General features: G+C 39.8%; 1 protein-coding gene and 2 pseudogenes across 28 annotated transcripts; 1 reads left to right on the top strand and 2 right to left on the bottom strand.

The window, feature by feature from the left end:
• Nucleotides 1-13,359: 13,359 nt before the first annotated feature.
• LOC148028741 (ubiquitin carboxyl-terminal hydrolase 23 pseudogene) lies at nucleotides 13,360-14,214 on the bottom strand (annotated as a pseudogene).
• Nucleotides 14,215-64,303: 50,089 nt separating this feature from the next.
• Nucleotides 64,304-65,820, bottom strand: LOC148028740 (actin-100 pseudogene; annotated as a pseudogene). Its single transcript, XR_015692447.1, has 3 exons — nucleotides 65,767-65,820; nucleotides 65,043-65,407; nucleotides 64,304-64,970 (listed from the first exon to the last, which is right to left on the bottom strand). The product of XR_015692447.1 is annotated as an actin-100 pseudogene (transcript).
• Nucleotides 65,821-65,940: 120 nt separating this feature from the next.
• Nucleotides 65,941-126,354, top strand: LOC148028739 (uncharacterized). 27 transcript variants are annotated; one of them, XM_087687516.1, is made up of 11 exons: nucleotides 65,941-66,079; nucleotides 67,330-67,434; nucleotides 67,534-67,612; nucleotides 68,335-68,430; nucleotides 79,448-85,163; nucleotides 86,816-88,192; nucleotides 88,292-94,713; nucleotides 94,789-94,864; nucleotides 114,318-114,495; nucleotides 114,595-114,673; nucleotides 116,148-116,411. In XM_087687516.1, exons 4-5 carry the CDS (start codon nucleotides 68,338-68,340, stop codon nucleotides 80,072-80,074), a joined length of 720 nt encoding a protein of 239 aa, XP_087543642.1. In that variant the 5' UTR covers nucleotides 65,941-66,079; nucleotides 67,330-67,434; nucleotides 67,534-67,612; nucleotides 68,335-68,337; the 3' UTR covers nucleotides 80,075-85,163; nucleotides 86,816-88,192; nucleotides 88,292-94,713; nucleotides 94,789-94,864; nucleotides 114,318-114,495; nucleotides 114,595-114,673; nucleotides 116,148-116,411. The 27 variants fall into 27 exon arrangements, 24 of the variants coding, with proteins under 24 accessions (XP_087543642.1, XP_087543638.1, XP_087543637.1 ...); XM_087687512.1 differs by having other exon boundaries at nucleotides 65,942-66,079; nucleotides 67,278-67,434; XM_087687511.1 differs by lacking the exon at nucleotides 65,941-66,079 and having other exon boundaries at nucleotides 66,123-67,434; nucleotides 88,292-88,370; nucleotides 89,459-94,713.
• The last annotated feature ends 17,825 nt before the right edge of the window (nucleotides 126,355-144,179 follow it).

Genomic DNA, 144,179 nt, shown 5'->3' with positions numbered 1-144,179 from the left:
CAGGAATAGACTGCGTGTCAGTTGCGTGTAAACAGCCAGCTGCACACCACCTCACGGACCAGCTAACGTGCGTCCTCGCGTGTGAACATCTGCGAACGGACTCCCGCACACAAACACGCACAACCACAATCACACGAACAGCCATGCGCGCGTGTGTCAAAGGGCTGAGAAAGGTATTGGCAGGTTCTACGCGGTGCTGTAGGTTTCAGTGGGTTGCCGCTTGTGTCAGCGGGTGGTTTCCGCGGGTGGGTCTGTGTCTCGGGGGGAACAGGGGCTTGGAGGGGGTTTTCTGCGGTTTTGCGGGGGGTGAACAGGGCTTGGGTGGGGTTCTGCGGTTCTGCAGGTGGGACGCGGGGCTTATGGGGGGTTAGGTGGGTTATGGGGTTGGTGGGGTTGGATTGGGGCTTGGGTGGGGGGAATGGGGGCTTGCAAGGAGGTGTGGTGGTGTTATGTGACTGTGGGGGGGGAAGGGGGGCTTACAGGGAGGTGTGGTGGGGTGTGACTGTGGGGGGGAAGGGGGGCTTACAAGGAGGTGTGGTGGTGGTGTGACTGTGGGGGGGGGAAGGGGGGCTTAGAGGGAGGTGGGGTGAATATGGCACGTGGAGGACAGGGCACGTGGTGGACAGGCAGGGGTACGTGGGGGGAAGGAGCCAGCAGCGGGCGTCACAATGGCACACAGAGGCGCAGACGGCGGCTGCAGAGGTGGAGGAGGGAGGCGGACAAGGAGGGAGGCAGGCTCAGGCAGGTTGCCAGAGGCGTGGAGGAGGGAGGGGAGGAGAGGAGCAGGGCGCCACGAGGGAGAAGGAGGGAGGGAGGAGAGGAGGAGGAGGGGAAGGAGAAGGAGGATGGAGGTGGAGATGGAGGGAGCAGGAAGGAGACACGCAGGGGGAGGGAAATGGAAGCGGTTGGGGAAAGGGTGGGGGAGAGAGAAAGGTGGGGGGGATAGGGGAGGGTGCCCTGGGGGGTGGGGTGGAAAGGGCGCCCGGGGGCTGGGGGTGGGGTGCCCAAGGAATGGGTGGGGGAAAGGGTGTGGGGGGTGTGCCCATGGGGGTGACCATGGGGGTGGGTGGTGGGTAGGTGCCCATAGGGGGGTGCCTATAGGGGAATGGGCGGGGTGACTATAGGGGGGTGGGAAAGAGGAATGGGCAGGGGCCCACGGGGGAAGGGTAGGGGTAGGAAAAAGGGTATAGATGGGAGGGGGGGAAGGGTGCCCGTGGGGGTTGGGTGGGGGTGCCAAGGGGTACCTATCATAAGAGAAAGGCGTGCCCCCGTCCCGCGCGCGTGCGAGGGGCGGGGTAAAAACATTTGCCGTACGGGGCACGTGAACGCGATCGGGCACGTGGAGACGCGTGAAATCGAAAACGGGCGCGTTCACGCGCGGAACGAGTCGTGCGAAAATACTAAAAAATAAAAAAAATGAATATCTCCCAATCCAGTCATCAAAAGGAAATGTCATAAAAACAAAAACTGGGCAGGACGGTAGGGGGAAGATAGGGAAAATGTGCAACGGGGGTTCCAGGGGAAAAACAGGGCGTTCACATGCAAAAAATGTAAAAAACAAGTCCAAAAACACAATTAAAAATTAATATCGAAAGATCCGTGCAACGGAACAAGGTCCAAGAAAAAGGAAAAATGTACATAAAGATGTGTCCGACAATCCTATAACATCCAAACATAGTTCCGACTGAGATAAGACGCGTTCACGTGGGAAAAACCCAAAAAACAGACCCGAAAATGGAATTGGAAATTAATAATGGACGAACCGCTTGCCGGAATGTCATGCAGCAGAAATGAAAAATGTCCGCAGGAAGGGGGAGTACAGGGTTGACATATCAAAATGCAGTTCCAGCTGAAGTAGGAGGGGTTCACATGCGAAAAACACAAAAAATATGCTCGAAAATACATTGAGAAATTAATCATTAAAAATCCAGAAGGCGAAATAGGGTGGAGGAAAAAGGAAAAAGGTGGGGGAAGGCATGATGGACACGACTGTCAAATCCAATTGGAATTCTGATGCAAACAGGGCAGGTTCACATGGAAACACGTCAAAAAGACACACGAAAAAGTCTCGAGAAATCGCAAAAATTAATATTGGACAAACCCTGCATCAAAATTACACGGAGTAAAAAGGAAAAATGTCAGGGAAAAAGTGGTTGTTAGGGCTATGATGTCAGATCAGGGTTCCGAAGCAAGAAAAGCGCGTTCACATGGAAAACCGGCTAATGTGCGCAAAATGCTTCAAAAATTAATAACTCGAAAACCGTGCACCGGAACAAGGGTAGGTAAAAAGGAAAAATGATCAGTTCAAAGGGAGAAATAGGTTTGTAAAGTGAGATGTGGACTTTGGGAAATGTAGGGTACGTTCACAGGACAGGACCGCAAAATCAGGGAATGAAGGAAAACTGCAAGGGAACAGCCCCGAGGGTGGGTAGAAAATGAACGAGTGGGTGGGAAGGAACCCCATTAGGGTAAAAGCAAGTCATGGCATAGAGGCATGAGCAGGTTGAGGCATATGCAGAGGGGTATGCAATGTAGATGCGTAGGGACGCGTCCCCACACTTAAGACCTTAACGGACAGGGAGAACTGAGGAACAAGGACCTATGACCACATAACAGACCAATCGCTAACGTCCCCACACTTAAAACATGAACGTCACTGAGAAACAGAAGGTGTAGGGTTAGAAAAACTTGGCCCATATTGTCGAGAATCAAGGTTGATTGTTGATGGCATATCCTGTGTAGTTGTCGGCTGCTACAGGAGGTACCAAGGTATCTTCACAGCACACATCCTTCATGACAGGGATCATGCAGTAGCACCCGGGGAGGTAGCTGGTTAAAGGAATTGCAGGAAATTCGTCGATGGCGAGGGATATTACACTCAACTCACAGTCACTCATATGGAATGAAAGAGCTGTCACTCGCCCCACGACTAATATCACTCGAGGAATAATGATTGAAATCCATATCTCACACCCCGGTTAGGAAGCGACAAGGGCGATGGTGCAGAAGCAGTATGCCAGGATGCACAGTTGATGGTGCATTAGTGCCTCCAACCCGTCTGGCATAGGTGCAAGGAGGAAAGCAAGGGAGCCTTACAGTGCAGTGTATAGAATAGGGTGACGTGCCCTGTGATGACGGTAGAGACCCACCCCGCGGATGCATAGGAAAATGGGAACATACCTAACTCCAAGTGTCGTAACGCCCCTGAATCTCACCTCTCAATAAGTGATTGAAGAAACTCCAGTCACACTCAGCCCACCCTCTGTCTCACTCTCTGTTGATAGATACAGGAGGGCAGCCCTTTCCTGAAACCCATTGATGTAATCCTCACAGTCACTTGTGCAAAGGTTGTATGCCTTGTGTGCATTTGATGGTGCAACTGTGCATCCCGCCCCGTGCCGGCATACGGTGCGAGAAGAAAGGCCAGGGAGCCTTATGGTGCAGTGCACAAAAACAAATCGTGCTTTGTGCATTGAGAGGCTAATCCCGTGTGTGCAACACTTCATTCACACTTCTCACCTCTCATTTGATTTGAAGGGAAAGAATGGTCACTCGCCCCACCCTCTGTCTCACACTCTGTTAGATACAGAGGGCAACCATACTCACTTCCCCATCTGGTTAGGATAAAAGCTCGCATCACTCAAGGGGTTGTCGATGAAGATTGCGTCGTCAGTTGTTGAAGAGGCATACCCAGGGAGGTAGCCATCAAATCGAACATTGTGTTGTATAGGACATGTCGTCTGCTAAAGGACAGTTAGACACTCTGCAGAGAGACCTAGGACACAGCGTACCAATGGCTTTGTATCTTTTGGGATTCGGCTTATAGTATCCACTGTTAAGGAACGCGCCACTATTTTTCTTGGGAAGGATTTGTTTGACAGCATCTTCGTCTGCTGATGTTCCATCTGTAGCCTCATTAGGGGAGTCAGAAGATAATTCCAAGGAGGTGGATCCATGCCCTTTTTGAGTACCATATAGCTTCAGCACCACTTTTTTAGGTCCTCTACCCAAGGTCAAGGTTCCTTTGAACCAATCCGTCCTTGCTCTGGCTTCAAAAAACCATGGTCTGCCCAGTAACAGAGGGTAGGATGTACCATAAGAGTTTGGCTTCACCACCAGATAGGTTAGCTAATAATCTTTTCCAGCCACTGTAGTCTTCACATATGGGAGGATGCCCAAAGACTTGATTCTGCTCTGATCTGCCAGTCTGATGAGCCATTGGGTTGGTTGCACACCTTGTAGGCCTAGATCCTTCATTGTCACATCCATCATAATGTTCACTGATGAACCTCCATCAATCAGTGCATTTGCAATGAAGCAGCCTTCTATCCACATGCCAGTCTCTGGGGTACCCGGATCTAGGAAGGCGTTAGCTAGGTCCACTTCTTTTACAGGCTCTAGAGCTTTGTTGGACTTTGTTGCTGTTGAGGGAGCAATCCTTAAGCCACGTCTTCTTGTCAGTATACTTTTGAACCTTTTGCGGCAACTGGGAGACAACATCAATAATTGTCAGAATGTGAGGTTTGGTTTAAAGGTATCTAGATCTCTGACCAGATCGTATTCCTTAATAGGATCCACTCGCTTCTCTAACCGGTTAGAGAATGGGGCAACACCCAATTTCATTTTCCTTCTTTCTTCCAACAGGGACATCATGGGAACTTCTTCTGCCACTTGGAGCACCTCCTCCTCTTCTATCTCTTGGACCTCTGGTCCTATCTCTAGAACTGTCTCTGTGACTCTCTGTGGCACTGTGGTGCTCTATATAGTACTGTCAGGCTCTGTTTTGTTCTGTTCTTCTGGTGAAAGATTGAACTTCATTGTTATGGTAGGAGGATTATTTTCTTTCTGGATAGGTGGTTCCTTCTTCTTTGCACGCATGATGGCAACTTCCAATTCCACTAAATTTGAGGTAGGCTCTTGGGCCTTGGCCGGACTATCAGTAGCACTGTTTTTCACTTGGGCTGGGCTTGGACAGTCTTTTGCAGTGTGGCGTTCTCCTTTGCATCGACTGCATAAGGGCTTGTAATCCACTGACCTTCTGGGATTTGGATAATTTGGTGAAATATGTCCCTTTTCTCCGTATCTGTAACACTCTACTTCTGATCTCTGACCACCACCAGACTGTCTTCCTCTGTAACTTTGGGATGGAAATCTTCTAGGTCCGAAATTAGGACCAAACTCTCTAGACTTCGGTCCAATATCCTGTGTTGTCATTTTGGATTCCAACAAGTTGAATCTTGCGTCCTCTTCCTTCCTAATCTTATCATGCATCTCCTTCAGAGAGCAAATATCCTCTATATGGTTCTTCCGCAAACAGTAGGAACAGAAAGCTCCCGGAATGGTTGATTTTCATGTACATTCAGTGGCTAAATGGCCTGCTTGATGACACTTACCACACCAAGTATTTGACCGCATCACATCTCTTCCTGCTCCTGCCACATTGGATATGCTAGCAGTATTCACTTTCAGCGTCTGTAGTTGCTCTGTAATCACATCCATCAACTCCTTTTTTATATTTGCAAATCAGTTGGATAAATAATCCTTCAAGCTTTCTCCTCCTAAGGTACTGGCAGTAGGGTTTTGAGGAGTCTTTGTAATCATTGCATAAACAGGTTGGGCTGGTGCAGAGGGATCTCTATTCTGGTTCTGATTCAGAGCTCCTGCTTGAACTGTTGGTTGTTGGCTCCAGTTGGTAGGGTTCCACTGTTGCTGCTGATTTGGCATTGGGAAAATTGGTTGGGACCATTATTGTTGTGGTTGAACCATCATTTGAGGCATTGATTGTGGCCATTGTGGATTTGGTGCACTGTACTGTGATACTAGAGGCATCTGTTGGTAGGGGTAAGGGACTGTTCCTGGGACTGCATTTGGTGGGTACATCATTCCTGGCATTAGAGGAGGTAGGACTCCTCTTCCTGTATTCATCTCCAATCTAGCTTCCACTTCATTGTACAGTCTTACACCTTCTGTTTGCAGCTTGTAGTGTGGCTGGTCTTTGCAGCTCCACAAACTTACGGACTTCTGGTTGTAATCCTCTAAGAAACACCCCCTTCTGAATGCCATCATCTAGATTATGGTTAGTCCGTCTCTTCAGGATGGATTCCATTCGTGAGACATAAGCTTCTACTCTTTCTCCAGACGACTGACTTAGGTTCATAAATTCCTCTCCCATCCGCTCTTCAAAACCTTCACACCTGAGTTTAGTGAGGAAGGCCAACTTCAAGTCGTCCCATGTGCCAAAAGTTCATGTTGCTTGTCTCTCATACCACTGAAACGCCGCGCCCTTGAAAGTGGCAGGGAATATTGCTAACCAATGCTCAGGGGTTCTGGCATTGTTAGCCACACATGCTACCATAAACTCTACTACATGAAGATTGGGGTCTTCATTGTACTCTCCCTTAAAAACTGGCAATGGAACTACATTCGCTGGCCTGTCATCAATATTTCCAGGACGGATCTGGCTTGGAAGTGGACCTCCAGCCAAGAGGAGGAAGGGCTTGATGTGCCATTCGGACTTCTGTAAAGAGTTCCACAAGGGCGTCAAAGGCGGCTTCTACTGTGAGCTCATTCTCAGCTTTGATTTTTGCTTTCTCTCTTCTCACATACCTCTGGACTCGTTCTAACGCTTGCCTCTTTATTGCGTCATTCATCAGGGGGTTGGCTCCACTATGTTGTTAGAGCTCCACAGAGGGTTAACAAAAGGCTTCAGTCTTTGGAGGACTCTCTTGCCAACATTTCTTCTACTTCTTGCTTTTCAACGTCTCTGAATTCTGCTTTCATGCCACTGCACAGAGGAAGGTATTCAGTTCTGAAGGTGTTAAAATGCATACGTCTAAGCATTGTAGTGGTATCATTATCATAGTAATGCCAGCTTTTGATGGTTTCAACAGTGTATGTTGTGAAAAACACTCTGTCTACCAACTTCCAGTGAGTTGCCAATTGAACAAACAGAAGATTATCAGAACACCAAGCATCCCACGTATCTTGCTGTTGAGCATCCACGAACAAATTCCAACTCTTTTTCTTCTTGTCTTTGTGAACCTCTATAGACCAAGACTCCTGAAGCTTCTTCACAATCTCCCACTTGATGATGTCCGGAAACTTCTTAATGAATGCCAAATCTTCCATGGATGGTCATTCTCTTTGTTTCTACTCTTCAGTTTGTTCCCAAACAGTTTGCCACCAAGATGCAAGTTTCTGCTGCTTCAACAGGAAGAGGAAACTGTCCACCACATAGAACATGCATCATGATGGTAATGTGTTTATGCCATTGTGGGATGAACTTCTTGTGGAAAGTGGCTTTTATTATGAGAAATTCCAACTCTTCAGTGAAAGAAGGAACTTTACAATTATCCATTGAATTCTTCTCTTCTTGGCAATGCCATTTTCTTCATTTTCAGCATCTTCTGCTGCTTCTTGATGGCAAGCTTCCCCGGCTGCACACCAAAAACATGGAGCCCCAAGAGGAACACTAAGGAAAAGGGAATTCTCTTGCAAGAAAATCTATCTTGTAAAATCAATAAGCTTTTTTATTAGGTTTTATATGATCACAATGAAGAAAAGAACACCAGGCACAACAAATCTTCATGCAACATCATGTAGATCTCCCACGGATTTGATAGAATCAACCATATTCTTCAATATCTTCACAAAATCCATTAATATAACAAAGAAAGCAAAGGAATACACCATCTTTGAATGGAAATATATCACATAGTATTCATCTTCAATGTCTTCATAGTCTTCTCTCTCAATCTCTCATATACAATCACTCTGTTTTAATAGAATTGGCTATCTCTCACTCTCTCTCTCTCTCCATCAATCATACATCATATCCTCACTACAATCTCTCATAATCACCCACAATAATCCTTCTTAGGTCGTGAATACCCCTCCCAAGAGGCATGTCTGATATGAAGAGGCACCAAAGCCATTACAGTGTCCTTTCATAGCTCACCACTGTCACTTCACTCCAGCCTTTACTTGAGTCTTCAGCAGCTACTTCTTTTAGCTCTTTTACACTTGTATTCACCTCTTTCCAAGGCTAGAAAACATTGCAAAGCTTCACTCTCATCCATCAGAACACATACAGAAGCATACAGAAGGTCTATAGAAGCTCACCAGAAGCTCATCAAAGAGTTACAGAAGGTCAACAGAAAGCATCAGAACAACATAACTCATACGAAAACCATTCCAAACTATCAAAAACTATTCAATAAGCTTTCAAACAATCACAAACCCTATCAATAAATACTCCATCCCTCCTTACAGAGAGAAAACAGAACAAAATAGAACAAAATAGAAGCTCAACAGAACCAATCAGGACCAATCAAAATATATCAGAACATCATCAGAACTTCACATCTCTACTAATAAACATCACGAGCTTAATAAAACCATTCCATCCTATCCAAAACACTCTCAAAACACTTCCAAACCAATCAATCATCTCATAAAATCAATCATTCAGCTCTCAAAAACAACAAAAATTAGCCAAAAAACAGATCATTTCAACACTCAACATATATCCCCACACTTAATAAGGAAGCGTCCTCGCGACCCAGGAAAAAGGGAATACAAGTTCATTCAAGAGCTCAACTTTGATCTTCAATAAATCTTTAAAAACAGTCCATCCAACCACGATCCCAACTTATAACCTGTATTTGATATAAAGAATACAACGAAAGGAAAACCCTTTATACATTAAAACTTCTTATCAAACTGGAAATCACAACAAACTTGTAAAGGATATAAGAGGTTTCTTCTTCTTCTGCATCAGCATCTTCAACTATCCAACCAGCAACACCATCACCACAATTCTCCAAAAATGTAGCTCGCACGAAAGCCAATCGAATAGGCAACCACCACGATCTAATCACATAAATTAACCCACAACACAAACACTACATACAACACAACCATCTGAATGACTCCTCCAAAAAGAGAGATTTATCATTAAAAATCATCCACCATACATGGCAAAGGTACCAATGAAGATGGTCCCTCTTGAAAGATTGGTGATTTTGGAAACGATCCATGGATAAGGATTCATCTACAAACGTCTTGGGAGGATTCTGAAAAAGCTAAAGGGAGCACATCCTTTCCAACAGGACAAGGTATCTGCTAGGAAAACAGAGGGCATGAAAGTACAATATATCCTGTTGCTGGGAATCAATGCTCACATTGACATTCATGCACAACTTTGGAATAGGCTTTGAATCATTATGAGAATGCCTATGCATATACACTAGGTACCAAGTAAAATGAGCAGTTAAGCGCACAGAAGGATCTGCAGACTGAGAATACTGCTGAGCAAAATGCAGATAATTCTGATAAGCCTGACTAGCACTTATCCATTCTCCTGGGATCAATGGCCAATTGATTTGAGGTCCAGTAAGGGAATCATTTGAACTCCAGCCTCTTCTTCAAAGAATCTTCTGATCAAAACCTGGATACCCACTAACCAACTGAGGAGGATTAGGAATAGAAGTGTTAGGAGACAGAAGAGGGACTAATGAAAGAGGATGAAGTGATGGATAGGCAAAATCATAAAATGAAGAATGGATTAAAGATGGATTAGCTGAAAATTGAGGAGATTCTGTTAAGAAAGGTGTTAAAAGATAAGGAGGAAAAGTTGATAGAATATCAGGGGATGGGGAAGGACAAGGATCAGGAGGTAGAAAAACTTGATCTTCAATAAAAGAACAATGGGTAAAAATAGGAATTTGAGGAGATCCTTGAGGTTGGAAAAGAAGGGGTAAAATAACTTTGGGGTTAGATTGAAAAAGGGAAATATAAGCATCATACCTATGAGCCATTTGTTGATAATGAGTTAGGCATGGTAAGGATGGACCTAAAGCTGATCTACGATGATAGGCTTCAAAGAAAGAAGTATCAAATGGGGGTTGATTGGAAAGATAGGCTAAAAGATCCACCCTCAGTTGTTAGTGTTCTGAGCATGAGCTAGAGCTTTGACCTGACGGTGATTCAAAATGACAGAATCAACCATAGTGTACCATGAAAACTTAGGACACTTAGCCACCTTTGAAAAATACCCCTGGAACATCTCATCAATCCTCAACTCCAAATGTTGGATATATAAAGAAGCTTGCAATACCACATCTCCGACATACCAAGCCAGATCTTCCTCATCTGGAATCAGTAAATCACCCCTCAAATACATGTAGGACAGAAGCATCATATCTGGAGTGACAGAATCTTCAAAAACCATCCTCACTACTTCGATCAGCAAATCTGATGACCAGGCCCCACTCCATCCATCCTCTGGAATAGGTAAATCTGTCCTGGAAAGCTTGATATAGAAGGCCAACTTCTGTTGTTGATAATGGACAAAAAAAGAATGATCTGGTGGAACATATTCCTGATACTGCTCAAAAGAAGACCATAACAAATCCATACGAGATTGCAATCTTTCCACCTTGGCCTGGAATAAGGGACATAAGGTAGCCTGTCTTTGAAGAACTGCCAAGTCTGCAGGGGATAAAAGAGAAACTGGCTGCACAGGACTCTGTGTATTAGACCAAGACTGAGCCAACTGATCTTTGAGTTGTTGGATTTGAGCATTGCTCTGGTCTAAAATAACTGTGGTGGATTGCAACTTCTTTGCTTGGGCAGCTATCTCCTCCTTCATCTCTTGACTCTCCTTCTGTAACTTATCCCTCTCCTCTATTACAGCAACCACTTGAGACCTAGCTTCTGCCAACTCAGCTTTCAACTTAGAAATCTCAGCGTTCTGAGAATCCACTAGCTTAGTCTGCTGCTCCATTTGCATACAAAGGTTAGAGAATTTCTCCTGAGCAGAGGCTAACTCAGTAGTGGTCTTATTTAGTTCCTCCTTAGACTGTTGAACTTCATCATAAAATGAAGAATATAATTGATGGATACAGGCAGTCATCTAAAGTTCAATAGAACTCTGGATATCCTTGCACAGGAACGGAATAGCATCTCTTGTTACCAGGCGGTGAATAGAAGGAATATTAAGGTCGAGCATCCCATCTCTATGGGCTCTGAAAAGATTTGGTGTCTGAAGGAATGCAGGCAAGGTGCTGCAAGACTGGGCAGGAATTGTCACTGGAACTGGAGGAATAGGCATTGAATCAGCCACCCTCTTGAGGCATTTTCTTTGAATGACCAGGGGAGGAGGAGAATCATTATCCTCAATTATCACTTCATCATCTTCATTATGAGGCAGATTCTGGAGGATCAACTGATGGTAAAGGAACTTCCTTTGCAAGGGCAACATGTAGCAAGAAAACATAGAGGAAGGACCCAAATGTAACATTAGTCACATTTCCTCGAGTAGCTCGGATAAAATGGTGATCCATCTTGGAGAGGAGGTAGGTACTCCAATCAATGGTGATGCCTTTCAAAATCATTCGAGAAGCTGTAAACAACTCCTTGGAAAGATAATGAGATGGGGATTTTGCAGGCATGAACCAGTCTTGAAGGAATTGGCATATATGTTTCCATAAGGGATTGGAAATCATGGAAACACCCACTCTTGACGTGGTAATGACCTTCTTCGGATCAAGAACATCTTGAGTCTACTTCTCCAACAGCTTCAAAATATCATCATTGGTAAACAATTGTCTGGCGGTAGGGACAGATTCCCCAAGATATGGTAAACCAAGAGCCTTGCCTAGACTCTTCCGTGTCAGAAGAACAATTGTGCCACGGACTGGACCAGACCTCTTGGTGTAAGAGGTTAAAAACTCGTCACAAAGGGAAGGATCATCTGGAACCAGTGGGAAAGACATGCTGACGAACTTGGACAAGCCCGCTTTAGCAACAACGTTGTCGAAGGGTTTCGAAAGCAATGTCGCGACTTCAGAAGTCCTTGATAAATTTCAAGATAGAAGACCAGTTCTAAAATAAGAGATATCGGTGATAAAAGATGGATCAATGGATCATCTTGTGTTAGATCTTTTCTATTCAAAGCCGTGCACAGTTGAGAAGTACAAGGTTTCAAAAATAAATTCTTCCCAACAATATGAAATCCAAGTTCAAGGAGAAACTGAATCTGAAAATCACAACAGCAGAGATGTATTCACAAACAATTTGCCAAGGATTTTGCAATTCATGGCCACACTCAGGAAAGCCTGAGCTTACAAGTTGTAAAAGGACACCTTCCCATTCTCAGCAAGAATTAGACCTTTGTATACAAGGTTTCTGAAGGCTGGCTTATTGAAAAGTGCAGTTGTCAATATCATAAGTGTATAGAACCAGTCAGGGTCAGGTCTAAACTCTCTGTCACTATGTTACTTAATATGAATTCACTGTACATCCTGTGTACATTCAACATATCCAGGTAGATAAGTGATATTTGTGTAAGGAAAGGCTATCCAAGCAAAAACAGGGGCTGCCACAATCTCAACAAAGGTCAAGGAAGAGTACAGGATCCAGTATGTGAGCCACTGTTGATCATCCTCTTTCGACTCGCTTTCGATGGCCTGGACTGATGCATACAAAGGATAGAGAAGCAACAGCAGGGGCCAGCAACAGCCATTAAAGACTCAATCCAGGCCAAAGCATCCTCATTTAGAAGGTTGATCAGAATTTGACAAAAGCCATAATACACTTCTTCCACAGCATGTCTGGTATATTCATCCTTCCTAATCCTCTCCCATAAGTCTACCTGGTTACCATCAAAATCTGCAGCAAGCTCTACTGCAGAGAAAACCTTGCTTGCCAATAAAACAATGACCATTGCATTGAACTCCATGCAACTGCCTTTCCCTCAGGTATTAGATTCAGAGGCATAAACAGTAATTCCTTCTCCCTGTTTATTTTGTACAGCAGCCATGGACTTCCAGATGTATACTTGGGTGAACATGTATGCTCTGGCAAGACATGCAGTTACTACCAATTGGGAGATGTATTTCTGTGTGAAAAAACTGGTAGAGCTCATGATTCTTCTAGTGATCTTCTAATGTGCACAATTTCTTGATGTTCTTTTGATCGTTGGCTTTCTGCTAAAGAGGAAGAAGCAGATCCTGGACATCAGCTGATGGACAGCATTGTAGTAGCCAAAGAAGGCGATGAACCATTTATGGGAGCTGCTCCACTAGGAAGAGCTTAATCTCTTGGATATAATTGTGACGATGAGAGGGAATTGGAAGCATCTGATTAGCATTACGTAGAACTGGAGCTATAAAAGATTTGTTGCCCAAAGACAAGTACTGAATGGATAGTCTAGGAACGATGGCGACAATTTTTCTATGGTTGTTGGTGGCAAAATTCAGGCCGTCCTCCCCTGGCTACTGCCATAAAAATCTTCGCTTTTTCTCCCCTTTCGACTAGTAAAGGAGCCCCAAATTAGCTTTCTCTGAAAATAGCCAACTAATTAGTGATATTTCGCAGACACTCGGCTGCCTTGACTGTATTTCCATGGGTTTTGACTGTGTCACGTAAGTAAAAGAGAATGTAGGCCTTCTGTTCAAGGACAGTTTTCTCACTCAGAACAAAACAGTAATAGTGTCCAGAGTAGTACCGAACTAAATCTTCTTGTCTATCTTTTCCCGCGTAACCTCCCAAGCTACCAAAGCGCTTGAGTTGTATGGTCAGAACATGAAGTGGTTTGTCAACTATGAACCGCTTCAAAGCTCGGACTTTTGTGTTGCATTTTCCACATTGATACTTGTTGTCTCCATCCAAAATCTCAACAGCTGTGAAATATGCTAAAGCTTTCTGTAAAGATTCTGCTCTGGCAACCTCAAGACTTAAGTCCAAGAAGGGATCATAAGTATTTGAACAATGTGAGCACTTAGTACACTTCACCTGGCTTCTAAGACGTCCACCAAACAGTTGTTGGATGAGGCTTTCTTGAAAAGTTTTAGAACCACCACCAAGGTTCTTGATAGGGCAGCATTTGTGCAATGCCTCAATCAAATTCCTCATATATTCATGAGCATCCTCTTGATGCCACATTCGAAATGACTGTGAAATGCACCGCAGATTCTTGACAAGGTAAGTTGGAGAGAAGCTGCTCCCTGAAGCTGCCAATGCCTTCTTTACATGAATTTCTAATGCACACATAGCACAAAATCCTGATGTACTTTTATGTAGACCACTCTGAAGATATGCCACAAGAGGTACTGTATATGTTAAGCATTGCAGCACAGAGTTGAGAAAGCATGTATTGCCAAAATTTATCAGACCTGCCCCGATTTTCGGCACACCAGATTTTGCATACATGTCAACCAGAGCATTATTGATTAATTCCTCTTGCTCCAAACCCTCTTCCACGTAGAACAAAAGTATAAACACAACAACTAAATATGTACAAAGTATCAAATCCCACATACAATTTTTGGGTGGTTTTCACACCTCGAATGCGCAGCAATACGACAACGTTCGAATCCAGTAACAAAGAATAATCATGGACAGCCAAAGGAACATACTGAATTGCGGGAGGAGTACGAGAGGGTGCCATTCAGATGGTTACACACACATACCACAAACACAGGCAAACAAAGAGAATGCCTGCAAAGCAACAAACAAAAACCAAGGATAAGATATCAACCAATATGGTAAAACGTGACTCGACTAACTATCCCTAAGTAAACCACAGCCTAGAAAAAATTCGACATGACCTCTACACATATGCGACCGAAAGCTTCATGCTATGCAATATGCAAACACCCAAATCCCCGTATCAGGCAATAAAGAAAAAAAACTACACACCGTACCCTTAACCGTAACAAAGAAATTGAACCAAAACATAACAACAACCCACAAATATCAAGACCACAACTTTGATAATCGGGTTTGACCATGGAGACAACTCCGAAGACTTCGCGTACCCATCCCACGAAACGAGTTCATTAATAAGGGGAAATAAGTGCAACGAGGGGGAATTCATTTAATGAAAAGTTCATTTTATGAATTATTAAGAAATGGATGAATTTTTAATAAGTGATAAACCTTAACAAGAAAACAACGGTTCCGTCTTAAAATTTTAATTACCAATTATTAGGTTAGAGCGGTGCTTTAATCCGAATCCCGGACTTCGATACCCAGACTGGGTCTCTAAATGCAAATTCATTTATTAAAAATTAAGGTGATGTGGAGCGTTTTTTTGCCAGCGCGTGCTCTTGTGACGGCTGATTCATTTTAATTAAAAATATTAAAGTGCCTCTTAAGCGCACTTAGCGCGTGCTAAGTGAACGACGGGTTAATTTTATTATAAAATGGTGTGTTTAGCGTGAGCGCACGTGCCATGGTGGTGTTTAGGGTTCATTTTAAAAATTAACCGTCAATTTTGGGGTAGCGGGAAAAAAAATATAAAATGAAAAATACTTGGAAGTGGATGTATGTGTACGCAATGAATGCGCACTCCTCAATCCCAAATGGACGTCAGCAATTCAAAAAGAACCAAGGTATCTGGATTTTTCTAGAATTTTCAGTTTGTGTTTTGAATGAAAGAGGAATTTGTATGAATTTAGCATTTAATGAAGTATTTTTACCATAAAATAATCATGGAATAAAATGACACATAATTTTCAGCTTAGAAATTCTTCCAAAAATAAGTAAAAAAGTGAATGGAATTTTTAGGAATTTTTTTGCAATTAAATTGGAATTTTTTACCATTTTTAATGAATTGTTTTCATTTTGTGGGTATTTTGAAAAGAATATTTAGTTTGAAAATGTTTCTGAATTTTTGTTTTTGGAAATGTTCAGTTTAGAAAAATATGGCAATTTACTGTAGAAAGATTGGGAATTTTTCAAGACTTTTTTGTAAATTTTTTGAATTTTAAGTGTTTTTTAATTATTTTTGTTTAATTTTTCAATGTATTTTTAAGGTTTGCAGGTATTGGAATTAAAAATCCGGGAATATACCCAGGAATAGACTGCGTGTCAGCTGCGTGTAAAGAGCTAGCTGCACACCACCTCACAGACCAGCTAACGCGCATCCCTGCACGTGAATATCTGCGAACGGACTCCCGCACATGAACACGCACAACCACAATCACACGAACAGCCACGTGCGCGTGTGTCAAAGGCCGAGAAAGGTATCGGCAGGTTCTGCGTGGTGCTACAGGTTTCGGTGGGTTGCCGCTTGTGTCAGCGGGTGGTTTCCACGGGTGGGTCTGTGTCTCGGGGGGGATAGGGGCTTGGAGGGGGTTTCTGCGGTTCTGCGGGGGGTGAACAGGGCTTGGGTGGGGTTCTGCGGTTCTGCGGGTGGGACAGGGGGCTTATGGGGGGTTAGATGGGTTATGGGGTTGGATTGGGGCTTGGATGGGGGGAATGGGGGCTTGTAGGGAGGTGTGTTGGTGTTGTGTGACTGTGGGAGGGAAGGGGGGCTTACAAGGGGGTGTGATGGGGTGTAACTGTGGGGGGGGAAGGGGGGCTTACAAGGAGGTGTGGTGGTGGTGTGACTGTGGGCGGGGAAGGGGGGCTTACAGGGAGGTGGGGTGAATATGGCACGTGGAGGACATGGCACGTGGTGGACAGGCAGGGGTACATGGGGGGAAGGAGCCGGCAGCGGGCGTCACGGCGGGAGACAGAGGCGCAGACGGCGGCTGCAGAGGTGGAGGAGGGAGGCGGACGAGGAGGGGGGCAGGCTCAGGCGGGGCGTCAGAGGCGTGGAGGAGGGAGGGGAGGAGAGGAGCAGGGCGCCACGGGGGAGGAGGAGGGAGGGAGGAGAGGAGGAGGAGGGGAAGGAGAAGGAGGATGGAGGTGGAGATGGAGGGAGCGGGAAGGAGACACGCAAGGGGAGGGAAATGGAGGCGGTTGGGGGAAGGGTCGGAGAGAGAGAAAGGTGGGGGGGATAGGGGAGGGTGCCTGGGGGGTGGGGTGGAAAGGGCGCCCGAGGGTTGGGGGTGGGGTGCCCAGGGAATGGGTGGGGGAAAGGGTATGGGGGGTGTGCCCATGGGGGTGACCATGGAGGTGGGTGGTGGGTAGGTGCCCATAGGGGGGTGCCTATAGGGGAATGCGCGGGGTGCCTATAGGGGGGTGGGCATAGGGGAATGGCCGGGGGCCCACGGGGGAAGGGTAGGGGTAGGAAAAAGGGTGTAGATGGGGGGGGAAGGGTGCCTGTGGGGGTTGGGTGGGGGTGACAAGGGGTACCCATCATAAGAGAAAGGCGTGCCCCTGAACAGCACGCGTGCGCGGGGCGGGGTAAAAAATTTTCCGTGACGGGATCGCAATAGAGCCGGGATGTCAGTACGGGGCACGCGGACGCGACCGGGGCGCGTGGAGACGGGTGAAATCGAAAATCAGGCACGTTCACGCGCGGAACGAGTCGTGTGAAAACACAAAAAATAAAGAAAAATAAATATCTCCCAATCCGGTCATCAAAAGGAAATGTCGTAAAAATAAAAACTGGGCAGGATGGCAGGAGAAAGACAGGGTAAATGTGCAACGGGGGTTTCGAGGGAAAGATAGGGCGTTCACATGCAAAAAAGGTAAAAAACGGGTCCAAAAACACAATTAAAAATTAATACCGGAAGATCCGTGCAGCGGAACGAGGTGCAAAAAAAAAGGAAAAATGTGCATAAAGATGTGTTCGACAATCCTATAACATCAAAACATAGTTCGGACTGAGATAAGACGCGTTCATGTGGGAAAAACCCAAAAAAAGACCCGAAAATGGAATCGGAAATTAATAATGGTCGAATTGCTTGCCGGAATGTCATGCAGTAAAAAGAAAAAATGTCCGCAGGAAGGGGGGGTTCAGGGTTGTCATATCAAAACGCAGTTCCGGCTGAAGTAGGAGGGGTTCACATGCGAAAAACACCAAAAATATGCCCGAAAATACATTGAGAAATTAATAATTAAAAATCCAGAAGGCGAAATAGGGTCGAGGAAAAAGGAAAAAGGTGGGGGAAGGCATGATGGACATGACTGTAAAATCCAATTGGAATTCCGAAGCAAACAGGGCACGTTCACATGGAAAAATGTCAAAAAGACACATGAAAAAGTCTCGAGAAACCGCAAAAATTAATATTGGACAAACTGTGCATCAAAATGACACTGAGTAAAAAGGAAAAATGTCAGGGAGAAAGTGGTTGTCAGGGCTATGATGTCAGATCATGGTTCCGAAGCAAGAAGAGGGCGTTCACATGGAAAACCGGCTAATGTACGCAAAATGCTTAAAAAATTAATAACTCGAAAACCGTGCACCAGAACAGGGATAGATAAAAAGGAAAAATGATCAATTCAAAGGGAGGAAGAGGTTTGAAAAGTCAAATGTGGACTTCGGGGAATGTAGTGTGTGTTCACATGGCAGGACCGCAAAATCAGAGAATGAAGGAAAACTGCAAGGGAACAGCCCCGAGGGTAGGTAGAAAATGAACGAGTGGGTGGGAAGGGATCCCATTAGGGTAAAATCAAGTCATGGCATAGATGCATGAGTAGATTGAGGCATATGCAGAGGGGTATGCAATGTAGATGCGCAGGGACGTATCCCCACACTTAAGACCTTAACAGACAGGGTGAATCGAGCAACAGGGACCTAGGACCACATAACAGACCAACCCCTAACGTCCCCACACTTAAAACATAAACGTCACTGAGAAACAGAAGGTGTAGGGTTAGAAAAACTTGGCCCATATTGTCGAGAATCAAGGTTGATTGTCGATGGCACATCCTATGTCATTGTTGGCTGCTGCAGGAGGTACCAAGGTATCTTCACAGCACATGTCCTTCATGGCAAGGACCACGCGGCAGCACCGAGGGAGATAGCTAGTTAAAGGAATCGCAGGAAATTCATTGATGGCGAGGGATATTACACTCAACTCATAGTCACTCATATGGAATGGAAGAGCTCTCACTCGCCCCACGACTAATATCACTTGAGGAATAATGATTGAAACCCATATCTCACACCCGGGTTAGGAAGCGACAAGGGGGATGGTGCAGAAGGAGTATGCCAGGGTGCACAGTTGATGGTGCATTAGTGCGTCCAACCCGTCTGGCATAGGTGCAAGGAGGAAAGCAAGGGAGCCTTACAGTGTAGTGTACAGAACAGGGTGACATGTCCTGTGATGACGGTAGAGACCCACCCTATGGATGTATAGGGAAACGAGAACATACCTGACTCCAAGTGTCGTAACGTCCCTCAATCTCACCTCTCAATAAGTGACTGAAGAAACTCCAGTCACACTCAGTCCACCCTCTGTCTCACTCTCTGTTGATAGATACAGGAGGGTAGCCCTTTCCTGAAACCCATTGATGTAATCCTCACAGTCACTTGTGCAAAGGTTGTATACCTTGTGTGCATTTGATGGTGCAACTGTGCATCCAGCCCCGTTCCAGCATACGGTGCGAGAAGAAAGGCCAGGGAGCCTTATGGTGCAGTGCACAAAAACAAATCGTGCTTTGTGCATTGAGAGGCCCATCCCGTGCGTGCAACACTTCATTCACACTTCTCACCTCTCATTTGATTTAAAGGGAAAGACTGGTCACTCGCCCCACCCTCTGTCTCACACTCTGTTAGATACATAGGGCAACCATACTCACTTCCCCATCCGGTTAGGATAAAAGCTCGCATCACTCAAGGGGTTGTTGATGAAGATTGCGTCGTCAGTTGTTGAAGAGGCATACCCAAGGAGGTAGCCATCAAATCGAACATTGTGTTGCATAGGACATATCGTCTACTAGAGGATAGTTAGACACTCTGCAGAGAGACCCAGGACACAGCGTACCAAGGGAGGCAGCTTCGGAACTGGATCCTGGGGATATCAATTGATAAATCCACTTTCTGGACTGCTGGGTGTTGCCACCTTTTCCACAGCCAGCTTCTCGCCCAAGGGTGTGTGCCACCTTTTCTTGGAGCGAGGCCTGCTATGATAGGGGATTTCTTCCTTTTCTCCCATAACAGTTTTTCTTTTCTTGTTTTTTTTTTCTTTTCTTGTTTTGTTGTTGTTTTTTTTTTCTTTTTTTCTTCTAGTCCCGAGGGTGTCTCCACCTTTTCTCGAAGAATAGGTCGGCATGACAGGGACCTAAATCCTTTTCTCCCATGACCGATATGTATATTTTTTTTCTTTTTTTTTCTTCGAATTAAGCAAGGAAATGGTAGAAATACCATTTGTCAGAACCCACCTTGCCACTGTCGCTGGTGGAAAGTAGAGGATAAGAGATCAGGGCTGGAAGGTGGGGCTGAGGGGACAGAGGGTTGTGTCCATTTCATCAAGAGTGACTGAAGAACGGCTATCAGAAGTAGCATCATAGGAGTGATAGTGCCACACTAACGAGGGAAAGGATCAGGTGACCGTGATTGTCAAGATCCCCAAGGAGGGAAGTACTTCTTCAGGTGATATCCATTGATCAAGAAGGGATCATCATAGGCATCAAGGGTCTGCACTTGGACAGAGCCATTAGGGTTGACAACAAGTACCTTATATGGGCCCATCCACCGCTGTTGAAGCTTGCCAGGAAACTTGCCAAATCGTGAATTATAGGCTAGGACCAAATCACCTTCTCTGAACTCCTTGTGCTTGATGAAGTTGTCCTGGTAAGCCTTGCGTCGAGCTTGCGTGGCTTCCATGCACTGAAGAGCCATCCTGCGAGTTTCGTCCAAACATTCCAGGTGCAGGAGACAACGTTGCAGTGAATCAACGTCCCCCAAACGCTCTTTGATAGCCAGCAAGGGAATGGTAGAAATACCATTTGTCAGAACCCACCTTGCCACTGTCGCTGGTGGAAAGTAGAGGATAAGAGATCAGGGCTGGAAGGTGGGCTGAGGGGACAGAGAGTTGTGTCCATTTCATCAAGAGTGGCTGAAGAACGGCTATCAGAAGTAGCATCATAAGAGTGATAGTGCCACACCAACGAGGGAAAGGATTAGGTGACCATGATTGTCAAGATCCCCAAGGAGGAAAGTACTTCTTCAGGTGATATCCATTGATCAGGAAGGGATCATCATAGGCATCAAGGGTCTGCACTTGGACAGAGCCATTAGGGTTGACAACAAGTACCTTATATGGGCCCATCCACCGCTGTTGAAGCTTGCCAAGAAACTTGCCAAATCGTGAATTATAGGCTAGGACCAAATCACCTTCTCTGAACTCCTTGTGCTTGATGAAGCTGTCCTGGTAAGCCTTGCGTCGAGCTTGCGTGGCTTCCATGCACTGAAGAGCCATCCTGTGAGTTTCGTCCAAACATTCCAGGTGCAGGAGACAACGTTGCAGTGAATCAACGTCCCCCAAACGCTCTTTGATAGCCACTCTCAAAGAGGGCAATTCCAGTTTAACAGGGAAAATAGCTTCTGTACCATATACCAGTTGCAATTTGTGGGATACGCGACAGATGATCAGCCAGAACATGGGAACAACCAGGTTTGGTAATTACCTCAAAGTCGAACTCCTGAAATAGGAGGAGCCATCTCATCATTCATCCTTTCACATCCGCTTTGTTCATCAGGAAGGACAGGGCCTTGTGATCCACATAAAATTTAAAGTGGATAGACAGCAGATAGTGGCGGAACTTCTCTAGGGCAAACACCATTGCCAAGCACTCCAGCTCTGTCACTGTATAGTTCCGTTCCCTAACAGTGACTTTTCGGCTTGCGTAATAGATGGGTTGATCCAGCTTCCAGGAGCCCTTTTGGCAGAGAACGACGCCTAAGCCTTCAATGGATGTATCAGTGTGTACATGAAACTCCTTCGTCCAATCAAGAGGTTGAAGAATGGATGCCTCAATCAGACACTGCTTCAGAGTGTTGAAGGCTTTGTCACATTCTTCCGTCCAAGTAAACTCTGCATCTTTCCTCAGAAGCTTGTGCAAGGAGGTTGCCTTTGTTGCAAAATGAGCTATGAACCATCTGTAGTAACCAACATGGCCTAGGAATCCCCTCAATTGTTTGAGGTTGGTGGGTGCTGTCAGAGTTGTGATCTTCTCAATCTTTGCAGGGTCTGTTGATATCCCTTGTGCAGAGACAATGTGGCCCAACAGAACTCCAGAAGAGACCCCAAAGATGCATTTGTCAGGGTTGAGGGAAATCCCATACTCCCGGCATCGGTCAAAGCATTGTTCCAGGTGTCCCCAGTGTTCCCGAATCAAACTATAGACACAGAAGTCATCCAAATATACCTCAATAAAGTCGTACAGATGATTTTGGAATGCGGCCATCATGACTCGTTGGAAGGTAGCAGGGGCATTGCAGAGCCCAAACGGCATCACTCGGTAAGCGTAGGTCCCCCATTCTGTAGTAAAGGTTGTTTTGGATTGGTCTTCTTCTGCTATCTGCACTTGGTTGTATCCGCTGAACCCATCCAGAAGGGAATAAAGCTCATGTCCTGCCACTGTGTCCAACAGTTGGCCTGTGAAAGGGATAGGAAAGTGATCCTTCTTCGTCTTGGAATTCAACTTGTGGAAATCCACACATATACGAAGCTTGCCATTCTTCTTGGGTAAAACCACGATGGGTGAAACCCATTCACTATTTGCCACTGGATAGATGAACTCGGCTTCCAGAAGCGTCAGCAACTCTGCTTTCACCAATGTGGAACAATTCGGGTTCATTCACCTCTGTCGTTGCCGTACTGGCTTGGCATCAGGCTCCAAGTCAATATGATGCTGACATATTGTGGGATCAATCCCCTTTAGGTCTTTGTAGGACCACGCAAACACGTCCAAATTCTCTTTCAACAAGTTGTACAAAGTTGACAACTCCTCTTCTGGTAGGCTGCTACCCACCTTCAAGTGGCGTTGAGTGCCATCTACATCCACAAAAGTTAACTGCCTTTTACCTTCTACTTCATGGATGAAGGTACCACGGACCGCTTCTGGGTACAGATCTGACTCCTTTAAGGGGGTGGTGTCCTCTTATGATGTCCCACTAGAATCAACTTCTTCTTTTGGTGGAGACTTAGGTTGCTCCTTGAGATGTTGAAATGGGATTAGAGCCATTTCGGGTTTGGTTTCACGATTAGTTACCTTTTGGCTTGAAGACTCATCTTCTGATGACACATCCAGAAACGTCATATAACAAGGATCCTTTGATGCCTGTTGGGTTCGTGAGACTGGTGCTTGTTAGCACGGTGCATCATCATCATCTTTCTTTGGAAAGGATGGTTGCGGACGGCAAGAGCCACTGCTGAAAGATAGCTTATTCTTCTTAATCCATTTCTTATAAAGATTTTGCATATGAGAAGATCCATTCACCAAACCAAATGGTACCATCACCATTCTTCCCACAGTATGAGCTCGTCTGCTTCTGATGCTTCTGGAACTTCTTCTTCATATATAACCTCTTCAAATGGGATAGACTCTTTTGTCTCGCTTTCATAACCTTCTTCTTCCATATCATCTCCATCCTCTTTTGTCTCTGTCTCTGTCTCTGTCTCTGTCTCTGTCTTTGGCTCTATCTCTGTCTCTGTCTCTGTCTTTGGCTCTATCTCTGTCTCTGTCTCTGTCTCTGTCTCTGTCTTTGGCTCTATCTCTGTCTCTGTCTCTGTCTCTGTCTTTGTAGGAGCTCTGTAAGAGAAGAACAGGTTCTATGATTCATCTTCTACCTCTGTTTGTGGCTCTGTTATGGCCATGTAATAGGGAGAGCAGTACATCCATGCTTCTATCTCACTGTCAGAAGTGATTTCGGAAATTGTTCTTGGTTCAGGCAGCAAGTATTCTCCCATTGACAATGGCTTTGCATCTTTTGGGAGTCGGCTTACAGTATCCACTGTTAAGGAACGTGCCACTGTTTTCTTGGGAAGGATTTGTTTGACAGCATCTTCGTCTACTGATGTTCCATCTATAGACTCATTAGGGGAGTCAGAAGATAATTACAAGGAGGTGGATCCATGCCCTTTTTGAGTACCATATAGCTTCAGCACCACTTTGTTAGGTCCTCTACCCAAGGTCAAGGTTCCTTTGAACCAATCCGTCCTTGCTCTGGCTTCAAAAAGCCATGGTATGCCCAGTAACAGAGGGTAGGATGTACCATCAGAGTTTGGCTTCACCACCAGATAGGTTAGCCAATAATCTTTTCCAGCCACCGTAGTCTTCACATATGGGAGAATGGCCAAAGGCTTGATTCTGCTCTGATCTGCCAGTCTAATGAGCCATTGGGTTGGTTGCACACCTTGTAGGCCTAGATCCTTCATTGTCACATCTGTCATAATGTTCACTGATGAACCTCCATCAATGAGTGCATTTGCAATGAAGTAGCCTTCTATCCACACGCCAGTCTCTAGGGTATCCGGATCTAGGAAGGCGTTAGCCATGTCCACTTCTTTTACTGGCTCTGGAGCTTTGTTGGACTTTGTTACTGTTGAGGGAGAAATCCTTAAGCCACGTCTTCTTGTCAGTATACTTTTGAACCTTTTGCGGCAACTGGGAGACAATATCAATAGTTGTTGGAATGTGAGGTTTGGTTTAAAGGTATCTAGATCTCTGACCAGATCGTATTCCTTAATAGGATCCACTGGCTTCTCTAACTAGTTAGGGAATGGGGCCCAATTTCATTTTCCTTCTTTCTTCCAACAGGGGCATCATGGGAACTTCTTTTGCCACTTGTGGCACCTCCTCCTCTTCTATCTCCTGGATCTCTGGTCCTAACTCTGGAACTGTCTCTGTGACTCTCTATGGCACTGTGGTGCTCTATATGGTACTGTCAGGCTCTGTTCTATTCAGTTCTTCTGGTGGAAGATTGAACTTCATTGTTATGGTAGGAGGATTATTTTCTTTCTGGATAGGTGGTTCCTTCTTCTTTGCACGCGTGATGGCAACAACTTCCAATTCCACTAAATTTGAGGTAGGCTCTTGGGCCTTGGCCGGACTATCAGTAGCACTATTTTTCACTGGGGAGCTGGGCTTGGACAGTCTTTTGCAGTGTGGCGTTCTCCTTTGCATCGACTACATAAGGACTTGTAATCCACTGACCTTCTGGTATTTGGACAATGTGGTGAAATGTGTCCCTTTTCTCCGCATCTGTAACACTCTACTTCTGATCTCTGACCACCACCAGACTGTCTTTCTCTGTAATTTTGGGATGGAAATATTCTGGGTCCGAAATTAGGACCAAACTCTCTAGGCTTGGGTCCAATATCCTGTGTTGTCATTTTGGATTCCAGCAAGTTGAATCTTGCGTCCTCTTCCTTCCTTCTCCTATCATGCATCTCCTTCAGAGAGCAAATATACTCTATATGGTTCTTCCGCAAACAGTAGGAACAGAAAGCTCCCGGAATGGTTGGTTTTTGTGTACATTCAGTGGCTAAATGGCCTGCTTGATGACACTTACCACACCAAGTATTTGACCGCATCACATCTCTTCCTGCTCCTGCCACATTGGATATGCTAGCAGTATTCACTTTCAGCGTCTATACCTGCTCTGTAATCACATCCATCAACTCCTTTTTGATATTTGCAGCTCAGTTGGATAAATAATCCTTCAAGCTTTCTCCTCCTAAGGTACTGGCAGTAGGGTTTTGAGGAGTCTTTGTAATCACTGCATAAACAAGTTGGGCTGGTGCAGAGGGATCTCTGTTCTGGTTCTGATTCAGAGCTCCTGCTTGAACTGTTGGTTGTTGGCAAAACAAGAATGACACATTAGTACTACCTCAACAATGCGAGTAGGTATATATGCAAAGGCTAATTTTTTAATATGTATACATGTGATACATATACACAATATAATAAGTATTTAAGTTTCTTGCTTTTGTTTTTCAAATACAGGTTGTGTATCATCCAATGGTAAACAATAACCGATGGTGGTATGTCATCCCTATATCTAATCGTTCAAAACCAATATATGGTAATATTACTGACATGAAGATAGCAGATGACAATCCAACAATTAATGATGATGTGCATGATGACACCATAATGGATGATATGCGTGATATAGTGCAAGATGAACCTCACGAGGATGTTCAAGGAAACACAGAAGAAGACAATAATGTGATTGTCGATGATATTGATGAAGTTATTGAGCAATATAGCAACACATCTGATAGTGGGATAGACTTATTTGTTTTGTTACCTCTTGGTAACATAGACCTAGAAGTAGATAGTTTAGCAAGGGCTGATCTCATTGAAGATGAGATGAATCATTCACTGTAACATACTTAATTTGCTTAATGATTCAATGTGTATTCTTAATTCTATGGTTTTTATCATGCGCACACGTGCATACTCAATAATCAATAGTCAAGTTTAAAGCTAAATTGAAATTTCCATAATAAAAAGAAAGTATTTTTTATCATCTTTAAGTAGAGAAATTACGAGATACATATTGCAATGCTTACTACTAATTGTATAATAAGGTTTCTGTCACTTGCTGCTAATTACTTATATCAGGCTTGTCAACTGGAGGAACTGCCATTCATTAGAGAGCAATGAAAAAATAATTATTAACTCTGTTTTTTTAATTCAATGATTCAATGTGTATTCTTAATTCTATGGTTTTTATCATGCGCACACGTACATGCTCAAGAATCAATTTAAGGTGGTTAAATAATTATTAACTTTGGTTTTTTAATTATATTAATTCTAATTTTAGGTGGTTAAATAATTGCGCATCTGGTGGTGCATCTATATTGGCGTCTATTTGCGTGGATATATAGATGCAAAATTCGCGTCTATTTACACGCTCTTTTACATGCACATATAGACGCAATGATAGACGCACTCGACTTTGCGCGTCTAACATGCACGTCTATGCCTCGTTTCTATTGTAGTGTCATATGCCTCAACTATAATGAGCAGGTACAATGAAAAGAGACATCACTTATTTGAATTCCATGGTGTTGACTTAGATACATATCCTTGTGCTTGATTTTCTTTTTCTTTTGCTAAAGGCATGAAATATATTAAAAGTAGATATGGAAGGTTTGTAGAGTTGGGAAACTTGCCCCTATTTAACCATCTAAAGAAAAAAGTCATGGCTAGGTAGCACTTGATAAGCATTTCATACAACATAGGGCTATTCTATTTGTATGAGGCGGGGTGAGTTCGAGTGATGAGGCGACGGGGGCGTTACTAGTGAGGGGCTCCTATTAGACCAGCTAGGGAAGATATTAGCTGGGACCCAAATGGTGTAGTCCTTGGCCAATGCTGTTTCAAGAATACTTTTAAATAAATTATCAAATTCCCTCTTATTTTTAGCTTCCTTCTCTTCTTTTGAGCACTTGGTGCTCAAGTATTTGGGGAGGGCCTGCACGACAGGGGTCGCTACCTCCCGACCATTCCTTTGAGCCTTCCTCTTCTTGGCATGGAAAGTTTGTTTGCAGTGTCCTGGGTGACGTTGCTTTGGGCCTCACCTCGGGCATATCTCTTTAGGATAGGCACATAGCGTTCTAGTAGAGGAGCTCATGCCGTATGCTCCCTTCTATGGAGTAGAGCTTCTTTGCAGGAGGCCAACTGCATTGTGTACTCCATGATGGGCTTCTGTGGGGGAACCTACAAAATGTGAACCAAGGATTAGGCCCTACGGGAGGATAGAACTATTCACATGAAAGGGATTAAACAATGGATTATCAAAGCATGTATGACGAGGAGGGGTGAGGTGAAGCATGCAGTGTTTGTTGTAGAGGGACGACCCTCGTGATGATGTTCATCCTACTGCCTCGACTACGGAGTGTATTCAAACCGTAGCAGATCTTTGCTCATGCCAAGTTGCATGGATTGGTTGTGATGGAATGGGGCATCGCTCGTCCCTGGAAGGATAGATGGGAAATAAGGGAAAGCCTGTAGAAGGAGACGGTACCTCATGTATATCCTCAAAGGCATTGGTTAGGGCTTTCCATGGTGGACATGAGGACTACATGCCCTCTATTTGGAGGCGGGAACGGTCACGCGACTTGTAGAGGTTGTAAAATTTACACCGCACAGTGAACAAAATCTGAGAAAGAGATAGAGATAGAGAGTACACAACATATAAGAGGGGAAGTAGAAAATTTCTTTAGCTCCAAACAACTAATACAGAGATGGCTCTCTCCACCCCTGCGCTTCCACAGTGAAGTTTAGATGGCAATCTAGACAGAAGATAGGTGAAGAGCTTAAGGCTAGCTAGAAAAACTTTGACTGGGTGAAAGATAGATGATTGATGACTATGAAAGGTTTTAGCTTTTATAGCTCGTGAAGGCGGTTAGGTCAGAATGATTGACCTACCATATGAGCCTCAACTAGTCAGCCTTTACCGTTGGGCCAATGTCTAGGGGCGCTGTCCCCGGACCCCCTCGGACCCCCGCCAAGGGGGCTGCTGGCCCCCCTAGGACCTCATATGGTATACAAGTCAGGACTCAACCAATATTCATGCTCACATTTGGCTTCTCCTCATAATGAGACCTTACAACTTTGAGCACCATGGATCATTGGTCACACCTTATGAGGGTGGGGCATTGAGCATATCTAACACCCCCCCTCAATGTCCACCCATAGGTGAACTATCTCCTCGGCCCAATGCTGAGTTTCTCAAGATGAACTTGAAGCAGATCCTTCGTAAGTGCCTTGGTGAAGATATCCACTCCATTCTCCTTTATTGGACAGTAGACTAGTTCCACTATCCCATCCTCCATCAAATCACACACACAGTGATACTGGATCTCTATACATTTTGTGCGCGCATGAAACACTAGATTTTTTGCAATGGTGATGCAACTCTGATTGTCACATCTGAGCATGATTGGTTCTTCATCTTGCACTCCCATATGCCATAGGATCCTTCTCAACCATACTGCTTTACATACAATAAGTGCCTTGTACTCTGCTTTGGTAGAAGACAATGCCACTGTTGGCCGCTTCTTACTAATCAAAGAGAAAATTCTTGAACCCAAAGAGAAACAATAACCAGAAACTAAATTCTTGGAATCACTGTCTCCTGCCCAATCTGAGTTACAATTCCCCATAAGAGAAGTTGCGGAACTATATGTGATACCATAGTTAAGAGTTTCCTTCAAGTATCTGAGCACCCGCAATGTGATACCATAGTTAAGAGTTTCCTTCAAGTATCTGAGCACCCGCATCCTAGCCTTCCAATGACTCTCATGAGGTTTGTTTGAGAACCTCCTCAAAACACCAACAGCAAAACTGATATTTGGTCCGGTATTATACAAGTAGATAAGACTGCTGACCATCCTCCTGTACCTCCCAATGTCTGCCAGTGCTGATGTATCCTCAATAGATAACTTTGCATTCACCTCCATAGGTGTAGCTATCTCCTTGCACTCGGTCATGCCAAATGCCTTCAAGATCTCCCATGCATACTTCTTCTGAGAGATGAAGATCTTTCCTAGCTCTTACCAAACTTCAATTCCCAAACAATAGTGCAGCAAGCCCAAGTCTGTCATTTCAAACTCAAAACTCAAAGCCTTTCGATTTTGGTTGATCATATCTTTATAGTCACCTGTAATAAGAAGGTCGTCCACATATAGGACAATCAATATAGACATTTAACCATCCTTGTAAACATACAAGTTAGCATTTGAGACACATCTTTTGAAGTTTAAGCTTAAAAAGAACTTATCTATTCGTTGGTACCATGCTCTAGGGGCTTGTTTCAACCCATACAATGCCTTCTTCAACTTACACACTTTGTTCTCAGAATGGGGGGCCTCAAACCCTGGTGACTGAGCCACGTACACCTCCTCCTTGAGGTCACCATTTAAGAATGGTGACTTAACATCCATTTGGTAAATTGGCCACTACTTGTGGGTAGCCATTGCAAGTACTATTTGTGCAAATAGTGGTCATTCTGGGAGTTGGGGCAAATAACTCTTGAAAATGAAACCCTTTAACCTGTGAAAAACTACGTGCAACCAGTCTAGCTTTGTACTTTTCTAAAGTACCATCAACCTTGTACTTTACCTTCAAGATCCACTTGGTGCCAATAACCTTCCGCTTTATTGGCCAATCCACTAGCTCCCAAGTGTCATTCTTCATTATTTTATCATACTCAGCTTGCATAGCTGACTTCCATGCTGGATTTGCAAGTGCTTCTTCTAAGTCAGTTGGGTCTTTTACTTCTCTCATAATCTCAGCCATCAAGGCCATATTGACCATGTGAGCAGAAGCTCTCCTTTGCTCCTCTATTCTCTAAGACCTCCTTGGTCTATCTGCTTTCTCCTCAACAAATGTGGGCATAGGATTATTGTGGTCATAGAGCTGCTTCACCCAACGCAGAAATGGCTTTTTCGGTGGGGTGATGTCAGGTTGGTGAACTTTTTCCTCATCATCTGAAGATGATGCTTCCTCCTCCTTAAGGATAGGGACAACTCTCGGGTCAGGTTCATAGTGGACTACTTCTTTGCTTGATGATAAAGTGAAAGAACTTTCCTTTCCCTCCTCCACTGTATGTAGCTGCTCCTTGAACATCACATCACGGCTCACGATGATCTTCTTTGCCTATTGGTCATATAGTTTGTAAGCCTTCTCCTCATCACTATAACCCAAGAAGATACATTTTCTGCTTTTTGGTTGTAACTTGTTTTTCTTCTCATTTGGAATATGTGCATAACATTCACATCCAAAAATTCTGAAGTGTGAGAGAGATGGTTTTTTACTAGTGTAAGCCTCATGAGGTGTTTTTTCCTTGAAAGCCTTTGTGTAGTTCCGATTTAAAATATAGACTGTAGTATTAACAACTTCAACCCAAAAATGGTTAGGCAATCCCTTGCCTTTTAGCATGCATCTTGCCATCTCCACAATGGTGCGATTCCTGCGTTCCACAACACTGTTCTGCTGAGGTGTGTGAGGCGTCGTCAATTGACGCTTGATCCCTTTACTCTTGCAAAAGTCTTCAAATTCCTTTGAGTCAAACTCACCGCCACCATCTATTCTAAATTTCTTCACACTTTTCCCTGTTTTATTCTCAATAAGTTTTAGCCATTCTTTAAACTTACCAAAAGCTCAAACCTTATCACGAAGGAAGTACACCCACATCTTCCTACTGTAGTCATCGACAATCAACATAAAATAAGAAGATCCTCCCAAGTCCTGTGTAGGCATCTTTTTGCACAAGTCAACATGCACCAACTCTAGAGAAGCATGTGCCCTATTCTTGCTTTCTTGTGAAAATGCCTTTCTCTGTTGCTTCCCCATCATACAAGCTTCACAAGGTTCCTTCAATTCAGTCATTGCACGTAGGTGAGCAACCATACCTTTCTTGTGCATCTCCTTCAACAATGCAAATCTCATGTGTCCAAACCTATCATGCCAAATCTTACTTGTGCCCACTCCAACGCTGGCTGTAAGAGCACTTAGCTCATATAGGTTGTTCCTTCTTTCTCATTTGCCAACAACTTTTCCATCACTGTCAAGAATTTCTGCACCTGTGTTCTTGAACCTCACTTCATGACCAAGATTAGTTATGGCAACAACTGATAACAGATTTCTCCTAATTTTGGGAACATACAACACATTTGAAAGCTTTTCGACATCACCATTTGCAGCAACAAATGAAATAGTACTTGTCCTTGCAGCACGACATTTTGCATCATTTCCAACCATCACAGTGATGGATTCTTATAGAGGCTGTATAGAACTACATAGACCTTTCTTGTTGGTCATGTGACAGGAGGCCCCACTATCCAACACCCATGAGTCAGTGGTAGATTCTTCTTGCGCTGAGGAGAACACCTCCTCAATGGTGGCCATGAATAACTCCAATTATGCTTCAGCCATATTGGCTATCCCTTTCCCTTTACTTTTCAGGGTACCATTCTTTTCATTTGCATTTTTGACACGACAATCTACGATTACATGTCCTTTCTTCTTGCAATAAAAGCACTCTCCTTGAAACTTCTTCTTACTACCCTTATTCTTTTTGTCACCATCATTTTTGGTGGAGGAACCACCTTTGCCTTTTGCATTGGTAGAGAATGTAGCATCTCCATTATTGCTTCCTTCTCAGGCTTTCGTCCTCAACTCCTCCTCTAGCAATAATGCACAAAACTCCTCAAAACTCAAAGCTTGAGATCTCACCTCAGTATTAAGGGTAGTTACTAGTCCATCAAACTTTTGTGGACAAATCCGAAGACACCTCCTCGCTAGCTCCTTGCTAGTATTTTGTATCCCAGCACCAGCCATCTGGTCGCACTGATTCTTAATCCGAGTGATGAATGCTTCAGCTGCCTCTCCTTCAGAAAACTTCTTCACTGCTAGTTGATTCTCCAAGTTTTGAATCCTTGTTTGGTTTCACGTTTCATACTAACTCCTTAGTACGTTCCAAGCCTCTGATGCTTTGGTTGTATGTTGAATCAAAGTCATAACACTATCAAAACAGCTTGTAACTAAGGCACACAATGCATCTGCATTCCTTCGTTTCCAAGCTCATAGAAGATCTGCATTCGGAGGAATCATCACACTAGGATTTGATGGGTCGGGGGTAGGCTATGGTTCTACATCAGTCCCCAGCACAGTCTCCAAAAGCTCATAGGAATCAAGAATAGTTGTAATTTTGAACTTCCACAAGGTATAGTTTGTACCATCTAACTTGCCTTCACTAAAGGTTGGTGGACGAATCCTCAGTGTGTTTGAATAGCTGGTACAACAACACCACCTCCTCCACCACTTCCTCATGTGCTAGAACCACTTCTGGAAGATGACATTGTTCCTTTTTGCTGTTGAAGCCTTTGCCTCTTGCGTACTTTTCGATTCCTAGAGCCCCCTGGACTCTGATACCATGTAAAAATTACACGACACAGTGAACAGAATCTGAGAAAGAGATAGAGATAAAGAGTAAAAAATAGATAAGAGGAGAATTTGAAATTTTTTAAAGCTCCAAACAACTGATACAGAGATGGCTCTGTCCACCCGTGCACTTCCACAGTGAAGCTTAGACAATGAAGCTTAGATGACGATCTAGACAAAAGATAGGTGAAGAGCTTAAGGCTAGCTGGAACAACTCTGATTGGGTAAAAGATAGATGATCGATGGGGGCTCTGAAGGGATTTAGATTTTATAGCCCGTGAACGCGGTTAGGTCAGCATGATCGATCTACCATATGAGCTTCCACTAGTCGGCTAGGGTCTCTCTCTATGCAAGGATCCATCCAACTTTATCCTCAATTTCAAAGGACGAATCCCCTCAACACCAAACATTTGGCTTCTCCTCATAATGGGGGCCTTACAACTTTGAGCACCATGGATCATTGGTCACACCTTATGAGGGTGGGGCATTGAGCATAGCTAACAGAGGTGTGGTAAGAAGAGGACCCTAGGAGCTCAACCTGCCAAACCCAAACTTTTCTCCCTGCGCTTGACTATCAGTGTGTGTTGGCATTATCTATACACAATTACAAAATTCATTGTTTATTCACGTACATATTTATGAACCCATGTCACTTTATGAGGATAAGAACCAATTGTAGAACTTGGGATTGTAGTAGAGTGTGGAACACGCATCTAGTACTCATGGTAGCTTAATCAATAACAATAGATATTTTGCCACATTGAGTAGCATGGTACCTTGTCCGAGTCTACTCGCAACATGTAGCTCGTCCTCAGTGAGAATCTTATCAACAAGAGGGTTTTGTTGGCTAGTTTTGGCTAAGTCCATACCCTGAGTGGCAGTCAACACTCAAAGGGAGGTTGGTGCCACATAGGTTGGGTCTCTTTGAGACTACCATTTGGCCAATCGCTCCTCTGAGAGACAATCATAATTTGGACTCCTAGTTCGGCCATTGTAACACGGTTTTCAAACCAACATTTTTTGAATTGACTTCGAACCTCTGATTGTCACTTTAGTTGCTGTATCTCTGAGAGATTTGGTTGGCAAAGTGCTTTCTTAAATGTCATAGTTAAGCATTATTTGTCGGCCTCCTCATCAAAGATGAGTTGCATGCACTTATGTAGGAGCGTGTCATAGTGGTTGTTAAGATATTCTTTTAAAGGTTTTACCTTGGTAGATTATTGGAGTCTAGATTATTGAGAAATGTTAGTTGGGGCCCTTCTTGTTGAGAGTAGCATGTATCATTTCTCTTCTCATGTCTTCTTCTAAAGTGGGGTCTTCACCTTCATCTACTCCTTTGTTCCTTCCTTTGAAGATAACTCTAGTAACCTTCCCCTTGGTGGTTGAAACTCCTCAATTCTAGCCATGAATTTTCCCTTGGGAGATTGGTTGCCCTAACTTCAGACATTCTCTTTTGAAGTGAATGGGCTCATTGTAATGGAAACATCTTGGTAAATATTTGTTGTCGACTATAGGTATGAAGTTTCCAAATGTACTTCTTTTGGTCTTCTATCTTTACTCAATCTCATAATGTCCTTGGATTCTCTTGGCATGTCCTTGTGATCCTTCATATAAAGGATATTGTTTCCAAAATCTACCACTCTTAGATGTTCATTGAGTTTCTTGTATAATGGGCCTTGCTCAAACTAATGTGTCTTGTAGGTTAGATGAGCGCATGGCTTTGAGATGAGTATCTAAGGGAGGGTTCAGCCTATGACAAAACTATGACACGTAGTGGGTGAGATCCATGGGTGGGTATACTTGAGAAGGGACACAAATTTAGAATTGTAGGCCTCCAAGGTTAATCCATATTTCTTCAAGATAAAGAATTCATTCATTTTTAGTGTATGGTAGGCCAATGGGAGGTATCAACCCCATATAGCTTCCTTCAACTTGTCCGAAGTAATGGTTGCTTCTGCAACTCTTTGGTCCTTGCAACATTACTTCCTCCAAAATTGGGCTTTGCCTATCAACTTTAGTTTTCCTATCATTGCCTGATTTGGAGAAGTAGTTCTTGCAACATTGAAATAATTCTCCATAGATTTGATCCAGATTCTCACTTTAGATTCGACATCCTTTTCTTTGCCATCAAACTTAGGTGGTTTGATTTTCTTGAGAATGAACTTCTTCTCTTGCACTTTGATGAGGTAAACATAGACATGGAAGTCACAAAACCTTGATTTTGTTAACATTTGTAGTATTAGTTACAGGTCTTGAGTGCTTACAATACTCGCCTCTCTTTAAGGTATTTTCAATGCTTGAACCCACAAATTTAAAATTTATATCATAGTATTAGTATGAAATACACAATCTTGCAAAAATTTAAGACTCTTTTATTATTCATGATTCACAATAGAGCTAACTTGATTTCTTTATTATATAAAATAGATAGTTGGAATCAAGCTAGGTAGACTATTTAGTTCCAACAATTCTAATTGTGAAATTAAGATACATCAATGGTTTTGTAGGTGGGAGATTCATCAAATATTTTTAGGATTTTGTATTTTGGGGAAAGATTTGGAAAACCATCTTCACAATAATTGTGACAATTCGAGCACCCTAAAATGGCAAGGTGCTGGGTTGGGAGAATTTAGAACGCTTGATCATCAAGATAACAATTCTCGTGAATTCGCTCTTCACCTATGTTGAGGATGGGATTTAGGTGTGATTCTTTGAAGATGAATAGCTTGACTAGTTTAAGGTCTTCCATCCATTTGATTCTCTTCAAGTTGTTTTGAAGGTAGGCAAGTTGATTGGCTTTGATGAAGCAATAGACCCCACTTGGTGTCCGCCGATACTCCCAATTGAGTGGCTAAGGATTATATATACGCTCTAAGATCTTCATGAATTGTTTCCACCAATCAAAATAAAGAAAATGCATCATGGAGATCAATATCGAGAATTTTTGCTAATCTTTATCTTTCTAAAAGAGACTCCACCAATTGTTAGAGACAAATGATTCTTGCATAATTTCTTTAACAAGGTAATAGACAAATCTTCCTATACATTAGCTTTATTTTTTTTCCTATACCACTTGTGATGTATAGGCTTGAGACATCTTTTACAGTATGATTTAGTGGTTTATCGATATGATTTTTATAGACAATGTGGCTCCATACTCTCTCAAATAACACAAGGTTTGCTGTCTAGACTCTCTCTACTCCACTTTGCAATGGAAGGTCTTGGCCATTCTCACGAGAATTGATCTAAATTTTAGTTTCTAGGTAAGTTCTCGGGTAGTTCACTATATGTATACCCTCTATATCATGTGCGTTCAAGGCCTATTTATAAATATCCTTATCTATGAAATTTTTCTTAATAAAACATAACCCTTTTCTATTCAATCTGTAAGTAACCCCTTTATATGGGACCCTTTTGTATGTAAAAAAATGTATAAAATGGAATTTTAAAAATCCCTTATGTTGAACTCACATGATATATACATATATTTATGACTCATCTCCCAGGGGGTAAGTTAAGGTCTCCTATTTGGATTTAATTAGCATGGATTTTTGATCAACTACTTGTAGTAGATTGCTTGAATCGAAGCTAACTCCTATTACACTTGGTTCAAGGAGAGTGAGAAACAAGGGGGAGTTGAAGATTTGAATATGGGCTGAAGGAAAGAATGAAGAAGCTCCTAAGTTGAATGATAGGTTACTAGAGTCTGGATTACTAAGAACTGGCAGTTGGGGCCCTTCTTGTTGAGAGTCGCATGTACCAAAGCTCCTTTCATATTTGCTTCTAAAGTGGGATCTTCACATTTATCTATTCCTTTGTTCCTTCCTTTGAAGGCTACTCCAGCAACCTTCCCCTTTGTGGTTGAAATTGCTCCATTCTAGTCTTGAAATTGCCCTCGACAAATTGGTTGTTCTAACTTCGGACATTGTTTATAAATACAAAGGGAATATTTTTCAAGATTAATAAATAGTAAGTGAATATATTTTTATATTTAAGAAATTTGTAAACGTAAAGAGAAATACCCTTGATGCAAATTTCACCTTCCCCTACATCCACATAATTTATAATATGTAAAATAATTATTATTGATAGAACTTTCTTTTGTCTTAATTCTTACATAATTTATAAATGCAAAAACTTTATTGTTAATGAAACTTTCACTTGTCCTAATGCTTAAATAATTTATAAATGCAAAAATATTTATTCTTAATGCAACTTTTACTTATCCTAATACTTATATAATCTATAAATATAAAATAAATTATCCTTGATGTAACTTTTACTTGTCCCAATGCTTACATAATTTATAAATACAAGAGAACTATTCTTAATCATGCAACTATCCACCTTTTCTAGTATTTATAGAATTTATAAATTCAAAAAGAATTATTCTTAATGTAATAACTTTGAACATTATCTTTTGAAGTCGTCGAGTTCGTTGCAAGGGAAACATCTTGGTAACTCTTTGTTGTTGACTGTAGGTACAAATTTTCCAATTGCACATGTCTTGGCCTTCTTTCTTTGCGTGGTCTGGTATTGTCCTTAGATCTTCTTGGCACAGCCTTGTGATCCTTTGTATGAGAACTTTGCCCTAAAATGTGTTACTCTTGGATGTTGATGGAAGTTCTTATATAATGGGCCTTATATGTGAATTAATGTGTCTTGTAGGTCAGATGAATGCATGGCTTGGAGACTATTATCTAAGAGATGGTTCACTCTATGACTAAGCTTTAACATTGATTGGGTGATATTCATGGGTGGGACATACTTTAGAAGGGACACAAATCTAGAATAGTAGGCCTCCAAGGTTAATTGAGATTGCTTCAACTTAAAGAATTCATTCATTTTTAGTGTACAGTTGGCCATTGGGATGTATCGTCCATGTATAACTTTCTTTATCTTGCTCCAAATAATGATTGTTTCCACAATCCCTAGGTCCTTGCACCATTGCTTCCACCAAAGCTAGGCCTCAACTTCAGTTTCACTTTCATTGCTTGATTTAGAGGAGCACTTCTTATAGCAACGAAGTAATCCTCCATAGATTTGATCCACATTTCTACTTTAGACTAGACATCCTTTTCTTTGCCATCAAACTCAAGTGGTTTGATTTGCCTGAGAAGGAATTTCTTATCTTGTGCTTCAAACGGGGTAAGCATAGACATGGAAGGCACAATACTTTGGTTTTATTAATATTTGTAAGATTAGTTGCATATCGTGAGTGCTTAAAATACTCACCTCTCTTTAAGGTATTTTCAACACTTAAATCCACAAATTTTAAATTTATGGCAGATGATTAATATGAAGTACATAATTTTGTAAAAATTTGAGATTTGTTTTATTATTCATGGTTCACAATAGGGCCTCGGGGGGGTCGCTCATGAATATATGTATACATAACGTGAGTTCAAAATAAGGGGTTTTTAAAACACCAAATGTATACATTTTTTTACATACAAAAGGGTGTCATATAAAGGGGTTACTTATAGATTGAATTAAAAAAGGGTTGTGTTTTATTCAAGAAAGATTCACAGATTAGGATATTTATAAATAGGCCATGAACGCACACTATATAGAGAATACATATATAGTGAACCCCTCGAGAATAGGGCTAACCTTATTTTTTTAAACATCAAGTATATAGTTGGATTCAAGCTAGGGAAACTTTTTTAGTTACAACATTTCTAATTGTGAAATTCAGATAGATTAATGGTTTTGTAAGTTGGAGGTTCATCAAATATTTTTAGAATTTTGTATTTTTGGAGAAGATTTGGGAAACCATATCTACAATAATTTTAATGGTGCGAGCACCCTAAAATGGCAAGGCACTTGACTGGGAGAATTCAGAGCACTTGATCATCAAGATAACATTCTAGCAAATTCACTCTCTGGCTATGTTGAGGATGGGATTTAGACGTGATTCTTCAAAGATGAATAGCTTGACCTATCTAAGGTCTTCCATCCATTTGATTCTCTTCAAGTTGTTTTTGAGGTAGGCAAGTCAATTGAAATTGATGAAGCAAAAGACCTCACTTTTCATCCATCGATGCTCCCAATATAGTGGCAAAGAATTATACATATGCTCCAAGATTCTCATGAAGTGATTCCGCCAATCCAAATTAAGAAGATGCATCACAAAGATAAACATTGCAAGAATTTTTGTCAATCTTTATTATTGTAAAAGAGATTCCACCAATTGCTAGAGGGGAATCATTCTGGCATTGAATGTTTTCTTTAACAAAGTTACAAATAAATATTCCTATATGTTAGCTTTGATATTACATGTGATGTACATGCTTTAGACATTCTTAGTAGAATGATTTAGTGGTCTATCGAGATGATTTTTCTAAGCAATGCTACTCAATACTCTTTCAAATAACATGGGATTTTTTGCCTACACTCTGTCAAGTCCACTTTGTGGAAGGTCTTGGCCATTCGCACAAGAATCAATCCGAATTTCATTTTCTAGGTGATTTAAGGTCTTCTATTTGGGATTAATTAGTATCATTTTTTGAACAAGTGCTTGTGCTAGATTGCTCAAACTAAAGTGAGCCACTCCTAATCAACACTTTTTTATCATCTACTTTGATTCTCCTAATTCACTTCAAGTACCAAGAAAAAGTCAGTTTTCTCTATGTTTATAAATACTAAGGGAATATTTTCTTGATATTTAAGAAATTTGTAAACACAAAGAGAAATATCCTTGATACAATTTTCACCTTTCCCTACGTCTGCAAAATTTATAAAAGCTAAAATAATTATTATTCATGCAACTTTGACTTGTCCTAATTCTTATATAATTTATCAATGCAAAAAGAATTATCCTTAATGTAACTTTCACTTGTCTTAATGCTTACATAATTTATAAATGTAAAAAGAATTATTGTTATTGGAACTTTCACTTGTCCTAATGCTTACATTTTTCATTAATGTAAAAGAATTATTCTTAATGTAACTTTTCACCTTTCCTAGCATTTATATAGTTTAAAAATACACAAAGATTTATTGTTAATGTGACTTTCACATTTTCTAACATTGGCATTATTTGTAAATGTTATAAGAATTATTCTTAATACAACTTTCATCTTTTGTAAATATTTACACAATTTGTAAAAGTGAAAATAAATATTCTCAATGCAACTTTTCACATTTTCTAATGTTCATGCCATTCATTACGCCAAAGAAATTTTTCTTTATGCAATTTTTTGTTTATAAGAAACTTACGATAATTTATTCGAAGTGATGTTATGTAATTGATCCTAATTCTGAATTATGTAATGCTAATTTAATAGTCTCTACCTATTCCATCATTTTCTTTCACTATAATTTCTTTAAAATATTTGAATTTCTTTATTTATATTCCTAACCTTGTATTCAATTACATTAATTTGCAAAGGAACATAGTGTTGTGTCACATGTGATGGCATATCAATGAGTTCACAATCGTGTTGGTAGCTCCCACACTCCTTGCTCTAGAATGCCATCGCTTTGGGGCCATTGCAAGAAGACATTTACGATACTAGTTCCAAGCTTTGATGGTCTTGAACTCTAAAGGGCTTGGCGGCTCCTTATGGGATTGAAACTTTGCTAGGAGAGGAAGGACTTGTGTTGAAAGTGTGAAGTATAAGAAGGTAGTTGAGACTCTTGTGGGTGAGAGTGGCACTCCTCTTTGCAATTGGGGATTGGTCTCCTCTTGCTCCTTCGTCTCACTCCCTCTCTTTCTTCTCTATCCTTCTCTTCTTCTTATCTATTCCTTCCTTTATTCCTCTCCAGTTTCTCTCCTTGGTCCTTCTCTTCCCTTCTTCATCTCCTCTCCTCTTCTCTTCTTCCCTTCTTCTCCATCTATCCACTTCTCCTCCTCTCTTCTTCCCCACTTTCTCTTCTTCTCCTTCTCTTCTCTTCTTGTTATCCTCCTCTTCTTCTCCTTCGCTCCTCTTCTGCTTTATCTATCCAATTCTCGTGCTCTCTTCTTTTCCACTTCCTCTTCTTCTCCTTCTCTTCTCCTCTTTTTCTCCTCCTCTCCTTCTCCTTCTCTTCTCTTCTTCTTCTCCTCCTCTCCTTTCATGTGTGTGTGTGTGTGTGTGTGTGTGTGTGTGTGTGTGTGTGTGTGTGTGTGTGTGTAGCAATGGGTAGGGAAAACAAAACCTATTAGCCTAAGCTAAGGCTTTATAGCCTTAGCTTAATGCTACTAATGGCATCTCGGTATATGCTATTGACTGGGATGTTGGAAATGACATGGATTGTTGGTTAGGAGATTGGCAATGTTGTCAAAGGTGTAGTTCATAACATGCCTCTCAGGTAAGTTACTCATGAATATATGTGTGCATCATGTGGGTTCAAAATAAGGTACTTTTAAAATACCATTTTTACATATTGAAGGGTGTAATATAAAGGGCTTATTTATAGATTGAATAGAAAAGGTTTATGTTTTATTCAACAAAAATTCATAGATAAGGATATTTATAAATAGGCCTCGAGCGCACTTGATGTAGAGGATATACATATAGTAACTTCCCCGAGTAAAACACAATGAATGACATCATCAAGATGACAAGATTCGATAGGATCGAGGGTGGGTGAAATCTATTAGTGGTGGCACACTTTGTTTCTTGATTTCTTTCTCCCTTACCCTTCTACTAAGGTTTCTTCTAACCTTAGAATTTCACTTCCCCCAACCCCCCTTAATGCTAGTTCATGTCAAAAAAGGGGGGGGAGGGTGGGGAAGAGCATTACATCCTATTTCCCTTAGAGAAATGGAGATGTTCTCATGTCGAAAGAACTTCATATTTAATTCTGACAAAACGGAGATTATAGTACTTGTGGGTTAGGACTCATTAATCCTTCTATAAAGCTACTTGACTATATGCAGCATCAAAGTTTAAGATTTATAAAAGGACAAGGTCGAATAGCTCTTATTTCAAGGTAGATCTACAAAAAAGACATCAATAGGTGATCCAAGCTTGCATGTTTTAGCATTTGATAGTGAAGTACTGAAGAATCACTTGCGAGATTACTAAGACACTAATGTTGATAAGATTCAAATGATTAACATATTGCTTAACAGTTGTATAAGATGTATGCATACAATGGGTATTTCATATTGATCACAATCTACAATATGTAGGTGAGACCTAGTCTAGATAGGGTGAGCTATATGTAGCTCCAACATCCCCACTCAAACAAAGGTTTCTAGCTACATATGAAAATACCCTTGGGTAGCACAAGGGAAAAACCCAAGCTCCTATATATAAATGTACAAACATGATCAAGAAGGATTATTGTGTGCATGTAAAGTGAATCCATGCATGTGAAGTGAAATTGAATATGTATGTACAAAGATGTCCAAGAGGTTTGAGGTATATGTGCATGTGTGAAGTGTATGGTGCCTACAAGGTGTATGTATAATGGCTCTACAATGTCATACTAGATTAATTCCCAAAGTTTGAAATTGAGACAACTCCAAGTTCCGAGCGTAGGAAAGTGAAGAATGCTTCATTGAGTCCTTTGGTAAATATATTTGCAGTCATCTGATCACTTGGATAATGTTCAAACATGATCATGCCTTTTTTTACTTCATATCAAACATAATGATAATGCATGGATATATGTTTAGACTTGTTCTGTTGAACATAGTCTTTAGCAAGACTAATAGCACTATCATTTATCACATCAAAGTGATGTCTTGGAGAGAGGAGGATGGCTAATATCTTATAGAACTTGTTGAAGCCATACGAATTCTCGAGCCACTAAAGATACAACTACATATTCACCCTCTATAGTGAAAATATCAACACATTATTGTTTCTTGCTAGTCCAAGAAACAAGAAAACCATTGATAAAGAAACACTTTCCACTTGTAGAGTGCATAGATAAGTGAGAGCTTTCCTCAGGAAAGTTACTATATGTTTATCCTCTACGTCATGTGCGTTCAAGGCCTATTTACAAATATCCTTATCTATGAATTTTTCATGAATAAACATAACCCTTTTCTATTCAATCTGTAAATAACCCTTTTATATTACACCCTTCTATATGTAAAAAATGTATAAAAATGGTATTTCAATAATACCTAATTTTGAATCCACGTGATGCATATATATATTCATGAGTAGCTTACCCGAGGAGCTTTCCCAATCTGCATCTATATAACCTAAAAAGTTGAAGTGAATGTAGATAATTAGAGTTTTGTTGGTGTCAATAAACCAACCCAAAATCTTTATAGTGCCTTTCAAATACTTCAAAACTCATTTAATTGTAGTCCAATGTTTAAGGCATGGAGAACTAAGATGTCCAAGAAAATTTGTCTTTCTCAATGCAACAATTGGCATAGTCAAAACTAACAAAGAGACCTACATCCACAAGTCTTGCAATTAAAAGAAGATTCCTTTGTAGATTTGGAACATGTAAAACTCTAATTAGAATTCTTGTTGAAGAAAGAGTATCGAGATATAAATCACTTATACACTTGACTTAACAGATTGTATCATTAGCAAGATAAACCAATTTCTTGATAGGAATATAATGATAATTATGTAACCATTGGGACTGATATGTCATGTTTCTTGTAGCACCAGAATCAATAATTAAAAGGCATCCATCACGAACATGAAATATCCTTTTCAGAGAGATATAACAACTCACACAAATTGCTTCTTCAGTCATGTTGTCATGTGTAGTAGCATATGCTCTATTACAATCTCAATCAAAATGCCACTTGAAACATAGATGGATTGGATTATCACTCTTTTTGCACTAGTCATGAGGAAAATAATCTCAAGATAAACATGGTTGTTTATTTTTAATACCATGTCCTTCATCATATTATTTTTTTCCTAGCAATCATATATAGTGTGACCATTTCTATTATAATAAGAGCAATGTCTATTAGGAAACTTGAAATGAGAGAAGCTGCCACCGTGACGACTTCTATCTATAAAGTGTGGAAAGGGATTCCGTGGAGCAAGTAAATCTTGGTCAATTTGTTTTAAGTGTGTGTCCTCTTGTAAGATCATAGTTGTTTCTTTATTTGTGTGGCATCGGTCATGTCATTATGAATATTCAATCAAAGATATACAAGATTGATCAAAATTGATCCCATATTTGTTAGATATTATGATAACAATATTATCATAAGCAGGATCCTTTACAGTGTCAAGAAGTTGTACTACCAATTGCTTTCATGGAATGGCATCACTAGCAATAGCAAGCTTATTGATAATGTGCTTGAATGATCCGATATTTATTGTCATAGAAGTTCCAATGTTGTATTGTAACTCAATGAGCTAACTACAAAGAAAAATTATATAAATTTCTTCTAAACAATTGTTATCAAATACTCCCATATAGCTTGTGAGGTTGAAAAACTATATAAATCAAGCATAAGAGATTCTTGAAGAGCAAAAATAATATGCCGATAAGTTGATTTATCACTTTTGACCTACTCATTATAAACAATTTTCCATTGTTCAAAGATAGGTTCTTTAGTTATTACAAGGGTATTATCATGAGCTTGATCAATTGGTTGAGGCTGACATTCATAATTACTAAGAACAATATTGTGCAAGTCATTGCCTTCAAGAATTACTAACATATTTAAGTTCCATCCAAGGAATCCTTGTCCTTGAAAGTGAGGGACAAAATGTTGTCTCAAAGGAAATTCTTTAACGATTATAGAATTTGACATATCTGCTTGAGACAATACATACAAGACATACAATATGAGATCATGAAATCTGCACACTATATACAAAATGACGATAAAAGTGCAACATAACAAATTGTATGTAGAAGCTATGATGTAAAGAAAGACGTTTGGTTCAAAAAGCATACTCCAAAATAAAGTGACCTAAGGTAGATGAAATGTGGGCAAGAATAAAACAACCCAAAATAGATTAAACATGTGCAAGAATAAATCCACACAACATAGACAATAAATATGAACAACAATCAAAATGTTATCACTTTATGTTTTGGTCAAGAATAGATGATGATTTGGCTAATTTTGGTGAAAATTCAAAATGAGTAATCATAATGAAACTTGTGTCATAGAAGTCTCAACAAAAAGCTATTGTCATATTTGTTTTCTTGTTTCAAGTCCAATTTACCGAAACTCACATAACTTTTGACATAGAACTCCAAATTGAGCAAGAATTGCTAGGAAGAAAGCTTGTGAGTCCTAGCACATCATGAATACTAGTTTTCTTGAGAAAATGCATTTTCTTAAGAGTTTTCCAAATAGAAACTTTCAGGGTGTCCAAGTAAGACATATCTACAATTCAACATATCTACAATCCAAATGATGCTTGATAACATACACAATACATCAAATTTAAGCATGAAAATATCATGAATCAAGAGTTGAAGAGATACTACGTAGGTATGCTTTCTAATTGTCTTCTTCAAGGAATTGGTTTTAGTCAATGGTGATAGCTTTTATAATATATTGAGATGTAGAGAGAGGAGATATGTAGAGACACAAAAGATAGAGAAGAGACACACCGTGTATACTCCAAAATACTATTTCATATTGATCACAATCTATATATATATATAGGTGAGACCTAGACTAGATAGGGTGAGCTATATATAGCTCCAACATTGAGAGTCTATGAAAATCTTCGGAAAGAGTATTTCAAGAAGAGAATGAGGTAGTATCTAAATTTACTACCAAATTTGAAGAGAGTTTCATAGGGTATGGAGCAGACTCCAATCATTTTTTTGAAAAAGGATAAATTTATTTCTTTGCTCAGTAAAATTCACATAAAATTCTTGATAAAAGACTCTAACTCATTTGAGGATGTAGTTAAAATAGATAAGGAAAAGAAGAGAAAGTTTCAAATAAGGTTTAAACACTCAAGAAATGTTTCTACACCTATAATTGAGATGCCCAACATGGTTGATATCACTATAGAAAGTGTAAAACAACATGCTATGAATCTTTCCACGATATTTGAAAGACATGAAAATGCTATACAATAAGGTTACATGAAACACGATGATGATGTAATTTACAAATTACACAAACAACTAGCAAATATGAATTTAAACATGAATAGGTTGCAAGCTAAACAACCTCAGATGCTACAAATGGGACATAGAGGACCTCTAAGGAATAAGTGGGAGAACTTTGAATGTTTCTATAGTAGGAAAAGAGGACATATTGCCCCTAATTTTCCATATCCGAGAAGATCAAGAGGGAAGATATATCCCATTCCACAATGAAATACTACGTAAGATGCAAAACGATAGCAAAAATAATAATGACCTAATTTAAACTAGCTAGATAACAATTGGAAAGATGTGATGATGGTCTATTTGGTATGAATCTAATTGAAACCAATATGCCCAATGATGGGAAAATTGCTAATATTCTAGCTAACAAGAGAACCAAAGAGAGGGATTAAGAGTTGGAATTTGAGGCCCATTTTTTGAGTGCAAAAGTGGCCTAGGAGATGTAAAAGAGCAAAATTTCATAGAAAATGAGTCAAGTGTGGATCAGGGATTGGAGTTTTCTAAATCCATTTCAATGCCAGAAACCCAATGCATGTCTTCGTTCATCGATTGGATTCTGTTTGACCCCCCATTTAATCACTGCAAAGTTTTTCATTATGAAGTAAATGTCCGATCTGGGAGCTAGAAAGTGCATGATGGAAACCAAGTTGATAGATTTTGATGCCACAAAGGCATGCATCCAATCTATTCATGATTTTGAGCTCGTTGGGCCCTTCATCTAGGCAAGAACCACTTCTAGGAAGTGTAAACATGAAAAAATTGTGTTGAATTCACTTTTAATGTTAATGATTAAGTTAGGGAAAAAAAAAACGTTTTTTCTCATGTGAATTGGGGGGATGGGGGAGGGGGAGGGCACAAATTCTTTTGCACCCCCTCAAATCATTGATTTATCGAATCTCCATAACTGTTGGAGAGAAGAAGAGGCATCAAAGGCATGTGATCCACAATTTCCACGCTTCCTATTGCCTAAAATCTTACGAGAAATGGTGCAATGAGAAGAAAGGTATGATTTTAGTGTCTCTCTCTCATATCTCTTTCTCCTCTTAATGTTTGTTTTTGTGGTTGATTTTACATGAGAGACGAGTGGGCTAAGATGGAAGATTTTGAATGTGGGATCATATTGAAGCAATATAAATCATAGATCAATGGTTTGAGAGACATCAATGGCCACAGATGAGCATCAATGGTTTCTCGAGCACAAGATATGTATGGATTTTTATGCGATTTTATGCGTAAGTGGGATTTTTCGTGGATTCATGATTCATTTTGGTCACATATGGTTGAAAATGGTTGCTACTACTTGCAAATGATTTGTTCTATTAGAAAACACAAAAAATCAGTAAGTATCAATTGTTTAATGATTTTTTTGCTAAACACACAAAATTGGTAAAATTTAGGTGATTGATAATTAATGAATTTTAGGAGCTTTGTTGTATCGTATTATGATCCTATGGTATGAAATGGTAAATAATGACAAATCTCAGTATTCTCAATCATTTTATATCACATATATATATATATAGAAAAATAGAATTTATATTAAAAAAATAAATGTTACGCATTGAAAATTTACTAAAAATTGTGGATGTGTTCATGAGTGTATGGTGGGGCTAGGACACTTGGGAAAGTTACTATATGTATATCCTCTACATCACGTGTGTTCAAGGCCTATTTATAAATATCCTTATCTATGAAATTTTCCAAAATAAAACATAACCCTTTTCTGTTCAATTTGTAAATAATCCCTTTATATTACATCCTTTTGTATGTAAAATATAAATAAAAATAGTATTTTAAAAACACTTTATTTTGAACCCACATGATGCACACATATATTCATGAGTAACTTACCCAAGCTAGGACATGAGGTTTCTGTGCCGATCCCCATTTTTATGTTAAAGTGTGTATCTATTGCTTTTTTATATACAAAAAATACATTAAAAATCCTCTTTACACCTATCAACAAATGCAAAATTATAAACAATAGGGAGAAAGGGTTGTAGGGAGTTAGAATCCATTGAAATCTGATTTTATGCATACCTTGACATATAGGATTTGCTCATCTTAAGTTTTTAAAGAAGGGAGTAGTATGAATTACTCTGCTGCTACCTTAGCACTAACACATTGCATTAAGGTAAAATCATGAAAAAAATTGTATGTGCATAAACCATGCTCTTTGATCTATAAGTTTACATCTTTGTGCACCTTTAAGGACATTCACCTTTGCATTGCATTACATATATATGGTATTAGAGTAACAAATCCTTGATATAGAGCACTTATTTTTTAGCAATTCACCTACGTTGAGTGTAAGGAGTCCCATGCTATAGGATAGTATGTTTGTTCCCTTTGGGGCTTGATTTGATAAGGATTGAATTATCTATTGGAACAAATATAAAGAGAGGACTATGTTCGCATATGCTTTCTATGACATGGCAATCAACTAAGGGGTGCTCCGTGCTTATGTGAAACGAGATGCTAGACATCAATATGTTTGGGAACTCGAGTTGCTTGGAGTTGGGAAGGGCTATACATTGGACTATGCTGCTTTAGAAATGGTATCTACAAATGCATTCTTTGGTTCAATTAGTTCATAATGTTTATATACTCCTAGCTTTGTAAGAAGGCAATGGGGTATGTTGGTTAGGCATAGAGGCCTAACTAGAGCCTTAGAGCCAGTGTTGGGCCCATTTTTTGGTCCTAATAGGTGGTGCATTTATTAAGAGCCACTAATAAGTGGTGATTTTTTAATATTGGTTAATAGGGACCAGTTGTTTAGTATATACCATAGGACATTCAAATAGATCTGTTATTTCCTTATAGATACCATTGAGCCAAGATCCAAAAGTAAGAAAGAGGTGAAAAGGGCTAGTCAATGGGTTGAAATCCTTAGGAGGTATTTCTCTCAATGGATTAGCTTGATATCCTTATGAGGGAGGGGTTTTAGTAGTCGTAGTGCAACAAGTAGTTCTTTAGGAGGAGGAGGAAGCTCTAGTACTTTCCCTCTTGTAGTAGGTTAGTCCACTTTGAGTGGGGTAGTAGTTCCACCAGTTTAGATCCGGAGACCCATGACCAATTCAAATGGGAGAGGAAGCATAATGCAGAGTGTGCCCATGCTATCAACTCCTTCTAATGTGACCATGTTGATGGCTACCTAGATGGCTCTACTAAATAATGAAAGCCAAATGACAAACCCTAATGGCATCCCAATTAATCAACAATACTTGATCCCTAATCAATTAGTTAGACCAACTATATGACAAGTAGATGACCGTGGCTATGAGTAGTGCATCAAATGTTCTTGGTGAAGTCAAGGACATGATGAAGCATTATACCAATATGATAGCGGAACAATACAAAAAAATAGCCATAGATGTTAATTTCCTAAAGAAGCAACAAAACTTGATAGAAAGTTGATGCCCTGAAGAGGGTGATCGATCAAGATTCAATTGTAAGTGGTGTGGTAGTCATCACTTTTCGCGAAACTTTTCTAATGTCAAATGCAACATATGTGAAAAGTTTGACCATCTAGCTAGTACTTGTTGGAGTAAGTTTAGCTCTCTTCAGTAAGGGAGCAAGTAGCTAGATCTAATAAATCATCGAGCACAAGGGAATAACCTTTAGCAAGATGAGGGACCAAAACAAATATTGCAAAGAGAAAAAGCTATTGTAGAGGAGTTGTCGGGTGGTAGTGGTGTCAATCTTTTCAAAGCTCTATGTGTCAACACCACTGAGGCTTCTAATTTGCAAGCCATTACAAAAGGACAAAAGGTTAAAGAAGGTGACAGGGATAATGTAAAACCTATTGAGATAAACCCTAAACACGATGATAAGGGGACACAAGTTCTTAAACAAAAGTTCTTAAACCTGTTAATCCCAATAAGAGACTACCAAGGAAGAAGGTAAAAGATAAGAAAGAGGCACCAAAGTCTATTTAGCGATAAAGAAGAGAAAGAATGGTTTGGCGGGAGAAGAGAATCATTGCTAATTATCATGAATTTGATTTAGCAACTTCTCTTTGGAAGATAAAGCATAATGTGAGTCTCCTGCAGTTGATCAAGTTATCTCCAAGAGTGCATAAAGAGATCAAGAAGTTTCTTCACACTAAGTGTATCGTTTAGCTCTTAGGAATAGCTCAGGTGGGAGATGATTGGTTTAAACATGTTGAAAAGCATTGCCCAAGGGTAATAACATACGTTGACGGCATATTAGTGGAACATGCCATTGTGGACATGGGATCTTCCATGAACATTATGAGTTCAAAATTGATGCAAAGGTTGGGGTTAGAAATCCAAAAGGATAGCTCCACAATTCTTCAAATGGCTAATGACAATTTAAAGCAACCTGAAGGTTGCATTACCAAAATCCATGTGGTTGTTGCTAATGTGGAATGCATTGCAAAGTCTAGGGTTATTAGGTTTACAAGGCTGCCAAGCTATCAAGTATTCTTTGGAAGGACATGGATCTTGCAATTCGATTGTCAAGTTGATATACTTGCTAGTCGTGTGATTTTTGGTAGAGGTGTTAGATGTGTGATAATGGATGCATATCGTGAATCTCCTCAAAGTGTGAGTACCTTTATCTTCATTAGAATTAAATGCATTAGAAGATCTATTTGGTAGTGATACTTTGTCAAGTGATGAATCAAAAGAGGGGCCCACTATAGAGGATATCTACCACGTTAATCTAAATGAGCGGATAGAAGCTTAACACAAACTAAGAGACGTGGATGTGATTGAGTTGGACCTTGATACATTGAATGATCTACAAAAAATTAAATTAGGGCCTATGATTAGTTTCGAAGAAAGAAAGGACTACATATCCTTAATCCAAGAATTTCGTGACATTTTTACCTAGAGTTATGGTGACATGAGGGGTATTCCTCTTAGTCTAGCTGTGCATATTATTCCCTTGAAGAAAGGTAGCCACCCTACGTGACAAAAAGTGAGGCGTATGCCTTTTGAACTAAGGAACAGACTATTTGAGGAGCTACAAAAATTGTGTAAGGTTGGCATGATATTTCTTGTACAACACACAAAGTGGTGTTTGTCGGTAGTTATTACAAAAAAGAATAATAATCAAATCCAACTTTGTGTAGATTTTAGGGAGCTCAATAAACAAACGATCAAAGATTACTTTCCGTTTCCATTATTATTTACCATATTTTGGATCAGTTATCGGGTATAGATATTTATTCATTTTTGGGGATCTCTTTGTTGGATATAACCAAATGGCTATTTTAGAGAAATATAAGTTAAAAATGACATTCATCGCTATATTTGGTACCTTTTCATATCATGTTATGGCATTTTGGTTGTGCAATGCGTCAGGCTCTTGGAAACATACAACTGATAAAACTTTTGGTGATATTTCCCTAAAGGAGTTGAAAATCTTTATTGATGATCTAGGGGCACCCACCATAAGGGAGAGAGAGCTAATTATCTTAAGAAAATGTTTTGAGTGTTGCACGCAGCTCTACATTGATGTTAATACAAGAAAGCGCGTCTCTAGAATGCCCTATTGATTGCTATTGGGCCATGTGGTTAGCTCGTTTGGAATTGCACGAGCTATCTTGAAAAGATAAAGGTTATTGTTGCTATGAGTCCACCATGTACTCCTAAAGAAATGCATATATTTCTATCATTAGTACTAGGATACTATCGAAGATTTGTCAATGCACTAGTAGAGAGGGCATTGCCATTGATAAATCTATTGTTATTTAACTCTGCATTTGTTTAGAGTGACACATGTCAAGTATCATTTGAGGGTGTGAAGAAAAAACTAGCAAAAGTGCTAGCCATAAAAGCTCCCAAAAGACGTGAGGCCTTGTATGTATTTTCAGTAGCCACAATGCATAGCATCAATTGTTATTTAGCCTAGATTTGGGAGGAAAAGTGGTATCTTCCAATTGCATTTGCTAGCTATAAATTTGAGATATCTCATATTAATTATACCTACATAGAGAAGCTGTGCCTTGGGATGGTATTTGGGACAAAGAAATTCAAACATTACATCATCTATGAAAAAGTGGTATTTTATACGAAGGTGGAGGGTTTGAGGTTATTGATTAATAACTTGTAGCCACCTAACTGTCTAGTGAAATAATTGATCACCTTTTAGGAGCTTGACTATGAAATAAGGAGTAAGTTGCCAAAACTCCAGGGTATCATCATTGAATGTCTTGTGGATTTCAAGAATTTGAATGAAGTTTTGGCTGAAGGTAGTGACCTCGAGGGTTTATTCAAAATTGACATGGCCTCCATCCCATCCTGGTATGTTGCCATAACAGACTATCTATCTACAAGAGAGGCTAAGCTGCTTTTTCAAAGCTTGAAAAGAGGAAAATTAGGCAAAAAGCCTTGAAATGTACCTTGATTGCAAAAATACTATATTGGCAAGGTGTTGATGATGTTTATCACAAATGTGTCCTGCCTGATGAAATCCCATTTATCATAGAGGAGTGCCATGACTCTGCTTATGGAGGGCACATTGCTGGATGATTAACTACACAAAAAGCTTTAAGAGCTAGATATTTTTGGCCATCCATTTTCTAGGATGCTTTTGCCTATGTCAAGAGATCTAATACATGTCAAAGATAGGACAATAGAAAGAATAGGAAACACCCATTGACTTCTATCATGGCTATATTGCCATTCAAGAAGTGGGGCATCAATTTCATTGGACTTATATATCCTTCATCAACTATGCGGAAGTGTTATATCATTGTGGCTATAGACTACTTCACAAAGTGGTTTGAAGCTGGAGCTATGATGAAGGAAAATGCTAGGAAAATAGCAAGTTTTATAATGGAACAAATTATCTGTTGTTTTGGTCCACGGAAAGAGTTAGTGTCTGATTGTGGGACACGCTTTCTAAACAAGGTCATAGAAGCCTTGATAGAAGCTCTAAAATTAAACAAAATAAAACTACTCCGTATCCCCAAGAAAATGGACAAGTAGAGAGTACCAATAAACAATCTGTGGGGATTCAATAAAAGATAGTATCCGAAAGTAAGCGTGATTGGGATAAGAAGCTTCATGTGGCTATTTGGGCTTACAATACAATATTCAAGAGAGAAATCGGCCACACCCCATTCAACTTGGTATATGTGGGAAGGACTATGTACTACCCTTGGAAATTAAGTTATCCATTGTGAGGTTTGCTCTAAATCATTCATTGGGTGAGGTGGCAGAAGCATTCCAAGAAAGGTTCAATTCCTTGCATATCTTGATGAAATACAATTGCAAGCTCTACTACATCAAGAGGTAGGAAAGAAGAACTTCATGTGGGATATTAAGATCTACTATCACCACTATCATAGGGTTCTTAATAGCATCCCTATCAAGTTTAGTGATGAACGTTGGATTATACATGTCATACATCCCCTCTGTAGGCATTCAACTTTGACTATCATAAGTATGAGTTGGTTGATTGGTATAGTATGGCATATCAATGAAGAATTGATCTATAATTTGTATTTTGACAGAGCTTCTTGAGGGCCCGCTAAGCATGTGAATGTCGAGGTGGTCATCAAAGATCCTTGGAGTAGAATTGTTATGAAAATGGGAGTATATTTAGACAATTCTTTTACTAATAATATGGTGAAATACAAGGCCTTAATTACGGGGTTGAAAGTAGTCAAACATGATGGTATTTGCTATTTATTAGTGAAAGGTGACTCCCAACTAGTGATCAACCAATTGAATGGGATATATAGTGTGAGAGATCCAATTTTGCAGATATACCATCATCTAGTCTTGGATATGTGCATATTTTTGAGATAGTGACTTGCCAAGTGATTCCTTGACAATGGAATCACTTTGCGATTCCCTAGCCAATTATGCTTTTGTTGAAGATATTTTTTCCAATTGTGATATTGAGGGGCTCTCACGGTTGCCTTTAGATATTAGGCAAGGAATACTATGGGGACTTCTTGCTCACACGTCTTATTTTGGTTGCCGATTGTGGCTAGTTTGGGTCATGAGTTGAGTAGCAATTGATCACCTTTTTATTTTGTCATGGATGCATAGGATCATTCAACTTTATATTCGATAGATACCCCTTGCCATTTATGCAAGGGGTTGGCCAATAATTTGATGCACTTAGGGTGCACCTAAGCAGTTTGTATCATTGGTCTAGTTTCATGCTTTAGTAGAGTTATGTGGGGACTAAGGGTTTGTTTTCAGCAGTAAGCTATTGAATGGCACAGTTTTTGGTTTATTTCATTACACAAAGGGGGCCACTTTTATTAAATTTAATGTTTGACTTTCATTAGGCTAAGAGGACCCTTTGTTCGTGTAGATAATATTTTATTGAATTAGGCCAAGAGGGCCATGTATTTGATTGGTGAGGGTGTAGTTAAGATTTTCTTGTTTTAGTGTTGTACTAGATGAATTTGGCGGAGTATATGGAGCGAGCCTCTTGCTATGCTAAAGCTTCTTGTGGCCAAGTCTAGGTGATGTCATTCCTTTATGAGTTCTTTCCATTTATATTAAATGGTTATGTGTATGTGGGGATTTTCATTTTGTTGGGGATTGGTATTCAAGGCATGAAGCCCAAAGTTTAGGTTATGTGTGTTTGGGAACATTTGAGTAGTTGTATGCCTCGTGTAAAGACATTGTTGGGCACTCTAAGAACTATTTCAGAAGGTAGTCCTAGTGACCCTGTTCTACTAGCCTGCTAGGTAGCTATTTCTAGGAGTTTCTATTAGTTGTGAGGTAGATGGAGAAGCTTGACAAATAAAAGAAAGAGAAGAAACAATAGATATATCTGAAAATATTAAATACAAAGGTGTGTAAAAAGGGGTTCTAGCCCTAATATGATTTATATGTTTTATTTTATGATCATCTTGCTAGTTCCACTGCTTCCATATCCATATATATATATCTTTTGATGGTAGTGTGAAGAATAAACTCCTGTTGTTGACTCTTAAAAGCTAGATATATACATCCCCACTATGGGTGATATTCAAATTGGTCAAGTCTTGGAAAAAGTATCCTATGAAATTATGTGTTTATTTTCTAATGCATGATTTTTATTCTTTTATGGTATTTCATGAATTTAATATATATATGTGGCATTATCTTAGCTTGTTAGAGAAGGAAAAATCTTTGAAGGTCCACATGAAGATAAAGGGACAAATTTATCATTATAGGTAATGATTTTATTTAAAAATGTTAAAATTTTCTTAGATAATTATATATATATATATATATATATATATATATATATATATATATATATATATCTTAAGATGAATATGTTTGTTGAAGAAAAAGAAAGCTTTTCAAAATTTCAAGACTATAGAACAAATCAAGTTTTGATATCTATGTTAAAATTCATTATTTACAAAATTCATTGTGCATTGTATTTATTTTTATATGACGAAAGAAAATATGGAGATGATACTTTTAAAGTATCTTGATGTGCGTACGATTCATGATATGTATTTTTCATTGAAAAGTGCATATATAAATCCTAAAAAGACTGATGTAAGCTTCCAAGTCTTTTGTAAGAATATAAAAAAATCGGCAAGTGGTAATATGATATATGAGATTGCCATTCATGGTTCACAATAGGGCCTCGGGGGGGTCGCTCATGAATATATGTATATATAACGTGAGTTCAAAATAAGGGGTTTTTAAAACACCATTTTTATACATTATTTACATACAGAAGGGTGTCATATAAAGGGATTACTTATAGATTGAATAGAAAAGGGTTGTGTTTTATTCAAGAAAAATTCACATATTAGGATATTTATAAATAGGCCATGAACGCACGTTATATAGAGAATATATATATAGTGAACCCCTCGAGCCTTGGGCCTCTTGTATGAGATTCTATTCATAATATTTCTTTTCTCAATTTCTCCCACTTTTGTTAGACTTCCTTCAAGATTTTAAACCAAATTAATCACTTTCAAACTCAAAGATTTGTTTGATGGTTAAAGATTTGTTGCCATCCTTGGGCTTCCTTCATGGTTACTCATGGTACTTGTTTGATGTGCATCCCTCATTTTGACTTGTCTAGGAACATCCTCCCCATATTTTCCTCTAAACAAACCCGCTATGAGAAGAAATTTGCATTATGGTCTTAGTGGAAAATGGTGCACTTTAACATACCATCTTTCTCCCCTCCACCCTCCCCCCCCTCTCTCTCTCTCTCTCTCTCTCTCTGGCTCCATATTAATAAACAATGTATTTTTGTTATTATTCATTCTCACAATGCAATTTGAGAAGCTTTCCCATATTTTGAAGAAGGATAGTCTTGCTCCATCTAGTTGTGAACTCCTCTTGTAGTGCTACAATAAGAAAGCACATGTATAGTGACACTAAGTTAGTGATTGTCTCTATGAGGTTACTATTGCTATCGCTATAAGCCTTGCTATATAGAAACCCTTAAAGGAAAATAATATGGCTATTAGCATCATTATTAACATTGCTATATAGGGACACTATCAGCAATACTATATAATATGTGAAAAATATGAAAAGAACCATGAAATTTTTGGCATAATTGTTTGCAACGTAGAGTGAGAGGAAGAGGGGGAGTGACAAAAAAAAATAGAAAAAGGAGAGCACAAAGGGAGAGAGAGCAACACAAAAAGGGAGAACAAGAAGAGCACAAGGAAGGAGAGCTTTAAGGAAAATGAGAAGACGGTGAATGAGAAGAAGTGGAGGTGTGTGTGCATCTTTGAGCATCATGGTAAGCCCTTTTCTCGTTCCCTTTCTTTCTTCTTTCTACATCTTGTGTGTGTGTGTGTGTGTGTGTGAGGAGAATCTGGAGAGGAAGATAGGGGAACATATATACATATAGAGAGAGAGGGAGAGCAAGAGGGATGAAGATAGGGAAAGATGGAGAGATAGAGAGAGGGAAAGAGAATGAGAAAAAGGGAGAGAGAGATGGAGAGTAATAGAGAGAGACATACAAAAAGAGAAAGAGGAAATTATGCACTTCTTTTCTATTAAAATGTGCTAATTTAAAATTTACAAATACGTATAAGATAGATGAAAAGAGAGAGAGGGAGTGTAAAAATTTATCTTTATTATAAAAAGTGATTCAAAATATTGATTTTATCAAAATAGGTTATTCTTAGTGTATATGAGAGGGAGAGAGAGTAAAGTGAGAGAGATAGAAAGTGATGGGATGAGAGAGAGAGAGAGAGAGAGAGAGAGAGAGAGAGAGAGAGAGAGAGAGAGAGATGTGAAATTGTTTGATCTAGAGCATGGTAGGAGCTATGGAGGTTGGAAGGTAAAGACTAAATTTATGTTGACATGGACAAGGAGTACACAACTGTTACACAAGTGAATTAGGCTCCAAGATGGAAGCTTGGACTCATAAAAACAATCTTGTGTATTAGACTGACAATGACAATGACACTAACTGAAAGAGGAAAGCATCATGATATTGTATTCATCATTATGAAGGTGATAGTCAAGTACAATGCTTTATAAAAGTTGGGTTGTTCCACTCTTCTCACTATGCATATGGGATTCAAGACATCTCTTCCAGGAGCATACATCATTTGTCATTTCTCAACACCCCAGTCCCTACACTTGCTGGCTTTTCCTCCCCCTACATGCTGACATGGCCCGGGAGACTAGGTCATAGATAGCCTAGCCAATTTAAAGCTTGAAACTTTACATATTTGGCAAGGTTTTTACAAACTAAATTCACTAAGGGAAAAATAGAGATCCACTATGGAAAAAAACTATGAAAGATACAATGAAAATTCTTTAGAACAAATTGTCTGAGTTGTTGATGGTAGCGGAAGCATCTTCTTATTCTTCTTCATTCATGAACTGGTTCTGGTGGTGATCATTGTGCATCTGTTGTGTTCTTTTCTTGTGGAAACATTCATTGGCTATATGGCCAGTCTTGCCACAGTAATGTCATATAATCTGATTCTTGTTGTTGTTGGTGTTGAGTCCTCAGCCATGGCCTTTTGCTCCATAAGTGTCCTTGGTGTACAAGAGATTGTTGGTGGTGGTGTGTTCCTTTGTATCCTTGCTTTTAACTTTGCTTTATCCATAAAGTAGTGAGTGCCCAATATCTTTAAGTAAGAGACTTGAAACATTACTTAGGGTGGACACAATATTCTCATGTGGATCCTTCTTTACACTTGCAAGTAGTACAACTATTGCTTCATCTTCATCAAGATTTTTCTTAAGAGTTGCAAGCTAGGCTTTTAGGCTGTTAACACAATATTAGTGAGTTTGTGAATCTCCCAATTCCCATTTTTTGAATACTAAAAAGGTGGCACTCAGAGAACATGCCCATAAGTTTCTCAAAACCATATGATCTGACCTATAATTGGAAAGCGCTTTAAAAATGGAATGTATTGAGCTATAGAGTGCTCAATTTGGAGATATAGTGTACAAGTTTTGATAAATCCAAAGATTTGACCACGTGTCCCAAACTTATGGAGAATTCCTATCTTCCCCAATATGGTGTTTCTTGAACTTGTTAATGTTTATGGTCATGGAAGCACTATCTTTTATAGCTAGTTTATAAAATTGCATGAGTAATTTTACCTTTGAATTCTTTGCTGGGGTACCAAAGATCTTGTCAAGTTCCTCCCAAGAAATTCTAGCATCTATGATGCCAGATATATGATGTAGCACATCATTACTTAGTTCCCAGGCAATGATGCCTAGTGCCTTGTTATTCATCTTCCTCCATTATTTGGTTTTTGGTGGAGCTACCACAAGGATCCCACTTTCTGAATCTTCTTTCCCGCCATCTGCATCACCTTCATCATCTTCAAAGAGATCCCAGAAGACTTTCCTCATGAGGTGGTACATGGTCTTTTCCTTCAGGGCATGGAAGCCTTCTCCATTAAACTTTGCTATTTGTTCAAGCTTTGCCATTTTTTTATCAGTAGCAAATCAACTAGCAAAAGAGTTATACTTCAGTGTGTTAAGTGACACAAGGTGATTAGTGTTTAACAACACTACATGAGTATTAAAAAGGATACTATCTTGGATCTCAATGTATGAGGTTCATGCTTGATCTTCTTCTTGCTTAGTGATTTAGTGTGATGCTTTGTTGGAAATTACAGATCTCAATGGTAGGAACTTGGTTCAAGTGGTAGAAGTGAGAAAATGTAGGAAAGATGAGCTTGAAGCTTGAGTGGCTATGGAGTCCACAGTTAGGGTTTCTGTACCTAACTAGTTTTTCTCATATTTTAGCTCATATAGAAGATCATTCAGGGAACCCTCCGAGCTGGAGAAATCTTAGAGGTAGAGCATCAATTGCCCTATGGTGACGATGAGTATCGCATTACCTACAGGAGGAGTAGGCTGTACAAACATCAGCAGGCCAAGTTTCAACAGAGCGAGCTCAAATTTCATCAATGGTGAGCTATATCCTAGGGATTCAAGGGAGAGATCTCCAGAAGACATCTTGAAGAGATATGCTCTGGTTTGAGAGATCTAGAAGCTCAAAGTCAAGTAGGTGATGTTTTAGCTATGGTTGCTAGAAGGCCAAGTGGAGATGGAAGTGAGAAGTGGAGCCATGAGCTGGATTTGAGCTCACCTAAGGTTAAGAGGGACTAAGAGAGTAGAGAGGAGAGTTATGCCATGCTCAGCTAAGCTTTGATACCATGTGAAATTATTGGATCTAGAGCATGGCAAGAGCTATGGAGATTGGATGGTGAAGACTAAATTCATATCGACATGGACAAGGAGTACACAACTATTACACAAGTGAATTAGGTTTCAAGATGGAAGCTTCGACTCATAAATACAATCTTGTGTATTAGATTGACAATGACATTAACTGAAAGAGGAAAGCATCATGATATTGTATTCATCATTATGAAAGTGATAGTCAAGTATAATGCTTTATAGAAGTTGAGTTGTTCCACTCTCCTCACTGTGCATATGGGATTCACGACATCTCTTCCTAGAGCTTACATCATTTGTCATTGAGAGAGAGAGAGAGAGAGAGAGAGAGAGAGAGAGAGAGAGAGAGAGAGAGAGAGAGGAGAGAGTAAAAAAGGAAAAGGGAGACAAAGAGACATTGAGAGTAGGTGATGATAGAGAGAAAGAGAAAATGAGAGAGAGAGAGAGAGAGAGAGAGAGAGAGAGAGAGAGAGGGTAAAAAAAAGACAGGGAGGGTGAGGAGAGAGAGTAAAAAAGGAAAGGGAGAGGGATTCTAGAGAGAGAAAAAAGAAAGGGAGAGAGAGAGAAGAGAAAAGAGGGGAGAGAGAGTGTGTGTGTGCATGTGTGTGAAAGACACACACATACACACATAAAAAGGGGAAGCGATAGAGTAGAAAAATAAAAAGTGTAAGTGAGAGGGAGAGAAAAAGAAACTGAGTAGATATGATAGAGAGAGAAATGGAGAGAGAGAGAGAGAGAGTAGGTAAATGAAGAAGGAGAAGTAAAAAAGAGAGAGAGAAACTTAGTTTGACATAGGCAGAGAGGGTAAGAGAGAAAAAAAGGGAGAGTAATGGGGGGAGAGAGAAAAAGGAGAGTAAGGAGATCAAATAAAAAAGAAAAAGGGAAGGAGAGAGAGAGAGAGAGAGAGAGAGAGAGAGAGAGAGAGAGAGAGAGAGAGAATTGGAGAGTAGGTGATAGAGAGAATTAGCCCGAAACATTAAGCTTGCAGTCCATGACAATAGTGAAGCTAGAGGCATCACAATAGTTCACTTTTGTCCTTGTTTTGTGATAGCTAGGAGAAACCTTCAAGAACAGTCGAGAGAGGGAAATCTATTGACAATAGTGGCCTATATAAAACACTCTTCAAAATGGTCCATAGTAGTCCCATGTTCAGATTTAAAGTATATATTCTTACTCATCTTCATGTACTCTATACACACTTTGTAGAAGCCTTGAAGAATGCTTCTATTTTGTATTGTCACAAAGAGGGGTTGCTATACACAATATCTCTCTCCGATTCCGTCTCCTTACTGGCTCAAAGACTAAAAGTGAAAACTAGCTACTATCATCTCCTCTCCCAAATGACATTTACTTACCCATAAACAATATGCTCTATGGTCAAGTAAAGTAACCCTTTTTCTTTTCTAATTGGAGGCTTCATATTAATGTCCACCCACTTAGGCTCAACATGTAAAAGAATTTGTGATTATTTGGCATGCAAGAGACTTGTCAAAGGCTCCTAGTCGTGTCTCACTATCCTTACATATATTTCTTCATTATGTATTACATAAAATATGATTTTCCGCTATGTATCATCAATTTTTCCTTACCCTACAACATAAGTAGTAATGCCGGTGAAGTAGTGTCACCCTCATTCGCTTTGAAACTAGTGTGCATTATGTATCGATAGATGGGCCAAATCTTGCATAAGATCTTCTAGAATCACATCCAATATCTACATAGACATAGGCTCAATATCATTATCCTCTACTTATATGAAGTCTAAGCAATACTTATCATTGATAAGCAGTCTAACTACCCACTTGATATATGCTCAGTTGTGCCTCTGTTTTCCTTTGTCATCCTAGCAACACCAAAACATGATGTTCTCTCTCTCTACCATTGAGTATTGCTAGGAATTTTCCTTAAATGCTAGATGCTTTCCTTGGTATCTTATCCACCCTAATCTTGGTCTCTAGGTCTACTTTGGTCAAAAGCCAAAAAAATCCCCCAATGTATATGTATAGGGGTATGCGTACATAGTCTATGTATGTATGCATGCCCATACACATAATGGAAATTTGGTATTTTCTTTTCCATGGAGTGTGACTTCACATCCACCACTATGCTTCATCATGAATATCTCAAGGAGATTATAATAGCCTTATCCATGATGCATGGAAAACTCTTTTACAAAAGTTTGCTTAGATCAACAATCAAGCACACTGTTGTATAATGGCACTTTGTCATTTGCTTTTCCATGGAATGTAACCTTCACATTGGGCACACTCTCCCATCTTCACATCCTCTTCCCTCAATTCAGAGTTTAAACCCTTTGCTTTTATGGGAAATACTATGTTTAGATTCACCATACTTGGAGATCTACTACCCTAAACCACATTGGCTTCATCATGATAATGCATAGATTTCACATTCTCTTTATTAAAATTCGAGGATGATGCATTAGAATCGTTTTTTTGAATCAGATATTTCTAAGCCTCAATCCACCAATAGTCATGATAATCTACGTTTTTTGCATAATCACCTCAAAGGTTCTATCATGGTTGCTATCCTTAGGCCTCTTACATGGAAGCTTATTCACAATATTGCATACATGATTCAATCCATGATTCATATCTTGAGTAATGATATACTCATGGTCCAATGCATGATCCCTATCAAACGCTGATACCACTACATTTTTCCTATCTTGAGTAGTAACACATTCATGCATGCACTAGGTGATATTGAAGAACATAACCATATCATATATACATTTTCTACCTCAAAGCTTCCAACATGGTTGCTTGTGATAATCAAACCTTCTTTTTCATGGTGCCTTCAAAGCCTCCATCATGCTTGCTTGTGATAATTAAACCTTCTTTGGCACAATGTTCTCAAAGCTTTCTTGATTGTTGCGATCCTTGGGTCTCTTATACAAAAAATTCTTCATAATATTACTTTTATCAATCTCTCCCACTTGTGTGAGACTTTCTTCAAGAGTTGGAAACCGGTCATTCACTTTTGGACTCAAAGCATTTTTTTTGGATTTTTACATGTTACTAAATTTGTAACATTGTATCTACAAAGACATAGTCCAATTTACAACTAGTATTCAGAGCAAACATTTGTTGCAGCCCCACCTTTACAACTTGTAGGGTTTGTCTACCATTTTGTAATTCTTATAGGTCGTAGCGTAAATTGGGAAGCCATATTCTCTCTGAAGGTCTGAGAATTTGAGCTCTTCCTAATTTCAACCATTCAGGCGCATCAAACCCAGGTTTTGCAATGAAGGCGTAGGTTCGTCAATGAAGGCTGGAAATGGAGACACTAACCCATGCGAAAATGATGAGACGGAGGATGGAGACTCGACAAAAATGAATAGCGCGATTGCGTGCCGACGGAGGAGTCTAGACTTGGGTCAGCTGTCGTTGTTGGACGGGCTGGTGCATTTGGTTCGACGTCGACTGCGACGTCGCGTTTGTATTATCTCCCCTTTATATTACGTCGCACGACACAAGGAAAGAGGGGAGGCATGGCACGCCATTCAATGTGTGTAGTACTCTTCGTTCGAAAGCAACAAGAAGGTGATTTTCTTCCACACCCACCACACCTTCTACTCACAAATTGGTTGATGGAAGATGTATCACTTTACGTGTGACAAAATCTGATTCAACAAAAATGTGTACAAGCTTCTCTCACAGGCAATGTTTCGCGAAAAACTGAGGTTTAATGTAAAGTGAATTACTGGATTCTTAAAGAAAACTTCAAATTTTAAAGAAAAATGTTTGAAACCTTAAAAACCCTTTAAATTTTTTAGTTATAAAGATGGAAAATACGTGTAATTTGATTTAAAAATCTCTTTAAAATTTCAACTAATAAGATAGTGTCCTTAACTTTGTACAACCATGATTCAAGTTAGAAATAGCTGTTATTGTTGGTTTGCCAGATAGAATATCACCTATCTTTACATTGGTGAAGAGTATATCTATAAAGCTAATTGCATCTCAGAAGAGATGTTATCAATACTTTACTCTATAATATTATCTCTCACATTGAAAGAAAAGCTTTTCCATTTCGAACCGTATGAAGCAACTACACTTTCAGTTTGAAAGAGATTGGAAAGGACATAGAAACTTACTATTATTCATTTGAAGGGCAATATATTTTCTTACATTTACTATGTGTATTTTTCTGTGGAAGTATGACTGGTGAAAGGCTACTATTATAGCCTTTAGATCTTAGGCATAGTACTGATGTATCTTTTTAACTTTGTCCAATTTTTATCTCGATGAATTCATTGTATGTGTACACTTTATATTACGTGTGTCGAAGGTCTATCTATACATACTCTTATTTGTAAAAGTTTTCATAACAAAACACATCCATTTTCTATTTAATTTCTAAATAACCCCTTTATATAGCACCCTTATGTATGTTAAAAAAGTGTTAAAATGGTATTTGAAAAATCCCTTATATTGAACCTACATAATATACATATATATTTATGAGTGATCCCTTGAGTTTCTAATATTCCATCTTATCAAAGCACTCCTCAAGGTTGGTACTAGTGTATACAAAGTCCAACATTCAAGAAAATATATTTTTGAACAAACACTTTAAATCTTGATAGATTGGAGGCTTTTTCTTAGATTTTGTAGGTTTTTGCTCCATATTACAATTACAAGGACCTTATATTTTAAAATCGAAAAACTAACTCTTTAAAAGTTCAAGCAAGCTTTTTTAAGATTAACAATTGATTGGGCATCAAACCTCAATTGTTTCGTGAACACTCTTCACAAAAAACAGACTTTTAACATATTTTTCCTCCACAAAATTTCCAAAAAATCAGTTGAGAATGAAGTTTGACTAGATGAAAATGGGGCTATTTTCTTGATGACTTAGTTTTGAAATCAATTCAAGCCATACTTTCTTGGCGAAAAAGGTTGTGACACCTGAATCTCTTGACTTTTTCCCTTGGATAGAAAAAATGTTTTTTTGCAATCAACGAAAAGTCAAGATTTGCTGTTTTAGTAAACAAGGGTTTCCCAAGTTTGCCCATTTTCCAAAAATGGTAAAATTTGGCATTGCGAGATTAACAATATCATTGTCTTTTACGAGAGCAAAGTACTACTTGTATCATCACTAAGTTGGCATTGCTACCTACAGTACACAGGTAATTACAATGAGGTGAAGAAGCCAAAACACATCGGAGGTTAAGCTAAGCAGAGACATATATGGCCTCTTGTGGCGGCCCATATCTAGAGACAGTCCAGCTCTTCCCTCAGTATGTCACAAGGAACTTTGGACACGAAACTAGATAGCAAATACACACATATCTAGTAGATACACAATTTTTCTAGATAGTACCTAGGAAATTTATTTCTAGATAGTCCATATCTAGAGACATATATGGCCTCTTGGAAGCATAAAAATCCTCTACTTATAGGTAATTTATTTCTAGATAGTCCATATCTAGAGACATATATGGCCTCTTAGAAGCATAAAAATCCTCTACTTATAGGTAATCCATTTCTGTTCGCTTTGCCATTTCCATTGGTGGGTGCTAGGAGCTAATGCTGTGATTTCTTGTTCATGAGTTCCCCAATGCCTGGGAACATGGTTGATCCACCACTAAGCACAACGTTGGAGTACAGGTCCTTTCTAATGTCAACATCGCATCGCATTATCGAGTTGTAGGTGGTCTCGTGGATGCCAGCTCCTTCCATGCCAATCAAGGAGGGTTGGAACAGCACTTCGGGGCATCTGATAAAGGCTTGAAATTCCAAAGTTCAAACGATACATGTGTTTGTTCTTGGCAAAAACAGAGAGAGATACCGGAAGCGCTCCGCCCCGATGGTGATGACCTGGCCGTCGGGGAGCTCGAAGCTCTTGTCGTGCGCTGACGTGGCGGCGGCGCTGAGCAGCTCCTGCTCGAGGTCGAGGGCCACGTAGGCCAGCCTCTCCTTCATGTCGCGCACGATCTCGCGCTCGGCGCTGGTGGTGAAGGAGTAGTCGCGCTCCGTCAGGATCTTCATGAGCGCGTCCGTCAGGTCCCGCCCCGCCAGGTCCAGCCGCAGGATCGCGTCCGGCAGCGCATACCCCTCGTCGATGGGCACCGTGTGCGTCACGCCGTCGCCCGAGTCCAGCACGCTCCCTGTTTGCTTTCTCACACCCACCGCCACCACCAACGAATTAATACTCTTATATTAAAATTTAAGCAGCAGGTATCACCTTACTAGCACTTTCACCTTTGCATCTCCCAAATTCTCTCATCTCTTAGAAGCAGAAAAATCCACTACTTATAGGTAATTACAATGAGGTGATGAAGCCAAAACACATCGGAGGTTAAGCTGAGCAGAGACATATATGGCCTCTTGTGGCGGCCCATATCTAGAGACAGTCCAGCTCTTCCCCCAGTGTTGAGAATAGAGAATGGAAACCAGCTTCTTTGTGCGTCATCTATACTCTACATTCATCATGGATGCAGTATTTCTTCAGGGCAACGGATTCCTCTTCCTTCCTTCTCTTTCATGAAGACCTTCCTCTCCTTCTTCTTGACCTGAACCGGGGGTACACCACCATACCCGCGCAGAGGTGAGATGGCAGAGTGCATGACTATATTTATTTGGTAGGCGCGGTTCAAGTCCTAGCAGTAGCAGCCCACCTTCATTTAACGTGATCATTCACGTAAGTTCGTGACGTCGCGTTTCTTCTCTCGTCCACTGCACCACAATTCTGAGTTCCAACTCATTTTTCAATTGCCGCAAAGATTCGCAAGCAGCTGCACACGAACTATACCCATATCCTCCCTCCGCAAAGCAGGACGTTTCCTTGTGCTCAAGATACCCTGCCCTTTAAGCTGCAGTACACAGGTAATTACAAAACCTTCTTGAAAATATAATTGTATTGATGATTGCATTGGGACAACTTGTATTGATGATTGCACATATATGAAAGATGATCTATGCTTGGAGATCACCTAAGATGATCTATGATACACATATACACATATTCACATTACCATACCATTGCTCTCTACACACATACACACACACATATTGTGATGCCCTTATGATTAATACATTGATATATCAATAGGCTATCCTTAGGCCATACACATGAACACAATGATAGCCACTTAACACCCATACATAAATACACCCACACATTCACACTCTTCTCTTACTCTCTATGTGTCTCTATCTCACCCCTCTTATCTTAGCCACAATACACCTATCCTCGTGCTTCCACTCATGACTCTAAAGAGTAAGGATTATTACTACCTATCATGTAGCACATGGTAGTTCCTAATTGTAAGGTTTGGTAGATAGCCAGCCGCTTGCGGTCTCACTGACATTAATTTAGGTCCATAAGACAATGCGCGTAGTATATACTCTACATGAGTGCGTGGCGGACTAGCAAAACCATGACGCCTTCTGCTCGTGTTCAATAAGTGTACGATTCCGAGGCTCTTGCCGTAGGAGTCAATGTGAAAGATGATCTATGCTTGGAGATCACCTAAGATGACCATGATACAACTCTACCATTGCCTTTGATACAACCAGGAATCTAGATGGTGGTTGATTTTACTTTTTCCTCAAACATAGATGTGAATGAGAATTCTCTTTCTAAATTAGATCCTTAGTGATGAGTGTATCAATGCTCTAGATCCTCAAAATGAAATAGTGATGTTGTAGGGAGAGGCAATCTATTTAGAAGTTTTGGCTCTTAAGTCATTTTCTTTTTGGTTGAGTGGTCTTCTCATCATAGTATTTAATGAAGCATTGGGACTGTTTGTCTAATGATGTTTAGATTTCAAGTGTTTCTTGTTTAAAGACGGCTTTGTTTATGTAGAAACCATCAAGGTTTGTTTAAAGAATGGATGTTGGGAGGGACGGGAGATCATATTAGTTGGTGTAACTTAGTGTTAAGACTTGTTGAATAAAAATTCTTGAGGAAGAAACTCTCATTTTCTTTGCTCGTATTGGTAGCTTTTGGTTGTGCCGTTCTTTTGGTATCAACTTTGATCATTTATTTTCTCCATCCCTATGTTTGGAAATATTTTCCTAGATATACATGTGTGTGTGTGTGTGTGTATACATACACATACCTATTTCTGTAGTTGGGCTTCTATATCTTTCTACCTACATACAACACTTCCAAGAGAATGGAAACATTCCAACAAATGGAAATGTACGACTTCCAATCAAATGGAAACATTCACAAGGTGTGTATAGTGTATGTGCAATTTGTTTTATCTTTTACCTTGTTTCATGTTGCCCACATTTATATCTAATTGAGAGTGGGTTGGGATGACATTTCTCAGGGTACAAGTGCATGCTTGTGCTAGATCTCTCTTTTTGCTGGTGTCGAGAGACAATTTTGCTGTTGCACATAACCAATAGGTACGTGTCATTCACTCTTACTTTTTGTTGTTAGCACATCTCCTTTTTTGTTATATACATGTCTTTTCAAAATATGCTTTAGGGTTGGACAAATAAGAGAAAAGATGACCCAATGATCTAAATGTCATGACTTGCATTATATGAAACATAAACTTGCTCACCTTATTCAAGTGCTATACTAAAATGTACATGTTTCAAAGAGCAAAGATAAGAGTTTTGTCATTGAGGGGCCACCATACAAGATATGCAATCATCACATGAGTTTGAAATAGGGTATTTCATATTTATGATAGAATAGAAAAGTGTATTCATAAAAGGGGCCATCTTTTGGATTTTAGAAACAAATTATAGACTTATTAAGAAAAAATATGCTTTTTATTAATGAGAAATTCATAGATAAGGCATTTTATAAATATGCCTTGAACATATTTGATATCTAGGGTCTACAAGTAATGAACCCACTAAGTTGTATATAGGCAGCTGGATGTTCTGCATGGATTCAAACATAGTGTCTCATATTCGAGACATTTAAAAAATATGTGTGATTTTTATATTTTTTCTGTTTCTCTTTTTCTATGGGTGTTTTTATTTTTTCTTTTGTGATGTTTCCAACATTGGGAATCCTTCCAACAAGTGATATGAGTTCTCCCCCTCTAGTTCCATGACCATTATTGAACTTGCAAAGCTTGCTCTTGTATCGTGCATGGCTATGGAGGATGAAGCTCATGGGAGAGGGATTGAGGTTGCTTGAGCTTGCCTCAAGGATCGTGGAGCTACCGGTGTGCAAGAAAGAGGAGGGTACTCGATCGAGCAACAAGGTAAGCTCACTACACCCGTAACGGTGGCAAATGAGAAATGGGCCTAGGCTAATGGTCGGCCATGTAAAAAAGGGGGATGACTACCCATGAAAAGTAGGGCATGTATATAAAGTTGAAAAGTGAATGGGAAGCTCATTCTTGTGTGTGACCAAAGCTTCTTCTTCTTCTTCTCTTGTTTCTTGCCTTCTTGCTTGTGCTTGAGAGAGGGATTGAGAGAGTGTGAGGGAGTGATTGTGTGGGAGTGAGGGATCTTGGAGAAGAAACTCTCCATCTCCTCTCTTCATCTTCTCCTCCTCTAGAGATGTAGCCATGGCCGCTCGGTTCGAAACACTTGAGCAATAAGTGGTCCGTAGGTCTCGGGGTAGAGCTTGAAGCTCCCCTCCATTTTGGTTTCGTTGCCGGGACAGATGGAATCAAGCCTTGAGTGCCGCGCGCATCAAATTGAGCATAGAAGTAGGATTTGCAGCTTGAACCGGTGCTTGAGATAACTACGAGATTTAGGAGGGTTTAATCAGTGAAACAATTAGTAAGTATTTGGGTTTGTTGGAAGCATTAGATTAGGACTACCATTCTGCATTTCTGTTTTGCATGTTGGCTGCACTAGATTAAGGTTAGATTAGGGTAAGAAAAGAGAAAACGGAGGTTCTAGCCGCTGCTGGAAACATGGAAATAGGGGACCAGATTCAAGTTTTTGGGTGAAAGAGGGAAAGGAAACTGGCTGTAAGGTTTTGCACTGCTGGGAAAGGACCTTAAGAGGCTTGGGAGGCCAAGACAAACCTCATTTCTTTGGTTAGCCTTGTGAGAGAGAGAGAGACAGAGAGAGAGAGCTTCTGGTTCACAGGAAGAGGAAACACTGCCACGATTCTAGGTGCCATTGATTCATGCTGCTCCAAGTGAGTCTGGTGTTTTTCAATAGTGCTCTAATCAGATATGGGAAGTCTGTAGTGATTGTGTATAGCAGACATTAAGAGGGATCCAAACGCGTCGGAATCATGCCCGTCGCCAACGCAATCGGAACAACTTGCAGTGGTCCGATTCCCAGAATTGGACACCCCGATTAGACATGCCACATGGCACTCGGAGTGCCCATTAGAGTCGGACCATTATAGTCGGACCATCGTAGCCGGACTTGGACCAGCGACCACTTTGAAAATAGGACCACCCTCCTGGTCCGATTCTCAGAATCGGACCACCAGGGTTGGACGAGTCCCAGAATCGGACCAACCCCGTCCCACTATTAGAGTCGAACTAGACCTGTCCAATTGCAAGAATCGGACCGTCCGACTCCTAGAGTCAGACCAGCTTTGTTCGAATCCCAGAATCGGACCATCCTGCCATAAGGAAAAGATAAGGATCTTTTGTTGGCCTTGCCACAGACTTGACCCTAGGACGCAACCCTGAACACCCCCAAGACCCAGTTTGACCATTAGAACCTCAGAGATCAATCGAACTTAGGGCAGAACAGAAAATGCAGCACAGACCCGCAGAAAGACCGTAGAATAGCCGCAAACTAAGTTGAGAACTCAAACTAGGCTGGGAATGTGGATGGAAACAAGGTGGAGTTCACATTAAACGCTTTCTGCATCGGCACTTCACTCTTGTGCCCCACTAAGTCTGCACAGCAAGAAAAGAGAAAAGCCTGTTTTCGCACCAAGCACCACAAAAGTACTAAGCACAACGTGCGAATAAGGATCGCAGCTGCTTTTGAATAACAAGGAACACACTAGGATATCTAATAACATTAAGGGACCCACTAGTAGGAGAAGACCCCAAGACTTAGACAGGTGCTTGAGTGCCCTACTAGGAGTACCTGGAGAAGATACAAAGACACGGGAAGCAACAAGATAGAGGAGTGGAAGCTGCCGAAGTTGATTGGATTCATTGACAACCTCGTGGAGCTGGAAGCAGAAACAATGTCGGGATCAAGAGGCGAACAAAGGGAAGACCAATTAGACTTAGGAAAATTTCCAACCTCAGTCCAGGAATTGGTCCACGACTACAATCTACTCACCAGGACCGTGATCCAAGATAGACCTATAGAGGAAGTGGTAGCTAGCCTCGAAGAAGAGAGAAGAGCTATCAAGAGAGCGCTGGAAGGCATAATTGCCTACAACCATGAGCAAAGGGCTAGAAGGCTGCAGCAAGACGTGGATATGTACGAGGCTAGACGAGTACTAGACCTAGTTGGGGCAACCAAGTCTAGACCGAACATAGAGAGAGAACGAGCAGTAGAGGCTGGCATGACATTGAGTAAACTAGTGGCAAAGCGACTCATGGACAATACATCTGTGGAACAGAGTGCTATTGCCCTAGCCACCGCGCTAGTGTCAGGATTGGGAGTCACACAAGGGGCTAAAGGGCAGAGTAGAATCCCCATAGTAGCAAAACAACTAGCTCGATACAAACCTAGTAGTGACTTGTACAGCTTCATGGAGCAGTTCGAGCAATTATGTGAGGTGAACGGTCTTACTGACCCTGCGCAGCGAGCTCAAGCCTTCGGCCTGTGCTTAAGCGACAAGGGGAGGACCTGGTATTCTAGTCTGGATGACACAAAACATACAAACTTTGCTCGCCTTAAGGGCCTCTTCATCAAGAGGTTTTCGGAGGCGGGGTATTCAGATAACCTCATTGTTAGGTTGATGAATATCAGTCAAAGGGAGAAGGAGGACGTTAGGGATTACATCACTCAGGTGCGCAGCCTCTACAAGAGAATCCCTGCCAATGAGAGAGCTATCGAGAGGGCAGTGTCTACAGTGTTCATGAACGGGATTCGGAGTGAGGAGCTCTACAAGGCTTTGGCCAGTAACTCCACCTTACAAGGAGACGTGCTAGCTTGAGTCTTCGAGGAGGCAATATGCGTAGATGATCAACTCAGGGAACGTAGCATGAGGACTACCAACCGAGATAGTGCAAGCCAGAGGAACCCTGAGAGATCAACCACTTTGGGGGAAAAAGAAACTGCTAGCATGTAGGATAAGGGAAAGAGTGTAGACCACGACCAAGGGATGGCAGAGATGAGAATGGAGATTGCACGGTTGCAAGAGCTCGTGAGGAAGCCTGTGACATCGCATGTACAATGTGTGTACTGCGGCGGCAATCACCTCCCAATTGAGTGCCAAGATCCTAGATCTCGGCCATGCTCAAATTGCGGTAGATTCGGGCATGATGCAGTGCATTGTAGAATGCCGAGGAGATTCCCATACACGCAACAGTATAACCATCCATACTTAGGTAATAGGCCACCTAATTTCTTTGGCAGGGGAGCCCAATTAGCTCTTCCAGCACCGATTGACTCAAGACTTGCCGTGCCTAGGCTGGAGATGAACCCAACTGGTATACCCAGGCCACCAGGGCCTATTGTGACTCACCTATCTAGTGATGCTCCTGTTCACTTTGTGGAGGAGCCTAATGAGGAAGAGACATATGTCAATCCGTACATATCCTATGATGAGGAGGGCAACCCAGTCCTAATGGACTATCGGCCAGTGCCCGTGATGGCTTTAGGAAGAGGAAGACACAGAGGCTTTGGTGGGCCCAGCCAGGATCCAGTCACATGCTGGACTTGCGGCCACCCAGGCCACATTTCATCACGCTGCCCAGAGCGAGAACAAGCTAACAAGGACAAAGCGGATCTCTGATACGTAGAGTGTGGAATCACACATCTGTTTCTTGACTGTCCTAGGAGGAAGCCATCAACCAGCTCTGCCAACATGCCATCGGTGCCTTTGGGACTCTTTGGAGTGGAAATTTTTGGTAGTGAGGATACCCCCATCCCACTACATGCTATGACGCGAGCTCAAATGAAACAAGCAGGCATCTTCTTGCTAGGGCCAAGTAACCTTGATGCAACCTCAATGGGAAAGAAAAGCCGGAGGAGACGGAAAAAGAGAACCGATGCAAAGATAACCCTTACAACCGAGGAAACGACTATGCTAGTAATGGGAAAGAAGGTCACAGACGCAGAGGCAAAGACCTCGGCTCCTAAGATAGCTGAGCTAGGGAGTGCCAAGGTAGGGGAATATCCCCACCCCAAACGGCAACTCGAGGCTATAGCCAAGGTCAAGGAGTGGGTCAAGGACGCCCAAAAGCACCTCAAGGATGCTGAACCCATATTGGAAGATCCTATGGACAACTTCTCTAGTGTGAGCACACCAGTCCCACCCTCAAAACCACTAGCTGGGAGCATACCTGCACCACTGGGAGCAACTCAGCAGCAAGGCGGGGGGGAAACTTACCAGGGCAGACAGAACGCATGGCCTAGAATTGCTAGCCTAAGAGGAAGACAAGGGTCTAGTAACCTCCTCACAACCTTGTTGTCCACTCCAGTAACTCTAAGCTTGGAGGATCTGCTTAGGCAAAATCATTCCTTGTGGCAGGAGTTAAAAGACTTGATTGAGGGACACACAGGACTTGCGGGTGCTGATCTGCAAGATCATGATGCAGTTACATGGATTCCAAGTCTAACTCTACACTCAAATCCTAAGTCTTTGCACATCAATTCTTCTTTGGAAGGCACTGAAATGCATGCAGTTTTGCCCGTCCTAGCCTTAGGAGACATGACTCGAAAAGGAATTGTAGACACAGGCGCCGGTATTAGTGTGCTAAACCATGCAGTCCTAGAGGCATCGGGAAACCCTCCTGTAGAGACTACTAGATTTAATGTCACGTTAGCAAACTGAATGAGGGTAAGACCATTTGGGGTCTTAAAGAATTGGCCGGTAAAGATTTCCGGTGTGCAATTTTCGGTAAACTTCATTGTCATGAAGGGAGTGGATTACGACATACTATTAGGCCGACCTTGGATGAGGAATGCATGTGTCATAGAGGACTGGGGCAATGGGTTGATTTTCCTAGGGAATAGAACTAGTGCAGTTAAAGTAGAGATGGACACTTGGACGACGACACCTGTTGACCTAGCTGCCATCTCGGCTATGCTAAAAGGCGATACTCAAACGACTAAACCCTATGGATCGCTCACTAGATATATTCCTTGACCTGAGGATGAGAGGGATTGGATGCATGTTTTGGCAACCATTGACCTACCATTCTCGGATGAGGAAGAACCACATCAACAGGCTACTAAAGCCGCAACCATGCCAACTGAGGAGCTAGTTGTGCCACTTTGCATGATGGCAGGAAGCTCACTCAACCCGGGCAAACCGGCCTCATCCCACATCCCCAACAACAAATTAGAACTTCAAGAAATCGTAGAGTATCTGACCAATAAATTGGACGGCAATTTGGCTGCTAACTTAAAACCTCTACGTGACCTTTTAGCTAAACCAGAATGGAAATGGACCAAGGTCCACGACCTGAACTTGTTATATAACTGGGCTTTAGTTACTGATGACAAGGAGATTGAAGAGGGAAGCTTAGGGGATGATAAGCAGTCAGAAGGATAGGACCCGGATGATGAGGAGTATGAGGACTATCACTCTACGGGAGAAGAGAGTGAAGAAGAGATAGACACAATAGAGTACGACACAGAGGGAAAAGCGATAGAACAAATCAGGGCAGACTCGAGGCCTAGGAAAGAAGGGACGAGTTGGAACGAAAAAAGAGTCATGCGAATGGAGTGTGACAGATCCTGGCTAGAGTGGATAGGAGCCGTGGATTACGAGCAAGCCGGAGTAGCACAAACCATGGGTAATCCCAGTGCTCAAGACAGATGCACCTACGGAACTACGACCCCCTCGGGAAACACCTTCCTCAAGTGAGGGATGCGAGTTTAACTTAGAGTTGGAAGTTAGCACTGAGAGTGATCCCGAGATATCGCAACCCTCTAAGGTCAAACGCACCAAGGGAGACTTGCCAGTCCACCTGAGGCGCAGGAGGCTAAAAGAGGAGGCCAGAAAGCAAGCAAGGGACTCAAAAGCAAAAAGGTAGAAGAAACCACAGGATCTGCCCAAATGGTTTACAAAATTTAAAAAGGGTGACAGAGTGGTGATTCTGTTAGGTGCAAAAAGACAAGGTCACACTAGTGAACTGATCGAGGGACCCGCCAAAGTCAAAGAGGTTAACTTGGCTGGGAAAGGTGAAAAACCAAGACCGGTGTTCGTTGTAGATGACTTGCTGGAGGATGAAGAGACTGAACTTAAGAGAATCAACCCTAGGGTCGTGACTCATAATATCCCAATGATCCCAGATGCAGTGCCAACGAAACAACGACCTTACCCCATGAATCCCAAGCACGCCCATGCAGTAAAAGAGGAGATTGATAAACTCATGAGGGTAGGATTCATATATGAGATCGAGCACACGGACTGGGTATCACCTATCGTGATTGTCATGAAAAACAATGGAAAAATCTGAGTGTGCGTGAACTACAAAAAAGTGAATGCCGCTATGAAGAGGGATAACTATCCTTTACCTTACACCGAGCACATGCTTGAGAGGGTAGCAAAAAAGGAAGCCTACAGTTTTCTGGATGGTTTCTCGGGCTACAATCAAGTGCAAGTGCACCCCGACTACAGGCACCAGACTGCCTTTGCCATGGAATGGGGCATGTTCGCCTACATTGTCATGCCTTTTGGGCTAATGAATGTACCTGCAACTTTCCAACGCCTAATGTGCACTACCTTTAAGGATATGCTTAGGTGCGAACTGGAAGTGTTCGTAGATGACCTATGTTTACACTCTAGTTGGGCCGAACACTTGGAGAAATTGAGAGCTGCCTTTGAAAGGTGTAGACTGTACCACCTCTCGTTGAACCCCTTAAAGTGCCAGTTCTAGGTAAAACACGGATGCATCTTAGGGCACGTAGTGTTAAGGAACGGCATTGCTACTGACTTTTCCAAAGTCAGAGTCATTGTTGACTTTCCGCCACCCGATAACTACAAGGGAGTTCAGTGCTTCTTGGGACACACTGGATATTATCAATGCTTTATACTAAATTACACACTAATAGCTAGACCATTGTACAAGCTATTCATAGTCTTTGAGTGGACAGAGGAATGCAAGTGCACATATGAGGAGTTGAAAAAGGCTCTCACGATTTCACCAATCTTACGAGCCCCAGACTGGAACATAACGTTTCATGTACACATAGACGCCTCTAAGTTCGCTATTAGAGCCGTGCTATGCCAGCCTGGTGAACATAACTTGGATTACCCGGTGATTTTTGCCAGCAGGCAGCTCATAGAGACCGAGATGAATTATTCCACGACAGAAAGGGAGGGGTTGGCCATGGTATTTGCGGTAAAGAAATTTAGGCATTACCTATTGGCCACTCCCTTTGTCTTCTTTGTTGACCATCAAGCCTTGCTGTATCTTGTGAACAAGCCTTGCGCTACGCGGCACATAGCTAGATGGTTACTTCTCCTACTAGAGTTTAACTTCTTTGTGGTTTTATGAAAAGGAAAGAAGCATTACATGGCTGACCACATGTCCCGCATACCCATAGGAGAAGCCGTTGGACAAGGCGTACCTGACGACTTGCCAGATGCTCATCTCTTTAACCTGCCTAGTGAGAGAGAATTATTTAAAGCTGATCTGACGCCGTATTGGGCCGATGACATAGTGCAAGTGCTAGAAAATGGACTACCTGAGCGACCCATTGAGAAGGCTAGGTTGAAAAAACTTATCTTGAAAATTCAGCCATACCAACTAATAGCTGGTCAACTCTACAGGTTGGGACAAGACGGTTTATTGCATAGGTGCGTGTGTGAGCACGAGATGCATGATGCATTGAACGAAGCACATGGAGGAATCACTGGAGGACACTTTAGCGGGGACATGATAGCTCGAAAAGTGCTACAATCCCAGCTAGGGTAGCCCACCCTCTTCCACGATGCATCTAAATTCGTAAAGCACTGTGATGAGTGCCAAAGGACCAAAGTGCCTGTACGGAAGGACAAGATGGAGTTGACCCTTGTCATAGCTCGACAACCCTTTGAAAAATGGAGCATCGATTTTATTGGACCGATCGGTCTTGCGGCACAATATTCCCAAGCTCGCTACATCATAGTGGCAAAACCGACTATCTAACAAAGTGGGCAGAGGCATGAGCCACGAGGAAGAATGATGCTAGGACCACTGCAAAGTTCTTGTGGGAGCAGGTCATTTCACGGTTTGGTTGTCCAATCGAACTTGTAAGCGACCAAGGCACGCACTTCATTAATGAAGTGATCGCCCACCTGCTCTCTACCTTCCTAATAATGCATCGGAACTCCTCTCCCTATTACCCTCAGGCTAACGGCCAAGCCGAATCCACAAATAAAATCCTAGTCAACGTGCTTACAAAGGTTGTGTCCACTTCAAGAAGTGACTGGGACAACAAGCTAATGGTGGCCTTATGGGCCTATCGCACAGCTTATAAAACGGCGGTAGGACAAACACCTTTTAGGCTGACGTATGGAACTGAAGCCATTCTACCCTTATAATTTTTCATCCCTAGCTTAAGACTAGCAGTCCAGGAGCGTTGGGAGGGAAGAGAGGCTTGGAACACCCGCTTAGTGGAGCTAGAATGCCTAACGGAGACCCGACTCCTCGCCACTCACTCTCTGATTTGTGAGAAGGCTCGACGAAAGATGTAGTTTGACAAGCATGTCAAACAGCAAGACTTTGAACAAGGGGACCTTGTTCTACTATACTCTGTAAGAGGACATAAACAGAAGATGAAGTTTCGGGGGCTAGGGCCTTTCAAGGTACACATGATTGGTAGGACAGGGAATGTTGAGTTGGAGACGCTTGAAGGCAAAGGAATAGGCTTTTTTAATGGCAGCTGCATGAAGAAGTACTATCCTCCTTCCCATCCATTACATGAGCCACCCATGCTAGAACCCCTAATGAACGTCTGCATGGCTACTATAACCGACCTTAGAGATCAAGACGAAGAAGCAGTGGCACCGGCGTACCTGCGAATCACAGTCACAGCAAGAGTGACGTATTCTTTTGAGGCCTTGATTGATGAAGGTGCCGACTACAACATCTTAACGCATGACCATTGGACACGCATTGGTCAACCAAAACTATAGCCCACTAACACCAAACTCACCCTGTTTAGGGGTACTGCTTATTCACTCCTAGGGAAATGCAAGGTGGTTGTTTCCATTGAGTCTGAAAGTTTACCAGCCTTCTTCCATGTGTTGCCAGACACTAAAGGAGCCGGTAATGTGTCACTATTGGGTCGCACTTTCAAGAAGCAAACAAACTGTGGATTACAACCTAAACCGCATACATATTGCTATCGGCAATGTGCGTATAGTGACGCCTTTCAGCAAGGGCTGTCTTGATTCCTCCACCATTACAAAGCCACCGGTAGAAACCCCTACGACCACGCTTCAACCCGAGTCTAAACGGAAGAAAACTACGGCCTCGTGCCAGGCTCTCGACCCCAGGCCCAAACCCACCAAGAGCGCTCACAAGGCCAAAGCGTCCAAGTTTCTATGGGCGCCAAAATGGCAAAAACCACATCCTGGTAGACCACCCAAGTGTGATCCTAAATGCCAAAATCATCAACTGTCATGGCCTAAGAGGCAGTCTAAACGATATCAACGTAGACACACAATCGCGCCACGTTGGATCCCCAAAGATCTTTTGCGAGCACAAGGATACTACGAGGGCAATCCTTGGATTTGGGTGCCTAAAAATGGCTAGCTAAAAAGCTCATCTATAAGCAATCTCACCCTAGTGAGGGAGGCTTGCACAAGTGGTGCCCAGAACATAGTCAGCAAGCCCTTGCCAGCTGTGGCTAGTAAGTCTCAGCTCATCTACCGACCAAAGCAAATGCTACAGGCCTTACACCTACCTAATCCAGAGAACTTAAAAACCCCTATGACTGCTCACTTAGAACCCAGCACAACCCCCATACCCCCAGAGCTCCCTACAGCACCTCAAAGTGCTTTAGAGTGCAAAGCCCAACCTGTGACACCGATGAGGGAGTCACCACTATCCAGTCCAGTTGCACCACCCCCACCAGCGGGTCTTAAACCTTCATACGCGATACGACCTTTCCTCTCCTTGGCTAAGGACCTTGCCACGACTTCTGGGAATGGCTTAATAACCTGCATCAAGATGTTAGACGAAACTTTCACTACATTTGCTAGAAGTTATAAGAGGCTAGACCTAGGTATTCTTAACAAAACGCTTGCTTCGGATGTTTGTGCATTATCATACACTTGGGAAGAATACGAACTTATGACCACTAAATTCCCCAAAATTGCTGCCGAACTGATAGCAAATGACGAAATCTCAAAGGAACAAGCTGCCCTCAGAAGACTCATCACTTCGTATCGTAAGCCTCCTCGTTCTGCTCCTGAACATGAGTTGCAAGAGCTCACGCAGATGGCAAGCTCGCCTTCCACGTTCTTGCAGCAGTGGTTTACTCTAAGGATTCAATGGGAGACAAAAGGTTGCCGGATAATGACCAATGCTGAGCAACGCAGGGTCGTTAAAACCCTCGAATATGACCCTACTTATGTGGCACCTATATCATTTAGGGTCTTGGCCGTTGGCCGTAACTAGCATTTAGACGATCAAGTGCTTGCTCACCCCTACATTGACCAATTCCTCACCAAAGAGGAATTACATATTGCCAGTCGCCTCAATACTAGAGATCTCTTCCATGATAACTTGACCTACATTTCCCAAGTCTCCATCCAACCATCTGCTCTTGATTGTCATGCCCAACTTGAATACAATCCAAGCTTCTATGATTGGTTATTGGCCAGGTAATTCAACCCACACGAAACAACGTTTACCTCGTCCTTCCTGTGCTAATCCTAGGAAGGATTCCTTGAAAGATCCAAGATGGAGGGGGGAGCAATGTGAGCAGGAGCAGAGCAAAAATGAGAGTTATGTTATCTAGCTAGCAGAATATTATAATTAATTAAGTTTCTATGGAAGAATACTGCAAGGGAAAACAATAGCAATTGCTACTGTGGGGGGCCGATCTCTAAAATTCAAGCCTCTAAGCAAGTATACAAATTTTGGGCAAAATACATTTTTCTCTCAAACTGAGTTTTGATTAGAAATAAGCCGATTGTTAGGCATTAATGTTGGCATAGTGTGTTGACAGGTCACCACCATGGCAGGACAAGACAAAGGGGGCAAACTCCCATTCTCTGAAGAAGAGATGACCGAATTTGGCATCAACATCGAGATGCGAGGATTCAGTCAATTCACCTTCAAGCATACACTGAATCTGGATGAGGCCATCCTGGAGGAACCTACGATCAAAGACTTGGTGGACAGATGCCACCTCCACAAGTATGTGGAAAAGGTGGGGCAGGCCGTGGATTACAGCATGTGTGCGGACCTCCTGAGGAACTTTGACAAGGGTAGGAATTGTGGCACTGTCACAGTAAGGACATGGGAGCAGGAAAGAAGAATCGAAGTGTCCCTCAATGCAACAATCATAGAAAAGGCCCTAGGGCTCATACCTAAGAAAGAGAGACGGCCAAGACGGAATGTTTACGCCATGCTCGGGGTAAAGAAAGAAGAGGTACACACCGTGGATGGAATCAGCTTGGTTGACATCCCGGACCCAGTAGTGAAATTACAAGTGAAGATGATCCATACCCTCTTCTCGGGCCAACGGTACAATGCATTGATGAACAAGATCGGGGTCCCGCTGTTAGAAAGCATCGTAGCAGGAGTCCCTGAAGAGGTAGATTGGAATGGGTCCATGCACAAAACCATTTAAAGTTCAGCTGCCCTCCTCACTCCGGTGGAAGCACTAGCAGGAGGAGAATCCCCTGCCTCAACCGTGCATTCTAGAAGGAAGAAACCTATGTCAAAGGCAGCTACAATCAAATACAGTGGTATTCTGACAGCCATCATAGATGAAGCAATAAAGGATGCGGGTGTCATGGAGGAGCAAGCTGCGCATAAAATTCCACCGCATCAAAGCCCACCTCACCACAAAGGAGGGGAATCAAGTGAAAGAACAATAAGTGACAAGGGAGAATAGGAGGTGCTGCCTACACGAGCGAGCAAACCCGAAGAACAAAACAAAAGTGACAGGAGACAGAAGGAGAAGAAAGAGAAATTAAGTAAAGAGGAACATGCTGACATCAAGAGGGCTCAAAGAGAGTCTAGGAGGGCTGAGGAAGAAAGGAGGAGGAAAGAGGAGGAGGAGCTTGCAAGGATAAGAGAGGAGTCGAAGAAGACAGAAGAGGATAGGAAAAGAAGGGCGGGAGAAGAAGCCGAAGAGCAGCGACTGAAGGAACTGGCCGAATTGGCAGAAGCTACACGAAGATCTATGGAAGAGACCCATGGGGGCAGAGAACTCGAACCCGTAAGCCCCCGCCATAAAGCCGAAGCCACTGCAAGTGTAGAAGCAGCTCCAGTGGTCGTAGGCAAGGGCAAGTCCCTACTACATCCACTTCCTTCCTCCTTTGTGCCGACAACGGCTGAAACCACGACTGCAACCACTGCACAACCCACACCTCCCCTCGACATGGCATAGCTCATGAACATGGTGCAGATGCTAGTGAGCAAAGTGGTCGAAATCGTGCCAGAAACGAGATTGAAAAGGCCCACTGCTGCAGATGCAGAGTCACGGCAAGACCCCAAATGACAAAGGCTGGAGGCATCGACCACCATGCCCCATACTCCCATGCCTGCCGACACTGACTATGACGCATATATGGCCCAGCTACTGACACAACTGGACAAGGCAAAAGAAGACAAGAAAGTGGCCTTGCTAGAGCTAGAGAAAGAAAAAGAAACGTCAGCGGCCCTTAGGCTAGAAGTCTCAAGGCAGGGAGCCAACACACGGAGAGAAATAAAGGCCCTGCAGGACCAACTAGCAGAAAAAATGAAGGAAGCCCAAGACAATGAAAGCCACCTTAGACAAAGGCTGGAAGATGAGGAGCAGAGCCTGGTGGCAAAACAAAGGAGCCTAAAGCTACTAATGTAGCAATACAATGATCTACAACAAAGGGTCGCTCAAGTGGAAATGCTCTACCAGGGTGTTCAGGAAGCCGAAGCCAGTGTTCCACAAGAACATGCCATGGAGCCCCAGTCGTGGTAGGAGCTAGAAGAACAGAACAGGTTAATAAGCGAAATCGAGTTCTTGAAGAGTGAAGGGCCAGGAGTCTCAGCACAGCTGAAGTAAAACGGCTACATGATGAAGTGCAAAGATTATAAGATGCGCTGGAGACCTCCTAGGAAGATGTAGAAGCCCTCATGGCCATGGCTTTTAATCAAAAAAGGCTATTCCTCGCTGAAATCCAAAGCCAAGAGCAGCTGGTGCAGGAAAAATCAGAAATACTGGCCGAGGTGCACCAAAGACTCAGCATTGTTGATCAAGCCCAAGGGATTGCTGAAGAGTAGCTAGCTCAGAAATTAAGAGAAAGAAACCAGTTATGGTTTTTATCAAATGAGTAGCAACAGGTAGTAACCACCCTGACGAGCCAACTGGAGGAAGAAAGGAAAATGATGGAGGAAAGAGCCATGGAATGGGAAAGGAAAAATTTTGATAGGGTGAGGGACTTAACCAAACGCCTGGCGGTGGCAGAATGCGAAAGATCGCTTGCAAAAGCTAGGGTTGAGGCTGTAGAAATAACCACTAAAACCCAGCGGCAGGCCTTCCTCAGCACGGTGCTCCACGTTACGCAAGCTGAGGGCGATGATCCAGTGGAAAAGGTGAAAAGAAAGTTGGAGCTAACCACTCGAGCTCTAAGATACGGTCTTTAAGAGCGGGAGCTTCCAAGGAGTACATGAATCACTAAAGAGCAACAATTCTACTACCTATGCTATACGGGCCTTTCCACTGCTGAGCTCAAGGAGTTAGGTTTTCAGGAGCAGGAGCAGCCACCACCACCACCACCAGTCATCCCACCAGTGGTTGAGTGAAATGTCCAAGAGGGTCCGGATTTCGAGCAAGATGATGACGAAGAGCCAAAAAGGATGCCAAGTCCGCCTCAACCTGATATCCCACAGGAGGAACCTGCAAATGCCCATCTACCTGAGCACATAGTTGCAGCAAGGAGAAGGAGACAAGAGCTAGCTGAGGAGGCCCAACGCCGAGCACGCACACTTCCACGACAACTCCTTGAGGAGCCCATGCCACTGAGGAATGATATACATCCTGTAGACTGGCCCCAGGAGTTGGTCATCTAGCATCAACGAGAGCTACATAAGAGGCCGTTCGAACTTTCGTTTGCTTTCCCACGCTCTCTGGACCGGGCCCTACCTCTAGGAGTCATAGCCAAGATCAAAGATCTGGCTAACGAACTTGGAAATAGATGGATGGAAGAAAGGAGCATGATAATGACTAGGTGGCAACAAGAGCCCCAGGAGTACTGGGAAGATAAGGTCAATCTGGTTCCCAAAACTGTCCAAGGCTACGAGGCACAGCCGAAATGGCGAAGGAGGATTTGGGACACCAATTTTGATGCATGGAGCACATTTTGTAGTTCACTCCCGGAAGAGCGCAATGATCCCATATACATGTCCTACCCCCGTAGGCATGGAGTGGACTATGATAGAGATTTATATGGGGATTATGACTTCCTGAAAATATATAATGTAAATGCTAGGAGCCCTGAGGAGTGCTTAGTGTTTAGGGTAGAGGATATACTTCCCTCTATAAATCGTTTCCTTGTAGACTTTTTCTTCTTGCCCTGATCCAGCATTTTTGACCACTTGTAATTACCTCCGACTTATCAAATTCCTGCTACTCCAGAAACCTGCAGCAGAGGAAGCCCATCTACCCCCACTCTTCTTTGATATTAACCTAGGAATAGATAGTAGAGCTATGACTAGGTTGATGATGCGGGCTACTCTCCTCCCTTCCTTCTGTCTAGAGCTCTTAGAAAATATGAGTGACACCCGCTTTGCAAGGTGTAATCACCCCTTCTTGTCCACCACTCCTCTGAGAGCTAAAGCCGATATTAAAGAATACCTACAAAGTCGCGCATTCTTATAACAATGCCTGCGACTGTCCTGTGATTAAATAGGTATCATATACCTTGCCAAATGTACTCTCTCTCTCATTCTTAAAAACAAAACAAAACTGGAGAGCCGAACAAGAGCAAAAACAACAAAGCTGAAAGATGAATTTACTACTACACAGTTGACAAGGAGGACACGTCACATGTGCTTGCAGTCTTCCTTCACTATTATTGTGCACCACACTCACTGCATCTAGGGTTCTCTCTAGCCCCTCCCCCACTTCACACTTAGGGCACATCAAGGGCAGGACTTTCAGACCTGTCACCCTAAGTTTTGCACCACACGTCCAACGATGCATGAATTGGGTCCTCGAGAGTGGGACATTACCAAGGGATTGCCCAAGGTTAGACCCATTTCCCAGTTCCACTAGCACGGGCACCATGCACTACACAGTGAGACAGACACACGCCCCTAGGAAGTGCACAACTTTTCTTGCAGGTTATGTTCGTGTTTCCAAAACTGGCTACTTGGCTGAAGCAGGTCCACTACATCCTCCAATGACAAAGAATTTTTCCATGAGTCGGACATGACTCCATTCTCACAACTTTGAAGCTTCACTACAAAGGTCTAAAGGGCTCCACACACTTTATGTTGCCAAAAATCCGTCTACTGATGGCTGCCATGACTGAACCAAATCAAGCAAAAGAAAATCCCAGTGATGGATCTGCCATTGGCATAGATCTTGGAGCCTCATCGTCCAACGATCCCTGCGCAATGCCTCAAGATCTACGGATCACTTATTGATTTCATAAGCTTGAAGACCTTCAACTCAAAACTAAAGACCTTCTACTCAAAGACAAGGATCTTCAACCACAGCCACGGATTTTCAAGGCAAACAGCGTTTGGGGGGTTTTTCCAGAATAAATCCCTCCAATACCATCCTCCTAAGGGATTTCTTATTGCTTCAAGCATTTCAGATACTCAAAGGACAACCGGCTACCTAAAGGGTGCCACAACAGTGTGAAAGATGCCTAGGCTCTTCATGGAGCCTAAAGCACGCGGGAATCTCTCCTTGTCATCGTCATCAAACCCCATCACTTCTCATTCACAAGCATGAGCGTCATCTACTCACCAGTTCCACCTCGCGACAACATCCTCTATCCCACTACCTCCCACCACCGTGCCATGGGATTGGCACTTGGCTAGGAGGGGGGTAATGTTTACCACAGCATAGAGGAGCGGGAAATGGAAAACCGAAAAGAAGAAAAAGGCGCCTTAACTGGCAACTAGACCCTGGAAAAAATTACATGAATGGGCACGACCCTCAAGAAGTCTTAGAGTCGCCCAAGGAGAGTAAAAGAATAAAAAGGGCACCATTAAGTGCGAAAACGCTTCAAAAACCCTGTAAGAGAGCGCCACACTCACTCCTGTGCAAATTGTATGCATTAGTTGGGGATAGGATAGACTAGAATGGTGGGAAATGAGACATGGGCCTAGGCTAATGGCTGGCCATGTAAAAAAGGGGGATGACCGCCCATGAAAAGTAGTGCATGTATATAAAGTTGAAAAGTGAATGGGAAGCTCATTCTTGTGTGTGGCCAAAGCTTCTTCTTCTTCTTCTCTTGTTTCTTGCCTTCTTGCTTGTGCTTGAGAGAGGGATTGAGAGAGTGTGAGGGAGTGAGGGAGTGATTGTGTGGGAGTGAGGGATCTTGGAGAAGAAGCTCTCCATCTCCTCTCTTCATCTTCCCCTCCTCTCTTCTCTTCTCTTGTATCACGTGTGGCTATGGAGGATGAAGCTCATGGGAGAGGGATTGAGGTTGCTTGAGCTTGCCTCAAGGATCGTGGAGCTACAGGTGTGCAAGAAAGAGGAGGGTACCCGATCGAGCAACAAGGTAAGCTCACTACATCCGTAAGGTAGGCATTGCACGTCGGCTATGTGAGAGGTAGCCATGGCCGCTCGGTTCAAAACACTTGAGCAATAAGTGGTCCATAGGTCTCGGGGTAGAGCTTGAAGCTCCCCTCCACATAGGTTCCTTATAGTTCTCTTTGTTGAAAGAAGGCTATCAATTTAGCACTAATGCCTTACTATAAGCATGGTGAAATTATTATGTGATTCTATAGATGTGAATCTTCCTTAAATCTAGTTTGGTAATCTGAGAAATCCCCTTTTTGGTTGAGTAAACTTTTTTTAATGTGAACCTCTATGTAGTGAATTGTTGTCAACCGATGAAAGTGATGTTAACTTTGAATGAGAAAAATTGAAGATTCTTGTTGCCACGATTATTGACATGTTGAATTTTCCATATGTGACATAGTTCTTGCATGGTAAGCAAACAAGTGTTGAGAAAATGGTACATGTGAGATTGATTATTGATCTCAAAACCTATAGTCTAGAAAAATTGAGCTAAGGAGTTAGAGCATGGGTAGCTTCTCCCTTCCAAATTAGATGAAATGGTTTGCAACTTAGTTTGTGTACTAACATGTGCCATGCAACATGAAATGGAGAAAGATTGTTTTTCATTTCTTATGCTCGCATAGAGGCAACTCTTTTAAGCTACAAGTCATAATCATATTGATAATAGAGTCACCAATGGGTTTAGGTTAGTGCTTTGTTTATTAGGTATGTAGATTATATTGATTAACAGCCTTCGACGTGTAAAGTTCTTTCTAGGTTAGCTTTTAAGTATGCAATCACAATGGAAAAGGAGAAACTTCAATATCTAGACTCGAGGGGTCCACCTATAAGAAATCATCTATATAATGTGTGTTCAAAGGATATTAAGAAATACCCTTTCTTTACATGCTATAAGGCCTTAAAATGATCCCTTTTACTTTATTAAACTTAGAGAGTTTTTTCAAATTGTAACTAAAATCTCCCTTTTGTAAATATAATCCTATAAATTTTACTAAATATAATACCCTTTCTTTTGAACTCACATGGTATCTTACATGTTCTATAAGGTGGACTCCCTGGGTATCTAATATGATATTTAAAGCATTAGAAGGTAATTTTACAAGCCTATCAGATGGAATGCATAATCACTTTGTATCTTAAAGATTTCTAACTATAAGAAAATACTTAACTTTAGTTCTCAATTAGTTCCTATGGGGGATAGTGTATTGTTGAACATGATTGTCAATAAGAAAATATCTCTCATTATTTTGTTTAGGGAGGATCATCTATCATTAGCAACTTGAAACATTTGTTGTTGCACTAGATGTTCATAGTTGAGCATATACATGGAGTCTTAGTCGCATTTGGTGAGAAAGGCCATGCCTTGCTATACAACGTTGAGATAATTATGATATTTGTAGATTTACATGTAGGTAAACATAAATTTCAAGTACACAATAAGCATGCATGGAGAGCACATATATGAGAAATATATATATACTACACAAACATAATAAATTATATGAAAAATAAGAAAATTATGATTCATTACATGTTAAATAATTATAAAGTCAAGTTAGCAATTGATTATATTATTTTGATAATTAATTAGTAGTATAAGGATACTCATTACCTTTACTATTTTTGCAGGTAATCAAAGTGAAATTAGATTATGAACATGTCATTGAAGATTTGGAACATTCTATTGCTAAAATCTCTAACTCCTTCCCACATAAACATATTGAGCATGTAGAATAGAGCTCCTATCCACCATATAATATGGATCCAAAACATTTCTTTGTGACAAGTAGCACAAATCCATGAGATCTTGGTTTTGGACTCTCCAAAAATATTTGTCCTTTGTAGTCATGACAAGACTTGAATTGTGTTTAGGTGTTTCATTTGATAAGAGCAATGTTTGGGACTTGGTGATTATGATACCCTTGTTGTGTTGTTATTTCATGTTATGTCATTATTGTCCCATACAAGGTCTATAGTGTATTTTTAGTTGGTTTCTTTTGATTGGGGTGGGTTTATTACTATAAATTTTATTTACTTGTAAAATAAAAGGTGGATGAGTGGGGCAAATTTTGAGAAGGCTCCACCTCATCTTAAATCTTTTCTTAAATGCTTTATTGTAAAAGGCTTGTTTCTTAGGATTTTGAACTTAAATATATCCTTCAAATTTGGAAAACTGTGTGTGTTAGAAAGTCCATGAAGATGTCTTAGATCATAGATGCACTTTTAAGAACACCATTTGATAAAAGGTATAGGTTGAAACATGGTTTGAGCATGTGATACTAGAAAGACAACACTAGAATGAGATATGCTTAAGGGAAAAACATTGGTATTTTGTCTCTGGGGGTTCACTATATATATATTCTCTATATAACGTGCGTTCATGGACTATTTATAAATATCCTAATCTGTGAATTTTTCTTGAATAAAACACAACCCTTTTCTATTCAATCTATAAGTAACCTCTTTATATGACACCCTTCTGTATGTAAAAAAATGTATAAAAATGGTGTTTTAAAAACCCCTTATTTTGAACTCACATTATATATACATACATTCATGAGTGACCCCCCTGATTATTTTGTGTATTACAATAATGCCTACTTGAATAGTTGGTGTCTTTGTCCCAGAATGCCTCCTTTAGTCTTGGATGTTGGGAGGGATGGGAGATCATATTAGTTGGTGTAACTTAGTGTTAAGACTTGTTGAATAAAAATTCTTGAGGAAGAAACTCTCATTTTCTTTGCTCGTATTGGTAGCTTTTGGTTGTGTCGTTCTTTTGGTATCAACTTTGATAATTTATTTTCTCCATCCCTATGTTTGGAAATGTTTTCCTAGATATACATGTGTGTGCGTGTGTGTGTGTGTGTGTGTGTGTGTGTATACACATACATATTTCTGTAGTTGGGCTTCTATATCTTTCTACCTACATACAACACTTCCAAGAGAATGGAAACATTCCAACAAATGGAAATGTACGACTTCCAATCAAATGGAAACATTCACAAGGTGTGTATAGTGTATGTGCAATTTGTTTTATCTTTTACCTTGTTTCATGTTGCCCGCATTTATATCTAATTGAGAGTGGGTTGGGATGACATTTCTCAGGGTACAAGTGCATGCTTGTGCTAGATCTCTCTTTTTGCTGGTGTCGAGAGACAATTTTGCTGTTGCACATAACCAATAGGTATGTGTCATTCACTCTTACTTTTTGTTGTTAGTACATCTCCTTTTTTGTTTTATACATGTCTTTTGAAAATATGCTTTAGAGTTGGACAAATAAGAGAAAAGATGACCCAATGATCTAAATGTCATGACTTGCATTATATGAAACATAAACTTTCTTACCTTATTCAAGTGCTATGCTAAAATCTACATGTTTCAAAGAGCAAAGATAAGAGTTTTGTCATTGAGGGGCCACCATACAAGATATGCAATCATCACATGAGTTCGAAATAGGGTATTTCATATTTATGATAGAATAGAAAAGTGTATTCATAAAAGGGGCCATCTTTTGGATTTTAGAAACAAATTATAGACTTCTTAAGAAAAAATATGCTTTTTATTAATGAGAAATTCATAGATAAGGCATTTTATAAATATGCCTTGAACATATTTGATATCTAGGGTCTACAAGTAATGAACCCACTAAGTTGTATATAGGCAGCTGGATGTTCTGCATGGATTCAAACATAGTGTCTCATATTCGAGACATTTAAAAAATATGTGTGATTTTTATATTTTTTCTGTTTCTCTTTTTCTATGGGTGTTTTTATTTTGTCTTTTGTGATGTTTCCAACATTGGGAATCCTTCCAACAAGTGATATGAGTTCTCCCCCCTCTAGTTCCATGACCATTGTTTAACTTGCAAAGCTTGCAAGGGCCCCTTTGGGAAGACTAGAAAACATGGTTAAAGTCATATTGATGAATGTCTAGCTACATTATGGATAGTACATGCTCGTAGCATCTAGAAACATGCATGCAAACATGTAGATATGCACAAAAAAAATACATGACAATAAATAAAATATGCAAAATAAGGGAAGAATGATGTGTGGTTGAATAAAATTAAGATGTATTGTCTTAATGAAATCCAAGGCTATGCTCTTGAGACTTAGATCTTTTGAGTAACATCAAACTTTATGTTCTGTTTTGTTTTACTTTTTTAAAGAAGTGCTAACATTGATCATAGGTGGTGCAATAAGGATAGACTAGTAAAAATGGATTGAAATGAAGTGAGATTGACTTATGTATGAATTCTTTATATTTTTGTAGAGTGATGGTGGATGCACGATAATACAACTCTAGGAGCATAGATTTGAAAAATTATATGATTTTTTGATAGCATGATTATTACAATATGTTAGAGTTTATGTAGCTTTACAAGGTAATTTCAACAAGATGTCAATGCTTGGGTGTAGTATTCTGGATCATTCTCTTGGGGGATTCCTCAAGGGTTTCCCATATGTATACTCTCTATATCACATAGTTTCAAGGCCTAGTTATAAATCATACTATTCTTGAGTTTTTGTGAATAAAATATATCATTTTACTATTAGACTATGAAATCTTAGTTTAATTGGTATCGTCATAGAACATGTGCAAAGATGAGATTTCGAAAATCTTTTCTCTTGAATCCATATGTTACACTAATGGTTTGGAGTGACCCCTCAAGATCATACTAGCAATAGTGTTACATGATGTAGAAGGGCTGATAATTTTTGTAAGATTCCTCCTAATCATCATTGGCTTTTCTTAGTATGCATACTAGAAGAAGTATATTTCTTTGAGTACTTGTACTTGAAATTTCTTGATTTCAAGTGTAACTCATAGCGAACCTATGGATCAAACTAGTCAACTCTGATGAGAGGGAAGTGATGATAGTTGTCATTAGCTTTGCTTAGTATGCATACTAGAAGAAGTATATTTATTTGAGTAATTATACTTGAAATCACTTGATTTCAATTGCAATTCATAGGGAGCCTATGGATTAGACTAGTGGATTGTGATGAGAGGGAAGTAATAAAGGGATATAAGCAGAAGCTATAAAGTGCAAGAGGTTTGCGAGAGAGAAGCACACAAGAGAGTTTAGTAGATACTTAGAATGGTATTATTATTCTTTGTTATCGTCATATATGTATGCTTTTACATGTGTAGTTATATTAGTACTACAACATATAGACCCAATACTCACATTTAAAGCGGCTGAATTATTAATGGAAATTTTTTTCCTCTTCATCACTATTAACGTCGCTATTAGTGACACGACAAAGAAATCACTATTAGTGTCATTATATACATTGATATTAGCATCACTACTTGCATCACTAATTGTGCTAATGCAATGCACCTAGTGATGCTAATAGCAATGTGTATAATAATGGTTGTAGAGTAAATTTCTAATGTAAATAGCCAAGGTTACAGAGGGGAAAGAAAATAGGTGGCAGGGTAATGCATATAGTGATGGTTGTTGTAGAGTAAATTTCCAACGCAAATAGCCAAGGTTATAGAGGGGAAAGAAATTAGGTGGCAAGGCATGTAACCCTACCACCCCCCTAGCTATATACACTAAATATTCTTGCATAATTTATTTACCAATATAACATACACCTAATGTCCAAAAATTGTACATTACAATTCTCTAAAAATAAGGATTCCATTGATTGCAAAAGATAAATATAATCGATTAAAAAAAGTATTACTCAAGGAGCTTTCCCATCTCTTGATTAAGTCCAAGAAGAAGAGCTTCACTTCAAGCTTTCATGGCACTCAGACCCTAAGATATGCATAAGTCCTAGGTCTCGTGCTTTCTCCAACTTATTCCAAACTTGTTCAAGGATTTTTGTGGGAGCACTTGGACATTTCTAAGAGTCCCATTGTGCCTCACTCCATCATCCACATCAATAGAAAGTTAAGTTAGCGAGTGTGATTTTCACTACATGACTTGGTTATTGTAGCTACCCCCAGGGTGGCAAGGCACTGCATGTCCTGCCACCTAACTTTTTTCCCCTATGTAGCCATCACTATTTTCATCAGAAATTTACTCAGCAAAACCGTTGCTATTAGCGTTGCTATTCGAATTAGCGATGCCGATAGTGACGCAAGATTCTAGTCAATGAAAACACCTACAAACTTAATTGTTGCTAGAGGAATACTCAAATCTATTAATAAGGATCACAATTAGAATGACCAATAGAGTTGAATGGAATTAGCTTGAGGCTTTAGTTTAATTGAATTGTTGCATTTAGGATATCAATGTGTCTTAATGAAGTGTTTTGAGTCAACCTTTTTTGGCATAACTATCTAAAGGTTTTGGAGATTGTAGAGAGATATAGTCAATGTGAAAGATGATCTATGCTTGGAGATCACCTAAGATGACCATGATACAACTCTACCATTGCCTTTGATACAACCATGAATCTAGATGGTGGTTGATTCTACTTTTTCCTCAAACATAGATGTGAATGAGATTTCTCTTTCTAAATTAGATCCTTAGTGATGAGTGTATCAATGCTCTAGATCCTCAAAATGAAATAGTAATGTTGTAGGGAGAGCCAATCTATTTAGAATTTTTGGCTCTTAAGTCATTTTCTTTTTGGTTGAGTGGTCTTCTCATCATAGCATTCAATGAAGCATTGGAACTGTTTGTCTAATGATGTTTAGATTTCAAGTGTCTGACGGTTTTGTTTATGTAGAAACCATCAAGGTTAGTTTCTTCTGTCATGAGAACTTAATTTAAACGATCACATGTCAAATGTTCTAAAGTATGGACATTACTAGCTTTTGTGTGGGAAACTATTTTAACTGTTTCCAATTCACATTTGATGGTTTGATTGCAATTATTTGATAATCTCTTATACTATAGACAAGTAATTTTTAAATCTTTGCTAATATTTGCCTCCCTATTTTTTTAAAAAGACAAGAGTGTACATTGAAGCTCAATAAAAAGGTAGTATCATTTTGGAGAAATTTTGAATTTATCATATTATTCTCTAAATTGACAAAGATTCAAAAAATATTTAGTTTTGAAAGGTATCATGCTAGAAATCATCCATGCTCTCTTTCTTAATGATGTGGTATCTTAATTGTTGTGTTTTTAATGTAAATTTTAACAAATAGTGAAGGTCTTAAATCTCTTTTTAGATTCCTCAATAAAATGTTGAGACTAACATAGAGGGGCACTGGGGCCCTTAAAGTTCTAGTCCAAATCTAGAAAGGGTAGAATGAAAATTCAGTACAAAATGCTATGTTAATGTCTCAAATGATATGCTTCAAAAGATGTCAGATTGTTAATATTAAGGAGTTCATTCTCATCACCTCAAATTTTGATAAGATTATCTAGGAAGGCTATTGTTATTTATTTTTTTTCATTTCAGATATTATTAAAGGCAGAGAAGCTAGCAAGTACAAGGTTTTTATCTATAGTTTATCTTTTACTAAGAAAGTGAAGCTTTCACAAAATAAGATTTTTCACAAAATGAGATTTTCAAAAATGAATGTTATAAAGAAATTATACAATATACAGCCACTTTGAGGAAATTATCAAACAAGACCTTGAAAATATAATTGTATTGATGATTGCATTGGGACAACTTGTATAGATGCAACATCATCAATGCACTCATACTCTTAGTGGGATAGCAAGGAGCAAGTAGACAATAGCTTAGCCAAGTCATTGATAAGGATAACTCTTACTGAAGCTTGGCATGTGAATGGATCCTTTAATTCAACTTGATCATCTCTCCATTTATGAACAAGGTTTTATTGCACTCTTATGATATTACCTTGCCTTTGTTTAGTTATGTCATTACCATGTCAATGTTAACAATAGTATTTCACTTTCCCAATACACTGTATTGTACGCGTTTTTTGGGTCGTCAATGCATGGGTAGAGCCATAAAGCATCACAAGACACAGATTCTAAAGAGGATTTACCTCTCTCATGCATATTAGCACTTTGTGTTGGAGCATTGAAATGTTTAAAGATGCTTTACAGCTTTCACAAAATGCTCTTCATGTTGGAGCATTTACACTTCGCGAACATAGCATTTTGTGAATGCTCCAACACGAAGAGCCATGTCCATATGCACATAAAGTCTATGGAGTAGACATGAAAATAGGCACATAGGTAGATAAAAAACTTTATGGTATTGAATATAACCATGGATGTATTGGTTGCATAATTATAGTTCCAATTTGAGCTACCATGGACTTAATAGCTCCCTCATTTTTTTAAATCTCATAAATATTTACATCAACCATGAACAAAATGTGCCAACAAAAGTCATAGTTAGGATATAATATAACAAAGCATTTAAACCCAAATATTATTCCAAAACTATACATTCATGAAAGCTTCTTCATAAGTGTAAACATACATAGGTTTGGCTTGAACTACAAAACTGAGAGAGACATTGTAGCAAAAGCACAAAAAAGAGAGAGGCTACATTTGAAGTAAAGCTAAATTTAAATTGCAATTGAAGTGCAATATACTACACTTTGATAGGACCTAATCTAGGATATACACAAATAAATTACATGCTTGGAAAGAGGTATCATGAACAAAATGCCTCCCAAGTGCACCATAGGGCTCAGTCTTGTAGAAGTGGATGTCATGGAGGAGTGTATGAAGAGGTACAAGTATTGTATGATGGTGTTAAGCCAACTTGTCTCCATTGAAGTCGCTAGTCCATATGTTTCTATCTACCATTCTTGCAAAAACCTACTAAACGTACATGTAATGCCCCCACAAATCAAGATATCTCACACCCCAATTGAAATAAGTACTTGCTTCTCCATGTGTTGGGAAAACAAGTATTACGATTAGATTCTATGCAATGTGTAATAAACTTATTGACTTACTAACAAACCTTACTTATATACCCAAACACAAGCTGCTCATGTAACAAACCTACAAATCTACCAATCCTAAACTCGTAACTTTCTACCCTACTAACAAATCACATACAAAACAACTCATTTACTTTTAATTTAAAAAAACTTACTAAAAATTGGCCCATAAAACATTTGAATTTTGAAATTGAACAAATCTACTAAGAAATCACACGTAAAACACCTACATTTTGGGGTAAACTGTTTGAATCGTGTCAATCTATGCATCTAAATTTGCCTTCACTAAGTTTAGATTGTTAAAAAACATTCTTTAGGAGAATAAAGTGAGAGAAAAATACCTGGTTGCTTGATTGTCTTCGTTTAGACTAGCTTTCACGCTAAATGCAACCATCGTTCATGTGCTCCTAATTGGCCTCTTGCACTTAGTGCGACCCGAATAATGCCCAACACTATCTTAGAGCTCTTAGCATCTCATTACACACGCGTGCTTCCTGGCCCGTTCCCGGAAACCAACGTAATATGTATAAGGTCTAGGGTTCAGTGTTATATTCACTAGTTGATCGTAGTATCGAAGCACCACTAATATCTATCAAGATGATGCGGCACGGGGCTCTCAGGAATCGCATCCTTCGCGATTGCATCGGCGATGGCATAGCAGGCGTCAGAAGCCTCGTGAGGTAACTTTAAAATCTTCTGTGACCAGAACCATACATGTTTATCACGGCTTAAAATTACATTTCTGTCTAATGCAGGTGCCTTACTCCTTATTTGTCAAGCAAGCGGAGCGATGGGCCTGGCGTTATCGATGAGGAGGTCCTTGATGAGGAGGTGCATGACCGTCTCAAAGAAACTCCCATTTTTACTGGCAATTGAACCTCTTCTCTTCCGTCAGGTTATGCTTTCAAAATGGTGCCATCAGCATTTTAAAATTAGGCTATAATTAGGTTCAAAGCTAAGTATAACTTATCCGACAACGAGTAGCCTCAAGCCTCTAGTAACGACCAGCTGCATTTCTAACACACCATATCTCTTGCTCCACGGCCAGTTGGGAGTCTGTTCGGAAACAATTCCTTCCATGAGATCGTTCAAGTTAGTCCCCACGATTTAGTGCTAATATAATTGATTAGGTGCATCGTGCTGCCTCCATGAACAAGGTGATGGCCTGCATGTACATCCATGGGCGCACAGACTTGATCGAAACACGTGCATGACAGAGACCTCATTGTTCTGTGCTCAAAGCCTGGAGTAATGTTTGTGAGAATGAGACAAAAATAATGCTATCTGTAGTGAGTAATCCCTTAGGGCCTCCCCTTTGTAGGATTTTAGCGATCAAGCTTTGAAGTTGGAGGTTCAATGCATCCTAGTTGGTGACGAAGGGCCTCCGTGATGATGAAAGTGCAGCAAGAAATAGCATAGCTTGACATTTTTTAAAGATGTCCATTCTTGAAATGACCACTTCATCTACAGGTTGTGCAATCCATCCATCCATGATCCAAAAACATAGTTATGGCTTGAACTTCTTGCATGGTTTAGTTAATAAGTCTCTTGATCAAGGAGACTTTATACATTAGATTAGTGTGCTCATAAATATTGTTAAAGAAATCCAATATTTCTTTTGAAGTAGTAAGTGTCCGTACCATCTAAACTTGCATATCTTCATAATGGAGAATGATCGCCATTGTAGCCACAAGATCTTTTGCATCCAATGCAAGATCTTGCAGCCAAATGATGGATAGAAACATGATGCTTGGATGATGCTTAGAGCTCACTTTCCTCTAATACCATATGAGCTTATCATCTTGAGAAGAGTAGGGGAGAGAGAGAGAGAGAGAGAGAAAGAGAGAAAAGAAAGAAAGAAAGAAAGTTATATTAACGTCTTCTAAAGACCAAAACTGGCCTATGAGACAAACTGTGATATAACTGATGAGGTCCAGCTATCCAAAATAAAAGTGCTGAATGAAAAGCTAAAAACTGGAAACTGAAAATACGGTGCTGTGAGTGTGATAAGTGTCGTGTATGTGTATGTGCGTATGTAGCTCTGGTACTCCAGATAATGGCTACAAAAGGGGAACAAATGTCGACTGTGATAGGGGAACAACTGTCGGCTGTGATAAAGTGGTACGATGTGTATATGTAATAGATGCAGGGAGATATACTATCCTGGGATGTAGTAGCAGTCGTCGAAGTCGCTAATAGCAGGTGATCCCTCCTGGATGCAGGATGTGGTACATCGGCGGTGAAGAAAGAGCAAACTGGAGGTCTGAGATCCAATATGAGAGAGAGAGAGAGAGAGAGAGAGAGAGAGAGAGAGAGAGAGAGAGAGAGAGAGAGCACAATGTGGAGAAGCACAAGTAGAGATTCGAATTCGAAATGGATATGACCAATCACAATGTATCCATTTATATAGGAGTGTATGCTCCAAGGTAGCCAATGGCTTGCAATGTGATATGTGAGATTGTGGCTAGTGGATTTGGCTTTGAATGGCTTGGCTGCAATTATTTGTAGATGTTTAGAGAGGATTTAGTTGAGAGCATCTAGTTTCACCTTTTCATAAGGACATGATAAGAGAAAGATAAGACAACCAACTGAGCCTTGGTTGTGGTGATTGTATGCGTTTTTCTATCTATGGAGAAGGAAATTGTATAGAAACAAGCTTGAAGGCAATCATCCATGTGGATTCCATGTATTGGATCATGTATTGTCTAGCTAGCTTCTCAAGGTCTATTAGTAGTTTGTTATGGGGATATGCTATTCTATCCATGTAAGAAAATATTTTCAGGGTGTTGTCAAAGGACTTCAAAGAGCCATTTTCAAAATTTCATGTTCTCCTACAATATTGCTATATAGTGGGGGGTAGTTATGATGTTGTCACACCATATGGCTTATGGTCATGTAACTTCTTTCATGTTTGCCTTTGTGAAGTTTGCCTCTAGTCCCTAAAGCTTCAAGTCAAATGTGATGGAAATGTAAACTAAGGATTGGGACAAGCACATGTTAGTTGACTTGCACAATTCAACATAGTATGTACCTTGACTATATTGTGATTGTAACGTGTCTGTTTGTTTGCTTGTGGGACACGTCTTAGCAGTCGGCCATCGAGAGGAGGGTCTAGAAGGCTCCGCCTGGCACTCACAAGGAATGACACAGGGTTTGCCATCTAGGTCTTCCTGAGTCTGTCCCGATTGGAAGTGTCTGGCCGTTTCCACTTGGGATCGACCTCAGGTCAGGATTCCTTTCCTATCAGCAAGGTCTCTAGGAAGAAGCTAGCATCGAGCTCAAGATGTATCTCCTTGCGTAGGAATGACAGAGTCGAAGCGGTTTCATGCTGCCCTTGGTTCATGGAGAATGGGAAACGAGAGGGATGCGAAGCTCAACCTCTTTGCCATACGGCATAGTCCCATTCCTTTTCCCTAAAAGAGAATAAACCGGGACTCTACATCTACTAACACTAGGATTTCAAAGTCTTATTGTCTCATCATTTGAGAAAAGTTTCCAGCTAACTGGGACCACCCTTCCGTAGGACGGACCTAAGTCACGTCCATCGCACTTTCCTCAGTTTGCTTTAGTTATCCAATTACCTACCACATTATGTTTTGACATGCAAAAGCAGCATCCTTAATTAATCAAATTAACTACGGGTTCCTTCATGCAACTTAGGCACTAACACAAAAAAAATATCAAGCAAGTTCCTTTTTCTCCAATATCTGCTCTTTATTTATCATAATCTTGGAGTATATCCACTATCATGCCCGAAGGCTATCCCAGTAATCTAGAGGATTGCTGCTCCAAGTTTCGCCGGTTGACTAGTACACGGGCCTTGAGATCCCATCTCGAGTCACGTCGACCTCTTGTGCGAGATCTGGAGGCAAGAGATTTACAGCCACAGCCTCCCCTGATACGCATACGTCCTCTCGCTCCAAGCAGCGCCCACACGGAGAGACCTCTCATGGCGGGTTAGGTCCATATACCTGGTGTGGCTAACAATCAACTTGGATTAGGGCCAGGCAGATAGTCGGAGGTAACTGTTCTTGCCTCTCTCTCTAGGCTTTTAACCTGATTAAGCATATTAAGTGTTTTTTCTTGAATTAGTTCCTTGAACAAAGAGATCAAATAATATACATAAGTGTACAATCACAAACACTTCGGAGGTCGTTTGTACAACCAACTGCTAAGGTGTGACTCATTTTTTCCGCGATCCTGGGTCTTTTTCCCGGATGCTCCCAGCATCCTATCCTGGATCATTTGAAACTTGGCGAGATTCCAATAATCTCAAACAAGATTACATAAGCAAATGTAAGTTAATTTATTTTGAGTTTCTCTTCCCTTGGGTTCTTCCTTATGGTATCTTAACCTAACCCAAGCATTAACTAGACAATCAAGGCAATGGTCATGCCTTCATTCGCAACCCAACCAAAGTTCTTTTATTCTTCTAGTTCTAACCAAGTTCGGTTATTACACTTGGCAACACAGGACTCTTCATTTGGGCCTTCAAGATATAGTCTAGATGCATGTGTTTCCTCCATTTCTCTTAGTGCGGTTCCATGCATAATTTTTCCAATCAACCTTACCTTATCCATCATGCACATGGTGCACTTAGTAAAATTGAACGTCCTAAACAACCTTTATCCCTCATCATTCTTAGCAACAAGTACTTATTCCTAATGTATCGGATCACATGTGACTTGCGTATATGAAAGTCTAGGGTTTTGTCCAACGGTGCAAATGTATCTCATGAACAGAACTAACATTTCATATGTTTCTTCTAAACATGATTGCAAAATGTGAATTCTAAATGACTATTCATGCACTGAACTGGTTAAAAATCTATCATTTTAAGTGAAGTAAGGCGATAACCTTATCATTTTATGTGTGTAAAAGCTATCATTTCATGCATATAATCTTATGTGAATTCCATACTCTACCATTTCACGCATGTAACTTAGTGCTTACAGTAAACAAAAACCCTAAGACTTGTTCTTGTTCCATGAATGTCACCAACCCTTTCATCTCTTCCATGAGAAATAATACCTATTTAATTTTAAAGCTTAGAACAACCTGGGTTTGATTCGTGTTTGTTGCGTTGGTCGCTCTGTTGATCGCTTCTCCAGCATTACCGGTAGCTTTGGTACCAACACTTCCTGCGACTTTCTTCTTGGGAGCCATTTGCCTCGCGGAGATTGGACAGTCCGGACCTTAATAGTTTTCGGGACTACAGGTTCGGGTAGGAAAGATCATTGGATGGGGTCCTTCACTGAGGGGGTGGTTTGAGTGTGGCTCCTTGAAGTTACTCACCAACTTTCACTCCCTCTCCTTCTTCTCTCTCTCTCTCTCTCCTTCTCTCCTCCTTCTCTCTTATTCTCCTACTCTCTCTCTCTCCTTCTCTTCTTCTCCTTCTCCCTCTCCTAGTTCTTCTCTCCTTCTTCTCTTTCCCTCTCTTTCTGTTCTTCCACTACTTCTCTCCTCTCTCCTTCTACCTCTTTTTCTTCTTCTTCTACCTCTCTCCTTCTCCTTCTTCTTCTCCTCTCCTCTCTTCTAACCCTTTTTTTTCTCCTTCTTCTACTTCTCTCTCTCCTTCTCTTCCCTCCTTCTCCTTCTCTCCCTCTTCTTCTCTTCTCTCTCCCACTCCTTCTACTTCTCTCTCTCCTTCTCTTCCCTCCTCCTTCTCTCCCTCTTCTTCTCTTCTCTCTTCCACTCCTTCTTCTTCTCTCCTTCTCCTTCTCTCCTTACCCTTCTCTCCCTCTTCTTCTCTTCTCTCTCCCACTCCTTTTCTCTCCTTCTCCTTCTCTCCCTCTTCTTCTCTTCTCTCTCTCTCTCTCCTTCTTCTTCTCTCCTTCTCATTCTCTCCTTCCCGTTCTCTCCCTCTTCTTCTCTTCTCTCTCCCACTCCTTCTTGTCTCTCCTTCTTCTCTCCTCACGGCCCGCAGCTGGATGGCAATTAGGGGGGGAGGTGGCTTTGTTCGAAGGCCCAGGGAGGGACCCGTAGCGATTGGCAAATAGGGGGAGGGGGGTGACTTGAATTGTAGGCCCAAGGGGGCACTATCACGGCAGATCGGAGGGGATGGGTTGAAGACTCATCCCCTCAACGGCAAATCAGAGGGAATGGGTCGACGGCCCACGAGCCCGTGCAGCAGCTGCCATAGAGGTGGCGACGTAAGGAAGGGGGAGCGCCGTCTCTCTCTATAGTTGAGGGAGGGGAGGGACCTCCCCTTATATAGGGGGAAGGAGGTGGGTGGCATGCCACCCCTCCCACTGGGGGGCTGCATGACCCCCATCACTACCACTCCCTCTCTCTCTCTCCCCAACGTGCTGTCGACGGGGAGAGAGAGGGGGGTTAAAAAAATTTGAACTACTGATAATATTTTTTTTTCAAATTAAAAAAGGGGGGTGTTCCTATAGGGGAGAAAACACGGGAAATGTTACATCCTCTCCCCCTTAGAGGAATCGAGATGTCCTCATCTTGAGAGAATCTGGGGGTATCGTTGGTTGAGAGTATCTTCATCCACCCAGGTGGCATCCTCTTTGGGATAATCTTTCCATTGGATAAGGTACTCTCTCAAGGTCCTTGACCTCAATTGCCTCTCCCTAATATCTAGGACTCTATCAGGCCGTAGCTCAAGGACTCCTTGGCTAGGCATTACAATTTTCTAATCATCAAGTACATGATTCGGATTAGGTAGATATTTTTTCAATAGGCTAACGTGGAATACATTATGAACCTTTAGGGTTGCGGGCAGCTGTAGTCTGTAAGCATTAGGTCCTAGACACTTAGTGATCTTATAAGGTGCACAATACCTTGGACTTAGCTTCTTGTACTCTCCCAAGGATAGTGAAATCTTTTTAGGGCGTACGTGGATGAAGACCATATCACCTTCAATGAAGGATCTGTCTTGCCGTTTCAAGTCTGCATACGCCTTCTGTCTATCCTTGGAAGCTTGGATGTGCTGTCTTATTGACTTGATTTGATCATCCATGTCTTCCAGCATCTGCCTTGAAGCTTCTACCCTCAAAGTTGGATCCGAGAATCTCAAAGGGGTACGACAATCGTGCCTATACAATGTTTGAAAAGGGGTCATCTGAATACTTTGTTGGTAAGAAGCATTGTATGCAAACTCAACCAGTGGTAAATATTGAATCCACCTTTTGGGTTCGCGACAACAGTATGCCCTAAGCATATCTTCAATGACTTGATTGACTCGTTCTATTTGACCATGAGTTTGGGGATGGTAAGCTATACTGAAATAGAGTTGAGTCCCAATAGCCTCAAAGATAGCGCTCCAGAAGTGTTATGTGTAGAGAGAGTCATGATCACTAATGATTTTTCTGTATAACCCATAACACCATAGCGGATAATATCCATAGATGATAGCACTTGCTGCCCTATTTGCAAGCTCTCCATCTGCAACAAATCCCACAACGTGCTCTGGGCCAATAAGCTCAATACCTATAACCCACTCTGTTGCAAGTGCATCTGCCAACTTGGGAAATATGAAAATTTTCCATAAGTTTGGGATACATGGTTAAATCTTTGGATTTGTCATAACTTGAATACTATAACTTCAAATTGAGCACTCTATAGCTCAATAGATTCCATTTTCTAAGTGCTTTCCAATGATAGATCATATCATATGGTTTTGAGAAACTTATGGGCATGTTATCCGGCTGCCACCTTTTTAGTATTCAAAAAATGGGAATTGGGAGATTCCCAAATTCACTAATATTGTGCTCCATGCAGTTTGAATATTTCCTTGATGAATAATCTTGTGATGTCTGAGGCTTTATAGTTTGTCTTGACAGGGATGAGATATGCAACCTTGGTGAGCATACCTACTACAACCATAATAGAGTTGTATCCTCCCTGAACTTGGGGTAGGCCAATAATGAAGTCCATACTAATGAACTCCCATTTCATTTGGGGAATGTCAAGTGGTTGTGATTTCCCAGGCATTTTGACATATTCTGCCTTAATGCGTTGACAAGACAAACATTCCGTGACATATTTGAGAATGTTACTCTTGAGCCTATCCCAATAATAGCTCTTCCTGACTGCATTAAGGGTCTTGGCATAGCCAGGATGTCCTAAGAAAGGGGAGTCTTGGGCTTCCCAAAGTATCTTCTTCTTGAGAGTTTAGCTTGTAGGGATACATAATCTTGTCCTAAAGTAGACAGATCCACCACTGACAGAGAATTCTTGATACTTCGTCTTTAGCTTCGGGTCTTGATCCTTGATGGGGATGTCCCTTAGCAATTTCTGATAGACGAGGTCATGACATGCCTCGTCTTTAGCTAACTCAAGAATTGGATTGTTTGGCATTGATACCTTTGTGGCTAGAGATCTTGTTGTTGATGGATCTTGCAAAATAAGAGAGTTTGGAAATGCCTTGTTACTGAGTGCATCGGCAACTACATTCTCTTTTTTGGCCCTATATTTGATTTCAAAATCATATTCTTCCAGCACTTTGATCCACCGACGTTGTCTCATATTGAGCTAATTCTGGGTGAAGATCCATTTAAGACTCTTGTGGTCCGTCACTAAGAAAAATTTGTTACCTAGCAAGTAATGCCTCCAAATTTTGGGAGCATGGATGACAACCAACAGCTCTAGATCCTGGGTAGCATAATTCCTTTCATGTCAAGAATTGCGTGGTGGGGGGAGTTGCTCAAGATGCTGCGCCGAACACACACAGAATGCACAAGGAGAAGCTCACTCAAGAGACAAGAAGAGAGATGGAGGCCAAAATATTTTCTTGCTAATTTCTTCTTCTTCTTCCACACTTTTACAATGTACACAAAGTATAGATAAGATGCAACATAAAGAAAAGTGGCCTACTAAGTCAAACAATGCATAACCGACTACACTAGTCGACTGGCGCTATAACTATGCCAGCTGTAAATAGGTGTAACAACCTGAATATAATAAGTAATGAGTCAGTGGCCATGTGTGAGTCATAATGACCACCAACGTGCTAAGTGTAGACGTGTGGACCCATCTAACCAGGCGGTCCATCATCCATGTCTACATGTGTTGAGCTTGCCATCTCAATACTCCCCCTCAAGCTCAACTGCATCTCTGCAACTCCAAGTAAGCTTCGAAACTTTTGAAGCTTCTCTGTACCCAATGCCTTTGTGAAGATGTCAGCTATCTGATCCTATGTGCTGACATACACCAAGTCAATCTCACCTCCTAGTATCTTCTCTCTCACAAAGTGGTAGTGTACCTCAATATGTTTTGTCCTGGCATGGAACACAGGGTTCCTAGTCAACTGTATACTGCTCATGTTGTCACAATAAATGACAACTGGACCTTCCACCTGCACATCCAAATCAGCCAATAACTTTTGCATCCATACTACCTCACATGCTGCAACAGCAGCACCTCTATACTTAGCCTCTGTACTCGACAAAGCAATTGTAGATTGCTTTTTGCTGCTCCAAGCAACTGCTCCACTACCAAGAGAGAACATGTATCCGCTGGTAGATCTTCTATCAGACATACTACCAGCGCAATCTGCATCTGTGTATCCAAACACGTGTACCTCTGTACCTGCCTCATAGAAAAGTCCATAATGTAATGTGGACTTCACATATCTCAATATGCGTCTGACTGCATCCAAATGTGGCTTTCTAGGTACTTGCATAAACTGACTCACAAGACCAACAGCGTAGCTAAAGTTTGGCCTTGTAATGGTTATGTAGATCAAACTCCCCACTATCCTCCTGAACATAGTAGGGTCTTCTATCTCATCCCCAATATCAGCACTCAACTTTACATTCTGATCCAATGGGACTGAAAGTGGTTTGCATCCTGTCATACAATACTTGGACAACATATCCAAGCCATATTGTCTTTGGGACAGCCATATACCATCATCACATCTGATCACGTCAATGCCAAGGAAGTACCTTAGCTCACCTAAATCCTTCATCTCAAACTTCTTCTTCAAAAAGTCCTTGACTTCTGCAATCCCACTATCACTATCACCTGTAATAATCAAGTCATCCACATAGATGACTATGTTGGCCAAACCTGCATCTCCCTTTCTCACATAAAGTGAGTGATCAGTATCAAAAACATAAAAGCCAATATTGATAAGATACTCTCTGATCTTGTCAGACCATGCTCTAGGTGCTTGCTTGAGCCCATAGAGTGCCTTCTTCAACCTGCACACATACGTGGGATGCTCTAAATCTTCATAACCTACTGGCTGATCCATATACACTTCTTCCTGCAAATCACCATGCAAGAAGGCATTCTTTACATCCATTTGCTGCAACCTCCAACCTTTGGCTGCTGCCAAAGCAATCACACATCTGAAAGTTGCCATCCTAGCAACTGGACTGAAGGTTTCATCATAATCTATGCCATATATTTGGGCATAGCCTTTTGCAACCAGCCTAGCTTTGTACCTGCTAATAGAACCATCTGCATTGTGCTTAATCTTATAAACCCACTTACATCCAATAGCTTTCTTTCCCTTCGGCAATGATACTAGATCCCAAGTCTTATTGGCCTCTAATGCAGCCATCTCCTCATCCATTGCTGCATCCCAATGAGCATGATCAACAGCCTCCTCAAAACATGTAGGCTCAACATCCTCAACTAGTTTCACCATATAAGCATAATGGTGAGCTGCATAACCTTCAAAACCAAATCTTTTAACAGGGTATCTCACCCTGCTAGACCTGCGTATCACTGGATCACTTAATGGAGTCTTTGCATTAACGCATGCTCTCTGCACACCTGGAGTCCTCAGTGAAGGAATGTCAAGCTCATCATCCAAGCTCTCTGAGCCACTGGAGTCTCCATCAAGAAAGAACTGCATCAATGCCTTCTGACACTTTACTCTTTCCTTTGTCTTTATCTGTAGTGCTACTAGATGCACCTGAAGATGTAGAGCTACTCCTTAGTCTCCCAGATCAAGGACTACCAGATGATGTCTCTGGTCCAGTAAGAGTTTGTGATTCTTGCTTTTCAGCCTGCACATGAGTGTCATGATCATCATCATCATCCAATGTATCTCCACTAGATGCATACCAACTGCTCATTTCATCAAAGATGATATCCCTGCTCACTTTCAACTTACATGTGACAGGGTTGTAACAGCGATACCCTTTTTGCTCTAAAGAGTATCCAATAAAGACACACTTTTCAGCCTTTGGATCCAGTTTCTTCCGCAACTCATCTAGCATATGGACATACGCAATGCAGCCAAACACTTTCAAGTGTGAAACATCAGGCTTCTTACCTGTAAAACATTCTTCGGGGGTCATACCATGAACTGCAGCTGTGGGAGTTATGTTCATAATATAAACATCAGTATGAACAGCCTCAGACAAAAAATGCTTAGGCATATTCTTTTGAGCCATCAAGACACGTGCAACTTCTGCAATATGCATGTTTTTCCTTTCTGCAACCCCATTTTGCTGTGGGGTATACCTGCATGTGAACTGTCTCTTTATCCCATGAGACCTCAGAAAATCACTGAACTCATTTGAGAGGTACTCTCCCCCTCCATCTGACCTCAAGCACTTTACTTTCAAGCATGTTTCTCTTTCAACTGTAGCCTTGAAAGTTCTAAAGTGCTCAAAAGCTTCACTCTTTTCCTTCATAAAATATACCCACATCTTTTTAGAACAATCATCAATGAATGTGACAAAGTATGAACTGCCTCCAAGAGATACATTTTGTGTAGGCCCCCAAATGTCCGTATGCACAACGTCAAGGATATTTCTTCTTACATCTCTGTCATGTGAAAAGGATTGTCTTGCCTGCTTACCAAACTAACATGCTTCGCATACCTTATGAAATTCTGCAACTTTAAAAGTAGGAAAACCTGTAACCAACCCTTTGGACTGCATTAATTTCAGCCTTTGTACATTTGCATATCCAATGCATTTGTGCCAAATTTCAATGTCTGCAACAACACCTTTTCCTTTGGCATACATAGCAACATTCATAGTAGGAATTCTAGCATCCAGAGTAAACATACATCCAACTCTACTTCCCTTTGCAACTAACCTGTACTTGTCATTGGAGTCTTCTACAAAGCAACCCTGTGCATTAAATCTGACTTGCAGACCTTGCTCTACCATTTGATCCACTGACACCAAGTTCTTTGTAATGGATGGCACATTTAATATATCTGAAAGCCTCTTTGTCTTACCATCATGCAAGGACAAGGGAACTTTTCCAACATGTGAAATTGGGTGGCATGAATCATCACCCATCTGCACATAACCTGCATTTTGCAAATCCTGCATCTCTCCAAACCATTCTGCATGGCTGGTCATATGATTGGAAGCACCTGAATCAACATACCAAACATCATCATGTAATCCCTTTCCTATAACAGCATTTAGCATATGCTGCATAACAAACAGACGTTCATTTTTGTCTTCATTTTGTCGTGAAGACGATGCATAGTTTCCTTGTTGCAACTTACCACTGTGGATATAATCTTTCTTAGCATAACATTGGGCTGCAATATGACTTGTTTTGCCACAGTAGTGACACACAATACCAGAGTTGTTAGAACCTCTGTTCTGCCATCCATCTCTTCCTCTAAAGCTCCCCCTGCCTCTAAAGTTACCACGACCTCCTGAAACCTGCATATCACCAAATTGCTGATTCAATCTGTTTTGCTGGTTGTCACCAGCACGTCCTGTACCACGGCCTCTTGAAGAGAACCTGCCACGTCCCCTTCCTGAACTGGAGTAAAAAGCTTGGACTTGTTCACCACTTCTTTCAGATGTCTCACTCTGCATGTTGATTTCTTTAGTGACCAACTCATCGAAATCTGGGAATGGCTTTCTAACATATACGGAAGTTACAAAAGACTTCCAAGCCTTTTCATTGTTAAGTCCACCCAAGGTTGACGACACCAAATCATCATCATCGGGCATTGCATCAATTGCTGCCAATGCATCTGCAATGCTCCTTACCTTCAATGCATACTCATTGATAGACATCTTCCCTTTCTTTAATGTATTCAACTCTTGCTTGAGTTGAATCTTTCGGGCCTTTGTATTTACAGAAGACATACTTTCAAGTATGGTCCAAGCTGCATATGAATTCTCTGCATTTCTAATGTGTCCCATCATATTATTGTCAATTACTGCAGACAACCAATACATGACCTTTTTATCCTTTGCATTCCATTCCTTCCGTGCCTTTGTCTCTTCTGCAGTTGGAGGATCACTCACCTCCGGCTCCTTTTCTTCACCTGAAACAAACTCGTAGAGGCATTTTCCAATAAGGAAGTTCGTGACACGGAACTTCCATGAAGGGTAGTTGTTCTTGTCAAGCTTCTCAATGATGGGGCTTCCACTATTCTCTTCCATTATCACAAGAATAATACCAAACATCAAGCAAATCTTCTGCAACCCTCGACCTGTAGTGCACAGCAATACACCAGACAACCTTTTTCACTGTCTGCTCAACAATACATGCAATCTGCAACCTGTTTGCAGATAAACCTTGTGTTTACTCACTGTAAACACCTTTGAACTTACAGATCTGAAATCTGTAACTTGCGCACCCACGTTCGGTCAATACAGTCAAAGTCACAGTGTACCTTGAAACTAGTGTCCGCAACCTTGCGGCTCCAAAACGGGCCCTGAAACAGCCTCAGATGCCCGAAATCTCTGCGGAATAGCCCTTTAGGGCTTATTCGCAGAATACATAGTGCTCTTTGTGCACACCAAATCTCACTACAAACTAAGATTTTTGCTCTGCCGTGCTTCCGGTGCCTCCACAAGCACTATCCAAGAGAAGGAGTGGAAGAATGGAAGAGATTCTTACCCGTAACTTGCTTGCTCGATCCTTGCTTCTTCTCCTTCAATTCAGCCTTCGAAATCAGCCTCTCTCAGTGGCGCGGCTCTGATACCATGTCAAGAATCGCGTGGTAGGGGGAGTTGCTCAAGATGCTGCGCCGAATACACATAGAATGCACAAGGAGAAGCTCACTCAAGAGACAAGAAGAGAGATGGAGGCCAAAACGTTTTCTTGCTAATTTCTTCTTCTTCTTCCACACTTTTACAATGTACACAAAGTATAGATAAGATGCAACATAAAGGAAAGTGGCCTACTAAGTCAAACAATGCATAACCGACTACACTAGTCGACTGGCACTATAACTATGCCAGCTGTAAATAGGTGTAACAACCTGAATATAATAAGTAATGATTCAGTGGCCATGTGTGAGTCATAATGACCACCGACGTGCTAAGTGTAGACGTGTGGACCCATCTAGCCAGGCAGTCCATCATCCATGTCCACATGTGTTGAGCTTGCTATCTCAACATTTCATGGCTCTTCAATTTCCTTAAAGAATACACTACGTGATGACCTTATCCGATCCTAGGTCTTTTTCCCCGATGCTCCCAGCATCCTATCCTGGATCGTTTGCGAATTGGTAAGATCCTAATGATCTCAAACAAGATTACACAAGCAAGTGTAAGTTAACTTATTTTGAGTTGTTTTGCCCTTGGGTTCTTCCTTATGGTATCTTAACCTAACCCAAGCATTAACTAGACAATCAAGGCAATAGTCATGCCTTCATTCACAACCTAACCAAAGGTCTTTTATTCTTCTAGTTCTAACCAAGTTCCATTATTACACTTGGCAACACAGGGCTCTTCATTTGGGCCTTCAAGTTATAGTCTAGCTGCATGCATTTCCTCCATTTCTCTTAGTGTGGTTCCATGCAGAATTTTTCCAATCAACCTTATCCATCATGCACATGGTGCACTTAGTAAAGTTGAACATCCTAAACAACCTTTATCTCTCATCATTCCTAGCAACGAGTACTTATTCCTAATGCACTCGATCACATGTGACTTGCGTATATGAAAGTCTAGGGTTTTGTCCAACGGTGCAAATGTATCTCATGAACAGAACTAACATTTCATGTGTTTCTTTTAACCATGATTGCGAAACATGAATTCTAAATGACTATTCATCCACTGAACTAGTTAAAAAGCTATTATTTTCAGTAAAGTAAGGCGATAACCTTATCATTTTATGTGTGTAAAAGCTATCATTTCATGCATATAATCTTATGCGAATTCCATACTCTACCGTTTCACGCATGTAACTTAGTGCTTAGAGTAAACAAAAACCCTAAGACTTGTTCTTGTTCCATGAACGTCACCAACCCTTTCATCTCTTCCATGAGAAATAATACCTATTTAATTTTAAAGCCTAGAACATGGGTTTGATTTGTGTTTGTTGCGTTGGTCGCTCCGCTCGCTTCTCTAGCATTACCGGTAACTTTGGTACCTACGCTTCCCACGCCTTTCTTCTTGGGAGCCATTCACCTCGTGGAGATTGGATAGTCCGGACCTTAACCATTTTTGGGACGACACGTTCGGGTAGGAAAGATCATTGGATGGGGTCCTTTGCCAAGGGGGTGGTTTGAGTGTGGCTCCTTAAAGTTACTCACCAACTCTCACTCCCTCTCCTTATTTCTCTCTCTTCTTCTTTTCCTCATCTTCCCCTTCTTTCTCTCTCTCTGTCTTCTTCTTCTTTTCTCTTATTCTCCTACTCTCTCTCTCTCCTTCTCTTCTTCTCCTTCTCTCTCTCTCTCTCTCTCCTTCTCTTCTTCTCCTTCTCCCTCTCCCACTTCTTTTCTCCTTCTTCTCCTTCCCTCTCTTTCTCTTCTTCCACTACTTCTCTCCTCTCTCCTTCTACCTCTTCTTCTTCTTCTTCTACCTCTCTCGTTCTCCTTCTTCTTCTCCTCTCATCTCCTCTAACCCTTTATTTTCTCATTCTTCTACTTCTCTCTTTCCTTCTCTTCCATCCTTCTCTCCCTCTTCTTCTCTTCTCTCTCCCACTCCTTTTTTTTCTCTCCTTCTCCTTCTCTCCTTCCCCTTCTCTCCCTCTTCTTCTCTTCTCTCTCCCACTCATTTTCTCTCCTTCTCCTTCTCTCCCTCTTCTTCTCTTCTCTCTCCCTGTCCTTCTTCTTCTCTCCTTTTCCTTCTCTCATTTCCCTTCTCTCCCTCTTCTTCTCTTCTCTCTCCCACTCCTTCTTGTCTCTCCTTCTCCTTCTCTCCTGACAGCCCGCAGCTGGATGACAATTAGGGGGGGAGGTGGCTCTTTTCGGAGGCCCAGGGAGGGATCCGCAACGACTGGCAAACAAGGGGGGGGGGAAGGGGGTGACTTGAATCATAGGCCCCAAGGGGCGCTGTCGCAGCAGATCTTAGGGCGGGAGTTGAAGACTCGACGGCCGAGGGGCCCGCACAGCAGCTGCCGTAGAAGGGGGGGCCACCATCTCTCTCTGTAGTAGCTGAGGGAGGGTAGGGGCCTCGACCCTTATATAGGGGGGGAGGAGGTGGGTGGCATGGCCACCCCTCCCACAGCATGCCCCCCATCACTACAACTCCCTCTCTTTCTCTCTCCGACGTGCTGTCAGTGGGGAGAGAGAGAGGGGTTAAAAAAATTTGAACTAATGATAATATTTTTTTTAAATTAAAAAAGGGGGGGTGTTCCTATGCGGAAGAAAACACAGGAAATGTTACAGTGATAAATGTTTGTTGGCAAAACCATAACTTGGTGGCACATTTAATACAAACTCAAAAACTTGGAGAGTTTACCTGGTACCTAAAAAATGAGGATAGCATGTAAACTGTGATGAGTCATTCCATATGGCCTTCAAAAAATGAGATGACATTATCCCCTGAATTGTTTAAAGCTTTCTATCTCTTACCTGCATCAAACTTCATTGGACATTCATTGGAATCCACCTCAAACTTCATCTTACATGTGCTCTTGATTTGAAACACATGTAGCAGGGCTCTAGGTCCATGCATGTCCAAGAAACACATTTTAAGATTCTTATGAAATCCATAGGGAGACGAATCCTTCCCCAAATATTGCAAGTTATATGTTCTTCTAGGTCTCAAGGTTTGAGAGTGTGCCACTAGGTAAGTCATGTCAAATTCTAAATAGAATAACTCCTTTGGGTAGCCTTTCATATTATTGTGTCTATTTATGCCCGCCCACATGGACTTCCATAAGTTCACCTCTGATATGGATCTTCTCTTTTTATGTCTCTGGGTAGAAGCTACAACTTGAAACCAACTATCATAATGAAAGGCCTCCACATGAGTTGGACTTGGAATTTTTTGAACTTTTCTATATCCAGTTCTTTCTCTGGGTTAATCATTGAATGTATGTATGAGGCATTCTCTTTCTACATTAGTTTAGTTTATTGAAACAAAATCTGTCTTGACTCTTCATTAGATGATCTATCCTACACATGGTGAAAACAACTTTTCATTAGATTATTAATCCTCCATTTGATAGATATTTATGTTGATTTAATTTGGATCATTATTGAGCTCTTATCAATATCCTCACTTACTGAAAGTCCTTAGATGATGAACCCATGTTTAACTTATGGAGATTTGCATCTATCATCACCTTTTTATTCGAGGATAAGCATACCAACAAATAAGTCAAGGTATGAAACCAAATCAAAATATCACAAATATTTTTTTATTTAGAGGACTAGAGGACCTTCTATCATTGACAAGAGGTTTATACCCACTTGTATCAACTAGGGATATATCATACAAGCTCCAAATGAGATCTTTACATTGTTCTCACATTGCTATTTCAAAATGTCTATAGTAGGAAACTTTAGTTAGTATGTCAAGAAAGCTAGAAGAGCTTTTGAAGGATAGGTATAAGCTGATTGGCAGTAACATTTGTGCATTAAAATAGGTTTAGCACCATACCAAGAACCAAACATACATTGCAAAAAAGAAGAGAAATAAAAACTAGAAATACCTAGGAAAATTAAAATGATAAGGACAATTGGAGAACACTTTAACTGATTCTAAAGATGTGAATCCTCCTTAAATCTAGTTTGGTAATCTGAGAAATCCCCTTTTTGGTTGAGTAAACTTTTTTTTATGTGAACCTCTATGTAGTGAATTGTTGTCAACCGATGAAAGTAAAGTTAACTTTGAATGATAAAAATTGAAGATTCTTGTTGCCGCAATTATTGACATGTTGAATTTTCCATATGTGATATAGTTCTTGCATGGTAAGCAAACAAGTGTTGAGAAAATGGTACATGTGAGATTGATTATTGATCTCAAAACCTATAGTCTAGAAAAATGGAGCTAAGGAGTTGGAGCATGGGTAGCTTCTCCCTCCCAAATTACATGAAATGGTTTGCAACTTAGTTTATGTACTAACATGTGCCATGCAACATGAAATGGACAAAGATTGTTTTTCATTGCTTATGCTCGCATAGAGGCAACTCTTTTAAGCTACAAGTCATAATCATATTGATAATAGAGTCACCAATGGGTTTAGGTTAGTGCTTTGTTTATTAGGTATGTAGATTATATTGATTAACAGCCTTCGACATGTAAAGCTCTTTCTAGGGTAGCTTTTAAGTATGCAATGACAATGGAATAGGAGAAACTTCAATATCTAGTCTCGAGGGGCCCACCTATAAGAAATCATCTATATGACATGCGTTCAAAGGATATTAAGAAATACCCTTTCTTTGCATGCTATAAGGCCCTAAAATGATCCCTTTTACTTTATTAAACTTAGAGATTTTTTTCAAATTGTAACTAAAATCTTTCTTTTGTAAATATGATCCTATAAATTTTACTAAATATAATACTCTTTCTTTTGAACTCACATGGTATCTTACATGTTCTATAAGGTGGACTCCCTAGGTATCTAATATGATATTTAAAGCATTAGAAGATAATTTTACAAGCCTATCCGATGGAATGCATAATCACTTTGTATCTTAAAGATTTCTAACTATAAGAAAATACTTAACTTTCGTTCTCAATTAGTTCATATGGGGGATATTGTATTGTTGAACATGATTGTTAATAAGAAAATATATTTCATTAGTTCGTTTAGGGAGGATCATCTATCATTAGCAACTTGAAACATTTGTTGTTGCACTAGATGTTCATAGTTGAGCATATACATGGATTTTTAGTTGCATTTGGTGAGAAGCCATGCCTTGCTATACAACATCGAGATAATTATGATTTTTGTAGACTTACATGTACTAGGTAAACCTAAATTTCAAGTACACAATAAGCATGCATGGAAAGCACATATATGAGAAATATATATATACTACACAAACATAATAAATTATATGAAAAATAAGAAAATTATGATCTCATTACATGTTAAGTAATTATAAAGTCAAGTTAGCAATTGATTATATTATTTTGATAATTAATTAATAGTATAAGGATACTCATTACCTTTACTATTTTTGTAGGTAATCAAAGTTAAATTAGATTATGAACATGTCATTGAAGATTTGGAACATTCTATTGCTAAAATCTCTAATTCCTTCCCACATAAACATATTGAGCATGTAGAATAAAGCTTCTATCCACCACATAATATGGATCCAATACATTTCTTTGTGACAAGTAGCACAAATCCATGAAAGCTTGGTTTTGGGCTCTCCAAAAATATTGGTCCTTTGTGGTCATGACAAGACAAGAATTGTGTTTAGGTGTTTCATTTGAGAAGAGCAATGTTTGGGACTTGGTGATTATGATACCCTTGTTGTGTTGTTATTTCATGTTATGTCATTATTGTCCCATACAAGGTCTATAGTGTATTTTTAGTTGGTACCTTTTGATTGGGGTGGGTTTATTACTATACATATTATATACTTGGAAAATAAAAGGTAGATGAGTGGGGCAAATTTTGAGAAGGCTCCACCTCGTCTTAAATCTTTTCTTAAATGCTTTATTGTAAAATGCTTGTTTCTTAGGATTTTGAATATAAATATATCCTTCAAATTTGGAAAAATGTGTGTGTTAAAAAGTCCATAAAGATGTATTAGATCATAGATGCACTTTTTAGGAGGCCATTTGATACGAGATATAGGTTGAAACATGGTTTGAGCATGTGATACTAGAAAGACAACACTAGAATGAGATATGTTGAAGGAAAAAACGTTGGTATTTTGTGTATTACAATAATGCCTACTTGAATAGTTGGTGTCTTTGTCCCGGAATGCCTCCTTTATTCTTGGATGTTGGGAGGGACGGGAGATCATATTAGTTGGTGTAACTTAGTGTTAAGACTTGTTGAATTAAAATTCTTTAGGAAGAAACTCTCATTTTCGTTGCTCGTATTGGTAGCTTTTGTTTGTGCTGTTCTTTTGGTATCAACTTTAATCATTTATTTTCTCCATCCCTATGTTTGGAAATATTTTCCTAGATATACATGTGTGTGTGTGTGTGTGTGTGTGTACTTACACATACATATTTTGTAGTTGGGCTTCTATATCTTTCTATCTACATACATATGTATGTGTGTGTGTGTACATACACATATATATTTTGTAGTTGGGCTTCTATATCTTTCTATCTACATACAACACTTCCAAGAGAATGGAAACATTCCAACAAATGGAAATGTAGGACTTCCAATCAAATGGAAACAGTCACGAGGTGTGTATAGTGTATGTGCAATTTGTTTTATCTTTTACCTTGTTTCATGTTGCCCGTATTTATATATAATTAAGAGTGGGTTGGGATGACATTTCTCAGGGTACTAGTGCATGGTTGTGCTAGATCTCTCTTTTTGCTGGTGTCGAGAGACAATTTTGTTGTTGCACATAACCAATAGGTATGTGTCATTCACTCTTACTTTTTGTTGTTAGCACATCTCCTTTTTTGTTATATACATATGTCTTTTGAAAATATGTTTTAGGGTTGGACAAATAAGAGAAAAGATGACCCAATGATCTAAATGTCATGACGCATTATATGAAACATAAACTTGCTCACCTTATTCAAGTGCTATGCTAAAATCTACATGTTTCAAAGAGCAAAGATAAGAGTTTTGTCATTGAGGGGCCACCATACAAGATATGCAATCATCACATGAGTTCAAAACAGGGCATTTCATATTTACGATAGAATACAAAAGTATATTCATAAAAGGGACCATCTTTTGGATTTTAGAAACAAATTATAGACTCCTTATAAAAAATATGTTTTTTATTAATGAGAAATTCATAGATAAGGCATTTTATAAATATGCCTTGAACATATGTGATATCTAGGGTCTACAAGTAATGAACCCACTAAGTTGTATATAGGCAAGTGGATGCTCTTCATGAATTCAAACATAGTGCCTCATATTCAAGACATTAAAACATATGTGTGATTTTTATGTTTTTTCTATTTCTCTTTTTCTATGGGTGTTTTTATTTTGTCTTTTGTGATGTATCCAACATTGGGAATCCTTCCAACAAGTGATAGGAGTTCTCCCCCTCTAGTTCCATGACCATTGTTGAACTTGCAAAGCTTGCAAGGGCCCCTTTGGGAAGACTAGAAAACATGATTAAAGTCATATTGATGAATGTCTAGCTACATTATGGATAGTACATGCTCATAGCATCTAGGAACATGCATGCAAACATGTAGATATGCACAAAAGAAATACATGGCAATAAATAAAATATGCAAAATAAGGGAAGAATGATGTGTCATTGAATAAAACTAAGATTTATAGTCTTAATGAAATCCAAGGCTATGCTCTTGAGACTTGGATCTTTTGAGTAACATCAAAATTTATGTTCTATTTTTTTTTTGACTTTTTTAAAGAAGTGCTACCATTGATCATAGGTGGTGCAATAAGGATAGACTAGTAAAAATGGCTTGAAATGAAGTGAGGTTGACTTAGGTATGAATTCTTTATATTTTTGTAGAGTGATGGTGGATGCACGAGAATACAACTTTAGGAGCATAGATTTGAAAAATTATATGATTTTTTGATAGCATGATTATTACAATATGTTAGAGTTTATGTAGCTTTACAAGGTAATTTCAACAAGATGTCAATGCTTGGGTGTAGTATTCTGGATCATACTCTTGGGGGATTCCTCAAGGGTTTCCCATATGTATACTCTCTATATCACATAGTTTCAAGGCCTATTTATAGATCATACTATTCTTGAGTTTTTGTGAATAAAATATATAATTTTACTATTAGTCTATGAAATCTTTGTTTAATTGGTATCCTCATAGAACATGTGCAAAGATGAGATTTTGAATCATGTAGTGAAAATCACACTCGCTAACTTGACTTTCTATAGATGTGGATGATGGAGTGAGGCACAATGGGACTCTTAGAAATGTCCAAGTGCTCCCCCAAAAATACTTGAACAAGTTTGGAATAAGTTGGAGAAAGCACAAGACCTAGGACTTATGCATATCTTGGGGTCTGAGTGCCATGAAAGCTTGAAGTGAAGCTCTTCTTCTTGGACTTAATCAAGAGATGGAAAAGCTCCTTGAGTAATACTTTTTTGAATCGATTATATTTAGCTTTTGAAATCAATGGAATCCTTATTTTTAGAGAATTGTAATGTACAATTTTTGGACATTAGGTGTATGTTATATTGGTAAATAAATTATGCAAGAATATTTAGTGTATATAGCTAGGGGGTGGTAGGGTTGCATGCCTTGCCACCTAATTTCTTTCCCCTCTATAACCTTGGCTATTTGCGTTGGCAATTTACTCTGCAACAACCATCACTATATGCATTGCCCTGCCACCTAATTTCTTTCCCCTGTAACCTTTACATTGGAAATTTACTCTACAACCATCACTATACACATTGCTATTAGCATCACCAGGTGCATTGCATTAGCACAATTAGTGATGCAAGTAGTGGTGGTAATATCAATGTATATAATGATGCTAATAGTGATTTCTTTGTCATGTCACTAATAGCAAGGTTAATAGTAATGAAGAGGAAAAAAATTTCCATTAATAATTTAGCTACTTTAAATGTGAGTATTGGGTCTATATGTTGTATTACTAATATAATTACACATGTAAAATCATACATATATGATGATAAAAAATAATAATAATACCATTCTAAGTATATACTAAACTCTCTTGTGTGATTCTCTCTCGCAAACCTCTTGCACTTTATAGCTTTTGCTTATATCCCTTTATTACTTCCCTCTCATCACAATCCACTAGTCTAATCCATAGGCTCCCTACGAATTGCAATTGAAATCAAGCGATTTCAAGTATAATTACTCAAATAAATATACTTCTTCTAGTATGCATACTAAGCAAAGCTAATGACAACTATCATCACTTCCCTCTCATCAGAGTTGACTAGTTTGATCCATAGGTTCCCTATGAGTTACACTTGAAATCAAGAAATTTCAAGTACAAGTACTCAAAGAAATATACTTCTTATAGTATACATACTAAGCAAAGCCAATGATGATTAGGAGGAATCTTACAAAAATTACCAGCCCTTCTACATCATGTAACACTATTGCTAGTATGATCTTGAGGGGTCACTCCAAAACATTAGTGTAACATATGGATTCAAGAGTAGCTACCCCCCATTTTCTTGCAAAATCTATCTACTCTAAATAAGGGGGAAAAAACACACCTTAGGTAGGGTAAAGATGGAAAATACAGGTATGGAAGGGTGTACATACACTAATAAACCAAAAACATCATATACAAGGTTAACATACTATATCATCAATGTGCTATAGGATGAGCGACATTTAAATTTCCACTATGAGATACCACTACGAGGTTTTGAGTGCTAATGGGTGATCATAAAATTAGTGTAAAGTGGAATATTGTCATCAACCTCAGCCTGAGAATCAAGAAGAGCAAGGTGGCATCCTGTGGTTGACCATCATCCATGAGAGAGATAAGCTTTGCATTACATGTCTCTATGCAGATTAGGGGGGTCATCTTTTGTAGTGATCCAAGCTATGTATATAGGTTTTTGGTCATGTCATGCTGACTGGAATGATTATTTTACTTTGTGATGGAGTGACAAGTCATCTCAAGACCTAGCTGGTATTTTTTCTAAGATGATAGCATACCATGGAGTTACTCTTAACATGCAATTTAAAGATAGAATATTAGTGTCCATAATGAATGTGGTTGATGAGAGACTCGACTTGATCTATTCTCCCCCTCGCCCATCCCTCTCTCTCTCTCTCTCTCTCTCTCTCTCTCTAACTGTGTGTTTTCTCTCCTTTTCTTTTATCTCTCCCCCCTCCCTCGATTTATCCCTCTTCCTTCCTCTTCTTTATCACTATCCCTCTCTTCCTCCCTCTCTTTATGCATCTCTTCATAAACAAAAAGAAACAGAAAAGAAAAGAACAGAGAAAAACAAAGAGAGAAAAGAGAATTCACTTATCTTAAAGTTTAAAGAAGAATCCTTTTGTGCTTCTCTCCTTCTTGTTGTTCTCCTTCACAAGTTCTCTCCTTCTCCTTTGCACTTGTTTGTCTTTCTCTCTCTTTTCCCGTATCTCTCACTCTCTATTTCTCTATTTGTATCCCTCTCCCTTCCTATATTTATATCTCTCTCTCTCTTTGTATTTCTCACTCCATTTTTCTCTCCCTCCCTCTCTTTATTTCTCTCTCTCCACTCCCTTTGTCTCTATATCTCTCTATTTCTCTCTCCCTCCCTCTTCCTATTACTCTCTCTCCTCTTGTTTCTCTCTCTCTTTCTCTCTCCACTTCCCTCTCTCTATGCATCTCTTCATAAACAAAAAGAAAGAGAGAAGAGAAGAAAAGAGGAAAAAAAAAGACAAAAGAGAATGCGCTTACCTCAAAGCTTAAATAAGAATCCTTTCTTGCTTCTCTCCTTCTTCTCCCTCTCCCTTCCTTTGTTTCTCTGTCTCTCTCCTTCCTCTTCTCTTTTTTCCTTTCCTCTCTCTATTTTCCTTGCTTCTCTCTCGCTCTCGCTCTTCCTCTCTCTCTCTCTCTCTATTTTTCTCTCTCTCCCTCTCTATACTTTCTCTTCTTTTATTTATTTTTATCGCTCTCTCTTTCTCCCTCTTTGTATTGCTTACTCCATTTTTCTCTCTCCCTCCTTTTCTCTTTTTTTCTTTTTTCTCTCAATTTTCCTGGCTTCTCTCTCTCCCCGCTCTCCCTATTTTTCTCTCTCCCACTCTCTTTCTCTACTTTCTCTTCTTTTCTTTATTTTTCTCTCTCTCTTTCTCCCTCTTTGTATTGCTTACTCCATTTTTCTCTCTCTCCCTCTCTTCATTTCTCTCTCTCTCTTCGTCCCTTCCTCTCTCCATCTCTCTATTTCTCTCACTCCATCTTCCTATTCATGTCTCTCCATCTCTTTGTTTCTCTCTCCCTCACTCTCTCACTGTCTCTCGCTTTCTCCCTCCATCCCTCTCTCTCTATGTATCTTTTCATAAACAAAAAGAAACAGAGAAGCAATGAAAAGATAAAAACAAAGACAAAAGAGAGAATGCACTTACCTCAAAGCTTGAAAAATAATCTTTTCACGCTTCTCTATTCATTCTTCTTCTCCTACATGGGTTTTCTCCTTGTCTTGGGCACATCTCTATTTGTGGATGGCAGTGGCAATGGCAACAACGACGGCCTCTCTCGCTCTCTCAATGTGTTATATGATGAGTGACATTGAAATTTCCACTATGAGGTACCTCTGTGAGGTTTTGAGTGCTAATGGGTGATCATAAAATTAGTGTAAAGTGGAATATTGTCATCAACCTTAGCTTGAGAATCAAGGAAGAGCAAGGTGGCATCCTGTGGTTGACCATCATCCATGAGATAGATACGCTTTGCATTCCATGTCTCTATGCAGATGAGAGGGATCATATTTTGTAGTGAGCCAAGCTACATATATAGGTTTTTGGTCATGTCGTGCGGCCTGGAATGATTATTGTACTTTGTGATGGAGTGGAAAGTCATCTCAAGACCTAGCTGGTGTGTTTTCTAGGATGATGGCATGCCATGGAGTTAATCTTAACATGCAATTTAAATATAGAATATTAGTGTGCATAATGAATGTGGTTGATGAGAGACTCAACTTGATCTATTCTCCCCCTCCTCTCTCCCTTTCTCTATTTCTCTCTCTCTCTCACTAACTGTGTGTTTTCTCTCCTTTTCTTTTATCTCTTCTGCCCTCCCTCGATTTATCCCTCTTCCTTCCTCTTCTTTGTCACTATCCTTCTTTCCCTCCCTCTCTTTATGCATCTCTTCATAAACAAAAAGAAAGAAAAAAAGCAAAGAACAAAGAAAAACAAAGAGAGAAAAGAGAATACACTTATCTTAAAGCTTGAAGAAGAATCCTTTTGTGCTTCTCTCCTTCTTTGTGTTCACCTTCACAAGTTCTCTCCTTCTCCTTTGCACTTTTCTCTCTTTCTCTCTCTTTTCCCCTATCTCTCTCTATCTTTCACTCTCTATTTCTCTATTTTTATCTCTCTCTCCCTCTCTTTATTTCTCCCTCTCCTTCCCTCTCTCTCTCTCTCTCTCTCTCTCTCTTTATTTCTCACTCCATTTCTCTCTCCCTCCCTCTCTTTATTTCTCTCTCTCTCTCTCCCCCTCCCTTTATCTCTACATCTCTCTATTTCTCTCTCCCTCCCTCTTTCTATTACTCTCTCTCCTTCTCTTGTTTCTCTCTCCACCTCCCTCTCTCTATGCATCTCTTCATAAACAAAAAGAAAGAGAGAAGCAAAGAAAATAGAAAAATAAAGAGAGAAAAGAGAATGCGCTTACCTCAAAGCTTAAAGAAGAATCCTTTCTTGCTTCTCCCCTTCTTCTTCTCCCTCTCCCTTCCTTTGTTTCTCTTTCTCCCTCCTTCCTCTTCTTTGTTTTCCTTTCCTCTCTCTATTTTCCTTGCTTCTCTCTCCCTCCCTCCCCCTCTCTCTCTCTCTCTATTTCTCTCTCTGTCCCTCTCTATATTTTCTCTTCTTTTCTTTATTTTTATCTCTCTCTCTTTCTCCCTCTTTGTATTGCTTACTCCATTTTTCTCTCTCTCCCCCTCCCTCCCTTGTCTTCTCTTTTTTTCTTGTCTCTCTTTTTTCCTAGCCTTTCTCCCTCCCCCCTCTCCCTATTTTTCTCCCTCCCTCCCTCCCTCTCTCTCTCTCTCTAATTTCTCTAATTTTCTTTATTTTTGTCTCTCTATATTTCTCCCTATTTTTATTGCTTACTCCATTTTTCTCTCTCTCCCTTTCTTCATGTCTCTCTCTCTTCGTCCCTTCCTCTCTCCATCTCTCTATTTCTCTCTCCCTCCATCTTCCTATTCATGTCTCTCTATCTCTTTGTTTCTCTCTCCCTTGCTCTCTCACTCTCTCTCCCTTTCTCACTCCCTCCCTTCCTCTCTATGTATCTCTTCATAAACAAAAAGAAAGAGAGAAGCAATGAAAAGATAAAAACAAAGAGAGAAGAGAGAATGCACTTACCTCAAAGCTTGAAGAAGAATCCTTTCATGCTTCTCTATTTATTCTTCTCGTACACAGGTTCCCTCCTTCTCTTGTGCACTTGTCTCCTCTCTCTTTGTGGATGGCAATGGCAATGACAAGAGCGGCGGCCTCTCTCTCTCTCTCTCTCTCTCAACCTCCCTTGCTTTGAGCTCTCTCCATTTCTCTCTCTCTATCTCTATGCATCTCTTCAACAACGAAAAGAAAGAGAGAAGCAAAGAAAAGAGAAAAACAAAGAGAGAAGAAAGAATGCACTTACCTCAAAGCTTGAAGAAGAATCCCTTTGTGCTTCCCTCCTCCTTCTTCTTCTTCTCGGGTTTCCTCCCTCTCCTTTACACCTATCTCCTCCCTCTTCATGGATGGCGGTAGCACTAGTAACCTCTCTCTCTCTCTCTCTCTCTCTCTCTCTCTCTCTCTCTCTCTCTCTCTCTCTCTCTCTCTCTCTCTCTCACTTTGAGCTCTATTCCTATCTCTTTTTGTCTCTCACTCTCACTCATTTAAAAAATTGTAAAATTATGCACTCAATTTTTGGTTTTTTTTTTCCCAAAATGCTATCATTATATGCATCGCTATTTTTGTTAGTGATGCAAATAGTGACAAATACAGCAACACTAATAGTAATGCAAATAGCCGTGGCCATTTCTAATGTGATTAGACAGTATTGCCATAGTGACATCCATTTTTGACACAATCTGACAAAGTCGCTACTAGCATCATTAAAAAGTATGCTTCCATTTCCTTGTAGTGAAGGGGTATTGTTTGATTATTGGCACCCAAGAATCTCCCATCTAAAGATCTATACACATTTATGGGAGTATAAGAAGAAAATGAAGCTACTATCCAATGCCTATTAGCTCTTAGCACTATGCAAAGTGCTCAAAAGGTAAAGTCTTTGTGAGAATATCTTCAAGATTATCATATATGTGGATCTTGACAAGATCAAAGTGCTTGTCCTCAAGCATCTTCTTGATGAAGTAATATTTCAATTAAATGTTCTTCATCTTTGCATGAAAAACAAGATTCCATGCCAATTATATGGCACTGTCACTATCGAAATGCAATGTAGATAGCTTTCTTGCAATGCCCAAGTCTTTTACTAGATGATTAAGCCATATAGCTTCCTTGCAGGCCTTATTGGTTGCAACATACTCATACTGAGTGGTAGATGAAGGTCTGCATGGCTTCAAGTGACAGACACAGGGGATTGCCTAACCTTTGAAAGTAACTTTTAATAAACCTCCTAGAGTCTATAATCCCTAGAAAATCAACATCTACATAACCAAGAATAGATGCATAGTTAAGAATATATGATTCTTTTTTTCCAATGCATATACACAATGCCATTATTCCATTCAAGCATCTCTTGATACTCTCACTATATCCAAATGCTTCTTACCAATGTTTTCCATATATCTACTAATTAGTCCCAGTACATAAGTAATGTTTAGATGTGTAGAAACCATAGCATGCAAAGAGCTTAAGGCTAGTTGGAAGAACTCTGATTGATTAATGATAACTTTTGGGGGATATTCCTTTTATAGCATGGGAAGATATTTTGTTTGGCTTGTCTAATCATATTACAAACCTTTCCTATTTGGTGAGGGAATATTCCCTTTACTACAAGTCAGGGTGCTAACACCAAACCAATATTAAAGGGGATTGTGATAACTCCAATGTCTCATAACTTGATGCTATGTGCCTCGGGCTACTACTAGCTTAACTATTTGTTCTTACTGAAAGGTTAGACCCCCCAAAGGTTACTGTTTTTCCATTCAATCACATATACCTGATCTAACATAGAAGTCATGAACAAAATAGTTTTTGGGCCCATATATAGCTTCTTCTCATAATGGTAACCTTACAACTTTGAGCATCATAAATTTTTGGTGGTACCCTACAAGGTGGGGCATTGAGCATATCTAACAATTCTTGCATTCCACAATAAATCCCTCATCTTGTTATATATAAATGCCATCATGAAAGTCTCCATGTATGAAGCTATTTTCACATCCATCTAAACTAGATTGATATCCTCTTTGGAAACTAATATAAGTACCATATGAAGGGTGGTCATATTGAATAGTAGTGAAAAGGAATCATCAAAATCAATTCATGTCTCTGTCTTTAATCTCTTGGCCATCCATCTCTCTTTGTACCTAGTCAAATAATGAGATGGAGATATCTTCAACTTATACACCCACTTATGGGAGTGCATGTTTACGCTTAGGAAAATGAACTAACTTCTAGATACCATTTTTCATAAAGGAATCCATATCTAACTACATAGACTTCTTTCACTCTTGAGAATCATTTGTAGTCCTAGTATCAACATAACAAGAATAAACCATTATGTAGTTTAGAGATTGACTATACTCAATGGGTAATCTAAAAACCCTCATAGGCCATCATAAAATTAGCTCAATAGGAGCTTGTGGTTGCTCCATCTATCTATCTACTAAAGCATGAGGGCATTTTCTTGGCTTTAATACTCACAGCTCAATATTAGCTAATCATCCAAGCCATGCATAATGTCACATAGGACATATATACTACTCATATGATGGCTATCAATCCTTAGGGAACCCTACCCTACAAATATCAAATACACTACAGATGCATCATGTCCTCCTTAAAAATGGCCTTATAGTTGTGTGCTACCTTCTTATATCTAAGAGTCTATAAGTGATATAATATTTATCTCAACTCTCTAAGATATGTTTCTAGGACTTAGGATCAAGCTTACTCTACTTGTCCTTAGATACATGCATGAATTATTCACAACCAACAAAGACATGCAAATGATCATAACTAGGTCTCTCTCCAAACCATAATCCCTCTCGAATTTTGCCATTTAGTAGCTTACTAGGTAAGTTGTTAATTAAATTCATTGCTATCTTTTGAGCTTCAATCCAAAATTCATAAGTGTGGTATTTAATCCAAAAAACATGCAAATGATAAAAAGTTGGTGCACAGATCGGATGCCGTAAGCGTGCGCAGTGAGCGTCAGAAGGTCCCCAACAACAAAAGAACTCTACTTTTTGCACACAAATCAATGTAAAAGACTTGCACGACATGAACAAGAGACCAATTGGGTGTAATCTCCCCCCATGCCTTGTGTGAGCGCTCCACAAAGCATGTATTTTATGTATTAATCATCTTCAAGCTCAAATAATAGCCCAAATTATAAAGTAGCACGCTTTTGGCTTTTGAGTTTGCTTTAGTGCCAAGTAGAAATAAAGCTAATGGGCGGGCACCCAAGAAGTTAGGCATACCCAATACAATGTCCAAATACAAATATCTAAATCGTGCGCCCATGCACATACAAAAATAATAAATAAATATCAAACGCCTTAATAAATAGGCACGATAAAATATAGGCACCATGCCTAAGATATGCGCCCATCAAAATATTGACGATAATTGGAATACACGCTATCCTCCAATGCTTTCCACCGCCACTGCTGCTATCTCTACACATCAATTGAAGCACTCACAATCGTTAGTAAATAATACAATTTAACGGACAAAAGTGAATACCTAGCAGTCTTCAGCTACATAAATAAATCAATTGGTTAGAAATCAATCCTAACCTTAATTTATCACGAGTGCGCACTCTAAACTCATAAACGTTTATTAATTTAAATATGTATTTTGCGGAATCACCCGCTATGGAATCACCCATGTGCACACTAAATTAACAAAATGCCCAAAAATGATAGGTGTCCCTATCGACTTATCGCACAAAGAATCCACTTTGTGTATGAGCCCTGGTAATAAAAGTTTACGGAATCCACCGTAAAACCTCATGGAATCCACCGTAAAACCTCACAGAATCCACCATGGCACGGAATCCACCGTGTAATATGCCTCCTGGCATCATACCCCCGGGGTGGGATAGCAATTGTCATCGATTGCTATTAGCTCAATGTGGAGCTAACAGAGTGGGGAAAGCATTTAAGTCTCTAGCGTGCATCCATTGGGCCTCTTCAACAGGATGGTTTTTAAACTTGACCAAATATCTAGAGTATCTACGGCCAGTTCTAGTGGTCATAAAGTCAGTATGTATAATAGCTTCAAGCTCAAGGATTTCAGTCTCTTCATCTAGCAAAGGTGGGTTTTCATAGATAGGGTGTACAGGTAATTGGCCTCTAAAGGGTCGTAATAAACTAATGTTAAAGGTGTTGTGAATTTTTCAATGTGGTGAGAGTTCTAGTTTAAATGCATTGTCATTGATTTTGTGAATAATCTTGAATGGTCCATAGAATCTAGGTGCTAATTTCACAACTGGGTGTTTATCTACACTTTGTAATCTACGTTTTTCTATGCGTAACCAAACATAGTCATCAACTCTGAAATTCATGGCATGTCTTTTCTTATTTTCTTGCTTTGTATATGATTGCTGGGCTTTGGCAATCATATATTTAACTTCATCAAAAATAGTAGCATGCATGTTAGCAATATCATCAGCACTCTGAATTTTATTTGATAATGATGCAATAGGTGTAGACAATCTATAACCATAAATAACTTCAAATGGTGCTTTCGTTGTAGTTGTGTATGGTGCATTGTTATATGCAAACTGAAGTAAATGTAGATGTGTATCCCATGTGTGTGGTTTTGAAATAGTGTAAGCACGTAAAATATCTAAAATAGTACTGTTAGTAGCTTCTGTTTGACCATTAGTTTCAGGATGAAATGCAGATGAAAAATCATCACAATGGAGGAGGAGAATATAAGTTCTTCCACTTTATCATCCATCGAAGAAGTGGTCCACTATGAACCTATCCCAAGAGTTGTCCCTACCCTTAAGGAGGAGGAAGCATCATCTTCAGACGATGAGAAAAAGGTTCACCAACCTACAATCACACCACTAGAAAAGCCATTTTTGCAATGGGTGAAGTAGCTTTATAATCATAGTAATCATATGCCTACCACAATTGAGAAAAAGGTAGATAGACTAAGGAGGTCTCTAAGAATAGAGGAGCAACGAAACACTTTTTTCTCATATAAACACACTTGTAAACCTTCTGGATAATATTTCATCCTAGGAGAAACATTTGAAATCTTCCTCCTTTTGATCTTCCTCTTTTTCATTGTGTTATAAGATATGCACTCTTTTTCATTGTGTTGTAAGAAAATGTGGATAAATTTCATTGTTGTAAGACATTCACTCTTTTTCATCTTCCTCTTGTGTTGCACTATCAATATCACTAGCTTCTATCCATGCACCTTTTGAGCTAGATGATGCATCCTCTTCTCTACTATCAACAAGAGCATTGCTTTCATCTAAATGTAGACATTGTTTTTCAAAGTTTTTGGCTCTACTTCTAATACATCTTTTTTCTCTAGGCTCATTAATAATTAGCCTCATCATCATCATCATCATCATCATCTTTTTGCAAACCACAAACTTTCTCTTTGAGAATTACAGTGGTTGACTTCTTAAGATGTCTAGCTATTGTAAGTGAAAAATCATATACTAATATATCCACCTCATTAAGTTTCAATATGCTTGTGTGTTGGCTTTACTTTTCTCACTTTCTTTTGTTGTAGGATTTCTTGTAAAGTTCATGGCTAGTCTGTATTTACCTACAAGTTCATTCTCATGCTTTGTTTAAAACTAGTGTACCTCTATGCAGTATATCTTACCTAAAGTATCATCTTTCTTAACTTTCAAAACTTTTATTATCCAAAATGGATGACTCGTCTCATAATCCTCAGCCTATGTTGCCACAAGTGAGCATACCTTAATATCATTAATATCACCCTACTAGATTTCTTGTAGCATCTTAGTGTTCTTAATCTTTATCTACCAATATACATTTCTCACTCCTTAGGATGTAAGGTCTTTTGGATCTCCTTTGACATTTGTACCTTGCTCCTTGTAAGAGGATTTGCAGTACTCAAACTTTTAGTCCATGAAAAAGGTTTTGTTAGATACCAATCATCATTTTTTATTTTTTAATGTATTTTCTCTTAGTCTTGGAAAAAATTGTTCCACGAAGTCACATTCTATGTGCCTACATACTTTCTTTCTTTTCCAATTAACTATTTTTGTTCTTGTATACATTTGGCATGGTCAATCTCTCGTCTCTTCTTGGATGGTTCTTTTCCTTATTTGATGGAATCAAAGGGTGATAGTTTTGCTACAAGCATTATAGTGTCCAGGATATATCTCAAGAACTTGATTCCCCTTGAAGAAAACCACTTCTTACTGAAAGAGAATTGCTTTCCATATAGATGTACTCTACCACCTTCCTTTTTTCTCTTTATTAGAAATGCATGTCGAAAGCTAAAGTCATTTAACTTGTGCAAATATTTCACATTTTTTTCTTTAAGACGTGTAGAAAACTTGATGTCATATGTTTCTCTTAGGTACATAACAACTAGTTTTGGTATATAAGCTACCTACATGATACACAACATTTTAGGCAAGCTAAAAGTATTATGTCGAGATAGTCTCTTAGCAAATGTACTAAACATTTGATCAATATAATCATGTGTATGACCCACTATAAAAAATTTCACTTTTACTTTTTGAAATACCCCCATATGTACAAGTATATTGAGGTAGCCCAAAACTATTTGATTTTTATTATCTCTTATTGTGTTATCCAACTACAAATAAAGAACAAGTGGTAAAGCACCCTCCCAACTAGAGAGTACAATGTGATCATAAGGTTAAGATCATTTTGAACATTTGGATAGTTAAAAAATACTCTAGGATGAACTGAGGATGAACTCTTCCATGGTATACAAGGCATCCCACTAAATGCATTTGTACAAGAGTTTCTTCACTAAGATTCTTTGGAAGATGAGAAAAATGAGATAAGCATGACTTCTTCTTGTCCATACCATCAAATGACAAGTCCAATATATATTTTTGATATAGAAAAACACTTATGCCTATGGTGCATGGCCTTTTTTCTCTTTGTTGATTGCTTTTCGCGATGAATTTTTAATACTTCCTTTGCCATCACAAGCTCCTTGTCATCTCTTGCATTCTTTCATTGAGCTTTTAGATTTGTACAAATCCTACATACTCTCGTTCTAACTTTCCTTGGGATTGATACATTGTTGAAGAATGACTTCCACAATCTGGTAAAACATGGATAGCTAACAATCTTATTTACCTTTTGAAGTTATAGCTTTTTTGTAGATGAAATATACTCTAGTCCTAATAAAGTTATCTACAAGATGCAACCTTCCATGTATTGGCATAACTTCACAATGTGCCTTAAAGTACATTTCCATCCAAGAAACTACAACCTTCCCTAGAGGACCAATGGCAATTAGACTTTATTCCCCACCTTGCTATTATTGTTTATCAATTCTATCATGCCTTTGCTATCTATGATCCACTTGTAATCCAAGTGCTTCTAGATTTATTAAGCATCCTGATTTGAATCATTATAGTCATTTCTACATTCATCAATAAGATTATGATAATCATCAACTCTCAGCCTTCTTCTCTTTTATGTTTGGATTTTGATAACCATTTCATTATGGAATTAGCAAAAGTTTAAGGTTGATTATGCTATTACAACTATTTTGATTGTGGACTATAATGGTTATGATCATCTTGATGATATTGTTGACCATGATCGTGATTCATGAAAGATAATGATCTTGATGATATTGTTGACCATGATCGTGATTCATGAGGAAATGAAAGATAATGATGCCACTTCGTTTTTTATGGTAGCTATAGAGGAACACTAAAAAAGGGAGATTTGGGACTTGCTATTTTGAATGCTGAAGATCAATAAATTTTTTTAGGAAGTCAGGAGTAGGAAAACATGAAGCAATGATGAGGTTGAAAATACAAGCTTACCTGTTGGTTTACAATAGTTTATTCAGTTGGGATACAAAAAGGTAATCGCAAACAAAGATGATATGTTAGTTGTCAAGAAAGTTTAACATGTCTAGAAAGCTAGTAAGGAGGTTTTGATGAACTGGTTGTTCAAGATAAAAGGGTTGATTAAGGAGTTCCAAAAATTGGAAATTTTTCATTTTAGGAGCAAAATTAATACTAGAGTTCATGAGTTGGCTAAAAATGCTATTTCAAATTATGTTTCTACCATGAGGGTAGAGAGCCTCTTATAATCTCTTTTACCACATCACTAGCGTATGTCTATGCGTGTACCTTAAGATAAGAGAGCCAACAATATATTGCACACTACAAAAAAGTTTCATTGAATCCCCCAAAAGGAGTTTTACCTCACTAGAAAATATTACAACAAAGATTTCACCTCCAATATGTCTTTTGAGATGTGTATGTGGAATATTAAGATAAAATACTTGTTACAATTCATAAGTTTAAATATTTATGGGATATCACTAGTTCAAAAATAGAATGGTTAGTCCTTAAGAAGAAACTATGATAGAGTATACCTTATCTCAATTAAATTGTTATGTGTCATGTATACATGATAGTAGTTTTGGTCACATGGTCAAATGTATCATGTTTAAATTTTATTTTAATAATTAGAAATAATAAACACATTCTTTGTACATGCCATTTTGAAAGAATTTTTTAGAATCTGAGTATATGATTAATATTATAATGATAAGATAATTTTTGTATCTAATTATAATCCTCTATTGTTAGTAGCCCAAGTATACTTATAAATAGCAATAAAAAGTAGATATGGAAAATTAACTTTATTAGAATAGATTTTACCTCAAAGAAATCATCATATATATTTTCTTCACCTTGTGATATTACTCTTGGTTAGATTTGTCCACATGGTCGAATGTCTCTTTTCTTCAGACATCATTTATTAACTAATACATATGCATATATTTGTCAATGTGGAGTAAATTTCTTTGGTGTTCTATGCAAGCTTATAGCTCAAACATTAAGTAGAATGATGAGAAAGTAAATGAATCTAACATACTTCTTTTTCTTCTTTGTAACTTCAACCAAGAAATCTATGGTTGGATATCTAACAAATTCAACAGTAGTAGAGCATGATGGTGTGATTGATATGTCCTTTATAAGAAATGTAACACAATTATGTATAATACTTGATTTCATTGTTCTTACTTTACAACGATGCTTTGCTAATTCTAAAAGGTTCCAAAGTTTTCATATGGGAAAGTAATGGCTTGTTTTTTGACCAGGATATATGGAATTTGGTCAATAGCTTCACATAAGAATATCATGGCAATTATTAAGTGCTCGGAGATCCATACAAAAATGAAGTATCCTTTCTGCATGGTTTGGGAGCTAGAACAATGTCATATACATCTTCTCAAAATCATATATAGGCCAGATAAGATGGGAGTAGAAGCAATGTCCAAGCCTCTAAAGTATATATGGGATCAATATGGAGATTCTTGTCAACATACCAAGACTGTTCTCATAGATGACACCCCTTACAAAGGATGTCCAAATCCTATTGAGAGAACTGCATTTATCCAAAAACATTTGATATTGATCATGGAGACTATATCTTGATCAAAGAACTTCTACCATACTTGACTTGCTTAAGCAAGTACCATGATACATGTGAAGTCATCAAGTTTGATCGATTTGGGCAGGAGCCAACTCAATATGGATATGAATTTTATGCACAATTCAAGGTTGTCATTGATGAATGGAATAGAGTAGAGAGTGATCATATTTCATCATCATCATCAACACCACACGAGACCATGATTAATAAATATAGAAGATATATTCAACCTTCAATCACTTATTGCTTCAAGAGACCATCTATTATACAAACATCCTCAACAAATGCCTCACATTATCCCTCGCTTACATTGAACAACTCACAATTATCCAAGTTGAAGAAGACTCTTTTAGTTTCTACTCTAAAATATATGAAAGCAATGCAACTTGCTCATTAATTAGGAGATCACAAACATTTCATAAACAGTAGTGTAGCTAAATGTTTTATAAAAAATCTACAAAAGTTGTATTTTTCCAATATACATGATGTAACAATGTAGTGACTCTATATGGACTAATTTTGACTCCCATAATAAATATATCCCTTATATTAAGGGCTTTTGCATGGCTATGAAATATATTAAAGTGTTTTATGTAGTTACCTTGGTATTTTTAAACTCCACCAATATCAATGAGAGAATCTACTTAATGTTTTTCATTCTTTCAATAGCATTAGTTAATTGTGTTGAAATTTCTTATAAAGTGATTTAAGTCCAATTTTGTACTTTATAACTTGGCTAATAACTAAGTCTTACTTAATAATAAAATTTATGTTTATTTTTTTGAAACACAAACCATTGTTCAAAGGTTAAATCTTTGGTCTTAGAAAAATCATAAACTTATAGCTTGGTATATAGATCTTTATTTTATGATATGAAAGTTCATTTAGCTATTCAAAGTGTTAGGCTAGTTAATTTTGGCCAAAGCTTTAACATAATTGTGTCTATTGGTTTACACACAAAAAAGAACCATCACATCATAGGTTATCCAAACTTATTACTATATGGTATCAGATCAAGTTATTAAACTACATCTAGTTATTAGTGGTTACTCTTTTAAGGTCTTAGTTTATGAAACTTATACATGTCACTTTAAATTATGCTATATCTAAAAGAAGAAACTCATATTATAATATTTCCAAATCTATAATATTATAAAATTTGGGTATGATAATATATCTTCATATAATTTTTGAGGCTCTTATTCTGAATTCTCTCTAAACTCCTCCAAACCTTTGTATTCCTACATCAAACTTGGAAATTTCCTAGGTATATCCTAGCTAAGCCTCCTTAATGTTTCCACCACCTGGATTTTCATTAAGCACTAATGTAATGTGAGGCCTATGGAAGCACTATTGGTTATTCTTAGTTTACAACAAATAATTCATGTTGGTTTAAGCCTACGGAAGCTATGTGCAAGAATGAATGCATATCTATGAAATGGGCTACTAAGGAATTGAAAGCTTTGGGATTGTTAACTAAAAATCAAGGCATTTCAGGTATCTTTTACGGGTTGAATATTAGTGACACTATGGCTAAAATTTCAACAACTATACATGCAAAAAATGAGGCTGAAAAGAGAGTATTGTCAATATGTTCTTTGGACATGTATGATGTTATAGCATTATTTGCTCAGTAGGAAGGATTACAATGGGCTGAAGCACTTGTGGAGACAAAGTATAAGATAGTTGACAAAAAGGTGAAACCAATTGCTTTGCCACTTCTACCAGAAAGTGAGGGTCTATATGAAAAAGTGTCAAGGCAACCAAGCTTACGGGATCCTAAAGATATAGGTAATCAGTTTACATATGAAACATTACAAGAATTGAATATTGGTGCAAAAGGGTTTCTTTTGCCTACTGAAAGAGGCTGTTTTATGTGGATGTTGGTTAGACATGGAAAGGCATTTGCATTTCAGCCAACTGAAATAGGTTGTGTGGATCCAAATGTTGTCTCTCCTATGGTAATACTTACTGTGCCACATGTACCATGTAACTTGAGACCTATTCTAGTGCCTAAAGTTTACTTGCCAAAGCTAATGGATTTGCTAAATGAAAAGATTTGCATGAAGATATTGGATCCCTCTTCAACCCTGTACTTAAATCATTCATTTATTGTACCCAAAAAGAATGGGGATTTGAGATTTATTCAAGACATGCAACTAGTCAATAAAGTGACCATAAGAAATGTAGGTGAAGGTCTTGGGGTTGATGAATTTGTAGAGGCTTTTGCAAGTAAATTATTCTATTCTTGGGTGATATTTACTCCGGGTATGATCAGTTTTAGCTTGCAATTAAGAGCACGGATATCACAACCATGAAGACTCCCTTGGGGTTAGTATGGATGTGTACTCTCCCGCAAGGTGCAACAAACTCATTGGTACACATGACAAATGCTATGAATAGAGTACTTAGGGATTTTATACCACAATTGACAATGCCCTTCTTGGATGATGTTCCAATCAAACGGTGTACAATGGATAGAAAGAATGAAGAGATGGATGCTCATGGGTACAGATAGTTTGTTGCAAACCATATTGTGGATTGTGAGAGGATTTTGGCGTGTCTAGAAGAGGTGCATTTAACTCTTTTTGGAAAAAAACCTATCTTTAGAGTTGAAGAGGTTTTGATTGTTAGGCATATGTGTGGGTCCTATGGGCAAAGACCATCACCGGCAAAAATAGATGGGATTGATATAATGCAAGATGTATGCACGAATGTATCGGAGGTGCGTAGATTCTTGGGCATCTATAGGAGGTACCACGGCTCGCCATAGCACACATCCAATATGGCAAGGACCATGTAGCAATACCATGGTCTTGGGAGTGTTTCCACCTTCTCTCGAAGAGTACTTGGCATATCGATTTTTCTCGAAGAAAGACCATGGTCTATTTTTCTCATGATCTAATTTTCTTTTCTTTTCTTTTTTCTCTCTCTTTTTTCAAGTATATGGCAAAAAACTATAAATCAAAACCAACCTCACTATGTCAGTTGGATTGAATAGGAGGGTAATCGAGGTACAAGATGGAGGTGAAGGGTAACCAAATGGTGCCATCGAGTCATGATGAGAATGATGGATATCAATAATAGCAAGAGAAGTACTAAAGAGAAACACCTCAAAAGAGAGAGAGGTACTATTGGCTGTGATTGTCAGGATCCTTAGGGAGGGTAATACTTTGTCAAGTAGTAACAATTAATCAATAAGGGATTATCAAAGGCATCAACAACTTACACCTAGATAGAGCAGTTAGGTTTGACATTGACTACCTTTTAGGGGCCCATCCAGTGTTGTTGGAGCTTTCTTGAAAACTTGCAAAAGCACGAATCATAGGCGAGGTTTAGGTCACCTTCCTTAAACTCTTTGTGCTTTATGAAGCTTTCATGATTGGTAATCCTTTTATCGAGCATGTGTGGCTTCCATAAACTAGAAAGAAATCTATCATATTTTGTCCAAACATTCCCAATGTAGGAGGAGACGGCGTTGTAGGGACTCAGCGTCTCCCAAGTGCTCTATGATAGCCATTCATAAAGAGGATAGTTCTAACTCGATAGGGAAGACAACTTATGTGATGTACAATAGTTGGAAAGGTATTTGTCATGTAGCAGCCTTATAAGAGGTTTTGTATGCCCAGAGGGCCTTTGTAAGTCAATCCTTCTAATCATGATGATGTGTATCAGTTTTTATTGTCAGAATCAAGCAGCTTATGTCATTGATAACTTTGACTTGGATGTTGTCTCTTATGTAGTAGGGTGTGGACTTGCAATGGTGGTTGATCTTATAAAGCTTTGTCAGCTCTTCCATAATCTTATTTAAGAAGTGACTGCCTTTGTCATTGACCAGCTCTAAGGATTTCCAAAGCGAGAAATAATATTTTCGTACAAAAACAAGGCCACACCATTATCATCATCTCGTTTGAGAGCTTTGGCTTCACACCACTTTGTTACATAGTTCGTATATACCAAGATATATCAATTCTGCTTTATTTTGGTTGGAGGATCAATGGGGCCCATGATGCCCTACTTCTTGAATGGCTTTAGGGGAAGGATAGGTTGTAGTGGCATAACACTAGATTTGGTAGGCTTTCCTATCCACCACTGACAAGCATCACAACATTTACAGTATGCATCGTCATTTCTATGCAGTGTAGGCCACAAATAACCTACGACTAGGGCCTTCTTGGTGGGAGTCATTTCTCCCACAAAGTATCCACCATATGTCTTGTCATGGTATACTTTTAGCACTATCCCAATCTCATTCCCTATAACACATCTCCATAGCACTTCATCGTTAAGATGTCAAGTTTAACACGTTTGAACATTGATGATGGATCATCTGGCTAGATGGATCCATACATCTATGCTTAGCATGTTGGTGGTCATTATGATCCTCACATGGCCACTAACTTATCACTTATTATATTTAGTTTGTTACACCTACCTACAATTGGCATAGATATAGCGCCAAGTGATTAGTATAGTCAATTATGCATTGTGTTGACTTAGTAGGCCACTTTTCTTTTTGTTGTATGTTATCTATACTTTGTGTACATTGTATTATGTGTGGAATATTGAAAGATATGACAAATGATGCATGCTCCAAGAAGAGATGCCCTGAATCCCATAGGCACAGTGAGGCAGAATGTCACTACCCAACTACTATAAAGCATTGTACTTGACTATCACTTTCAAGAGTTGAATGCAATATATCATGATACTTTCTTCTTTCACTTAGTATCATTGTCATTGTTAGTCTCTTATACAAGATTGTGTTTATGAGTTCAAGCTCATCTTGGAACCTAATTCACTTATGTAATAGTTAATTCATTGTCTATGTCATAATGAGTCTTGTATTCATCTTCCAATCTCCATAGCTCCTACCATATTGTAGATCCATCCTTTTGATATGGTATTAGAGCTCAGCTGAGCATGGCTTAGCTCTACTCTGCTCCTCTAGACTCTCATTACCTCTAGTCAGTTCATTGTTAGCTCATGGTTTCATTTCTCACCTCCATCTCCACTTCACCTTCTTGTTTGCCATAGATAAACTGGGACCAACAACACTTAGAGCTTTCATAACTCTCTCTACAGGCCATATGTCAACTCGATTTCTTTGAGATAGTTGCTCTAAGTCCTAGGCACTTCATCCCATCACAAAAATTGGGTAGATTGATGCACAGAGACTTGCATGATTTCATCTTTGCTGTCATATCTTGCACATGTTTATTGTTGTGCTTCTTGGCATTTGTGTTCTTAGCACATTCAAGAAAAACTCATTTTTTGGTTTTACCTCAATTCTTTCAATGAACACCATATTAGAGAATTTGGAAATTTTCCAAGTGTCAATTTTAAATAAGTGATAAATATTTGACCACATGGCTAAATCTTGATTCATATTTGAAAGCATGATTTGGGAAGGTAGCTTATATAGAATTTAGGATAGACTCCACCTTTAAGTAAGAAAATAAGATTTGACCACATGGCCAAATAATAAAGCTATTGGAGATTCCCAAAGTGCATGGAAATTTTCAAATTCCCTAATATAGTGTTAATGAAAAATGTGAAGATTTGTAAGGTAGAATGCCCAATTGATTAAATCCCTTGTAAGCCTCAATCTCATTGTAATAGGATAGACACTTCTTGAGTATGCTCGCGGTAATACCTCCTTCAAAAAGTTTGAACTTGAGCAAATAGCCAAATTCAATAGTGAAGGCTTTCATGCCTGGAAAGAAACGACAATGTACCATCTCATGAAGAAAGACCTTTGGGATCTATTCAAGGATGATACAGGAGATGAAAATGTCAAGAGTGAAGACGATGAAGACATATTCATTAAAGAAGTCCAATTTAAGACAAAAGAGTGGAAAAACATGAACAACAAAGCTCTAGGCATCATTACTTGGGGACTATTTGATGATGTATTACACCATATCTTCGGCATCAAATATGTAAAAAAGGCATGCTATCATGCGGCTATGCACACCGTGTAAAAAAAAATCTCAAGCATGGCTTTCTTTTAGATTTAGAGAGCCAATGCCACTTTAGGCATTAGTATTAGTGTCTATGGTTCAAAATATTAGATTTTTTTTGACGATTTTTTAGTCAATTTTTGTTATTCTAGATATTATCTCTTGTAGAAATCCATAAAACTATAGATAAATTCTAGATTATAAGGACATGTAAAAGAAAGCATGTAGCTTTCAGCAATTTGAGAGGATTTTGTGTAAAAAAAGAGATTAGCAAAATCGCGTGACACACGATTGCTGTTTTTAGGTAGTGAACATCACTCTGAAAGTGGGAGATGAAGAAGGAGTGATCTGGCAGGATTCTGGCCAGGTGTCTTGGTATTTAACCCCCCTTTCGGAGCCATTGGAAGGATCAAACTGGCAATCTGAGCAGCAAAGAGGAAGGTATTATTTTGTACACATTTTTGTCTATTAAAGTTATATTTTCTCATAATGTTGAAAGAAACAGACAAGCTTTATCTATGTTAGTATTCTTCTATATTTTCTAATTCTTTCTAGGAGTATTCTTCTATCTTCAATCTCTTAAAACCCCTTCTCTTCCGTCTACTCCTCTCTTTGAATCTACCTACACCCTGCTATCTCTTATCTTCAAGAACTCAGCTTGAAACCTTCAACCCTTCTCTTATCTCTACCATCTTCAAAGTCAAAGCTCTTGAACTCCCATACATTCTTCTCTTGCCAAACCCCTGTGGTAACCTTCAACCCTACGCATTGCGACATTGGTGAACTCGACATGAAGGTCGGTGTAAGAGAACTCCAAGATGGGAGATTCTTCAAGAGATACTGTACAACAATTGGTGCGCATACTACAACAGACTGAGCAACAACAAATCCAAATGTTACAACAACAACAACAAAGGCAAGATGAAGAGAAGATTGATTTCACAACTATCAAGGCCCTAGAGGAAGTTGGGCGTGAATTAAAACAATTTAATGGTAAAAATGTCTCTATTTTTATTCGCTTATATGTTGGAAAAATGCTATTCTTTGGTGTACCACAACATGCATGGAGCCATTATTTTGCCAGACTAGCCAAGCATGGTCTTTAAGAAAGAATCCATGGTCTTTTTCAACAAGATGCGGATTGGGCTGCATTCAAAAAATCCCTACGTGAAGAATTCTTCTTAGAAGACTCTAGCCTAATAACGAAGAAAAGTTTCACTGAATGGGTTGCAAAACCCAACAAAGGTTTAGCTGCAATAGCTCTGTACCATGAGTTTGAAAGTAAATTTGGACAACTTGATGCTAAAGACCAACAAAGTATGGAAGGTCAGAAGATTGAATTATTCCTTAAGGCTACAGATCCCAATCTACAAGAGAAGCTTGTTGATCGCCTAGAAGATGCTACCTCCAAATCAGGAGTCAAGACTGCATAGACAGATGTTACTGATGCAACTAACATGATTGCTCGAAGAGAGCGGATGCGACTAAGATTGGGCTCTACTTCAACTTCAACAACTCCATTGATGGATCATGTTCTACCTTCAAAATCCCCTATTCCTTTGACTAATCAACCAACTCTTTCTTCTTCTATTCCTTCTAAAAATGATGTAATGGATGAACTCATCAAAAGCATGCATGACCTTCATCTGAATCTTACAGAAATTAGTTCCAAAGTAGAGAAGATGGATGTCAAAGTCGAAGAGCGAGGATGAGCATCAACTCAAAAACCCATGAGAGAAGGCTTTAAGAGGCATTGTATTTGGTGTGACAGCCAACAACATGACAAGAGGGAGTGTTCTGCCTTCCATGAGGCTGAAGCACAGAAGCTCGTCTTTTGGAAAGATGGAAAAATTCATGTGGCTAAAACTAGTCTTCCACTAGAGCCAAATTTTGGCAATGATGGAATGAAGAAAAGATTAGAAGATTTAGCTATAAAGAATGCCTATGCAGCAATTGATGCAGCTACCTATGGACTGCAAATTGAGCCAAGTAAATCAAGTCAGAAAGTATGTAAAGTTAATGTGCAATCTAAAGTATGGATGCAGGCACTAGATCAAATGGAACGTGGTAAAGCAACCAAAGAAGATTTGACTAATGCTAGTCACTGTATTCGAGGAATAACTGGTTGGAAAGAACCGGTAGATTCTTTTTCTGCCTTTGCACATTTGGCTGACGTCAATCATAAAGAAGTCTTGATTGAAGAAAAGAGAAGAAGAGAAGATAAACTAGGGCCTTCCTCTTCTGGCCCTCCAAAACTAGTAACTAGAAGAACACCTGAACAACTAAAGCTTGTTGAAAAAATAACCCTAGATCAAGAGATGGAAGATGTGCTACAAACAAAGAAGACCGAAGAAAAGAAGAAAGGCAAGAAGCCAGGCTACAAATTGCAGTCTGACATAGAATCTGCAATCGATCTCAAACAAATCCTAGAAGAACGAATTCTAGGAAGCAAAATTGAATTCACCTTAGGTGAAATTCTTGGAATTTCCAAATGTGAATTCCATGATGTAATTATTAATGTAATCAAAAGGAAAATACAATATGTTGGTGATGAAGAAATAGTGCATGCTTTTTTGCAAGTTCTTCGAGTTTTTGTGTAGGATGAAGAGAAGTTGACTTCACAAGGAATTCAACTTGAAGCAATTAAAGAGTTGATTGCAGCAGTTGAAGCTGAGGATAAAGAAAACATGAATGCAAAAATTAAAGAAGTGAAAGCTGAAAATGTAATGGTTGGCTGGTCCAAGCTAGTTGGACAGTCCACCTCTCAAAAAGAAGGCTGTCTACAGCACATGCATGAGGAAGAAGAGGCTCTGTTCATTCCAAGCAGTCACTACTCCCATACGCATTGGGCAAGAGCAACAACGGAGACAGTCGTCAAAATTGGAGAAAAAGAAACACCATGTATTGCAACTCTTAGACCATGGCTCGGAGATAGACATCATGGGAAGGAGTCTCTATGAAAGTTGCGGATGGCACATAGATGTTGATCCAGGTTGGTAAAGGAGAGCTATAAACAACTCTTTTGGAGAATTATATGCTGCATGTCCTAATGTGTAGGTAACTATTGGAGACATAAAAGACAATTTTCACTTTTTTATTCAAGAATCTTGCAGTTATCCTATCATTCTTGGGAAACCTTATATTTTTAAAGCCCGCTTGGAAACAAAAGCTCTTGATGATGGTTTTTCCTATGCTTGAATCCAAAGCAAGGATAATGAACAAACTGTCCAATTTCTTACTATGTGTATTAACCATCATCGAAACAAAGATCAACTGCATGATTATCCTATGCCTCCTAATGCCCGAGAATTCAAGGGTTTTCGGGCTACACTACTATAAAGGGAGGCTATGGTAGTGTGTCATGTAAAAAGATTGAATCTCCTCATGCAACACAAAACTATGTCTCTAGTAAATTTATATGTATGTACATCCAATAGTATGGCCTGTTATAAGTCTCTTCTGGCCATGACTAAGGCTGAAAGAAAATATTTATGTCATGTAAAAAGGGAGTTGAAAACTTATGACATAATAGCTGAAAATTACTACTGACACATTGGTTGAAACATATGCAGCTGCACATGCAGAAAATCAGGCAGAAAATTAGTCCATAGAAGTATGTACATTGGATTTTTATCAACCAATTCAATAATTTTTTGAACAGGTAGGCAATGGTTTACTCAACAAGGCTGAAGCACAAGTGGAGACAAAATACAAGATAGTGGATAAGAAAGTCAAACCTGTGAAAGTCCCACTACCTCTTGAAAGTGAAGGGCTCGCTGATAGGGCAGCAAATCAACCAAGTTTTCGTGATCCTTCCAACATTGGTCACAAGTTCACATCTGAAAGTATAAAGTGCTCAAAATAGGTGAAAATTCTTTCCTTTCACCGATTGAAAAACACTCTTTTATGCAAATGCTAATGAAACATGGAAAAGCTTTTGCATTTCAACCAAGTAAAATAGGCTATGTGGATCCAAATATTGTGGCTCCTATGGTCATTTTTATGGTCCCACATGTGCCTTGGAACCTTAAGCCCATTCCTGTTTCAAGGGCACATATGCCCAAATTATTGGAACTTCTAAATGAGAAGATCAGAATGAAGATTTTGGAACCTTCTTCAGCACCTTACTCAAATCGATGGTTTATTGTGCCTAAGAAAAATGGATCTTTACCATTCATTCAAGATCTATAGTCTGTCAATTGTATCACAATCTGAAATGCTGGTTCGGGTCCAATTGATGATGAGTTTACTGAAGCTTTTGCAGGTAGAGAAATTTATTCTATGGGCGACCTATATTTAGGATATGACCAATTTCAGCTTTCATTAGAAAGCTGAGACATTACCACAATGAAGACACCTCTTGGATTGGTCCACATGTGCACTCTACCACAAGGTGTAACAAACTCCGTAGCCCATATGATGAATGCCATGCACAAAGTCTTAAGGGACTTTATTCCACAACTTACTCTTCCATTTCTTGATGATATACCTATCAAGGGATGTGAAGTCAATGAAAAGAATGAGGAGCTTAACAAAAATGGTTGCATGACATTTGTAGTTAACCATATTCATGATTGTGACAGGATTTTGACAAGGCTAGAAGAGGTACATCTTACCCTTTTGGGAGCTAAGTCGATTTTTGGAGTAGAAGAAGTCCTAGTGGTCGGTCATCTATGTGGCCCCTATGGACGCAAACCTTCTCCAAACAAGATAGATGCCATCAGCAGAATGCAAGAAAAATGCACAAATGTTTTAGAGGTGAGAAGATTTCTTGGCACATGTGTATTCTATCTCATATGGATACCAAATTTTCCTCATGTAGACAAAAACTTTTATCAATTATTAAGAAAAGGCCAAATATTCTCTTGGAATAGAGAGCATACTCTCACTATGCGTAAATTAAAGAAGTTATTAATTTCAGCCCCCACTCTCAAACGGGCTGACTATTCAAATGGTCAACCCATCATCCTTACTGTGGATACAAGTCCCATTGGGATAGGATGGGCTGTTGGCCAAGAGGATCTTGAAGGTAACAAGTATGCAATTCGTTTTGGAGCAAGAGTATTCAATGAACATCAAACAAGGTATGCACAAGTAAAAAGGGAATTGTGGGGAGTTTTAACAGCATTAAAGTGTGATCGTGAATACTTTATAGGTGCTTCCGTAGTGGTAGAAACTAATTCTCTTCCACTCTTGGGCATGATTGCCAACTGCTCTACACCCGACATTTCTATGCTTAGATGGATTGCATATATTAAGTATCTTAACCCCAAATTAAAGCATATTGTAGGGAAGGCGAATCCAGTTCACATGCTATCATGTGCAAGATATGACAATGAAGAAGAGATGATGGAAGAAGATGAAGTTGAAGAATCTATACTTGCTGAATTTCATTCCATGACTATTAAAAATACATTTTCAGTTACTACATATACTGGTCCAAAGCTGAAAACAACAGGATGGTCAACTAGAAGCCAGCATGCTCATTGCATTGCTCAAGTTCTAGTTCATTTTCTTGAAGAAGATTATGAAGAAGATTGGCTAAAGATTTGCCAATATTTGAGCGCAATGAAGAAGAAGGAGACTTGGACTGATGAGGAGTTCAAACATATCAAGAGGAAAGCTTATGGCTTTTTTCTTAAAGAAGGGCATCTATGGAAGCACTCAAAGAAGAAGAAAGGAGTGCCTGTCCGAGTTTTAGGTAACAAAAGATTGCAACAACAGGTAATGAAGGAATTTCATGAAAGCCTGTGGGCTGGCCATAGACGCATATGGGGAACCTTTAGTAAAGTCAAATAAAAATTTTGGTGTCAAAACATGTATTGGGACATAGCAAATTTTGTTGAAACTTGTTATGTGTGTCAAATGTATTCTATATTCAAGCATCGAGATGGGTTACAGCCAACTTATCCTTTGTCTATAAATTATAGATGGATTATTGATCTTATAACCATGCCTACAGGAATATGGAATATGCGGTATTTTGTGCTTGCAAGAGAGAATCTAACCAATCAAGTTGAAGGCAAAGCCTTAACAACCAAATCCACTCAATATGTTTGTCATTTTTTCTTGAAGAAGTGTTTTTTAGATATGGTTGTGTGAGTAAAGTAACTGCAAATAGAGGAGAGTTGGATGCTGATGAGGCATGCAACTTCTTTGCTCAATTGGGTATTAAGTTGGCTTTAACATCAGCCTACAACCTTGAAGGCAATGGAAAGAGTGAGAGATGTCATCAACCTATTCTCAAAGCTCTAGCAAAGTCTTGTAGAGGAAAGATCAAAGAATGGCCTAAAATGCTACCTTTTGCATTATGGGCTGACAGGACTACTCACAGCTCAATGATTGGCTATATGCTAGCTAAACTTATGCATGGACAAAAACCAATTATGCAAATTAAATAATCTCTTCTCTCATGGAGTGTTCTACCTTGGGAGGAAGGAATTAGTAGAGAAGAGTTGCTAACTTTGCGCTTATGGCAGCTAGAAAGAAGGCCTGAAGATGTTTGAGCAGCTATTGAGAAACTAAAAACAACAAGACTAAAGAACAAAAGAAGATTTGATAAGAGATATCGACAAGCAATTTAAGAAAATAACTGGGTGCTTGTCTATGACAGTAGCCTAGACAATCAATACAGTGCTTCTAGGAAGATGGTAAAGCGTTGGTTTGGCCCATATGTGGTAAAGGTCGTTCATGACAATGCAACATATTCATTGGATGAATTGGATGGAACAAGCATGAAGATACCCATAGGTGGAAAAAGAATCAAGCTCTTCAAACAAAGAGAAAGTTCAACATATGAGCTAGAAGACTTGAATATATTTCAAGAGCATGAAGACATAGAGGAAGAAGAAGAGGCAGAAGATGAAGACATTGACATGGCAGAAGATACTTCTTCTGACACTGCAAATCCGTAAGACTTTGGCACATGCTAGAGGATTTGCAGGTTAGGAGGGGGTGGATGTCGTGCCACTACATGCACACCGTGTAAAAAAAAATCTAGAGTGTGGCTTTCTTTTAGATTTAGAGAGCCAATGCCACTTTAGGCACTAGTATTAGTGTCCATGGTTCAAAATATTAGATTTCTTTGGACAGGTTTTTAGTCAATTTTTGATATTCTAGATATTATCTCTTGTAAAAATCCATAAAACTATAGATAACTTCTAGATTAGAAGGACATGTAAAAGAAAGCATGTAGCTTTTAACCAATTTGAGAGGATTTTGTGTAAAAAAAGAGATTAGCGAAATCGCGTGATGCGTGATCACTGTTTTCAGGCAATGAACAGCACTCCGAAAGTGGGAGATGAAGAAGGAGTGATCTGGCGGGATTCTGGCTAGGTGTCCTGGTATTTAACCCCCCTTTTAGAGCCATTGGAAGGATCAGATTGGCGATCTAAGTAGCATAGAGGAAGGTATTATTTTGTACACGTTTTTGTTTATTAAAGTTATATTTTCTCATAATGCTGAAAGAAAC

The sequence above is a fragment of the Lygodium microphyllum genome, chromosome 11 (assembly GCF_053477565.2).
Source record: "Lygodium microphyllum isolate KBCC chromosome 11, Lygodium_microphyllum_v1.1.10, whole genome shotgun sequence".
Taxonomy (NCBI): domain Eukaryota; kingdom Viridiplantae; phylum Streptophyta; class Polypodiopsida; order Schizaeales; family Lygodiaceae; genus Lygodium; species Lygodium microphyllum.
This window is presented reverse-complemented; position numbering and strand designations above follow the sequence as displayed.

What these genes read in the sequence shown, in the direction of transcription:
- LOC148028739 (XM_087687514.1), top strand. Translation starts at nt 68,338, where the DNA reads ATGGGAGAGGGATTGAGGTTGCTTGAGCTTGCCTCAAGGATCGTGGAG. An exon ending in GTACTCGATCGAGCAACAAG is followed by an intron (nt 68,431 to 79,447) that starts GTAAGCTCACTA and finishes GTGTGTTGACAG; the next exon opens with GTCACCACCATGGCAGGACA.